Genomic DNA, 104,535 nt, shown 5'->3' with positions numbered 1-104,535 from the left:
CTCCTCCTCCTCCTCTGTCGTGCTGTACTTGTGCACTGTGCTCAGTTGAGTGTCTTCCACCTCCTCTCCTGTCCCCATGCCATGGTACTGTTATAACCAGTGGAATAAATACCAGGAGATGTCTATGCACTTATTTCTCTCCTCGAGCAGTACTTTCCTGCTAAAGGTCTTGGGGTGCCCCAAGGCACGAGGGGCGTAGACAGACCAAGCACATCCCCTTTACAGGGCAGGGGGGGAGCAGTGGTGGGGCTCAAGGGAGAAATCTCTTGTGGCATTATCCAGCAGAAATTACCACGCCTGATTGTGCTTGGCTGTTTTGCCATGTTTCATACCAAAGGGATGCTACGTGTGGCTCTTTGTCAGCAGCTGGGTTTAAAAGCAAACAAAACCCCCAGATTTCACAGATTTGGGGCTATTTTAGTAAAAAGCCTTCAGCTCACTCACCAGCTCCCCGCCTCAGTCTCATGGGCACTGTGGGACGTCTGCGGCACTGCTCCCAGCAAGGACACATCTCCACGGGGACAAGACCATGATAAGTACAGGTGTGACTTCAAGCCGGAGCAGCTCCAGCCTGCTGGCATCTCGGCAGGCGGTGGGCTCCTGCAGCGAGGCTTCCTGGAAAAACTTGGCACAGGCTGGGAATTTACTGTTCCAAATCCCAATGGAGTTGATTAGCTGCGATTTGTTTTCACAGGGGAGTTTGGTTATCCAGGAAAACAGAGGAGAGGGAGCTGGGAAGCTGGTGTAATCATCATTACTGTTATTATTGTTATAATAATAGCAAGGATGCAGGATTAGGCCGTGTCTGGGGCTGCTGGGCTGAGCAAAGCTCCCCGGCAGGGCCAGCAGATTGCTTTCTGCCCCCAGCCCCCTGGGAGAACCGTGTGGGGGCCTGGGAAACTCGGCGTACGCTCCGAAATCAGAGCTCGCCTCACCTCTTAGAGGAAAGCAGGCAGGGCTCTGGCTGGCAGGAGGCAGAGGGAGGCAGCTCAGGCGTGATGCTCTGCCCGTGGGGACGCACGTCGCCAACCCTCTGGCCCCAGGGACCGGCTGCTCTGCAGCCCCCCGGGGACCCGGCGGCAGCTCGGGGGCCACCGGCCCCGGGCAGAGCCTGGCCCAGCCCCGCACAGCGCTAGAGGCTGGTGGGAAGAGAGGGAAGAGTGGCAGAAGCAGCTTTAGCTCCGAAAGGAGATCATACCTGATGAGGATCAGCCCAAGCTCGTCTAATCCCTCACCAGGAAAGGGATAGCGGAGAGCAGGCACTGACCAAGCCAAGCCCTCCGGCACGGCACAGCACGGCACGACACGGCACGGCTGTTAAATCCCAGGCTGATGGCAAGGCATGATCAATAACACATCCCGCGGGAGAGCAGGATCCCGACCGGAGCAGGGGGAGGGAGATGGGTCTGGAGGATGCAGCCCTTCGGCTCGCCCCCACCTGTAACCCGCGTAGCCCCACCAGCACACAGCCTGCACCCTCTCCCCCACCTTGTATTCTGCCCCCCTTCCCCACTCCCCCAGCCACAGACCTTCAGCTCGGCGCTCGCTCCTGGCCCACGTGCCGCCACACAAAGGCCGCGTGAAGCTCGGCGGGTTTATTTTAGGAGGCACCATGACCCCCAGGCATGTGAAAAGCAAGCAGCACATGCTCTCCCTGCTTGGCTCCGTGACGTGTTAAGCCTCAGCAAAGCATTCCCAGCAAAGCGTCATGAGCTCCAAGGATGCTGTGAGCCTGCAGCCCTGCTCTCGTGGCTGGCCCGGTGCCCGTACCGGGGAGGAGAGCTTGGGATGGGGGGAGCAGGGCCAGGCAGCCCCTCTCCTGCCTGTCCCCTGCCCATCGAGAGATGCAGCCCATTTGCCAGCATTCCCCGCTGCCACATCCCCGAGCATCCCTGCAGCCGCGCATCCCCACTGCCTGCACACCATACCACCGCTCCGGGCATCAACACGCGGGCTACAAAACTTAAAGCAAAGAATTAGTGCAGATTAAAGTAGAAAATCTAAGTTCTACGCTATAAACCTCTATACAATTCCCTCACCTGCAGGGCCAGGTTTGGGGTGGATTTGTCCAAGCAGGCCCTTGCTGGGTGCTGGGGTGTCTCTGCTGGCAGCAGTGCTTGTGAAGGAGCGTGGGTGGGCAGAGCTCCGCTCCCCCACCAGGCGTGGAGCCACCCTGCAGCCGTGTGCAGGATCGGGCCTCCCTTCTGCTGGTAAGCATGGGAGGATGCGAGTGGTTTCCCCAACGGACAAAGCATTAAATGAGCAATCATTAAAGCACCGAAACAAATGAACCGTCACCGGAGGATGAGGGATCTCTGCTGAATGCTCCGTTTTTCTTTTTGTAGGCAATTAAACCTCCCTGTGAGCTGCTGCGGGAAGGGGTGGCCCCATCCATCCTACTGCACCATCGCTGTCCTGCTGGTCCAGATATCGGGATTAATCTGGATTAAAGAGCACGGAGGAGAACCCACAATTGGCTTCACACACTGACCCAGCTTTTCCCAACTCTTTCTTTAAAGCCCATTGAGTGTTTGAGCTCACATCACCAAGAGGCCTGTGGGCTGGTACAAGGTGGGTGACAACCCCTCTGCCTCTCTAGGTGACAACTGTGACCCCAGAGCCACCCTGTGAGTGATGCTGGGGATGCTCTGGCTCAGAAGAGCCTTTCCTTTGGGAAGGCTGGATGGTGCCAGGAGGCAGGACCGCTCTGGCACGCGTCCCCACCGGGCTTTGCCATGACACCAATGGAGAAGGTGGCCGGAGCAGCGCTTGTTGCTCCCCACTGTGGCCGAAGCCATGCCGAGTGACAAAGGCCACCGCCGCGGCCAGCCCCTGCTGCCGGCTGGGCACTGCTCACCCCGTACCTTGTCCCCTCAGCCCGGGCAGTGACATTCAGGCAGCACCTTGCGAGCCCTGGTGCAGAAACGACTCGCATCCGTGCGACACAAAGCCGGGACACCCCCAGCTCCGTCACCCCCGGGGAAGCAGCTGGAGCCTCTCCCAGCTTCAAAAGGCTCCGGATTCGGCCGCATCTTCGGCAGAGCGTAAAGGCGGATGCGATTATCCGCGCCGGCTGCACAGCCGTTCCGCCGCCCCGGCAGCTCTGTGCTAGCCACGGGCCGGGGGAGGGCAGGGGGTTTGAAAGCTCTTTAAAGCCTCAGGATATAATCTCTGCTCAGAATAATAATAACAAAGTAATAATAAAATAAATAAAAAAACCAAACAAAAATGCCTTGCCACATCTGCCTGGGAAGCTCTCCAATGGCTTGGGCATGGAGCAGCCCAGACTAAAAGCTAGGGGCTGGGGGGGGAAGAAACCACGTTATGGAGCTGCACCTGGGGTGAAGGCGGCCCTGGGAGCTTTGCTGGGTTCACAGCTCAGACCATCCCTGGGCCCCCCCCAAAATAACCCCACCATTTGCTCCAGGCCCCCTGCCTTTCCCCCACACCTCCCTGCCCAGCCCCGCCATAAAAACCTATTGGAGAAAATGTGATTTTACGTCATCTTTCATGTTGTTCTGTTTTACAAGCACACAAAGAAAAAAAGATCTGAAGCAAAAACAAGGTCAAACCTTGCTTTGGCTGCCTCATGTCCCCAGGGAGCACGGGGAGGTAGGGCTCCCCACCAGCACTGCCTGGGGGAGAGAAGGGGACCCTCCGGCTCTGGTCTTGGGCAGGGGGGCAGGGAAGAGGGGTCCCCAGCCCTCCTCAATGGCTCCAGGCACCCCAGGCTGCCTCTCGCTCCTGGGCTTGGCTGGAGACCCCCCCATGGGTCTTCAAGCGCAAACTCGTGACTGGAGGAGTTGGAGAAATCAAAGCATTTATTAAAGACAATAAATTACATTCCCTTGAAATACAGTAGCTAGTGAGACAAGTCCCTTGCTTGGCAGGACAGGCGGACCTCACCACCCCGGATAAGTGACTTCGGCAGGGCTGGGGGGCTCCTGGGATTACGATTGGGATACCGGTGTGGTCAGAGCCCTGAGGAGCGGAGTGGGCAGGATGCCGAGGCTGTGCCTTTGGGGAGGTATCGCCATTTGCAGCCGTGCGACTCTTTCCCTGAAGGTGATTGATTTCTGCTCATCTGTGTTTACCATACCCGTGCAGCACGCACCGTTACCCCCTGCCGAGCACTGCCAGCACCTCGTGACACCAGTGACGAACGCAGCCAGTACCTGCCAGCCCCATGCAGGCAGGTTTAGGAAGCAAATGCCTCGACCTGACGCTCCTGCAGTGAGAGGGAGGCAGGGCCGGTGCAGCTGGGTGCTCGAGGCCAGAGGAGCGACAGCAGGCGCAGAGGTAGTTGCTGGGTGAGAAAGGCACAGCGGAGGGTGGGCACCAGGAGCATCCCCGACCCTCTGCCTGCTGCCGTCACCGACAGCCCAGAGCTCTCAGTGGGGCTCCGTGGGTCTGGGCTGCGCATACACCCACGGCTCCCCTGGAAGAATTTGGGAGGTGGAAGAAACATCCAGCTGAAGAGGCAAGAGACGTATGCGACTGGCAGGGGGGATATGCTGCCGGAGCCCGGTGCCAGGATAAAAATACCCAGCCCGTCGCAGCCGGTGGAGGGAATTAGAGTGGAATAACCCGCCCACTGTGGTCAGGGGAGGCAGACGGTCGAGGCAGGGCCAGGAGGGAACTCTGCCTGTTGGGAAATGATGCCAACGTCCAGGGAGAAGGGCAGGTGGCTCTACAGACCCACCCATGGGACCCTCCCGGGGTGGGAGCCCAAGGGTGAGCCCCCGAGGCGGTTACCCCAAAGCAGTTGGGACAAAAGGCTCATCCTTCCTCCACCCCGGCGGCACCTCTTCGCACGGCAGCGCCAGGGCGGTGAGCAGCATCCCGCCGGCTGGCTCCCGGGCATCACTGCAAGGTACAGGCTGTGCCGGGCGGCACAGAGACCGTTCACTCAGCTGCACACGCCATCGTCACCCAGCCGGGTGGGATCCCAGCCACGCACGGCCCCATGCTGGGGGGAGAGGAAGGCGTGCGGCATCGGGATTACCCATGGGCAGGAATATCCCCGTGGCTGCAGCAGCTGCCGGGATATTGCCCACCACTTCAGCGAAGCCACAAGGGGGGACACTTCCCCAGGCCCCTTTTGTCAAGTCCCCTCCCAGGGGACAAGAGGAGATGGAGACAGGGACTCACTGCTCCGGACGGGCTCCGCCAGTGCCTCCTTGCCCATGGACTGCGCCTCCCGCATCTGCCAGGGGAGAGGGGTGTTTTCCAGGCTGCAGCCCCCCCAGCGTGCTCCAGAGCCCCCCTCAAAAGCAGCCGTACCTTTATCTGATCTTTCAGGTACTCGGCTCGGGCCATCAGGGTCTGGATCTGGTGGACAGAGAGGAAAGTCCCTTCAAAGCCATGCCAACAGGGACACGCCACAGTCCCACGGCTGGCACTCACCTCCGCGTGGAGCAGCTCCCGCCGCCTCCCTGCAGGCTCCGCTGCGGAGGGAAGAGGGATGTGCCGTCCCATCAGCCCCGCGCGCAGGATGCGTCCCTGCCCCGCAGCACCCACCGCAGCCACAACTCACCGGCCAGGAGGAGCAGCAGCTCCCCCAGGCTCTGCTGGTAGAGCTCCAGGGTGTCACGGTCATCTTTGCCTTCCTCCTCCTGCAACAGACCCCAGGGGCCGGGCTGCAGCCGGGGGGATACACCAGCTCCCCCCTGCCTGGGTTTGCTCTTTCCCCTTCCACTCGAGGGGAGACGGGACCCCCAATGCACGACCCACCTTAGCGATGGCAGCAGAAGCCATTTCCAGCGCAGCGCAGAGCCGAGGCTTGTCCTTGGCCATCTCTGCAAGGGGATGTCGCAGTGGGAAGCACCCCGGGGAGGGGTGACACCCTTCAGCCCAACCCCCCACCGGGTGTCCCCTTCCTGCTCTGAGGCTGGGGGTCCCCACAAAGCGCTACCTTTAAGGAGCTCTCTGGCTGGGTTTTCTTTCTGCAAGAGGCTCTTGTTGCTGGAGGTGACCAATGCCTTCAGCTCCTCTGCTCGGGAGATGTACTGCCCCACCTGCCCACAGCAGGGGGGTGAGGGGACCCCCACCACGGGGACTGGGGGGGCATCTTGCCGAGCTAAGCTGGGGGGATGCCATCCCCCACCTCCCCAGGGGTTTTTGGCTCACCTTAGCCCGGATGGCTTCTTTCCGGCGAGCATCACTTTCATCTGGAGGGAGAGCGAATGAATGCTGGGGTGGGTGGGCCGCAAACTGGCCTCTCCCAGGGTGCTGCCCACCCCCCAAAAGCAGCCAGCACTGCCCAGGACCCACACAGCCCCCGGGTGGACTCACAGTGCAGAGCCGGCACAAAATACTCCAGAGCTTTGCAGTACAGGGAGAGGGCGGTGGAGGCGTCCCCCTCCTGGTCCTTCTTCACCGCCTCCACCACCAGGTTGGTCTGGGGGAGACAAGGTGGGGGCTCAGGGCTCAGCCCCGCCATGTCCCCAGGGACCAGCTCCCCAGCACCCCGCTCACCGCCTTGCAGAGGCTCTCAGGGCCGGGGACGTGCTCCATATCCACAAAGGGGTGGGCAAAGAAGCGCTCAAAGGAGATGCGTTTCAAAGGGTCCCTCTCCAAGAGCTGTCCCAAGAGGTCCCGGCACTCCACGGAGAGTAGGGGTCGGCTGGGCAGCTGGGGAGGGGCAGGGGCTGAGAGACCCCCGGTCCTGCCGCAGCCCCGGCATGGGTATGGGCTGCAAGAATCCACCCAGCACCATCCCATCACGCGTTACCTCAACAGCCCGGTCGCTGCGAATCTTCTCCTCCAGCTCAGCGAAGGAGCGAGAGGCAAAGGGCGGCCTCCCAAAAAGCGCTTCTGCAGGGGGCAAAAAGGGAGCGGCATGGGGAGATGGAGACGGGGAAATCGGCCCTGAGCCAACCCCTGGTGAGCACAAAAGCAAAAGCCCACCATAAAGGATGACGCCCACCGACCACAGGTCCACCCGGGCGTCATACTGCTGGCGGCACACCATCTCGGGAGCCATGTAGAGTGGGGAGCCCCGCAGAACGTGCTTCTCGTCCCACGGGGACATGTGCTGAGCAAACCCAAAATCTGTGGGGCAAAGAACGAGGAGAACTTGTGGGGAGTGGGGAGAAGGAATTACCACCCCCAGCCCCTCCCTGGGGACCTGCCCTGACCTGCCAGCTTCAGCTGGGGGTTCTCCGGGGTGCTCAGGAGGATGTTCTGTGGCTTGAGGTCCAGGTGGGAGATGTTGTGGTCGTGAAGGAACTTCAGGGCACAGGCTGGGCAGGCAGATGGGCACGTGGCAGCAGGAGAACACCTCTACAGCCCTGTCCCCCAAAATCTGCGGGCCAGAAGCCCTTACCGAGCTGCTGCAGGAAGATGCGTGCCACCTTCTCGGGGAGGATCCTGCGCATCCGGATGAAACGGGAGAGGTCTCCCCCAGCGCAGAACTCCATGATCAGATAGATGTGGTCACTGTCCCACTGGGAGGCAAGAGGACCCTGTCACGCTGCGCTGGCCGGTCCCACTGCATATCCCACCCACACAGGGTCCACCTGGACTGGTTTGCCCAGTCACAGGCACCAAGCCCCACGGACACACCCCTGGGGAGCCAGGGGGGACCCCAGGACCTGAGCTGGACCGGTGCTGGCTCAGTGTCCCCCCTTCGCTGGGAAACACCCAGCCCCACCTGGAAGTCCTTGAGCTCCACGATGTGCGGGTGTCGGATGGTCTTCAGGATCTCGATCTCCGTCAGCAGGTTCTCCACTGACGCCCGGTTAAGGCTCCTCTTGCTCACACACTTGATGGCCACCACCTCGCGCGTGTCCCCCTGCCAAGGGGCACCAACTCTAGGGTCCACCCGTAGCTCCCCCCAAACAGCCACCCTAGGGGTCCTCCCCCAGCCTGGGAGGGGTCCCGGGGGCAAAGGAACCCCTGCCAAGGCGGGGGACAGGTCCCATATCGGGGCTACAGGGCTGGCACCCCATATAGAAGGCTGTGAAAAGGGGGAGCGCCGCACGGGGGAGGAGGCGGGGGGCGGGGGGGCCAGGCCGCAGCGGGCCCGACCCTACCTTCCTGTAGGCCTTGTAGACGGTGGCGTAGGTGCCGGCACCGAGGCGCTCGGTGAGGATGAACTCATCGAGGCGCGGCGGGGCCCAGCCGGGCCCGGCCATGGCCGATCGGCCCCGGACCCGCTTCCGCCTTCCCAGCGCGCCACGGCCGCAGGCCCGCCCACTACTTAAGCCCCGCCCAATAACCGCCCACAGCCTGGCTCAGGCCCCGCCCGCCGCTCAGGGCCCCACCTACCGCCCAAGCCCCTCCCACCGCGCAATCAGCGCCCGCCGCACGGCTCAGGCCCCGCCCGTTACCCCAGCTCAGACCCCCGCCCACAGCCCGCAGGGGGATTTTATTCTGAGCACATCTAGGTTTCATTATATTAATTATTAATTTTATTTCATTTTTTTTTTTTACATGAAAAGATCAGACGCAGCAAAACCCACCCCAGTACCCCCGGAGGAAGGGTGTGTGAGCCCACTGGTGTGTGGCCAAGGGGGCTGGGAGGGCAGTGGGCAGCCTCCCCCCCCCCCCCCCAGCACCCACTGCCCCCGCAGGATGCGGGTACACACCGCGACCCCCGCTGCTGGGCAGGCAGAGGACAGGGGCTGCACGAGGTCAAGTCTGCAAGTAAACCCATGGATGGATGGATGGATGGAGGGAGAGCTGGGGGGCTGCAGCGCACAGCCCCCACCACACCATCAGGCCCTGCCCCACACCCCAGGGATGCTGGGCACAGCTCCCAGAGCTGCACACACACCCCAAACCTTGGGCAGAGGAGGAGAAGGAGGAAGGCAGGGAGCTGTCCCTGGAGAAAGATTCATTCATGCTCTCGCCTGGCAGGCTCTCAAGGTTAGCCGGCGAGGGACGTCGCTGGCAGAACTGGCGTCCTCGGTGCCGCTGGAGCAGCGCAGCCAGCGAGTCGGGCGATCCTTCTTCCCCCTCCCTTCCCTGGTTTAAGGCCGCGGTGAAGACTCGGCCCCCCACTGATGGCTTCTCCCCCTCTCCATGCCTTGGGCTGCTGCCCAAAGGGCACAGGAGCCCCGAGGGCCATGATCTCTGCAGGATCCTTGTGGAAGCAGAGGGGGGTATCTGCCACAGAGGGACAAGGAGAAAGGTGTTTCCTCCCTTCTCCAACCCAGCCCTGCTCCCAGGTTTTAATTCATGCCACATTACCCCAACTCTCAGGCAGCCGAGCAGTTAAGAGGTCAAAATGCAGCATTGTTTAAGTGTAATAAACCAAAAGTACAGTTTCTGCTCTTAAAATTAACAACATAAACTACATGCAAGTTACAACCACCCCCACCCCACCCTCCAAAACAGCAGATAATCAAATTCTTCATAGCAAAGGCCAATAGAAGAGAGGAAAAAAAAAAATCAAAAAGCCCTTCCCCTTGCCTTCCTGCTACAGGCAGGGCAAGGAGAGGAAGAGAAACAAATGCTCCGTATGTCCTGGACAGAGAAAGGTATTTGCTTCAGAGAATGTCTCCCCTATCTCCCCACACCCTAAAACAAGACAGGGAAAACTAATAGTCATAAATGTAGGCCAGCTGAAGCTAAAAAAACAGACCTCTTCTCATCTGGAGTCGGCATCACAGAGCTAACATGGTACTCCCAAAAAGTGCATCTTCAGGGGAAAAAAAAAAAAAAAAAAAAAGGTTGGGGTGACAATGGCAGAGGAAGCGAGGGGGTGGCAGCCCCAGGAAGGGCTAGTTTCCCCGGAAAGCACTCTGTGCAGCTGAGGAGGCCACCCCAGCAGCTGCATTCTGGAAGCCCCTGTTGGTGAGGATTCCTTGGGAAAACTCTTCCTGGGCCCTTTGGAAACTGGCTCCCGTGCGCCGATACAGGGAATGCACCTGGAAAACAGAGAGAGAGCGGAAAACAACACAAAATCAGCATGCAGTCGTGAGCTCGCTGCACACACCTTGCTTGCCAGCTTGCTTTTCCTCGGCCCTATTGCTAAGCAGCTCTCTTAGCAGCTAGAGAGGATGGGCCGGAGCCACTGGCTTCCACCTCACCCAGCACGTGATGCTGTGGATTTCAGGAGACCCTCAGTTGTCATAAAACGCGGAGCTCTCAGCCAAATGGCAGGCATCAGACCAGAAACCCCGCTCTCCGCACTGTGACGGTATGGACACTTAGCCCCTGCATTTACAGATACTTGCAGAGCAGGACCTGAAGGTGCCCACAACTACAAGCATCAGGTATTTCCTTCAAGACACAATTTAGGAGAACATGAGGAGGAAGCAATGGGAACAGGACCAGTTCAGCCTGTCCTTGCCTTCCCCAAAGCTACATTTCTGCTGTTAATTGCAGAAATACAACCCTCACACAGTCGATCAGAGGAAGGAAGGGGGGCTTGTGGCTGGGAGCCAGCAGGAAGGTGCTTGTTTCGATCCCACCAGGCTTTCAGAAGTCCCACAACACTGTGGTAGCAGTGATTGTAAGGCCCTGGAAAGCCAAACAAAGCAACGGCCACCTCTGCTCAGCCAGCTCCGGACACACTCAAGGTAAAGGGAGGTGCAAGTTTGATGTCGGTGTTCAGTAAGGTGACATTTGGGACCTCGCTGGTTGTCTTTGGATGGCAGCTGATGCAGCACACCTTGCTACACTCTCCTTTATTCTAACATGCACGGTTAATGGCATGCCTTACTGAAGCACTTGTGCATCCTCTTCCCTCCCCAAAGGCTACTTTCCCACCTGCAAGTCCCCTTAGTGTTCAAGCAATGTGGCATCAATACAGGAAGCACAAGCAAAATTACTTCCATTAAAAGCTCTTGACCTGACAGTGCCCCAATTACACCTTCAAAAGCAAGCTAATCCCCAGAGAGATGAGAGGAGGTGGCAACCTCAGGATACCCTAGGAGCAGCCTGATCTGTGGCTCTGCGATTCAGCCAAAGTCACACCTTGCCTCCGAGCCACTCACCTGCTTCAGGAGGAAGAGTGAGAGAACCGCACACAGCGTGAAGAACCCTGCCACCACCATCATTATAACCGTCACGGCCAGGTTCCCGTGCAGCTCAGACAGCGCTGCAATCCATCCACTGCGAGAGAGAGGAGAGCAGGGTGAGCATGGCAAGCATTCAGTTCACAGGATGAGAGGGAGCAGAGGGAGAAGACGCACCGACAGTTGTCTAAGAGCCTTTGGGGGAAGGCTGCAGGGAAGTGCAAAACCAGCCATAACGGCTGTGGAAACAGGGACCCAGGTGCTCATCCAGGCACTTTTCTGGGGGCCAGAGTTTCCATTCTCATTTTTACAAGCAATGTGCCTCTACACAAGAGAGCTGTGCTCACCTCACCCACCCACGTTACAGCCCTGGCCCCTAGCCCACCCCGCCTTAAGAGGCAAACCCAATACCCTTAGTGCCATCATACATCACGTCACTTCTACAAGCAGCTTCTCAAAATTCAGCCACGTAGCGCAAAGACAGGCTGACACATCTAAATTGGAAATTGGAAGAGATCAGCTGGCAGATCCGAAGCCTAGACTTACATGTCACCATGACAGCTCTGTGTGGCCAGGGATGTAAGTGTTGGATAGGGAGGAAGAGGAAGGAAGGGGTGAAGTCAGAGCTACAGAAAGGAGGAAACTGGCAGTTGTTGAAGGGAAGGGGCAGGGGGGGACGGTGGGAGTTAACAGTGCTTGGCTGTGGGTGAAAATACCAAGATGCCTCACTCAAAACACCCTCCTACGTGCTGGAGAAAGGAACCTTCCAACTGCTAAACCAAGCAAGCCGTGTGCCACCAGGAGAGAGGGAATCAAGTGAGCCAAACCATCCCATTCGATGCACTGCACAACTTCTTGCTCGTTACCAGGAAGCGGAAAGGCACACCATGCACTACAGCCAAAAATAAATGTGCTGCCTGGCTCGAGGAAACACAGCAGAAAGCTCAAAGCACGCTCTCCAAGTCAGCTTAAAAACAGAGTGCCCCCTCCCAGTCCCCCATGACTCAGGCAGCAGCAGCTAGCAGGGGAGGGAGCACGTGGACAGCTTTGCCCATGAGCCCTTCTGCAGGCAGCGGGCAAAAATAGACAGCAGTTTCATTGTGTTCATCACCTGAAGGCTCCCCCTCAGGAGAAAACACACTAGATGTTAACCTTTTCGCTGTTCACAGAAACTCTGGAATCTGACCCACAGCCAAGGCAGCAAGGCGAACAGCAAGGCTGTGCCCTCACTGCAGCGAGGCACTGCTGGCAAGAGGATTGTTGGAGCCACGCCAGAAGCCCAGACTCCCCCTTCTGTACAACACCATCCAGAAAGGGTGAGGGTAAAACCCTCTCTGCTTATATTTTTGAAGCACAGCCCACCACCAACACACTCAAGAAATTCAGTAAGAGTTTGGGGACAGAATCAAGCTGCTAACAGCAGGTACCATACCCAGACTCCAGGTCAGAGAGCCCTCCCCTCCACACACTACAGCCCCTGCCAGGGAAAGCTCCATTTTAACACAAGGCAGATGCGGTCAGCAAGGTTCAGCATCAAAAGGGGTAAGTATTATATGTAATAAGTGATGTGGAAGGCAGCAGAGGAGGCATGGAAGGTTTCACATACTCCTTTCTGCACTGGCCCCAAGCAGAAAAAGTACGTGCCTTCGCTGGGGCTAGGATGGGATGAGTGGAGGAGAGAGGCAGCCCAGCTGGGACCTGCCAGACTGTGTGTCGGGCGAGGGAGGAAACCCATGGGAGAAAGAAGAGACAGCTGTCAGAAACGGACCCCAAAGCTTCTGACAGTCACAGACCTGGTGAGAAAAAGCATCCATGCAGGGCTGTGACACAGCAGCGTGTGAAACCAAGCTTACCTGTCTCCCCAGCCAGGAATGCCGACAGCCTGGATGATGTAGATTGCTATTTGGCAAAAGAAGATGAAAAAGAAGACGAAGAAGCTGAAGGAGCTGTCAGACCTGCAGGAGAGACAGCAGCAAGAGTGAAACCCAGGGACGTGATCTCTGCACAGACTCCCTTCTCTACAGGGAGGGAAACTGTTTCAGTGAACTCCCTTCTCCCGGGGAAAGCTGCTAAGGAGAAGCAATTTCAGGAGGAACTTACACAGCAACACAACTTACGTGTCCACTTCGTATCACTAAACCAGAGCTCTGCCCAGTGCAAGATGGGCCAGAGGCAGCCAAATGCACTGTGCTCAACACACAAATGTACCAAACAGTTTCTCAGAAATTAATAATAAAGCAGGACCCTGTGATTGGCTAGGCTTAGATTTCAAGATGAAAAAGGACCACCACAATTAAGCTCCCTCAGCGACTTCTAGTATGTTTAGGAACAAGTGGCTTTGATCTATTTAATGAAGCAAAGAGCTGGAAAAGTCCTGCAGGCAATGTACGATTGGAACAGATAAAACCAAAACTCCACGCACTAGAGGACACACCCCTGTTACAGAAAAAGCTAGTACTTGCCTGAAAGCCTTGTAAATTGGTCGGTACCAGCAGAGAAAGGCACAAGGTGTGAATAAAACAAACCACAGGATCGAGAGACCAAAGTCTACTCCCCTTTCTGACTCGACTGTGAACCATGCCAGGCAAGCAAGCAGGTTTAGGAGCAGGGTAATCGAATGCACTGTGCAGGATGGGAGAGAGAAAAAAATATCAGTAAGTTCTTGGAAAACTCGGACGCATCCCTAATCTCTCGCTGAACACCTGGAACTCCACAGAAATTAAGGAGACTTTAGGCCATCTAATTTCCTTGCCTTGCTTGAAAGGAAAACAGAGCTTAACCTAGAGAACCTCATCTGATCCTGCTGCTTACAACCAAATCTTAAATCTTTTCAGAGCACCAAAACTGCCAAATACAGTTGAGACTGTTTTTCACCCAGTCTCTGAACTGTGCTATCCACTGTTTTTCAGAGTCTCAGGAGAGTTGTTAAAGTCTCTCCATTGCGCAAAACCAAAATTCTGTCATGAACAAGCTATTCCCAAAGCATAAACTTTGAGTCCTTTACATTTGCCTTCACAAAAAAGGGAGACATTACTTTACCCTTGCAGACAACACCCACAGAATTTACTGTAGGGCAAAGCTCAGCATTTGATACAGAATCTTCTTAGGAAGAATTTTTAATTGCAGTTCAAGCCATTACTTACGCATCCACAAGTAATACAGCATCTTGCATATCCGCTGGTAGTCAGCTGGGATGTCTGCAGAAAAATCCTGATAAAAACACGGCTTGATCGGACACTTCTTGGGAAGAGGTGGCCAGTTGTTTTGCCTTGCTGTGGAAAACAGAAAGGAGCAGTTCTTCACTTGGTCTTCTCTCATTAAAAGACTAATTTGCATGCCACAGTTTGCAAGTAGCCATTCATATACACTGACATTAACAGCTTGGAAGAGGCTAGGTCTTGATAAGAGCAGGTGGCACAGCAGGGATGTGTAAAAAAAATCCGTGGGAGGCAGGACTCCCCTGCAATGGCCCAAGGGCTGTCACAACCATTGCCACTCGGCACTACGAGTCCAGATCCAGCCATCTCAAACCAAGATTAGAGGATAACACTGTTTTGCAGTGGTTAAGAGAGCCTCAACACTGGAAAAACGCTTTATTGCTCCCAGTGAAAAGCTTCAGTGTGGCAGCATCACACATCAGCTCAGGCACCGATACAAAATTGGTGTTTGAAGAACTTAATGTAGCCAAATGCAGATGCTGAGAGCACGCTCGAGGCAGAGACCCACCAGAGGTGGTCTCCAGAACCTCATCTCTGAGCTCATTTCCTATCTTGTAAGTTATGGGATGACAGGTACAGTCCCAAGAGGGTTGCCACAGCTGTGAAGGACTAGAGGAAAGACACATGGCTTCTAAAAAAGCTGCATACACTCAGACAGGCTGAGCCTTCAGCAAATCCTGACAAACCAAGCGACCCAGGCTTCCCTGGGCATCACGCTCACTGCAGGAAGCAGTACTTACGATTAATGCTGGCTGCATTACTCTGCAATTCCCTTTCCTTCTTCTCCAACTCAGCTGCCTTCCTCTCTAATTCTGCCTGCTGCTGAAGAAGCCCAGCCTGTGCTGCCGCAGCCACAGCCTAGAGCAGGGGGAGAAAAAGGTAAATCCTTCTCTCACTGAGGCACCAGCAACACCACCAGCAAACACAGCAGGTGCCAAACTGGAATGGAAGCAAAGGCAATTCAACAGCAAGGGTTAAGGACAATTTGAAAGCTGAACACCTGTGGCTGAGCTGAAATGTCTTGAGGCTTTCTGCCTTACCTGCTGGAGGATGAAATCAAGATCAATGCAGAACTCCACCCAGACATTCCTCTCTTATCCCATGGGAAGATAGGGCTGGAAGAGCCCTCAGGAGGCTATCCAGCCTGCTGCCCATCCTCTATGCCCTTTCCTTTCAGCAAAGCTATGCTTTTCTTGCAGTTTCTTCTACCTCCCAGTTCACCTCGCTCCTCTAGGCACCTCGCAACAGAGCGGTTGGCGAGACTCCTGAGCTTACCTTCCCTTCCCAGCTAGGAGAGGACGTTCAAAGGAAAGGCAAGACAGATGCCTACCACACCTCTTAAGCATCTCTTCTGCCTGCTTGCTAGTCTGAGAACCGATCCTTTCTCCTAGCAGCCTTGGCTTTTCTGCTCTTTGGATGAGATGCTTCTGGCAGCCGAGTACTTGCCAGCCAGTCCAAGCAGCAGCTGCAATATATAGCTAGACTGCATTTACACTCCTGGAACAGAGCACGTCTGAGCAGTCACCAGAACTAAGCTAAAAGCATTAGCAGGATACATTTCAGTGTTTGCAGAGGGAAAGCCAGAGCAAACAGACTACAAGGCAAAGTGAGCTCCGCCACCAGGGGGACAGGGAAAAAGGCCTAAGAAGAACGTATGCATCTATGTACTCCCTATAGAGATCTGCTTCAGCAGGCAGGTACAAATCCAAGTTTGAAAGATCACCTGCAGCTTTCCACATCCAACACATCCAAGAGAATCCTGTTCCCTTCCTACTCCCACAAGCCTCCAGAGGCCACAGGAGCCCTTCACACTCTCTAGCCCAGCTCCTGGGAAGGCAGCAGTGAGGGGCTGCCATACCTGGGGAGTGGGCTCCACGGACGTCTGCAGAACAGCAGGTTGTGAGTGGCCAGAAGGCTGCACAGCTGGCGTCGTCCGTGCCGCATTTGTCTGCAAATAAATGACAAGCAACGAGGCAAAAACATTACATATCGCTTCTTTTAGCAAAGGATAGTTCAAGTTTTAGCGCTACTAAACCAGAAACCACTAGCAGGAAGCAACTCTACATTTTCACAAGTTTGTTAGCTCCTTAATGCACTGGGGGCACAGCACTTGAGGATTATGGCTGTTAGGCAAAGGAGAAACAAAAAGGGATTTCCATCAGTTGTTTAAACCACAAATATTGCTTTACCCTGGTTTCCTGTTCTCCTTTTCCCATCTCACACACGCAGCAGCCAGGAAATAAGAATGAAGTTCTTGCAGCGATCCATCAATGGTATCGCCACAGCACCTCAGCTCCCAACCCAGAGACCAAATAAATATTGATGTGTCCTGCCACAAAACATCTTCCCCTTCACACTTCATATAGCTTTACTGCGAGCCAGCAGTGAGTTTGAGAGAAGCTGTTCCACACGAGTGGAGAGCTCCAGCTGGGAGTTTATTAGTGCTTAGGCGCAGCAGCGGTGGCTCGCAGCTTGCCACACACGCAATGAGCTACACCGTCCGTGAGGAAATCGGCTGCAAAAGCCTCGCTCTTATTTTTTTCAATCTGCTCCTACCAAGGGACCTTCTACACCACTAAAACCACCACCAAAATACCTAGTGCAAAGACACGTGGCACGTACCAGCTGGGAGTTCTCAGAAAAGGGGTTGAATTCATCCAAGCCACTTTGGCTCGTGTTTGTGAGCTGTGTCACAGAGGGATCCTGAAAGGAGACAGAGCAAAACCAAATCAGCATCGTACATGGCTCATCACGAGCTTATACATTATCTACTGCCTGCCTTCCATCCGCTCGTTAACTGGGAACCAGATGGGGTAAAACACATGCCACAGGCGTGCCCTTGGCTGACAGTGGATTTGAATAACCAAGGAGATGACTATCAGCAAGGCAAGATTTGTGGGCAGAAGTAACCTCCTGTTCAGCCAGGAGTACACCTGAAGAACCACAACACGCTCTCCACACAGGAGCCCTTTCTGCAGATTACTACTGCTTACCTACAGCAAGTTATTCCTGATTTCCAGGGACTCAAAGCAGGACATGGACTCATTCCCCACAGTCAGAATGTTGCTGGGCACCCAGGACCACCTCCCAACCCTCACATGTACCACAAAGCAAGCGAGGATCCACAAAGCATAGGAGAGCCTCACCTCACAAAATTAAATTCCTGGTACAACTGGTCCTGCTATGTCAGCTGCCACCCAGGACATCTGCACCAGCAAGCTAAAATGCCAAGGGTTGCTCTGAAAAAGTGAAACGCCCAGGAAAATTGAGCTGGGTGTGTGACACCAACTACTTCTGGAGGTTTTAATGCTGCTGCCATAACAACTGCGTTCACCTGTACTCACAGCATCTCCCAGTCACTTCCATCAAATAGTTTGATTGTTTAAAAAAGGCTCTCTGCACCTCTGCCGAGAATGCCTTTCTTCCTTCACCTGCAATGCACGAAGCTATTTTTATCTTCTTTTTTATACACACTGCCTTCCATAAAGAAATCCTTCTTTGATAGCCAGAGTTTGACCTCCGGACTGCTTCCCTCCCCAGCTACTAGAGAAACAAGGTACTTTTTGAACTCAGAAATCCTACTACGAGAACAGCCCGGCAACCAGATAGCTGGGTGTGGGTTAAAAAAAGAATTTAAATGTGGCTTTTTCTCCCTCCCTCCCCAGCAACTCATGTCTCCATATTGGTCATTTTAATTTTGTGGTTAATGGGGTGAGAAGCAATTGAGACTGTGACAAGGTGAGAGTTACCAACGGAGGCGTGCAGGGGCCGAGCAAGTACCTGTGCTGCAGGAAAGTCATTTGGCTGGTCTGTAACTCTGGAGCCGTTCCTGAGGCTTTAGCGCAGCCTTCTGCTGAACAAGCCTCGTACAGTACAGTTAATGAGTAACTTCACACATCTCCGCGATAGCAGGCACTCCCTACGCAACAGGTTGCACTAGTTTATGAATCACCCTGGGCTGAGGGATCTCAGACAAGTAGGTTTTAGATGCTGCTTGTTGAAGTACAACTCCCCAGCCAGGCAGGGCTGTAACAAACGGGGAGCACCAGCAGAACGGCCACGCTGGAAATAAGGGCTGCAAGGACTCCAGGCACAGGTTTTATTTCACCACTTACTCCTCTGGAGGTTTCAGCTTAACCTGTTTTGCAGACGCATGGGCTGTCTACGGAAGCTTACAAGTCAATTAATGCACACTAGCACGACACCCTTTAATCCAGACCAGGCAAGGTCCCAGCCTGACTTTAGTCCAGCAGACAACGACTGCACAAGGAAGAGAAACTCCCTTAAAGGTAGGCGAAGAGGAAAGCAAAGGCTGCGTAATGACCTGAAGAGCTTGAATGGTCAGACTGGGAAGAAAAGTGCTCAGAAATAAGGAGAAACACTAGAACACTGAGGCAAAATACACATTTTTCTTCCCTTTGCTCACCTCCATTCAAAAAGATAGCTCCCAAATTAACCAGCACAGCACTGCTATAGAAAGGGCAGGCTGCCAGCGGCCTGTGCAGGGCAGGGAGAGCGGCACCACCGTTTCACGGCTTCCAGCTGCAGAACAGTTTGATTTCAAAGGGAGACGACCTCTTATCAACCTCTTATCTTACCACGTAGCTTAGAAAAACCCCCACAATAATTTAACTCGGTGGCATGGACAAGGCAAGGCAGCTCAGCTTAACTTGCTTGCTGTTGTGCAAGTCTGTGTAAAGTAGATATACGTAGAGCAAGGAATTTGCAACAAAGCTGAAGTGTGTTTGGACACGTGCCTCTGCACCCTGGCTAGGGCAGGAAGGAAAACAGCAGCTGTGAAACAGAGGGCGATACGAAGGCACCAGCTTCTGCAAGCCTGGACTACACAGTGTTAAGGATGAGTAAGCAGAAGAAATGGAGGGGAGATGAACAAGAAGTTGCCCACAAGCTTCACATTTTACAGTTACTTTCTGCAGGCTAGAAAGGAAAAGGCAGTTGACCCTCTTGCAACAAGCACAGGCCTGATCCTTAACATCGTGAAACAGGGACTTAATTCATCCGCTGCACCACTTGAAGCCACGTTAACCAGCTGTTCCCCTCCAAGGAAGTAACGCTCTCCTCTGCTCTGAAGGTCCCCATGTACCTTTCCTTCCAGAGGGTTTAGGTGTTAGGACCCCCAGTTAAACTCAAGCAATTCTCCTCAACTTCTTTCCTGCTTCAGAGCTATGGAAAAGCCTGAGCACCTGAAGGCTCTCTCCAACTATTCCACTCGATTTAATAAGCCCATCCAGCCACAAGCCTCACGCTCACACATCAATTATTAGCTCAACTCAATCTCCAGAACGCCAGCAAGCAGATCCCCATTTGCTGCCCTTCCTACCATTGCTTCCTCAAGCAGCAGGGATAAAGTCATGAAAAATGACATCAAGTTCCCCAGTACAGAATAATTTTGCCTTTCGACCAAATTGCACTGACAGGAAGATTAAAACTGTTATCAAATGCAATGATTAATGCAAATATGTAGTTGCTGTCACACTGTGACAGCTGACAGAGCTGCTAAAAGATTTTGATACAACAGGTCTATGCAAGAAATTACATTCTTCCATTTCTATCTGTTCCTCCAAGTTAAAGAAACAAAACAAAACGAGATGCCTCTCTAGATGAGATTGAGGCATGAGAACTCAATTGAGAGTCACCTGGAACTTCACACAATTGTCTAAATATCAGAGTAACTGCCCCATATATCACCAGTCCTGCAGTCAGTCACCAGCATGAGACTCCGGAGCACTGCCACAGCCTGGAAGATGAACCAAGAGAAACCTCAAGGATTTTATTATCAGTATCTCTAAAAAGGATGGCAGTTGCCAGTCCTGTCTGAAGCTTACATCAAACATCTGGAAATAGCTGCCACTTATAGCAAGTTACTGAATAAACAGAGGCATTTAATCATCTCTCCTTAACTGGTTATAATAAGCAACAGAAAGAAGAGCCACAGATCTTTTCAAGACGACCAAAACAGCTTATTTTATACCAAGCTTATTGAAAATTGTGAACAAAGTCTCCTTAAAAGGCAAAGATCCCCAATTACAGCAGGATTTACAGAGTACGAAGCACTACACTGGGATCCACAGCAAGGAAAGACGACCTGGTGCTCTGCCCAAGAGATATTCATCAGCGTGACAAGGCTGCGAGGGTGAAGATGCTTCTACACTTTCAGCAAGATCTCCAGAGCGTGTGGAAGGGGATGTCAGCACCAGCTGGGTGGCCAAACAGCCTCCCCAGCCCTGCACGGCACCGAGCCAGTGCGTGGACCCAAACCCTGGCAGGGAATGGGGTCATTTCATCAGATTTACTAGAGCAGGACAGCGCTGTCCTACGTCGTCAGATGCCACTTTCAAATTGGAGAGACAGGGCTTTGAGGCTCCAGGCAGCAGCAGTCAAGACATTCCTCACATCCAGCTGCTGGCAACTGGGGAGATTTTTCTTTAAAAAAAGGGACAAAGGTGAACATGAGACCTCATGCTCCTGAAAGAAGGATATAAAGGCCACAAAGACCAGCTGTAGCTGCGAAGAGCCATCAGACAATTGCAGAGGCATCCATGGCATGACATATATTTGACCTCATTAAAAAGTAAGCGTGGCATCAGAGCTACCTGCTGTAAATTGCATCCAATCTTTTTTGTTTAACAGTGAGTAAAGCACGGGCATGGCCCTGTTCCATCAGATACCGGGACAGCTTTAATATTTATTTCCTCGTTCCGAAGCGACAAATCCCTGCGTGAACAGCAGCTGTACCCATGAGCCACCCTATATTCCCCATCCCTGGAAGGGATACTACGGGCACAGTCACCCAAACCCTTCCTGAGACACACGAGAGCACATTACAGTGAACACGAGGGTAAGGAAGCATTTTTTTCCTTCTGATTTCACTTGAGATCCTCAAAACACTCAGCTCCATCGATAAACAGTTTCACTTTGGCTTGGCCATGAAATCAGAGGGGAGGACATCACCCCGTCCTGCCGCTCACGTCCCGGCCAGACGGCAAAGGCCAGGCAGTGGGTGAAAGCCAAAGCCCGGACGCTCTCACACCGGAGGGGGCCAGAGAGGCCGTTCCCGGCCAGCTCCCCGGGGGGTCGGTGACCCCCCGGTTCAGAGCGCGGAGGCTGACCCCGCAGATGAGAAACCCGCCGAAAGGAGACCAAGTCCCCCGGAACCTCGAAGGCAGCCCCAGGCCCGGGCCCCCAGAGCCGCCGCCCACGCCGCGGGGTGCCCCGCGGGCCGGTGGCAGGAGCTAGCCGTTACCGGCGGACCCCAGGCGGCAGCGCCCGCCAGGCCGCCGCGCAGCGCTCCCTAAGGGCTCGGCCCCCCGGTTACCGGCCGTGGCTTCCACACCGCCGGCACCTGCACCCAGCCGGGGGGCGCCGAGCCCCCTCCCCAGGCCCGGAGAGGCGGGGCTGGCCGCGCAGGACGGGGGTCCCCCGGGAGGGCTCACGCCGCTCCTGGGGGGTGGGGAGGGGGCGCGGGGACCCCGGGGCTGGCGGGGGGCGACAAGCGAGGCGGGGGGGGGGCGGGCCGGGCCCGCGGCCCGGCCTAGGGGGGTCCCGGCCCCAGCACGCCCCCCCTAGTCCCGCCCCCTTCTCCTGATTGGCCGCGGCGGGGAGAAGCGGCGCCGCCACTGGCTAGCACCGCGTCAGTCAGTGCCACGTCCCGCCGGCGCCGGGCGGGGGAGGGCCGGGCGGGGGGAAGGGGCCGCAGGGCCCTGCGCCCACCTGGAAGGGGTTGATGTCCACCGGGTCGGCGAACGGGTTGGTGTCGAAACCCGACATGGGCGCGGTCCCCGCTGCTCCGCTCCGCCGCTCCCGCCGCCGCCGCGCCAGGTACTTCCGGGTCAGCCGAGGCGCCTGCGCCGCGTGACCGGCCCGGCGGCGGGGCGGGTCTGCGTGACGTCACAAGGGCGGCCACCTCCTACAGCGCGTGGCGGGGGTTAACCCTATAGGCGGGGCCGGGCTCCATAGGAGGGGGCACCTATAGCGGGATCTGGCGGGGAGGGGTGGGGGATCAGCCTCTGCACGGGGTGTCCCCGCAGGATCTACAGCACGTCCCCTATGGAATGTCCCCTATAGAAGAACGTCCACCACAGGCGAATGTCCTCCATAGAAGACTATCCCCGACAGAAGAGTATCTTTCATAGAAGAACATCCTCTATAGAATATCCCCTATAGAAGGATATCCCCTATAGCCCCCATAGGCCCTGCAGATGTTCCTGCGGGCGGGCATTGCCGGGCCCAGGAGCCTCCGGCTGGGCTCCCCTATGGCCGCTATAGGGTGCGCGGAGGGCGCTGCCCCGCCCCGCCCCGCCCCGCCCCGCCCCTCCTCTTCCGGCCCCGCCCGGCTCCGTCCCGCCCCGCCCGGCCGGGAGGCGGTGCCGGAGCTGCCGCCGCGGGACTACGGCTCCCGGCCTGCCCCGCCGTGCCCCGCCGTGCCGTGCCCCGCCGTACCCTGCCCCGCCGGCCGAGCCATGACGGAGATCCGCGGTGAGCGGGGCCCGGGGGGGCTCCTGTGCGGGGGGGCTGTCCCCAGCGCGGTGGGGACCCTGTGGGGATAGGAGGCCCTTGGGGGGCAGGTCACCCGCGGGGCCGAGGGACCCCCACGCCCCCTATATAACGATTTGAAATTGCACACGCACCCGGTCCGCACGCCCTGCGCCACACACACACCCTTCCCGCAGGGCTGGGGTCTGCCCGGCCGGGACCCCCCCTCCTGCCGCGGGGCCCGGGAGGGGTTTGGGGGGGCAGAGGGTTATTATTGTCTCTGTGTGTCCCGCCCCCAATTCTGGCTTCCCCCCGCAGTGTTCCCCCTTTCCTGCGTGGTGCAGAGTTACTCCTGGGGGAAGGTGGGGCTGGAGAGCGAGGTGGCCAGGCTGGTGGCCAGCAGTGACCCCCTTGCCCACATCCAGCCCGACCAGCCCTACGCCGAGGTGAGTGTCCCGCCGTGTGTCCATCGGACTGTGTGTCCGCCCATCCCATCCATCTGTCCATCCATCCATCCATCCCAGGTCCGGCCGGCTAGGGGTGGAGGTTGGGATGCGGGTCCCCTGCCTGTCCCCGGTCCCCTCGAGCCTCTGCGTGACTCAGCCCCCGTGGGAGCTGCCTTGGCCTCATCGATCGCTGCTGGGGCCAAGCAGCCTTGAGAAAAAAACAAGTCATCTCCGCTGGCTGCTCGGCTCAGGGGTCCGTCTGTCTGTCTCCCGTAGCTCTGGATGGGCGCGCACCCCCGGGGCGATGCCATTATCCGGGATAACCGCATCCCCCAAAAAACCCTGGGCCAGTGGATCGCTGCCAACCCTGCCTGCCTGGGGGCAAAGGTGAAGGATGCCTTCCAGGGTCACCTGCCCTTCCTCTTCAAGGTGCTGTCGGTCAACACTGCCCTCTCCATCCAGGCACACCCCAACAAGGTAGGGGGAGCACCCCGAGGATGGGGGGGGCAGCTCCGGCCAGCCCCCGTGTCCCTGGGGAGCTCACCCAGGTCCTCTGCCCTCCGCAGGAGCTGGCGGAGAAGCTGCACGCCCAGTTCCCCGAGCACTACCCCGACGCCAACCACAAGCCCGAGATGGCCATTGCTCTCACCCCCTTCGAGGGCTTGTGCGGCTTTCGGCCAGTGGAGGAGATCGTCTCCTTCCTCCAGAGTAAGGATGGTGAGGGAGGGGGGTCACAGGGGGCGGACCCCTGGTGCCACCTTTCCTTCCTGCAGGGGGTTCAGAGTGGGAGGCAGTGGCTGTGCAATGGTGGTGCTGGGCTCCCCGGCGGTGGGGGTGCTGGGCTCCCGGGCGGTGGGGTTGCTGGGCTCTGGGGATGGGGGCGTTGGGCTCCCTGGCGGTGGGGTGACGTGTGCTGGTCACCCCTGGCAGGCGTCCCCGAGCTGCGGGCACTGATTGGGGAGGTGGCGGCGGAGCAGCTGGAGCGCAGCGGCAGCGATGACCCCCGCGGCGTCTCAGCTGCCCTCCGTGTCTGCTTCACCCGCCTGATGAAGAGTGAGAAGAAGTTCTTTGTCGACCAGTTGAACATGCTGGTGAAGAGGATCTCCCAGGAAGGTGGGTCCCCTCTGCCCGCCGCAGCCCTCCAGGACAGCTGGGGGGGGCTGTGTTTAGGGGAGGGGATGGGGCACCCCCCCAGCTCCCACCCTAGCATTGCACCTGGTCTCTGCCCACACAGCGGCGGAAGGGAAGGACACGTCAGGGAGCAACGGGGACCTGCTGCTGCGGCTGCACTCCCAGTACCCAGGGGACATCGGCTGCTTCACCATTTATTTCCTCAACCTGGTGAGGCTGGAGCCAGGGGAAGCCATGTTCCTGGGAGCCAACGAGCCCCATGCCTACCTGCACGGAGGTGAGCACCATCGTGGGCTTTCCTAACCCTGCAAAGACCGTCCCCCAGGGTGGCCACGGTCTCCTGCAAGAGGTTGGACCCCCCACTGCCAGCCAGGGACGTGCAGGAGGGCTGGGGTGGGCTGACAGCGCTGCTTCATCCTCGCAGACTGCGTGGAGTGCATGGCATGCTCGGATAACACGGTGCGCGCCGGGCTCACCCCCAAATTCATCGACGTCCTCACCTTGTGCGAGATGCTCAACTACACGCCAGCACCCAGCAGCTCCAAGATCTTCCCGGCTACGCAGAGCCAGCTCGATCCCAGCATCTACCTCTATGACCCACCCGTGCCAGACTTCGCCATCATGAGGATAGAGGTGAGCAGCGAGGGGGACACTTTGGGGACGCAGAGGGAGACCCCAGCCTTCTGCCGCCTTGGCTGTGCTCATGGTAGGACAGCTCGGTGTTGGCTGGGGTCACCTCGGCATGGGTTTGTTCACCCTCATAGCTCCAAGTGAGAATGGAGGGATGCAGGGGATGCTTGTGTCGGCCCCAGGCCGTGCTGCAGGCTCCTCTCCCTCCCCTGTTCCTGCTGCCTAGAGCTCGCTCACCTTCTCCAGCAGCTCTGGGCAGAGGGAGGACCGGGAAGAGGTCTTGATGGGGATGCAGCTTGGATGTTCTCAGCTAAGCCAAGGTCCCTGGATTTGGGCTGCTGCAGGCACAGGGTGGCCTGGGCACAGCAAAGGCTGCAGCGGGGTGGAAATGGGGACAACCCCCTCCGAAAAGAAGCAAAACTGGGGGAGTCTGAAGCTGCGGTGACCCTTTCCATTGCAGATCCCCGCCTCCATCAAGCTGTACCTCGTCTCCGCTGTGGACTCTGCCAGCATCTTACTGGTGATCCAAGGGACAGCCGTGGGCACCTCCACAGCTGCAGCCTCTGAAATGACTCTGCGTCGTGGCTCCGTGCTCTTCATCTCTGCTAATGAGAGCATCTCCCTCCACCTCTCCTCACCAGACGGGATGTTGCTCTTCCGAGCCTGCTGTCTCCTCTGAGCAGGACCTGGGCTGCTTCCCCCTGCATCACTCCACATTTGAGTAGATAGAAACTGGCCTGGGCAAAGTCATCTCGCTTGGAAGTTTCCCTTCCATCTGTTAAACCCCAAAACCAGCCTGCACCTGACATACAGAAAGAGCAATTCCACCAGTCGACTCCTCGGACGTGGCATGGAGCAGAGCAGCCAGAGGAAGAGCATCTCCCCTCGCAGCTTGTTAGCCACATCCCTGTAGCATCGTCCCCTCTGGGTGCTGCTGATGCCATACGATGCACACTCCATATTTTTATATATTTTTTCCCCCTTCCTTCTTACCAAGAAGCAGGGGGGAGGCCCGAGGTCTGCACCCTGGGTCTTGAGCATCTCTTGCCTGGCTTCTAGGAGCTGCTGCTCCCTCCTTTGAATGTGATGCTGAAGTTTTCTGCTGCTCCTGGGTGCCCGGTGGGCTCTTCCCAAGCCTGGCCGACGGCAAGCAGTCCTCTGAGCCCTGTCACCCCTCACCTGGCTGTAAAAGGGGGCTGCTTGGCAGGGTGATGAAGCTGGAGAGCCTTTGGTGCTGTGAATAAAGTGATGACTTTGTCCTTGGCACAGGGCAGTGTGGTGCAGGGAGCAGGAGGATGGGGAGAAGCACTGGTGTTTGCAGGGTCAGGGACTGGAGGAGGCTGGGGGTCACTCCAGCACCCCCACCCCAGCACCAGGTGTGACCTTCCCCACATCACCCTGCAGCACCATCAGCCCAGGCAACACAGTAGCTCCCCAGGGAAACGGGACAGTGCTGTAAAACTTGACCAGGGAAACCAGATCACTCCAAAAACCCTCCGGGGCCAGGGAAGGAGCCCTCCAGAGTGGCACTGCTGGGGGGAATGGGGCTGAGCCCCCCGCACAGCGCCAACACACCTCTGAGTAATGAGATCGAGTTTATTGAGTGTTCCCTTTAACAACTAAAATACAAAAAAACGCAACAGTTCAGATCTCTAGACATGACGTATTTAAATAAGGTTTCTTCGTAAGAAGCTGATTGTCCTCTATGTAGCAGAGCAGGACGGTGACTTAAGGCAGCTTTGAAGGTTCACAGCTGGCACGGGGGGCTGGGCTGCCCCGCACCTGCATCAGCAGCTTTGGGGACAACTGCCACAAGCCACTCACTCCAAACCCAGAACTTCATGGGTCCCTGGAGAGATGGAAAGCTGGGAGGTCCCAGCAACAGCAGCTGGTGGATGTAACAAGTGCAGGAGCTCGAAGCTCAGCAGCCTGCCGGTGTCTGCTCCCTTGGGTTCCCCCAGCTTCTCTTCTCCATCAGAGCTGCAATCTTTGGCTCGGATCAGCCCAGGGTTTAGGAGGAGGGAACCCGGCAGCAATTAATTGCAAGCAGCACAAGATAAGTAAATGAAGCGGCGCTCTGCCAGCCTGTGCTGACCCCAGCCTCACTGGCTTGGTCTCAGCCTGCCAGGGAGGAGGGGTGACTAAAGCAGAAATAAATAGAAAAGGGGTCTCAGGGCTTCCCAGCCTGGTCCTGCACCGTGGCAGTTCGACCCCACAATCAACTGCCTCTTCATTAGGGAGGGCTGGGGAGCGCAGCCTGCGCCTGGGGCCAGGTCCTGATCCTTGATGTGGCTCATTGCAGGAGGAAAAAAGGAGGTCAGGCAAACCGAAGAGCATTTGCTGCTGCACCTCCCCGCCCTTTACACGCCCATGGAGGTGCCCGGGCTCTGCCTCCCCTCCCTCCCCAGCGCAGCCAGGTGACAGGTCCCCTCCCGTGCCACCTCTCCCTGATATTGCTGAGTGTCAGGAAAAGTCCTTCGGGTGGGTTGGTTGGTGCTGCTCACCACCAGCAGCATCGCAGCATCACTCAGTTCTTGTGTCACTGTCCCAGCATGAGACACAGATGCCAACAGCCATCCCACAAGACAAAAAGTGCTGGCTTTTGACCTGTTCCTGCATGGTCCCGGCCGAGCGGCATTACTGGATCACACAGGAGAGATTTTCTCTGAAACAACAGGGGCAAGAAGAGGAGGCGACAGGTTTTGGGGGGATGAGATCCAGATCTTCATCATCGGGGACCTCATCGAGGTGGTACCCATCCTGCAGCAGCTGCCGGCTCAGGTCCTGGTTTACCTGCTGCCAGGGGGGACAAAGGAGGCAGAGCTGGTTAAAATTAGTCCCCGTTTAGCTAAAATTTAGGTCCCAGGGCTTGCAAAGAGCAGGCATGTGAGCAGGACAGGCATCGCATCCTCCCTCCAGTGCCGTTGTGTGTGGAGAAGCAGCACAACCAGAGCAGAGAAGGTAAAGACAAGACCAAAGAGCTTTTCCTGGGCTGCAGCACCCCGACACACACCCCATGCACCCCAAAACACCCCGCAGGCTGTGACACCCTTGTATGACGGAGCTTTTCAGCTGCCCCGCTACAGGGTCTGGGGACAGATGATGCTTTAGGTGCAAAGGGCAAAGCAGCGGCAGCCAGCTGGGGCTTGCAAAAGGGAGATTTGTGCACGGCTGAAACGCATCGGGCAGCAGAGGCAGTGGGTTGCAAAGCAGAGCTCTGCGGGATGGACACACACACATCCCATGGGGTGATGCTTCATCACAGCCCCTACACAGAGCCCTAAGGCATAAGCGGAACAAGGGAGGCCGCGGGAACCACATCGTCAGAGTCAAACCCCTGGACTTGCCTCGGCGGAGGAGTAGCCCGAGGAACATCTGGATCCCAGCTCCCCATCGCTAAGAGAAGAAGGAAACGGTCAGAGCCAGCTGGGAAGTGGCATCTTTGCTTGGGATGCAGACAAGGGAATCTCGGGGGGGAAAAAGGGAGCCAGCAGCATAATCCCGAGGGATTTAAATCTGGGGACAATGGGCGTGTTTTGCTGCTAAGAGATGCCCAGTGCAATCAGGGACACTCTACAAGTGACAAGGAAAATCGGTCCCCCCCCAAAAGCCAGCTCTGAGCCTGCAACAGCCCCCACCCAAAATCCTGGGATATTCATCCAGTCCCCACCTGTCCGAATCGAGGGAGACCAGGTTTTCATCCACCGTCTGGCTGAGCGCCGTGTAGCCCTTGTTAAACCTCACCGATCTGCAGGGAAGCAGAGGAGTGAGCCCGGAACAGATGTTTTGGTGCGGAAATGCAGCCACAGGGCTGCTGGACTGAGGAACTAGGGCAGGAATCCTGGTCCTGAATGTCCCTTGCCAGCCAGGCATTGTCCCAGCTAAGAATAAATTCCACCTAAGCTCTAGACTTCCCGATGAGATCCTGAACACCAAACCATCCCCAAAACCATGAGGAGGAGCATGGCCCCTGCTAGAGCATCTCCTAACTTGTGCAGGAAAGGTGCAATCCTTTGGTCTATTGAATGCTTGCTGGCCACAACACAGCAGCAGACTAAGGTCCCAAACTCATTTTTTAATCCTCTGGAGTTTCCCAGTCTCCTCAAGGAACATGACAAATACATCTTGGGTAAAGAAAAACGGGATCAGACCTTTTAGCTGCCGGCTTCGGCTGGTGCGGCACGGGTCCCCCCAGCAGCCCCTGCCTTCGCAGCGCCGCCTTGGCCAGCTCGCGCTGCCGCTCTGAAAGCCAAGCACAGGGGCAGAGCTGAAAGCACCCAAACGCTCCCCAAGGGTCCTGGTTTTGGGGGGTTGGGGGCGCAGGGCAGGTTGGCCCTAAGGAGAGCATGGAGGCGTTGCGGTGCTTTCCATAGGCAACACCTATGCGTTGCTTTTTTTTAATGGGTTTTGGTTTTGTGGGTTTATCCCATCAAGGAGTAAAAAAGCTTTCAGTCACTGCCCTGGGTGAGAGGTGTCAATGACTCCCCAAATCCCGGCAGAGTCCCCAGGGTGTCACTTACGCAGCTTGGCCTGAATGGAAGGAGGCTTGCTCATGATGTACGGTCCCCTCTTCTCCACCGCATCCGCCGCCTTGCTCGGCCTCTTGCTGTCAGCCCAAATCAGCTAAAACAAGGGGAGAGCAGCGCCGTCAGCAGCACCTCTGGGCGGATGAATTAAACCGGAGTCAGCTCAAAGCATCTGGTTGTTCTGGGGAAAGGTGCCGGCAGCCGGCTGGGAGCTGGGAAGGGACGGCTCCTCCCAGCCCTGCGCCGTGGCCACAGGAGGGAGAGGAAGAGGAATAAGCAGATCTATTAGCAGATGAAGGGATTATTGGGAATGGCGATGCTAAAGTAAAAGCAGTTGCTTTGCGAGCCTAACTGCTGACCAGCAGCTTCTTTGCGAACCTGACTCCAGTAATACTCGGGAGAAAATGTGACGGAGAAGATTTAACTAGCAGGTTCATCAGATAAAATATAAAGATATTTTATTTTAATTTCTCCACAGGTTTTGAGCCTTTCAAGCTTCTTGCCATGCTTTAAGGAAAAGCCTCCCCTGCCTGTAAGGCACTTAGCGCCAAGGAGAGCCAGCACCGCTGAATGACACGGGGGGTGCGGAGGGGTGGAACTTCTATAAATACAATAACTAATGAAGAAAATAGAGGAAAAATCAGAAAATGGAAGTTGGGGGCATCAGTGTGGGAGGGACAGGGAATTAGAGGAAGCAGTTAATGAGGAAACAAGGCAGAAGGGCCCGGGGTGGTGACTGGAGAGCACAGCCAGGGTCAGCGTCAGTGTCTTACACTGGGATTAGCAGGGCAGAGCCTTCCGCGCGGGAGCCACGGTGTGCCGGGAGCCCGGGCAGCGGGATTAACCGGGCAGGCAGCAACCCCCTGCCCCTGCCCTGCATCCCTCTGTGTGTGCCGGACCCCCCCCGTGCCCCCCCCATACAGCCCCCCTGCACCTGCCCAGCGCTGGGCTAGCATGTGTGTGCCCCCCTACAGCCAGGTGTGGCCCCCCCCATACTGCCCACACACACACACCCAGCCCCATAGCCACGATGTACAGACCCCATACAGCCCCCCCCACCTCCCAGCCCCATAGCCACGATGTACAGACCCCATACAGCCCCCCCACACCTCCCAGCCCCATAGCCACGATGTACAGACCCCATACAGCCCCCCCACGCCTCCCAGCCCCATAGCCACGATGTACAGACCCCATACAGCCCCCCCACACCTCCCAGCCCCATAGCCACGATGTACAGACCCCATACAGCCCCCCCACGCCTCCCAGCCCCATAGCCACGATGTACAGACCCCATACAGCCCCCCCACGCCTCCCAGCCCCATAGCCACGATGTACAGACCCCATACAGCCCCCCCACGCCTCCCAGCCCCATAGCCACGATGTACAGACCCCATACAGCCCCCCCACGCCTCCCAGCCCCATAGCCACGATGTACAGACCCCATACAGCCCCCCCCACCTCCCAGCCCCATAGCCACGATGTACAGACCCCATACAGCCCCCCCACACCTCCCAGCCCCATAGCCACGATGTACAGACCCCATACAGCCCCCCCACACCTCCCAGCCCCATAGCCACGATGTACAGACCCCATACAGCCCCCCCACGCCTCCCAGCCCCATAGCCACGATGTACAGACCCCATACTGTCCCACAGCCCCCAGCCACGTGCCCCATACAGCTCCATGACCCCCAGCCCCCCCGGCCCCGCACGTACCCCCGGGCCCCGCCACGCGCTGGCTCTGCCCACAGCGGGACCGGCCCCAGCCCCGGCTCCGCCGCCGCCCGTCGCCATGGCCGCCCTCGCCCCGCCCCTGCCCCGCCCCTCGCCCCGCCCCTCGCCCCGCCCAGCCAATGGGAGGCGGGGAGGCGGAGCGCCCCCGCGCCGCGCATGCGGAGCGTGCCCGGACCCCGGGACAGCCGGATCCCGGGACCGCCGGGACTGCCAGATACCAGACTCCCAGGCACCGGGACCACCACATTACTGGGGCAGCTGGGACACCAGACGTTCGGCCCATCAGATACTGGGGCAGCTGGATACGGGCGCCTCCAGGACAGCCAGATGCCAGACACCAGGACCACCAGACACGTGGGACCACTGGGACACAGCAGTGGGTGTCCCTGCTGTGACCCCACTGTGCGACAGGGAACCGCTTCCCTGCACAGATTCCCCTTTTCCTAAAAAATGCCCTTTTTCTGGAGGCAGCTGGAAATAATAAAATATTTTCCTTTTTCTTCCCCTTTTTTTGTTGCCAAACCCCTGCCTGCACCAGAACAGAGGTGGTAAACAGGGTCTTCAGAGCAACGTCTATTCTGGAACAGATCACCAGCCCCACTGGACACCAGCAAAAGCCCACCCCTTGCAGGAGCCTCCCACCCACCTTGGAGGCTTCTTAAGCCCCAACTTTGTCACAGGGAAATTGTTGCTCAAGGGCAGGGGGAGCTTTGCAAGTACTTGTTGGTGTCCTCCTCCCCAAAGGGGTGTGTACCAGAGGGTCACCATGCCCTCCAGGTCCTTTCTCTTCCCAAAGGTGGAGCCAGGAGCTTGGGCAAAGCCACCCCATGCCAGGATTTATAGCCGCCTACTCTCTTGGGAAAGCACATTGTTTCTTCCTTTTCCCCATAAAAGCAAAAAAATAATCACACAAGCCACCACTACCACATCAGTCAAACCAGTTTTTCCTTTATTAGGTCCAACTTCACATCACATACATTGTGACTCAATAAAGGAAGTTATTTCAAATAAGGTAATACGTTAACATTTGTGTCTCCAGGCAACTGTGTACAATCAGGTAAGCACTGGTAAAATGCTTGAGTAATGCACCTGGAACAGAAAAGAATAAAGAACAGAAAAAACGTTAAAGCAGCAGCCCAGTATCTTCACAGAGTTTCCATGGGGTCTCAGATCAGTTACTCCACTGCTTGCTTTTAAGCTCAAAGACCCGTTTAATCACACTCAGCCCCCAAGAGGCATTCCCAGCACAGCTGCCTCACCATTCCCTTGCACCAAGACATCATATCCCAGGGCAAGGGGGAGGGTAGGGACTTAAACGATCGAGAATTAAGTACTATTTGCCATCTGACCCCCCACACCTCTATTCTGAGTATTAAAAAAAAAAAAAGAATATGACATGGGCCATCTCCTGAAGAATGTTAGACTGCCTTACCTAACTTCACTTCCATGAGGATTTTTATGTAGGGCTTAATTTTAGTCTGGGGTTCAAGTACATTCAGCCTTGCCTATACTTAATGAGAGATCCTCATTTATCAGAGAAATCGCTGTTTAGTAACAACACCTTCATATGCTGCAGCTCACATAAGAGGCTGGTACTTATGACTGAGATCTACATGTCTTAGTTACAGTTGTTTTCAAGTTTAGAAAGCATTCAGAAATTCAGCTGTAAAAAACCAGTAAAACCAGTGGCTTTCTAAGACTTGAGGCTGCTGGAATCAGCATGAAATATTAGATGCCCTGCTCCTGAATTATCAGTTGAGGCTAAAGGATATTCTGCACACAGGTCAGCTAAGCTCTGGCTACACTACAGCTGATGTGTTTATTCTGTAAGCAAAGCACCCTTTAATGTAACGTTTAATTACACTAAAAGATGCTATTTTAAGTGTAACATGAAGAAACTTCAGTGTTGCTGGGTGACTACCATTAGTGGGGCCTATTTTCTAGCATAACCTAGTAATTAGTATCTCCCAGTTTTCTAAATTGGCTAGACTGTGACAATAAAATGAAAGTTTGTGCATTTCCAGTGGAAATGATCCTGCCATTTGCTAAAAATGCTTCTGCAGACAAGGTGACAAGGAGCAAAGGTCAACAACACGCTGCCAACAAAGTGCTGCAATACCCATTGTCTTGGCAACTGCTATCTAGAAATTTCTGGGAGGTTGCCAACCACCCTACCCCTTCTCAAGCAACTGCACTGTTCTTTTTTTAAGCCTTCTTTGAAAAGGGTTAGTGCCTTTCCAAGGAGACCTGCAGTGACATGAGATACTTGAAGAATCACATTACAAGCTTGAAATTCACAGCCTTTCACAGACCCATGAAGGCAAGGAAGAGGACTCTGGCAGGAGAGTTTTAGGGTACAGGAGTCCCATGCAAGAGTCTCAGAAGCAAGGACATCCCTTACCAATAAGGTCTATGCTTTGTCCAGGCCCAGTTCCTCTGGAGTGGAGATTCCCAGTTCACTCAAAGTTGGTCTAAGTTCCTGGATAACGTAAGGATAGATTTCCTTGTGAGGTCCTGCTTTGTCCTAAATGAAAAGGAACGGTGTTATTTCGACAGCAAGCTGTTGTTAAGGTCAGGTTTGCAATCAAGACGTGTTCACAAATGTGTCTATGGCCTGATCCACCAACTGCTCATGAAAGTAGCTCCTGCAGGACAGGAGAGCATGGCCCAGCTCCACCTGCATGTCAAGTAAACAAGACCTGTATACAGCTACACTGGAAAGTCCTCCTACCATTGACTGTGGCTGCAGAGCACCCCAGAATAATACTGAGCTCCCCTTCAGGGGATTTGCAGATTATTCTTAACACCTGACACCTTTCCCTCATTTAACATCACGCTGATGTGACCCGTGACTTGTGCCAGACCACACAAAACTCAAAGCAGAGCCAGGCTCAAGCTCCTTCAACAGGAGATGCTTTGCAAACCATCCCAAATACCACTTACACCTTAGGAAACAGAATGAAAATGATATCCAATCAGTAAAATGGGAAAAATAAAATCAGCTTTTGGGCAGAGCTGGGAGAAAATTTAACTTGCTCGGAAATCAGAGGAAAAACATCACTCCTTGAGTAATATTTACGTGGAGCTCCACAAAGAGCATATACCTGTCTCCAGGTTCTGATAAACTGAGTTGTCCCCTAGATGGTGGGGACAAAAGACAGGAGAAAAAAATAAGAGAGTTAAGAAAAACATATGAAGGTTCTTCCATTGGTCTTATGTCTCTAAAACCATTAAAAAACTTCCACTATTACAGAAGAATACAGAAAGCAGAAGTGGCAAACTGGGAAGCAACTGATTGTGGAGTAAAGTTTGAAGTGTGTATTTGACAGCTAGCAGCAAAGACCTCCACACCAGTCCTCACTTGTGGCAAAAACCAGTTGGAAGAGCACAGCTGGCTTCTACAACTGAAATAGAACGCCGGCCTCCATCCCCACCCCCTTTAACTCCCTGTTAAATGAAGGCTGGACTCAGGTTTCAAGGTGCTAGTTTATGTTATTTTTCAAGCCTATGCTGCTTCCTGAGTTACTACTCCCAGCCAGCTCAGTATTCATACCTTTTAAGAAGCCAGTAAGGTGCCTTCATTTGAGATATTTCTAGTAATGCTTATTAAAAAAAAAAAAGAAAAATCCTTAAAGACTTTCCCACCAGAGTCAGCATCAAGAAAGGAAAACATGAACGTAAGAATGCTTTACTTGAAGCTGTGCTGTTGAGTACTCTGACCTCAAAATAATTATTTCAAGTCACTGAGCACATGCTAGTAACAAAGCTATTGATTCTGGCAGCAGGAAACAGTGGTTTCCCTTTGCACCACTAAGAGTAAGCCAAGAAAAACTCTTCTGCTGCTGGGCTCTCGGCAGTGCGAACACAGCAATTACACCCTAGGCTGCCATTCCACTCACCTTTACAACTTCTAAAATGCGGACGGCACTGGCAAAGTCATTTAACCGTCTGCATGCCCTCAGAGCTGCATCGATGATTTTTGGTTCCGGAACCAGGTCATAACCCACAAGTGTGTTTATGCCTGTAAATATAAGGAAATGTCAAAAGGAAACTGGCATCAGCTCATCACGCTACCAAAAGAAACCTGCCAAGCATTACTTTGCTCTCTCGTAAAAGAATAAAGTACTACCAGAACACCAGTCCCTACTAGAAGCTGATCGCAACTTTCACTGCTATTTTGGGGACACACACATCCCCCTCCCCCCCCCCCCAAGGATTTTCTTTTGCTTTCCTCCCTCTCACTTTTGCTCACTGATGTAGATTTTAAGTAGATTCAATGAAATCCCAGTGGGCCAGTTCTATCCAATCTCCCAACAGGAGTCAAGTGTCTGCACCACAGCACATCAGCTATGAAATCTTTAATAAACCCAAATTACTTCATTCCTACAGGTGTTAACGCAACTGGAACTTGAGCTGCTTTCTATTCCCTCCCTCTCCTTTCCAAGGGAAGAGCCCAACACCTTGTCATCCAGGTGATGCTGGAATGATCCCTCTGGCTGCCAAACACGTTTTTAGGCCCCAGTTGGGGTATTTTAATGGGACCTGGCAACTCCACAGCAAATAACAACTGGAGACAACCAGGCAAACAGCCTACAGCGTGTTATGGCCAAGCCAGTAAGTCAAAGACCAAAGAAAAATGTGTGTGGTTACACACCAAGCAACAGCTGAACTCAAATACACTTTCCTCAGACCAAACATTTCTCTCCCTCCCACCCAGGTGTTAAAATGCATGTTCTGGGCTACTAAAACTTGCAAAGCCTGGACTCCCACTGTCTTATACCCCTGCTCTCCCTCACTGTGTGTGCTGTGGTTCCTTCTGACCTGCTTGTTTGGTTGGTGAGGTGCCATCACCTGCAGCACCAGGCTCAGAGCTGAGCAGACGGCAGCATGCCAACCACAAGCACATGCAGAGCAGCCAGATAACTCAGAACAAATAAGGCTCACACAGTGCCTTGCCCCAGCTGAGTATTTACAGGATTGCTCTCCTACACCGAACTCCCAGTTTTCACTATTTCTGGTCTCCAACAGCAAAGTAAAAATAAGTTGTTATTTCTGGTCACGAAACTATTACAAACCAGTTATATTTACTCCGTGTTACTGCCCCCTTTTCACTCAACATACCTTTCCTGAGCTCCCAGGCATCAATATCTGGCTTGTTGAAATACGTCACCCAGCGAGCATCGAATTCTTCATCTGATTCTTGTGACCCATGAGAGTAGCAGCGGGCATGCAGTACAGCTGAACGCAAAAAGAACCGAAGAAACTTTGAACAAACAGAAAATAACTGCATTTTTAGTCCTGACCAAGAGACCAAAAGCCATAAAATACATATTTCACTCACTACAGTCAGTCTGGATGAGACCTCAGCCTGGATAAGCACTGGATGAATACAGCTTATTAAGTATCGGTTGGGTTTTTTGTGTCAAAGTGGGTATTTTCTGTTCTACATCAGACTTCTGAAGTGTTCCCAGACCCTTTGGTCAGAACAGGATTACTTAATGACAGGGGGAAATGCAAGAGAAAAACAATTCTGTGAAACCAGTCCTTAAGAGAATTTTTCTGGGATCCCAGTTTCTATAACATACAAGAATTTTCCATCTCCCCAGAGCCAAGCAAGTCAGAAAAATGTAACATACACATGCTTCATCAACAAGACACTGAAGCAGCACAATCGTTCTGTTCCCCACATTCAATCCTTCTCAAAACCACAAGACTTGTCCATGCAGCGAGTTTAGCTGGGTGAATCAGTTTTGCAGTAGCATTCCTGCCAGAAATAAAACCCTATACCCTATTAGTATACCCATCCACTTCAGATGAATATTCCGGTTTCTTCTGGAGTAACTTCCTACTCCTGAAATTGCTCCATAACCGATTTTGTAATCCAGGAAAAGCAGATTTCCCAACCAACAGACTGACTTTGATGGATGACTCAATAGCAATGAGCTGCAGGTCTTTGATTCCAGCACAAGTTCAGAGCTGATGAAGGCCCATTTTAAAGTGGTTTTAGGAATCTGTGCAAAATGACATGAGCTCAACTATAAAGGCTCTCAAAAGCAAAGGGATGAGAGCTATTTCTTCCAACAGGCTACTGAAGGGTTGAAGGAGAAAAAAAATAATAATAAAAAAAAAACCTGCTGTCTCTGCACCTATCCAAGATAAAACTCCTGGATTCAAGGTTGTAATTGCATTAGTATTTGATAATTAATAAAGCAGAGAAGTCGATTGTACTCCAACGGACAAATAAGGCTGGTATGATTCTGAACTCATTTCTTCCCTCAACACTACTCTTTTATCACAAATTGTTTTTTTTCATTTGCGTGTCTTGTCTTTTTCAACCCACAAAGGTTGGAACAGTTTTTCAAAAGGAACTAAAACCTAGGGCACAGCCAGCCCCACTCACATCAGAGCTGTGCTGGGTCCTCCCTGCAAAGTCCGAGCGCTCTGCAAGCTGCCTTACCAGCAGAACACAAGCCTGGCAAGAGACCGCCTCCTCTCCCTGATGGCAATTTCACTCCACTCATATTTGCAGAGAGGTCGTACACCAGATATGACCTTGCCAGTCTGAAGCTCTGCTTCAGAGGAAGTCAGATATAGCTAGTTACTTTTTCCTACTTCACCTAGCATGAACTGCTCATACTGACCCATTACAAAGCTTTAAATAAAGGAAGAAATCCCCAAACTGGGTTGCATTTTCATCTTTCCCAGATAGACTTTTCTACTTTGAAGATCACAGCAAACAGCATACTGCGAACCAGCATCCTAATTCTACATAAAATACAGTGGAGCAATCCACAGCGGTTTCAAGGAGTATCCTCAGTCTCATTAGCTGTCAGCCCAATCAGAACGCAATCCAGATTTTTAATAAAATTTAACATGGTCCAGCATTTCAGCTGCAATTCTGGTTTATGCAATCCCTCCCAAAACATGAAAATATCTTCATTTATCTACGTAAGGGAAAAGTAAACAACAGGCCAAGTCAGAATCATAATGCTCTTTTGCTGTTCTATAGGGAGATTCCCCATCCTCTCCCCAGCTCCAAAACCCACCTTTGACCCCGCTTTCTCCAATAAATCACGTGCACAGCTGATAGCAGAGCAAGAGCACTCCCCTTTAAATGCTCCTGCACCCAGGCAGGGAGCGAGCAGACACTGCTGAAAGGCCCTCAGATGCTGGCCCATTTGGGGGAAAATACTTTTTTTCTTAATCACAGAGAAAAAGAGAAATAGCAGGTTTCAGTTTGAGAAAGACCTAGTTTGAAGCTCTCAAATGCCATCTCTATGTTGATAAAGTAAAGTCTTTTTCCATTGAGCGCTCAACAAAACCCTTCCCTTTAGTCTTAAAGGACTGACTCAGTTAAAACTAAAAGGATCCTGAAGAAAAATAAAAAAGACCACAAGAATCTGAACTCTGGATTTCCAGGATGCATTTTTCAATTGCTGCTATGTTTCTTTCAAACCCTTTGTCTTCCATCCTAGAACATTTATGTATCGGAGAGCAGGCTCTGCGAGCCTCTCTGGCAAAGCAGAGGGGCTGCAGGAGTGAGCCTGGTGCCTTGCCTTTCAGTGGGGTCCCTCAAAGTCACTGTCACACACACGCTGCATATATGACAGCTGAACCACACCAACCCAGCCGTGTGAAGATTCCCAACTCACGGAAGAAGCAAAGGGCAAGTATGTTTGCAGAGGCGCGTTTTCAAGAGAACTCAACAAACTTCGAGAAGCCAGGAGGCTAAAGTCACCTAACATTATGCAAAGGGGTGTTAAATCTTCCTGGAGCGTCAGAATTTGTCAGCTTTCCCTGTTAATGAGCACAGAAGAAAAACAAACATCAAGAGGAGCATTAATTTACAGAAAAGAGATGGGCAGTGAGAAGCCCAGGAGTGCAAACACATTACAGGCAGAACATTTTGCAGCATTATTTAATGTAAACCTAAAGCCACAGGCACGCGAGGTGGCCCCAGCGTGTCAGATCTGCCGAAACATAAACCGCCGGGGCCAGGAGCAAAGGCGAGGAGGGTCAGAAGTGTTAAGCGAGGCGTTTGTAAGACAAGACCTTGGAGAAGAAGAACACGGAGCCCGCGCGGACGGAGAGCAGCCAGCATTCAGCAGGAGCGCAAAGGAACTGCGGGCAAAGAATTTTAATGGATATAAAAGGAAAATGGGGGGGGGGGGGGGGGGGAGAAGTATGAAAGAAGTCCTAGCGTGCAGACAGAATGACCACAACTGATTTCTTCCCGTTTTTTAAAAATCGCAGCCGTATGCTCGACGTTGCAAGTATTTGACTCAGCGGTGCTGCAGGAGAGGCATGCACAGGCCTCCCAATGCTGTCACCCTGATGGGTGCCTGCTAATTAGCTTTTAATTGGGACAACAGGCCCTGCAGCCCGGGTGCTTTCGCTCTGCTTCCAGGCAGGCACCGCGCTGCCTGCGGCTGCTCTCCCTCCCGTTCCGATAAACTGGGGGGTTAATGGGGGGGGCGGGCTGGGGCAGGGCCGCCCCGGTGCCCCCCGGGGCCGGGCTGCGCAGGTCACCGCCGACCTCCGTCAATGTCACCTTGGCGGGCGACCCGGGGACAGCGCCGCCGCCCGCCCCGCCGCCGCCCCCGGGAAGGGGCCCAGCGCCCCGCAGGAACCGGCGGGGCCGGGGGCGGCGGGGGGGTAGCGGGGGGCGGCGGGAGCGGGGCCGCGGCCCGGCCCGCGCACTAGGCCGCAGGGGCGGCCTGCCCTCGAGTGACGCCGCCGGGTCATCGCAAGGACACGGCGCCAGCCGGGCCGGGCCCCGCCGCCTGCCGCCCACCGGGGCCGGACCCCTCAGGGCCGGGCCGAGCCAAACCGGGCTGGGGTCGTGGCAGGCGGGAGGAAAGACGCGGGCGGCCGCTCACCTGCGGGGCCGGCGGGCCGGCGGACGGCTGCGCGGAGGCCGGAGACAGCGCAGCGGCGGAGGAGCGCGGCGGCGGCGGGCAGCATGGCGGCGGGGAGGCAGCACCGGGCAGCGGGGGGCGCGCGCCGCTCGCTCCTGGCACCGGCAGCGCGAGGAAGGTACGGCGGCGCCGCAGGGACACGCCGCGCCGGGGCGGGAGTCGGGCGGGGCGCGGGGCGGGGCCGGCCGCCATTTTGTGTGTGTGCCGCCCTCAGCCGCCCTGAGGCGGCCGGCCCGCCGCCCGGCTGAGTGGCCGCGCTGGGCGCCTCGGGGGGATCGCTACGGGGCGATTGCTAGCCGGTCTTAGTGGTGTTATTTTGTGCTCAGAGGGAAAGTCATCTAAAGCTTGTGGTCGCTGAGGCGGCCGTTGTGTGGGTGAGTAATTAAACTCTCCCTGTGAGGGAAGTACATGGAGGTTCGGTGGTCAGTCAGCTGTAGCTGTAGGGTCGACTATCTGGGACCCTTTAAAAGACTCTAAAACGCCCAGAAGAAGCGTGTTTGACGTTTAATCAATCTAGTGCTGCCTACTGAATAGGACTTTCCCAAGAAATGTGATGCATAAACATAAGCGTAGGCTATATAATTCTGCTTGAATGAACGATACAGCATGCATGTTAGGTGGAGTGAGTCCCCCATGCATCCAGCTGTGTGATAAAAGAATACCCACTTCTTCATGCTGCATTAGTGTTCAGGGGTTTCTTATTCCTGATCTTGGTGACATGGCTGCCATTGCCCGTGTGTGGCCTGGCAGCCCTGTTAGCCAAGGTGGTGGAGCATGGCTTGGGGAGGCGAGGGAGGCCCTTCCCTGGCCCTGCCCGCCATGGCTGTGTGCTGCCAGCTCCTGTGAGGGAACAGCACCCGGCTCCTTCCCGTGAGGGGAAAATGGGGGGCCCAGCCCGGCTTTGGCTGCAGCATCCCGCAGCTCTCCAAGGCTTGCTGTGGCTCTGCCCCAGGGCCAGGCCTGGCACCCGGGAAGACAGCCTCCATTGCATCCTTGTGCCCAAACCTCACGGCCCCGGCTGCAGCGTGCTGCCCTCGGCCGCTGCTGCGCCACGTGCTGGCAGGAGGAGAGGGCTGGCCCAGCCACAGCCTGGGCTGCCGCACCGGGCACCGCCGCGCAGGGCACCACCACACAGGGCACCGCTGTGCAGGGCACCGCCACACTGGGCACTGCCGCGCAGGGCACCGCTGCACCGGGTACCACCACGCAGGGCATCGCCGTGCAGGGCACCGCTGCACCGGGCATCGCCGCGCAGGGCACTGCAGCGCAGGCCACTGCCACACCGGGCACCACCGTGTAGGGCACTGCCGCGCAGGGCACCACTACGCAGGGCACTGCCACGCAGGGCACCACCACGTAGGGCACCGCCATGCAGGGCACTGCCACACCGGGCACTGCCGCGCAGGGCACTGCAGCACAGGGCACCACCATGCAGGGCACTGCCACGCAGGGCACCGCTGCACAGGGCACCACTACGCAGGGCACCACCGCGCAGGGCACTGCCACACCGGGCACTGCCGCGCAGGGCACCGCTGCACCGGGTACCACCACGCAGGGCATCGCCGTGCAGGGCACCGCTGCACCGGGCATCGCCGCACAGGGCACCACCACGCAGGGCACCGCTGCACCGGGCACTGCTGGGCTCGCAACAGCATCCTGAAAACTGTTTTTTGCAGGCTCCTGGGGTTGTGCCTCAGCAGTGCAGCACAAGATCATTGTGACAATTTTGCTCGCCCCATCTCCTTAGGACCCTGTGGAGCCAGATGTCATCATGCTATTTTAAATGCTTTGTATTTTTGGTTACAGTCTTTTTATTTTTTAACCATTTTCTCATGCAGGAAATACTTGGTCCACAGCTAGCAAAGCAAGGAGTACAAAATCCCCAGGCTCCTGTTGCCTCCAAGATTGGAAACTGCCTGCATATAGAATCAATTAAAAATAATTTTGCGCATTAATGGAATAATGAGAAATGAGTGATTTGGGGTTTTTTCTCTCCTTGCTGGGAGCAATGTCAGACAGCAGCAGTGGGGCAGGGTTGTGGAGGTGAAGGACTGTTAGTTCTCGGCTGTGTGGCTGTGACAGTCTTTAGGCTTCGATCAGAGCATTTACAGAGGGGTTTATGTATTAGCATGATTTTTAGCACATATGGGCTAAGAGCCTGTACCTGGTGCTCTGGCTCGCGTGTAGGGCAGAGGGTTGAACCAGAATGGTGGCTGCACTGGTGAGAGGAGACTGGGGAAGAGCGGTCACTGGATGGGACAGAGCCCAAAGCTTTCTCAGCCCCAAACCACCAAAAAAATAATTTAAAAATTACAATTGAAAATTAATATTCAACTACATAGTGGCAGATAAGTGAAGTGAATCAATCTGCAGCAGGACAGATAAGGGCAAGCCTCTGGCCCGGAGGAACAGCTGCCTGCTGAGGGAGATAACAAGGTCATCACGAAACAAAACAGACCCCTGCTTCCTCCTCCTCGTCGTTCCCTGGTCTCCTTTCATTCCTGCTCCCAGCCAAGCAAAGCACTTGCCAAGCAAGCCCTTGACAAAAGAGGGGACGCTTGTCGTTGCGGAGAGCGGGAGCGAGGTGGGGAGATAACGCGGCTGCAGCCAGAGCATCCCTCCCGGCTGGCTTTTGGGAAGCAAATGCTTATTAATACCAATTTAATTCATCCCACGGTGCCCCTGGGGGCTGCCTGGGCTGGATCGAGGGGAACCAAGTGGATTGGGGCTTGCTCAGCCTCCCATAACCCATCCCCTGCCCTCCCCACATCACCCTGGTCCCTGCTGTGCTGGCCTGAGGGGCTGACACAGGGGCTTTGCCAGGCTCTGCCATGCCAGTGGGGGCCAGGCTGCTGCCAGGGCACATAGGAGACCCCCATCCTGGTCCCATTCCAGAAAGGGACGGGATTTGGCTGGGATCCCTTGTCCTGGATCAGTAGCGGCCCTCACTGTGATCTGTGCCGTGGTCGGCAGCCAAGGTGATCCCCCCATTTTCCCATAGACTTATTTCAACTATTTCTAAAGAGCTTTTATTTTCTGTTCATTTCCCCTTACCCCCTGGAAGAAGCAGGGATTTTGTTCCAAAGGGCTTTCCCAGGGAGCCAGCCCGCGGCAAGGGCTCTGCAGCCGAGCCCACAACCTGCGCCGAGCACCACATCCAGCCACGACAACAACCCACCTAACACTCCCACTGCCCCCAGCTCGTGATGTCAGGGCTTCACCCCAGCTCCAGACTACAAACACCTCCAGGAGAGCAAAGACCAGAATATCTGATGCGGGAAGAAGAAGAAGAAGGGTTGTTTTATTTTCTTCTGCTGTCCCACAGACAGGCAGCGCAGTGCTTGGCTCCGTGGGCACAGGGAGGGAGCAACCCGTCTGCTTGTTTGTGTGTTTTATCGGGGATGAATCATGGTGCTGCGGGGCGCTGAGCCCGGCATTAATAAACCTGACAGCTCCTTGCCAGGCGTAATTGCAGCAGTTTTGATAATGAAGGTATTACTCCAACAGGCTTGGGGCAAAACCATCTCTCCTGATGGCTGGTAAATCACAATGGGGAGCGACGATGTGCAGCCACGTTCCCTGGTCCGGCACCGCTCGGTGAACGGCAACGGGTGCTCTGGCTCCCTGGAGTGACTGCAGAAAGGTGGCTGGTGGTGGCATTGCCTCTGGGTGGCCAAATTTGGGGTCAGCAGCTTGCCCCGACACATTCTCCCCTGCTTCAGTCCATAACCAAGAGCTGGTTAGGTTTAACCCTTTAACCCTCACCCCAAGTACACAAGGTACACCCCCCCCCAGCAGCAAGCCGCCATGCACGGGGCTCAGCTGGAGCAGTAGCAGCGAGTGGGGACACGCTGCGGGGGGGCTGCAGCACACTGGTGACCCCGGAGCAAGCATGACACAGGCTTCCCACTGCCTTTATCCACAGCAAAGCAGCTAAAAAAAAATAACCCGGAGTTCCTCCAGCATACAATCGCCTGCCTATATAGAGGGCATACTCCTGCACATATAGCTGGCATACAGCTGGTCGGGGTGGGAGGTGGTGGGGTCAGTGGTGGTGGTCTGGCTGGAGGTCGGTGGTCCCGAGCCCCTCGGGCTGTCAGGTACCTGTACCTGCAACTTCTTGGTCAGCAGCTCCTCACAGGGAGGTGGCAGGGGCCGCTTCAGCCCCTTGGTGGAGGAGCTCGACGTGTCATCTCCTGCCTTGCCGAGCTCTGTCCCCAGCCCGTGCCAGGGCTCCGGGGGCTGGTAGCCTGTCTGGTTGGGATCCAGGGGGTCTCGGGAGAGCAGGATGCAGATGGAGGGGACATTCTTGTGGACAGTCAGGTTCTGCGCTGGGCCACCAGGCAGTGGGTCCTGGTTCTCCCAGACCTCCAGCAAGGTTTTGTAGCGTACCTTGGTGACCTGGTGAAGACCTCCCAGCTTCCGTTTCATGATCTCCACGCAGGTGATGGTCTTGGTGACCGCCCTGCCACAACCACTGAAGACGATCTGCCGGCTGCCCTTCAGCTCCATCTGGGCCATGGCGAAGTTCATCAGGTTCCTGATCTTGCTGCCCTCCTTCACTTTCATCTCCACCACGTCTGGGGGCAGGTCGGTGAAGGGCAGTGGGCTCTCCTCCTCTGACGTCCTCACCTTTCGGAAGTTCTCCATCCTGGACTGGGTAACAGGCTTGGCTGTCCCTCCTTCAGCAGTCATCCTTCACCTCTTCCCGATGGAACTGCTCAGGCTCTTAGCCCCCCAGGACCATGGCAGGCCTGACTCCACTGCCCTCCAGCCCAGCCCACAGGAGGGCTGAGTTTAACGCTGCATCCCTGGGACCACCAGCCCTTTCCCCTCTGCTCACCTGGGGCTAGCTGTGGAGGAGCTGGCAGTGGGTCGGTGGCTGTGCTGGAGTCTGTCCCCCAGGGGCTGCAAGGTCCCCTGGGTGCCCCCGGTTGCTCCCAGCAGGGACGACAGCCAGCTCTGGCTCCTGGTGATGCTTGAGCTGCTCCGCTCCCACTGCAGCACTTGCTTCTGCTGCTCTTTGCTTCATTCTGGACTTCAGCAGCCCCCAGAGCTGTTCTGTGTAATTAGCAGATCCTCCCCCTCTCCCTCCCCTTCCTCCCCTCCTCCTCCCCTCGCTCTGCCTCCCATCCCAGCACCCAGCTCCTGCCTTCATCCCTGCTCAGTACCCAGAGTTGGGAAAGGCAAAGGGGAGGGCAGGGAGCCCGGGTCCCCATCCGGGAGCATGAAGGCAGGGAAGCAGCAGGCAGGGAAGGGAAGGTGGAAGGCAGAGGGAGAAGCTCACTCTTGCCTTCATCATGCTCCCGGAGTCCTGCCCCCTTAAAGAGAACCTGGTCTCTTCTGTCAGCGCTTGCTCCCCTCAAGGACGCCAACTGCTAACTGCGAATGTCAGCAGAGTGCGGGCAGCTGGCCTCCTGCCTGCCTCCTGCCTGCCTCCCTGGCACCCTCTACCCGGCAGCATCCCCAGAGGGGTAGGGAGTCCTGGCCACGCTGTGCCCGGGGATGGCATGGAGATGCAGGTGGTACTTTGGGAAGTACCGTGGAGCTTGAGCTCAACCCTTATTAGCCATCAGAGAAGCTAGTGGGACGAGCAGCCAGGAGAAATCCTGGCAGATGGCACTGTGGCCATGCCCGACTGCCTGCTGACCAGCTGTGGGGCTGGGGCATGCACCGAGCGGGCTGGGGCTCTGCTCCCCCGGCACCCCACAGCCTCAGCCCTGGCTCTGCCTGCAGGAAAACCTTTCCATCCCAAAAGCCCTGAGGAGCAGATGCCATGGCAGGCCCAGTTTTCATGGGTGATTTCTCTCCCTCCTCCTTCTCCCTCCCCAGCCCTGCTGCTGTCCCAGCCCCTGTCCCTTGCTCTGTGCCACATCCCTACCAAGGAGCTGCCTGCCGTGGGGTCACCATCATATTTACTGGCAGTACATCCCAGGAGATACCTATTGCAGGCCAGAAAATCTCCCCTTTCTGCCCCCAATGCCTTCCCCGAGCAGAGGCGATGTCCCTGCCCCAGGCCGGCCTTCTGCCTCCCCCTGTCACCTGCTCATCCCCTGCCTGCCCCAGCACCCCCAGCCTCCCGCCCCGCTGGCTGGGGGATCATTGCACAGTGGAAAGACATGCCAAGTATTGACTTGCAGTCAAATCTTATTGGCCTCTGGAGGCCCCTGGATTGTTTTCACTCCAAGCCAGGCTTGAAAAAATACATAAATAAATAAATCAATCTGATGCCCATGGAGGTGAAGGCTGTGGCAAGGCAGGATGTGGCCATCCCCTCCCAGACAGGGCAAACCCCCACATCTCTGTGGTCCCCACAGCAGCTTTCTGTGGGTGCTGCTGCCCTAAATGGGGGCAGGTATGGGCCACCCCCTGATCCAGCCACCAGACTGGGGTCCAGGGGGTCTGCAGGTGAGGGGAGGACAGCACCAGTGTGGGATGGGATGCTCCAACTAAGAGCAGTGCCCCGCTTCACTGGAAAATCCAAGGGATGGAAAGCATCTTTTTCCAACCCAGCTAACGCCCCATGAGGCCCCTTTGGCACAGAGGGGGAAACTGAGGCAGGGCCCACCATGACCCCAGACTCACCCCCAGCACCGGTGGCAGATTCAGGCTTTGAGCATCCCCCAAGTCCCACCCAGCACTCTGCAGTAGCAAGCATGCCTGGTTGCTGTCCTTCCACCATGAATCCCTCACTCATATGGGACAAAACAATGTCATTTCCCCCCCCTTCTGCTTGATGACTACTTGAGGCATCCTTACAGAAGGTGCTTGGCTCCTTCCTCAGGCAGGCAGGGATGGATTAAGCCTCTCAGGGAAACTGCTGCCTTCAAAAGATGCTAAAACCCTAGGAAAATAATCAGGAAAGATTTTAGCAACCATTTGCAGAGTGTGTGCAGTCGAGGGAGCTGAGAAATCCCTCCGAGTCGCTATTCAGGTGTTCAAACAGCCACCACTGGCACAGGAGGGTTACGTGGCCACCGCGGGCTGATGGCACCAAGGCTCCAGGCGAGCCAGTGCTGCTCAGTGCCGAGCCTGCAGCCGGATGAGTCCCTACTGCTGGGTGAGCCACCCAACCCTTCTTTCCTGGCCCAGAACCAGCTCCTGCCTCCTGTGGCCCATTTTTTGTGCCATCAGGGTGCCTTCCCTACCCATCGCATGATGGAAGCAGCAGCAGCTTCTCCCACCCCCCACCTCTAATTGCTGCTTAACAAACTCTGCTTATTGCAGCCTCTGAAATGGAGGCAGACGAGGTGCAATCACGGCCAAGCCTTTCTGCATCCCTCAGAGGGCTGCGGAGGGTGCCCTCCCCCCAAGGCAAAGGCTGCGGCAGGGGGGCATTCATGACAGGGTCTTGCTTTCCCTCTGCAGTGCTTAAAATGTAAATGAAATTCATTATTAGCAACTCCATTGCTAATTGCCATCTGAAGCTATTCATTGGCCTGTCAGCTTATTTGTTGGAGGACAACAGAGTGGATCGGTTATTCCAAGTGAAGGAATAGCTGAAATGAGCTCAGCTGCAGCAAACAACAGGATGGGAGAGGATGGAGAGTGAGAATGGGGGGACAAAGGCACAGACAGCCCTAGCCTGGGGGGGACTGGTTAAAAAAAAACATTGGGAAAGATGGGGAGTCATTTAAAATGGAGAAGAGGTAAATGGTAAAGGCAGGAAAGGAAAAGAAATAAGAACAAAGCAATTACACCCTGCGTATTGTCTGTCTGTCCTGAGCATCCACTCCAGTCACAGTGGGACCCAGGGACTGGTTTCTTCCCCTTCCCCACTATGGTTTCTCTCTGAGCATCCCACATCCCAGTGCTATGGGCTGCCAGCACCCTACAGGGCTGGGGGGGGGGGGGGGGGGTTGTCCCCCTTCCCTGCAGGACCCTCTTGCCTGGCTCTGACCCCACAGGAGGTGTAAGTTTGGAAGGGCCATTTGGCAGGGGAGCCGAGAGGGGAGGGCTGGCAGTGGTGGGGATGGAGAGGGCTGCAGGGAATGGCATGGAGCCAGAGCTGACAACAGCCCTAGCCAAGCCTGGAAAAGCGGGGAAAAAGCCCAGAAACATATTCTTAATAGACAGGAGGGCAGCTGGACAGGAGCAGTAACCTGAGCCCCTGTCCTCCACCTGCCCTCTCTGTATTTTCTGTCATCCAAGGCGGCCCTGCATGGGAGTGGGTCGGAAAGTCAAAGCATCTGATACAAGGAAAGTCTCAGCGCCACTCTCCATCTCTGCGTCACATCGGCCCCGGCTCAGGTCTCAGGTGCTCATCACATTGCACTTGGCAGCAGGCTGATGCCCAAGCTGATTGCAGCCCCAGGACAGGGTCGGGGGGTGTACGCAGATGGACCACCAGCGTGCCACAGCTGCAGGGATCCCCTGCTCTGATCTTAACTAAGGTCCAGGAGCCACTGCTTCCCAGGATCAGCCTCCAGATGATGCAACCTCCAGCTGCCCGGCCTGCAGGGGCTGTCTTGAGATGCTAGAGGAACACTAGGAGTATCCTTTGGTAGCACCAGCTCCCTGCTAAGTGAGCCAGCAAGGGAAGTCCCTTGCTCTTACCATAAACAGAAAATAACAGACAATCCTCGTTTTGAGTGGGGCAGGCAGTAAAAGAAGTTCCTTTGCAAAGCTCCAGCACAGCAAGCATAGGGACATCATAAGGGCCCTGAGGGCTTAATAAACCCTAATGATCCTGACCAGTCCCACCTGGGACCCCACACCCACACCCTGCCCATGGTGCAGGAACTCTATTTCAGCTCAACTCAGTCCCAGTCTGAACTATGATGTAGCTGGTCTCTAGGTCAGTTGTAGCTGTCCTTATGTCTGATCTCTGCTGGTCTGGACTCCAACCCATGGGCTGACCCCTAGACCCGACCTGTAAATTGACTTCATGGCTTGCCTTTGAAGCTGTTTGTTTGCTGGGAACTTGCTGGTCGATGTGGACTTTTGGTTGAACCTGCCCAGCCTGCCCTGCTTATGTAGTGCAGCATGGGCAGTGAGGTTCTTACCCTGCCCTGGCATCTGCTTGGCTCCCTGGCCGTCCTGACGAGCAAGGGGAGCACACATCCATTTCACTTCTGAATATCTCTTCTTGTAAAGCCTGCAGGCAGATGGAAATGTGGTGGTGGGGCAGCTCTGCGGTTGGCCATCCTCAAAGCCTCAGTGAGATGGGAAGGTGCTGGGGGAGCTGAGGCAGGCAAAGAAGCAGGTTGGGAGCAAATCTGGCTGAGAGAAAGCTCATGAGATGTGAAATAAGGGACGCAAAGAAGTCCCTGTGGTCCTGGGCCCAGGGGAGGGATCCTGCGGCCCATCTGTGGTAAAATTGGGACTGAGCTGAGTCTGCAAAGGCATCTTCCCCAGGGAGCGGGGGTGGGCGCTGTGGCCAGCCCCAGATCCCCGGGGTGCTCAGTGCCTGCAGGCAGGGCAGTGAGGCAGAGCTGGCACAGCACTCCAAGTCTCAGAGCACCCCCGTGAGGTCTCGCACATGGGTGAGCAGTGGTGCTTGGCAAGAGTGGGGATCCACAGCCATGTCTGTCCCCTTCCCCCCTTGCTCTTCATGTTCTTCCCCTTGCTCTGCTGCTGTCATGCAGGGGATGGAGCTGGATGCACAGGGGTCCCACTCTCTGCAGGGGACAACAACTCCAGGTCCAAGACCCAGAGGGTGCTTAGAGTGGACAGCTGGGTCCCCAGATATGGGGTCGTGTGTGGCATGCTATTTTTCCTGCTTCCCTCTATTTTACCATCTGTGAAATGGGCATTTTCCCTGTTTCTGCCAGGTTTCCTTCCTAGCGTTCCCACAGAGCGATGCTGTTCATCTGCCAAGGGTGTTTGGTGACCAGGGCTCACTGGTGTAAAAAGAGATTTAGCTGCTTCCCTGCCCTGCACACATTCCCACAGTGGGATGCTCTCCTCCATGCCCGATAAAGCATGACCGTATGCCGATGCTGGAGGTTGGACCCTGGGAAGGGAGGGTGATTTAATTGTCAAATAAAGCTGTTTCCATGACACTGCACCGACATGCTCACAACCACCGAGGCAGGAGGCCCAAGCGATTTGCACAGGGCTCCTTGTGATGACACTGAGGACAAGGGACCCTGCTTAGAGTCCTCCTCATGTTGGTTGGAGTTCTCAGGCTGATATGGGATTTATGTCCGCTTTAGGAGCTTTTTGTCCCTGTTCTAGCCCACCTGTGAGTTAATCCAGTCCCTTCCTCTGCCCTTTGCATCCCAGCCTTGGCATTGCTGACAAAAGCAATCAAGATATCTTCTGCCCTTCGTGTGGGCCATTAATTAATTACTGCCCGGAGCAGCACTGGGTGTGAGGCAGACCACCATGGGAACCCAGGCAGGGTGGTGGGGACAGTGGCTTCAGGCCTGTCTTGGACAGCGGGAAACTTCCTGCTCTTGGAAGCAGTGATGTGGGATTTTTGACATTCCAGCGAGCAGCCCTGCAGCTGCACGGCTGGGCTGAGAGAGGGAACAACAGCAGCACAGCAGCTCCTCCAGCAGCCCTGGCAGCAGGACTGGTGGCAACCCAGAGGGAGAAATGGCTCCCGTTGTATTGCCAGCACACTTGCTGCAGCGCCTGGGGGTTTTTTAGACTGTTTTCTCATTAAAATGCCAACTTCCCTGATGCTGCTTGCAGGCGATGGCTAACAGCCACCTGTGAGCACGGCTCCAGTGGGCTTTGCAGGGCACGGGCTACAAAGCCCCCAGGCATGCATAGACATGTGTGAGCTGCGTGTGCGCATTACTGCTGCTGCAGCTCTGTTGTGCTTGGCTAAAGGGTGAGTAAGGTGACTTAAAAAGTAGTAGTAGTCCCAAAGCATTGTGTAATTCTGCGGGGACAGTGCGACAGCAGTGACACAGAGCAGGGCACTGTGGGCAGATACTGGCTCTGCAGGAACCCGGCCAGGAGCACAGCAGGGTGTGGACATGGGGTGCCCTAAATTTGGTCCTGCTGGTGGGACCTGCAGGCTCAGACTTAGCCTCCTGGGTACAGGCAGCCTGCACTGACCCCTGCCTGCTCTGTCCCCCAGAGCCCCTGCCCCATAGAGGGTCTCCCCTGCCCCATAGAGGCTCTCCTCCTATCCACGTGGAGCTTCCCATACCCATGCTCAATAGAGGGTCTGCCCCACGGAGGGATTACTGTACCCCTGCTCCGTAGAGCTCCCCCCCCTCAATAGAGCCCTTCCCACCCATAGAGCCCCCCAACCCTATAGGAGCCCCGCCCCCTTTCGGCGGCCCCGCCCCTCCCCGCCGGCGGCAGCAGGACCCTGGACAGCGGCAGAGGCTGTTCTCGCGAGATCTCGGGGCTGCCCATAGTGGGGCCGGCGGCGGCGCCGCAGTCTCGCGAGATCGCGGCCGCTGCGGCAGGAGCAGCGCCAGGCGGGCGGGCGGCCGCCGCCACCCGCCGCGGGACGGGTCGGGTCACGCCACGCCAGGCGGGTGAGCCCCGGGGCCGGGGGGCGGGCTGCCTCGGGGTGGGGGGGGCGGGCGGATGCTGCCCCCGAGGGGGACGACCGCCTTCTGCACCGACCCCCGGTCTGCACCCCACGCGTTGGGGGGGGAGCTGCGCGACGTGGAGGCGCCCCCGGGGCTGCCCGCACCCGCGTGGGTGCCGATCCCTGCCCGCGGGGACCGGGCGTGAGGCGGGCCGCCGTTGTCCCCTCGCCAGGCAGCTGCGGGAGGCCCGCGCCCGGTTTCGGGGCGGGGGGGACGGGAGGCGTGCGTGGGGCACGGAGCCCTTGGCCCGTGGAAACCCCCGGGGGGCGATGGGCGCCGCGGCCGAGCCCTGCTTGCCCTCCCCACCACCCCCGAGCAGCACGCGGGGGGCTGGCACCCTAGGCACGGAGAGGGTGCTGGGGTTTCCCCTCGGGGTTACCGTCCCCCCCATTGCATTGCAGTAGCCCCACCCCCCCCCCCCCCACCCCCCCCGGTTCGCAAGCCCTCCCCATATTGTAAAAGCCCCCCTCGGACAGCAGCCCTCCCCCAGTTCTGCGGCAGCCCCCCCAGCTTGGCCAGCCCCCTTTGTTTTGGCCAAGGTGCTGCAGTGCCGGAGCAGGTGTCGTGCCGGGGGGCACACCCGGCCGCATGTCCCCGCTCCCGGCACATGTGCGGGGGCCGTGTCACCCAGCCCTGCCGCGAGACGTCACCGCGCAGGCAGGCGGCTCGTATTTATAGCGCCCAGGGGATGGAGTCATCCGTGGGCTGCCGTCGGATGTTGGGAGACGGTATGCCGGTGAGCCACGCGAGTCTGCTTTGCCTGGCCGGTGTCTGGCGTTGGGTGATGGTTTTGCCCAGGCAGGGACCCTCAAACCCTCCGGAAAGCCCAAAGCGTTGACCCCTGGGACCCCCATCATGAGAGACACGTTTGCTGCTGCCATTCCTCTGCCCGAGGTTGCCTGGGAGAGGGCAAAACCTGGAGGCAGAGCTAGCAGGCAGGTGAGGATATGCAGAGTGGCTGTCTTCACGCTTATATTTAAAACTTCAGCTCTTAATTTTTGCTTTAATTTTGCTTAATTTTCACTGCATGAGTATGGCATGGTCTGGGACTGTCCTGGGATGCTAAGCTCCCCACCTCTCCCACCTGCAAGGTGCCAAGTGATGTGACTAATCATTAAGCCAGCACTCAGGTGACTCATTAGTGACAATCACAACTGATTATTTTTTTTTCCAGCTGATATTTTCAGCCAATTTCCCTGCTCCCTTTTGGCCTGGTTTCTGGCTTAGGCTTGCAGAGATGGGAGCTGCGATGCCATCAGGAGGCAGCCAGGTAGTTCCCTGTGCTGGAGCTCTTTGCAAAAACAAAAATGAAAAAAAAAAAAAAGTTTTGGGACAGGTAATAAACCTGAGGATTTCAAACTGTCCACAGCTGCCCCATTGCTCAGGGGGCCATGTCCCTTCCCCTGCCATCCAGCCTGGTCCCTCTTCTGGGGCTGGATGTAGGTCAGTTGGGAGTGGGAGGCTAAGCCCGTGCTCTGCCCCACATCACTGGATCTTCTCTTAATCTTCTGCCTTAACTGGTGCATAAGCCTCAGGCCGTAGGAGCTGGGATTTATTCTGCTACCAGCCAGGTGCCAGCGGTAAGCCTGGATGTGTGAATAGTGTAGAGCGTCCGTGTAAATAAAGCAAACTGCTTTCTTATAGCACTGTCCTTGAACTATTTTGGAGTGGGGAGGAAGGTGAAGGCTCTTCAGGGAGGTACCTGACCACTTCGTATCACTTTTTCTCTTGTTTTCCTCCAGCTTTGATAAAGCTGCTGGGTTTTTTCCCCCCTACTTTTCCTGCGGAACGGAAAGGCTGAGCGTGTGCCGGCATGGCAGGTATTGGGGGGTCCATGGTGGGGCTGCTCCTTGCCTCTGAATCCCATCTGGGATGTTACTCGCCATAATATCACATTATTAGTCCCCAATGGGGTTGCAGGTGTCCACACTTGCAGGATCCATGTGGCCAGTGGGGGCTAAATTTGTCTTGATGCTTTTCTGTGGGTTGGTGGTGGTAACAAGGGGAAATCCTTAATTCCTGCATGAAACTCAATTCCTGGGGCTGAACAAGAATAATTAGGAAGCCTCTTGACCTATGTGCAGCTCTGTGCAGTGCCCAATGCTGGTGAAACTTTTTATTGCAGAAAAAGTGAACAACTTCCCTCCCCTGCCGAAGTTCATCCCCTTGAAGCCATGTTTCTACCAGGACTTCGATGCGGAGATCCCACCGCAGCACCGTACCATGGCCAAACGGCTTTACTACCTCTGGATGCGTGAGTCGCTGGGCGGGGAAGGGCTGGGGCAGGTTTGCATTCGCCTCTGTGAAGGCAGCTGCTCTGGAAGTCATGGGCTGAAAGAGCAGAGCAAGATCAGAGGAAGTCCTTCTGCCCCTCCAGGCCTTGGTGTCTCCTGTTCAAACTCCTCGGGCATGGGACATGGGCTGCAGCATCCCTTGGGTTTCAGCCCTACCAGCTCCAGGAGGCTGGAGCTGGCTTAGTGTCCAAGGGCCATCGGTGGTGACCCTGACATCCCGCTGGAGTCCACTGCGAGGAGACAGCTCTGAACCCGCACCTCCTCCTCCTCCGAAAGGATTTACTCCCCTCTCCATCTCGCTCAGCTGCTGGCCTTGTGCCCCAGGAGAGGAGAGGTGCCAACCTTCCGCTGGCTTTGTTTGGTGGCTGGGCAGGGGAAGGGCTTTCTCTGCCACCCCAAGCTCCTTGCAAGTCCTTCGGCAGCGGCCCAAGGCCAAGATGCTGCTTGGACTGGAGGGCTGGTGTGCCTGCTCCCCAAAATGTGGGAGCCCAAGGCTTCCCTCAAAGGTCCTGCCTGTTCCTCTTGCATGCCTCTGTGTGCCGTGCTGTGCTAACAGGGCTGTTGCCATCTTCTAACTCTTAAAACTAGCCTGGATCTCTCTTCCTTACCAGCCCCAGGCGGGGAGAAGAGCCAGAGGGACAGATCACACCCTGCCATACGTGGAAATGTGCGTGGTTCAGGGCAAGCTGGCACCGTTTTATTTCTTTTTAGAAGAACTTAGTTCCTTAATAGGTGTTTTCCCTGAACGCTGGGAGCATCAGTGCCCAGGGAGTGCCTTGTACTTTGGAGGCAGGTTACGAGCTGAGCTGGCAGCAGAGAGGTCGGGTGCTTCTGCTCTCGGCACAGCACCAGGCTGGCACCCCTGGGGTGGTGCCTCGCTCTGGCTTTTGGGGGCTGCGTCCCATTGGGAAGGTGACCCTGGGGTAACTTCCCCCATCGTGTCAGGAGGGTTAGCATAGCTTGCCTATGAAAGGGGAAGAAAATAAAGCTGTGCTTCCCTGGGGAAGCTGTCTTGGGGCTGTTCAACTCCCTCCCCATCCCCATCTGGCTGTTCTCGCTCTTAATTTAATAGAGCTCAGTTCTTGCTCCAGCCTCTCCCACAGCACAAGCACCAGCGCTCTGAGCCAGTCGCCTGTGTCTTGGTTTCTGTCTCTGGAGCTCCTCTCTGGATTGTTTTCTCCCCAGCTCCCCCGCAAACACCCAGCCACACGCGAGGCTGAAAAGTTCCCTCATGTCCTTGGGGGCTCCGGGAGCAGCGAGTGCCCGGTCAGCCCAGCCGACTGAGCTGTCTTTCTTGCCAGCTGCAGCTCTCTTGCAGGCAGTGGTGGGAGGGTTTTAATTCTCGTTGAAATAATGAATCATTCTCAAAAATCAGAGGCGTCAGAATGCAGATGAGCCTCCTCTGCTTTGTCCTGTGTCTGCTAAGCTGGGCTTCATAGTAATAGTCCTTGTATTGTGTAACCCCAAGCAGGGGTGGGAGAAACAAACACGCACCCCCCTGAACTGGCGAGGCGGGGGCCAGGAGTTCAGGACTTCAGCTCTCAGTGATGCTCGGGGAGCACTAGCACAAGCTCCTTCTGCAAAACTGTAGCTGGAGACAAGTGAGGAAGCTTCACTTTGATTCCTCCAGTTTTCTTCTGTTGGTGGAAATGTGCCCTGGCTTGCTGCTAGCAGGAGGATGTGGCTCTTCCCTGTCCTCAGAGCCCCATGAGCCCTGGACCTGCTTAAGACATTACAACTCTGAGTGATATTTTTTTTTTTTTTTTCCTCTTGCTCCTCAGCTGAGGTTAGACCTCCTTTGGCTGAGCCAGCCTGGCGACGCTCTCCAGACTCAGCCGGCTTAAGGGCATTCTGGCTAGGGTAACACACTGCTGGCCAAGCCCGCTGGAGGTCAGCCCCGCATGGGCATCCCTGGGGTTGGGGTCTCATATTGCACTGACATCCTTGCGTACACGCTACTCTGCTCCCTCTGTGTGTGTGTGTGTGTTTGCAGTGAACAGCATCACCTTGGCGGTGAATCTCGTTGGCTGCCTCGCATGGCTGATTGGAGGCGGTGGAGCTGTTAATTTTGGACTGGCAATTCTCTGGCTCATTCTCTTTACGCCCTGCTCCTATGTCTGCTGGTTTAGACCTATTTACAAAGCTTTCAAGTAAGTGGTCACACCTGAGCCTGGCTTCTCATGTTTTTTGGTTTGGGTTTTTTTTTTTCCCCTAAATGGTTAGTGCTTAGCTTGGGGCACTGCCTGAATATTTGGGGGAATTTCCGCTCTTTCCATCTAGCCCTTTAACTTTCTAACCTTCAAAGCAAGAATTTGGAATTTCCTGAGGGCCAAAGCCCCAACCATGTGATCCAAAGACGCCCTACGTGAGCCTCTGTGCAGCGTCGGGGGGATCGGTGAGGATGCAATGGGGGTGCCACCTTTCCCTCCCTTCCTGCCCATCCTTGAGCCTTCTTTTGTATTTTTCCACAAGTCCTCGAGGTGCTTGTATGGATTATCCATGCTGCTGAGGTCACTCCCCAGTGCAGTGTCCCCAGATCTAGAAAACTGGGGACATATTTATTCCCGGTGGGGGACAGTTGAGTTTCATGGTAGGGTAGCATGAGCTGAGAGCTGTGTCCGAACACAGATGCCCTCTCGCCTGATGCGCAGAGCTGGCTGAGCCATGGGGAGGGTCTGATGCCCCGTGGCTTTCCCAGGTGCCCCTTCACTACCTTCAGCCTCCCGCAGTTTCTCCCTTGCCTTTAGTTTTTCTCTGATGCCTGCTGTCTGCAGGCAGCTCCGCTTCTCACCACCCTCTCACTAAACCACAGCCACTTCTGCCCTGAAAGAGTCCGAGATGTGGGAGCATCTCCTTTCCCTTGCAGAGCAGCAGGGGTGGAGAGGTACGGAGTGACTGAGCGTTCTTTTGCAGGACAGACAGTTCCTTCAGCTTCATGGCCTTCTTCTTCACCTTCATGGCCCAGCTGGTGATCAGCATTATCCAGGCGGTGGGAATCCCTGGCTGGGGTGTCTGGTAAGAAAGATGCTGCTCTTGTGTTGGGTGCAGGGACAATCACCATTGTGCCGGTGCTGTGGCCTCTGGGTGTTTTAAAGTCCTCAGTGCTTTAGTAGCTTCTCACCTTGGGGAAGATGGTTTGAGGAGCTGGGAGGGATGCTGGCAGGCTGCGGTGTGCAGAGCCAGCCGGGAAAGCCCCCAAGCTGCTGAATGGTTGTTTTGATCTCCTTGCAGTGGCTGGATTGCAGCGATTTCCTTCTTTGGGACCAATGTGGGGTCAGCCGTGGTGATGCTGATCCCCACCGTCCTGTTCACAGGGATGGCAGTCTTCTCCTTCATCGCTCTCACTATGGTACAGGGGGAGAGAGGGGTGCTGCGTTGCTTCAGGGAGCCCTCGCTGCTACCCTGGACGGTCAGTGTGAGCTGCAGTTGCTCAGTGCCTCTGGATTTTCTCTTTCCAACCTGCTACAGGTGCATAAGTTTTACCGGGGGAGTGGTGGGAGCTTCAGCAAAGCTCAGGAGGAGTGGACCACGGGGGCATGGAAGAACCCCCACGTCCAGCAGGCAGCACAGAACGCGGCCATGGGGGCGGCGCAGGGGGCCATGATGCAGCACGAGACGCAGTACTCGGCCACCCCAAACTACACCTACTCCAACGAGATGTGAGCAGCAGGACTTTGTCCTCTGGCGAAAGATCTGGGGGGGAAGGGAGGAGGAGGAGGAAGAAGGCTGGGCCGAGTTTCTGCAGCTATTTCAGAAAGTCGGAGTGTACCATAACAGTTCTTTTCCCATTCTTTGTAACGAGATCATTTTGGTTATTTTTTCCCCCCCCATCCTCCATTATTGTCTTGAGCTCTTTTATTTTTCTCCTTTATTTTTCATTTTGAAGAGGCCATGAGTTGACCTGCAGGGCTCTTGTTGTGCGTGGTAGTAAGTGTACATTCACGTGTCTTCTTTTTCCCTGTGAAACAGTGTACGGTGGTGGTTTTTTAATTACTGTGGTGATAGGTGTATGTTAGAACTACATCAGCCAAAAGCACCCCCACACCCCCATCCCCAAAAGGGAAAGAGAAAAATAGCAACCAGCACCCATCTCCCCTCTTGGAATAAGCCGTGAACCACAGTAAACCACAGGTTTACGACATGCGTGAGTTTTCTCTTTCAGTTGGTAGTGTCCAGCCACTTGCCACTGAATCAACAAGGGCAAGCAGTACTGGGAATTCTCCCTTTTCTTTTGCTTTTTAACTAGCAGGTGGCTGGCTGATTTAGCGTTTTAAAAAAAAAGATAAGGGGGGGGGGGGGGGCAGGCGGGAGGGAAAGAAACCCTCAGTGCTGCTGTTGATAATGCTGGAAGCCAAGCGATTCCTAATCTACACCCTGGCTCAGGATCTACAACTTCTCTCAGTGTGTGGTATTGTAAATGAGTAGTTTACATTTTGACGTGGAAGACCAGTATTTGTGCGTGGCCGTGGGCAGGAGCCCCGGTGCACTGTGTGTGTGTGCGCGTGCGTGTGCATGTGTTGGGGAGCAAGGACAGGGTTTCCCTGTGGATACAACCATCCGGTTCCAGATTCTGCATCCTGAGTCTGGTGTTTTTTGGTTTTTTTTTTAAAGGCTTCTATTTTGAAAAGCAGCTATAAAATTGGCAGTGTTTCTCAGAGGACCTATTCTCCAGGTCAAATCTTGCCACTCTGTATGCAAGCACATACAACCAGTCTCACTGACTATGTAAATAGTGAGGCCAAGATCTGTCCCCGTTAGCTTTTGAGCTAATTTAAGGCTCTTTAGGAAACCTCCAGGCTGGTGGGAAGGATTCCTGCTCACTTGCACTTCTAAAAACCGCAGTGAAACGTGGCCGTGGGTTTTCCTGGTGCAGAAATCCCTGCTCCTGTCAGCCCCGAGTCCTTGCCCAGTTAGGGGATGTTGGGCTTTAAATAAATGATCTTGCACCTTCGTGGGGAGCAGCTGAGCTCAGACTGACACCTCTTTGGCTGTGGCAGCAGGGGAAGGTGACCAGCAGACCCTGGAAAAGATTGGTTTGTAAATGGGAGCTGACAGGACAGTGCAGGGCAGCAGTAGGGGAATCTCCTTCCCAGGGACGCTTTTCAGACTCTAAATGCACTTTAAATACGCCAATTTTTTCTCTCCAAGTCCTAGATAAGCAGCCCAAACAGAATCTGATCCAGCCCCTTGGCTCAAATATCTCCTCTCTGCTGCAGGCAACAAGCTTAGTGTGCCACCGCTCATGCCCACAGCTAGCCAGAGCTGTGCGAGTCCCCAGCCCTTCGCGCCCCATCCCTCTAGCTGTCTGGTGATGCTTGTATGTGACTCCTAGCCACGAGAATCACCCCAAGGAGGAACTTCTCTTTCCCAGCAAAGCACACCAAGAATAGTTTCCTTTTTAAGGGTATCACTTCAGTCATTCTGCAGTAGACAGTCGTCTCTTGACAAGACTAAAATGCAATTAATGATAAAATGCCTGTCTGTGTGTGTGTATATATATATGTATAAAATGTAAGGAGAAAAGTAATCCTTTGCTGACCCTATTATGTACTTAATCAGGTTTAATTATTGTGCAATTCATTTACAGCTAGCCTAAAACTGACTATGCCAAATCACATGCTCTGTCATCCATGTCTGAGAAATGATGAATTACGTGACTTCACCTTTTGCATTTATAATAAGATGCGTAAATAATAACTGTAACAAGCTGTAACTTACAGACATTGCTTCAGCATCTAACCCTCCTCTCCAGTGTGTCTCCTAAACGTGTGAGTGTCAGTGCTGACCACTGAAACATGCCCCTGTGGTTCCAGCCCTCCTGCCCCGCCAGTGGAAGCTGGGCAGGACACCAATCTGTGACGGCTTTGGGTGGGGGCTGCCGCAGTTGTGATCGAAGGACAGTACCGCTGGAGCCCACAGGAGCCCACAGGGTGGGAGAGCTGGTGCGTGGGTGTTTCTGCAGCTGGGTGAGGAGGCAGCTCCAGACTAGAGAATGCTTGCTTGGGGTTTTACAGAGGTCCCACATTGCCTTCCACATCCCGCAGCTGGTGAGGCAGAGCCCTCTGCCTCTTGCCTTGCTGCTTATTTGTAGCTGACAACATCAGAGGGATGCCCAGGGAGCTGCTGCTTTTAAGCCGTATCTGGAAACCGTTGGGGACTGCCTGGCAAGCGCTGCCCCAGATCTGTCGTGCTTCTGCTTCAGACAATAAACAGGCAGCCCCTTAACTGCCTTCCCCCTGGCACTGCCCTGCGGCTGCCCTGAATCCTGTCCGAAAGGTTTCAGTCCTGCTCTGTAACCCCTCCCTGGGCTCCCCTGTCACCGAGAGCTCCCCATCTCCTGTGGGGATCCGGGGGTGGCCGGAGGCCCTGCGCCCCTCGGATACTCTCCTCAGCCCTGTCCATCCTGCCTCCCCATTTCCCCCCTAGCAGCACGTCTTCTGGTGCCCTCGGCCGTCTCTCTCTGCCCTGAGCCAGGCTCCTCGCTCCAACACCTTTCTGAGGAGCCCGCAGCCGCCTGCCGGCCCTCGCGGCGATGCCGGGCGCTGCGGAGCGGCTGTTGCTGGGGGACCGAGGGGCGCCAGCACCCCCGGTGCCCGCCCCTTCTCGGGCAGCCTGAGGCGCCGCCAGCGGAGCCGGCCCAACGCAGCGCTGCGGCGGCTGGCGGGGCCGGCGGGGCAGGGCCCGGGGCGGCGGGCAGGGCCCGGGGCGGGCCGGGGGCGCAGAGGGCCGCGGCCGCCGTGTCACCGCCCCGCCGCGCGCGCGTGCGCAGCCAGCGCCGGGCGGGGCCGCGCTCCCAGCGTGCCCTTCGCCTTCCGGGGCGCGGCGGGGGCGCCGCCCCGTTGCTGGGCGACAGCGGGCGGTGAGGCGGGACGGGGCTGCCGCGGGAGCAGGCCGCGGCTGGGGCCCCGCCGTCGCTGAGGCTTGAGCACGGGGAGTTGTCGCTCTCCTGTCCCTCCTGCCCGCGCTCCGTCGTGCCTCTACCGGTATATAAACGTTGTTTGTTTACGTTTTGGAAATCCCCGGGGTTTCTCGGTTCTGTTCTCTGCCTCAGCGGCCTTTTGGAGCTGTTCCCAGAGTAACTGAGGCATTTAAAAAGCTAATAAGATAGCTAAGTAGGCCTATAAACTGCTTGCTTTGTATTGGCTTCCTAGCTGGTTCCCCAGAGCTGTGTTAGGATAAGAGGGAAGTGCAGCCCAGCGCCCTGCGCTTTTGTTTTATTGTTAATAGCCCTTTTTAAAAGCTGCCTATTAAAAAATAATGTCTTATTCCCCAGGCTTTAAGATGTGTATGCTTCAGTGAATGAATTGTCATCTAGTAATCGTAAGGGAAGTGGATGTTTTCCTTGCTGTGATGGCGTTAATTTTAATTAGATATAGATAAACATGTAAAGTGCTGCAGTAGTGTTGAAATCACCTAGCTAATGTGCATGCTGCATTTCCTTGCCTCTAATTACTCTTGCTAATCAGTGCCTAGAAGCTGAAGCTGAAATGGTGCTCTTACCCTAGCAATTTTTTTATAAACACACAGAGAAACCTCAGGGGCCCGAGTTAAGCACATTAATTCCAAGCAGAGCATGGAAAAAGCGTGTTATTGCTGTTGTGTGGCAGCAGATGGGTGCGAGGAGGTTAGGAAGGCTGTTTGTGCTGGTGCGCCTGGGTGTGCAGGTCAGACCTCCGTGGAATTGCTGCACAGGCATGAAGGATCCTAAAGTAAACCTGCCCCTGCATCAATCTGGGGAGTGACCGAAGGGGTAAGTTCCTCTCTTTTGGAATCCAGCCCATCACCCCAACATCCGAGTTGGGACCGAAAACAAGAGCAGCATAAACACCTCTTTTTTTTTTTTTTTTTCCTTTTTGTTCTACCCAAAATGCTTCCAAGTAATACTACATATTATGTATTATTCCAAGTAATATATATTTTATATTGCTCTGAGTAACAAGGATGTCACTAAAAAGGAGCAGACTACTAAATCTCTAGATTCTTTGCTAGAAACATGCTAATCTTTCCTAGAAATGCGTTTTTCAAATTTTTCAGGAAGTGAATTTACCCTTTGCTAATTACTTGTTAAGCAGAGACGTTCACATCAGTTCTGTGGAGGAACGCTTTTCCTCACAAGAACAGTAATTTGCGATTTATCGGTATGGCAGCGGCACAGGGAAGCTGGGAGGAGGCAGGAGAGCTGAGCTAAAGCTGCTGGCTCAGCCTGCCTCCCAAAGTGGCTACGTCGCCCTGCAGATTGCTTTGCTTGGCGCCGCTGGAGGAGCGAGCAGTTCTGACTTTCACATCCCTGAAAACGTGTTTTCAGTCAGTGGGCTGTTGTGTTCTACCTCTTATTCACTGTTTTGTCTTTTTCTCCACCTAACAGGGAGTTATTTCCAGTGCTGCTGTAAATATGTAGTGATACACTAGGAAGTAAGGTGATAATGCTTGCCTCAGGGCCCCCAGATTTTTAATTATTAAAATGCCTCCCTGCATTTGTTACTCACCAGAGAGTGCGAAGGGAAACCGACTTAGCAGGGGGTTGCACGTCTTCCCAGCACTCAGTGTGATAGGTGCGTTTATTGTAAATTCTGGACCATGTTCAACATGTAAGAGAGTATCTTTGTTTTGGGGGCTGTGGGCTTTACCAGAGCACTTTTGTGGCCTGCCTGCACAGGTTTTAGCATTCTGTTTACCAGTATCTGAGAGAGAATTGTAATTAAACAGAAGGAATAGGCTAGTGCTATGCTTAAATGTCTGCTGATGATTGGAAGCTTTGTGGATCAAGGTCTGAGTGTTCATCCTCAGGCTGAATTACTCTGGGTACTTCATAGTCCAGGCGTAGGTCCCTGTGCTCAGGGATGTGTCAGTGTTGGGGTCCTGCTCTGCTAGCCTTGCTCAGAGGAACCGTTAGTCTAAGTGTCTTTGTTTGTGTGCTTGTAGTGTTTGATTGGAGCATGGAGCCCTTCTCCCCACCAGAACTAGGGCTTCCTGCAGAAAAGAGCTCACCTGTGCCGGAGAAAAAATACCATGTCCTGGTGGGTGTGACGGGAAGTGTGGCTGCCCTGAAGCTGCCTCTCCTTATCACCGAATTGCTGAAAATCACTGGGGTGAGTAAATCTCTTGGTAGAGTATTGTGAAGTTGCTGTTACCCTGTTTCTCTTTTTGAAGAGAGTTTACATGGCTTCTGTTGAAATGAAATGTTTGTTCTGGCTTTGAGCTCTTAAGTTTGAAAATTTTTTTGGGGAGCATTCCTCCTGTTTTTAAAAATAAATTAAGACTTTTTCCTATAATTTCATACTTATCTACACTTAAAAGTTAGCTTTCCATCAGGCTTAAAGAGCACTAAACACCCCTGGATGTTTGCATAAACAGACATTTAAATTCTGGAGTATGAAAGTACTGTTGTTCAGCTCAGCTTGCTTAATTCTCTCAAAAATTATTAAATAGCTGTTTGTTTGTGGTTTTTTTTTTTTCCCTGGAATATGTCCTTGTCAGTTGAATTATCAGATCTGGCTACAGACACAGGTGATGTTTTCTGGAACTTGAAATCTGTCACTAGGATACTGTGATTTTCCATAGGTGAGATATGGAGATTGCAAAGATGTCTGACGAACAAAGGGAAACCAGATCTTGTAAAAACAGAAAATACAAGCTGCTATATGTGTCTGTGCATTGAAGTTTTTTACTAGTTTATTGTCTGGAATAACAGAGGTGTCCAGCAGAGGCCACTGGTGACTAGAATCAGGCAGGGAACCATGCTAACTTTTGCTGTAGAATAAAGTTAGAGGAAAATACAGAAAACCTTTAGCTTTTAAGAAATGGAGCAAATGTTTTGGAACAGTGAAATGAAAGAGTGGCAGGAGCAAGAGGGTGCACTTAAATATGCAGATATGTTGCTTAGAGTTCTTAATGAGTATCCTTTTGGATGATTTGGGAGGCTTTACCTTATAGTTAGATACATTAATGTAGAGTTAGAAGTGCAATCCCTGAGTAACTCTGACTTATCTGGCTCATATTGATATCCCAGCTGGAAAGGGTACTAAAGATTTGGTGATCTGTTGGGCACCACTTCTGCCAGCTGGGTTGGCGTTGTGGATTGCAAAGAGGGACCTCAGTTAATTTATTACGTGACCTGAAATGATGAGTGAGGCCAAAGGTCCTAGGCCTAAGTAAGAAGGCCAAAGAAAAATGATAGCAAGGAAGGGGGCTGACCAGGCCAGAGCCAGGGATATGCACCTTCTAATCCTCTGTCTCTTGGATGGGCTTTGCTGTTGTCTCTTTTCCTTTGCTCTTGGTGCTTGGAAGGTCCTTCTTTGCAGATGACAGGAAGAATGTAAATCATCCACTACAGGAATCTAGGTCAAATGCATTCCTTCTCTCTGAGCATTTGATTCATAATTAAAAACTGCAGGTGGCTGGACCTCAATTCACTGTGAAGGCCCATAGGTTTTGTGACATCCGTTGCGGGCTTTGTGGCCTCTGATTTTAGGCTTTAGTTGCATAAAAAGCAGAACTGAAGTGTCCAGTCCAGGAGCTTGTAGTACTTAATTTATTAATTAAAGTTATTTACTCATTCCTGATGTGATTTTAAGACCTGATCTGAAGCCTGCTGAGTCAGTGTAATTTTTCCATTGAGTTTGTTAAGTCCTGCACAAGCCTGTTGCATCAGTTTCTTTACTGATGGAACAGAACTTTAAAAAGCCATTGGTAGAAGCAGGGCAGGAGCAGAGGGAGGCTTTGACACCAAAGGAGACGTGGTCAGCAGCTTGAAACCAGACTGGTTAGTTTAAATTGATGTTTTGGCTGAAATGATCTTTGATGAACAACTTTGCAGTGTGATTTTGCACTCATTAAACTTTAACATCTCCTGAGGGTGGTAATGGATGTGACTACATCTTACTGCCTTTTGTTTAACCTCTTTGAAGATCTAGGAAATTCAGACGGCATCAGTTTACACCTTTCAGGTTATTACCCTTGCACCTGGTGTTGTGGGTAGGCAGCACATAGTGTCTGGTCAAGATGCTGTGGGTAGCTCTTGTGGCAGCGCTATGCTCACACGCATTGTCTCAGGCTGATTCCCAGAATTTTTGAATGGCCTGGCACGAATAAGATGACAAAAATCATATTGGCAGGATATTGGTTAGTCATAAAGAAAGGCAGCAACAGACTTCTCTGTGGGTGGAATGTGTTGCTCTTGAAGCTACAGGACATCATCTGGACTTAAATCATGTCACGTCATTTCATTGTGCTCCTACCAGGTAGCCTCTGCATCAGCTTGTAGTTGCCATTTAACAGGGAAGCTACTCATTCTCTTCTGCAGCAGTTGTTACCAAAGCTCGGTCTGTCCATAAAGATTTTGCTGTCAAAACTGAGAAACTTGTGGAAAAAAAATCACGCACACACGCCCTTAACCCCGAGCAGAAACGGCTGCCACGGGAGAATTCTCTAACAGAGACTGACAGTATTGCGTGAGCACAGGATAGCAGTTTTGCAGTAAAGTTTATTCTGGAGAATTGACTTAAGTGGTCCAAGTAAAAGAGCTCTAAGCAGTCTCCAGTAAAGGAGTTTCTGAGGGTGGCTAGACTGCCTTTACTGTTTAAGCAGAGATACATCCACAGGCAAGCTGAGGGTGTGCCAGCTAAATAGAAAAAACTATGTAGGCTAAAGTGATCTTGAGAACACTGATCTCTTTCCAACATAGCTGGAGGGACTTGAAGGACTTGCTCAGAACAAGGGAATCAGGAGCCCACCCCAACAGAAAACCTTAATTAGGGAGAATATTTGACTAATAGAATAACTTTCTTGGGGGAATGGTGGAGTCACCACCACTCGGAGTCCTTGAACTTCCCTCTGGTATGCTCTGGTTTGTAGTGGGTTGGATGCAGGATGTGATAGCCAGCTATTCCCTATTCCTGTGCTTATGCTTCGAAGAAATATCTATTTTTTTAAGACTGGAGATGGTTATGCAACTATCTTTAAAAAAAAACAAACGAAACAGTGTCTTCTGGGGATTTTTATGTGTCCTTAGAGGGGTCTTTCTGGTGTAGATTAGAAAATTTTGAATAATGATGCAATTGAAGTAGCAAGTGACAAAATATGTTGTCTGGTACATCAAGTTGTATCACCTAAAAATCCTTATACCATTATGGCTAACTGTAAAATAAGAACACCACTAACAAACACTCCTGCTGAAAACTTTTGGTGCAGACCTGGCCTACTGGTACCATTTCAGAGAGCAGACGTGCCCCTTAAACTGCACATTGCTCTTTAAAATCACCAAATAAATAGTAGTTTGCAGACTGCGAGGTTAACACCTCACTGAAGCCCATGGCATAGCAGAGCGCAGCGTTAGCACCTTTGTGGGTGTTGCTGCTTGGCTCCAAACAGCTTCCTGTGAGGTGAGGTTAGTATGGAAACAATACGGTCGATTGCTGTGAATATGATCTTCACACTTGAAAGCACTAGAAGTGCAGCTGTGATTCCAAGTTAGGGTCACCTGAAAAAGAGCAGACGTTTAGAAGAGGCAACGAACCAACCATATAGTACCAAATACTGGTGTTAGCTGCAGCTATATTTTCCCATTACTTTTTCTTCAGGAAATAGGTAAAATTACCAAAGACCATGATGTGCTAAGGCTGGGATTTTCCACTACTCCCAGCTGTTATTCTAGTCATGTAGGGTGCAGATAATCAACACTGCTCCATTCCCAGTTCAGTAGATAGTGTTGGGGAGATAGGTTAACATGTTTTGTCACTTCAACCGCTGCTGTTGAAGATAGCTTCTTGGAGGTTGGAGGTTTTCAGCAGTTGGTTTTAGCAAGAGTGCACAGAGTGAGTACTTCATCAGTTTTGTACCTCAGGCCACAGTTTCTAGCAGGAATGAGTTGTTGGTGAGGTTGGTTTCTCCCTGTCTCTGTTGGGCTAATAGAGCCACGCAGTGGGTTGCACTGTGAACTGTTTGAAGGAGCAGATGGTGGTTGGAAATGGCCAATAACAATGAGAAGGGTTATTTTTCACTATAATTGGTGGCCTGAGGTGCGTCTTCCACATTACCAGTCTTCTCGGAACGCTCCCCCCTGCGTGTTCACCTGTCTATTGACTGATTTTAAGGTACATCCTTGGAAGGAATTGCAGTTGGAAATACAGTTTTGTGTCCTGCTCAGGTGATCAGCGCATGCAGAGCTGCTCCAACACTGGCTCTGCTTTGGGGCTGATCCTGGGGTGTGTAGAGCACCTCTGGTTCACTGCATGTGCCAGGCAGCAGTTCGTGACATTTGTCAGAGCTACAGCTTTGAGCAGGTCATGCAACGAGTAGAAACTAGGGAGAAAACCCTTTTTTCTGTTTAAGATTTCTGCGGGGGGAAATGAAAGGTTCTCATGTCTTAGGGTACCTTAGCACCTCATAAGTGTGCATGTCAAATAAACATCGAAGAAACATGATAGGGTGTCCCCAGTATATACCATTTAACTGAAGGTTCCACTGGCTTTCAAGAAGGCAGGCAGGTTTATCTCAGATTTCTGAGAACCTTCATATACTTTGCCCCAGCCTCTCTTTCCTTTGTGGAAGCTGCTGGTTTACTGTTTTGGTTGCACAGAAACCCTCTGAGTATACCTACATAGATGTTTTCCTTTTTCCAATGTCTTACCCTGTTACCCTGATAGGACAGATAGCTGGAAGATACAACTCTGACTTGCTTCTGGTATTTTTACCCTGGCTGGAGCAAATCTGATCAACACGGTTTTAAAAAGCAGTATCCAGTAATCTGCAGCTACCTCCCCCCAGGAGATCAGAGAGAGAGAGAGAGGCAGGGGCAGAAAGCAACAGAGGGGTGCACAAGGTGGTCCGTTTCACCAATAAATAATTCTATGTTTTCAAAAGCAGCTCTTGCTTGTGCAGCAGAGGCGGGCTTGCTTTGCACTGGTGGGGCTGAGCCCCAACTAACCTGCTTGTCCCTCAGCAGTTCTTTTGATCACTCAGCACTGTGCTTTCCCTTGGCACAGAACTTCCTCTTGGCTGCAAGTGTGGGAAGAGTGATCCTGTGAGTGCTGTGTAGGCATGCCACCCCTCGACAGTCCTCTGTGCTGTGGTTAAGGGAATCCACTGAGGCAAGATGCTCTTCTGCTCCCTTTGGCAGGCATATTTTGAGATTAAAGGACATCTTTCACAGAGTTTTGGTTTGCTGCTTCTTACTGTCTCTTTGAAGTTCTGTGCAGAACTGCATCTCGTTCTGACCTGCTCTGTCCTCTCCGCTGTCCCCGCTGTGAACTGGCCATGTGAACGTGTTCAGCAGGCAGTGACTAATCACCTGCCCATTTTAGGGTGGCATGAAATGAGTCTTTGGCTCTCGTGAATACCTGTGGTGTCCTGGCCTTTCAACCATGAATAGGGGAAGGTCCTCTGAGAATGCACATAGCTTTCAGAATCTTTGCAGGCTTTACAGGATTGTCCACAAATCTAACCATTGGTCTGTCTTTCTTTTCTGATTAGCTCGAAGTGAAGGTGGTCACTACTGAGAGAGCAAAGCATTTCTATGATGTCCAGGAGATTCCTGTCACCCTCTATAGCGACGAAGATGAATGGCAGGTGAGTGGTTCTTCCTTAGGAGACGGCAAGGGCTTCTGTCCTGTCCTCACTAGCCACACGTCTTTTAATTCAAGTACTTTTGTCATGCACTTGTGCCTTCTACTTCCAGAAGGGCAATGAGTTGCTTCAGAAAAAACACAGGCTCCCTGGGGGATTCACTTAGTTGTTCAAGCACTGAACAGCAAACAAAAGTGCTCCTCTATGTTTCTGTGCAAGAGACCCCATTTATTTATTTTTTAATCCTGGGCCAATGCTTACTTCTTTGTTGTAGTGATATGTCTTTTGAATTGTGTCTTCCAAAGAATGTGATTCCAACCATGCTGTAAATGAGGAAGGAAAGAAAGGCTGCCCTGGCTGTACCGGAGGATTTTTGTACTGCCCTAGCAGACTTGCAGCAAGCTATGGGGGTAGAAGTGGTCTCTCACCACCCTGTGCTCAGCTGCTATCTGCAGCTCTGAGAGCAGTGTCAGGAAATGTCAAGAAAGCCGCTGCAGAGCCGCAGTGAGGGTGTTTGGTGCTTGTCATGAGTCATATTTGTCACGAATGCAACAGTTTAATTCTCCTTAATGCTAAGTATTCTAAATCTGCAGATATCGCTGACAGTTGCAAAACTACTCACGCTGCTTTAAAACTCAGCCTGGTGTCTGGCTGGGTGACCTTGTGCTGGTAGGGCCACCCTGGTGTGGTGGTGCAGAGGAAGGCCAGTACCTGGATATGTCGTGCACCAGTATGACACGTGGCTGGAAGTCAGAGAGCTTCTCCTGCTGGGAGTAGTGTTTGTCTGTTGTGGTTTAACCCCAGCCAGAGACTAACGCAGCCACCCACTCACACTCCCCTTTGCAGCAGGACGGGGAGGAGAATTGGGGAAAAAGGTAAAACTTACGGGTTGAGATACGAACGATTTAATAACTGAAATGAAATAAAATATAATAATTGCAAAGAAAAGGAGAGAGAGGAATAAAAACCAAAAGAAAAAAAACAAACGATGCACAACACAATTGCTCACCACCTGCTGACCAATGCCCAGCCACTCCCCAAGCAGCAATCAGCCTACTCCCCCCAGTTTATATACTGAGCATGACATTCTATGGTATGGAATATCGCTTTGGCCAGTTCGGGTCAGCTGTCCTGGCTGTGTTTCCTCCTGCTTCTTGTGCACCTGCTCACTGGCAGACCATGGGAAACTTGAAAAGTTCTTGATTTAGAGTAAGCATTACTTGGCAACAGCTAAAACCGTCAGTGTGTTATCAACATTATTCTCATATTATTCTCATACTATATCCAGAACACAGCATTGTACCAGCTACTAAGAAGAAAATTAACTGTCCCAGCCAAACCAGGACATTGTCTCAGAGGTATCTGCATCTGTGCTCGTGGGCATACATGGAAGAGCCATTCCAGTAAGGGATACCTCAGCTGTCAGGGCTGTGAACATCTCTAGACCTTGTAAAATGGCTTTTTCTCTTCACTACAGTTTTGCTGACATGCTTTGAGAGTCCCTGAGTATGAAGAGTGTATAAACATTAACATTTATTTTTCTGTATGTTTTATCTTTACAGTACTGATCTGGGTACAAGGTGGTCTGCTCTTTACCAGTGTCTTGCTAATGCTCTCCCATGTGAGCATCACTTTTATGTGGAGAGAGGCAGGCTAATGGCAATGGCCAGGAAGCTTTCCTGCGGGTCTAGGAGATTTCTGAGGAATCCTTGGTGGCGTGATAGAAGGGGTGCAAGTCGGGCTTTGAGGTCTGCTGGCACACTGAAAGCAGGCATGGAACCCTTATAACATGCTGTTCTGACATAAGGATGGGAATCACAGAATGGTGTGGTTTGGATGGGACCTTAAAGATCACCCAGTCACACCCCCCTGCCATGGGCACTGACACCCCCTACCAGCCCAGGTTGCTCCCAGCCCCATCCAGCCTGGCCTTGGGCACTGCCAGGGATGAGGCAGCCACAGCTGCTCAGGGCAACCTGTTCCAGCGTCTTGCCAGGGAAATAAGCCCGCCTAGCATCTGTTTGTGAGATATTTCACTCTGAAAATAAAGCTATGATTTTCAGCGCTTCTAGAAAACATAGAAATGAGCGGAGGAGCTGGGAAAGGTGTTAGGAAGCACCAGCTTTCCGGATGCTGTCTTTTTGTTGTGGTTTCCAGTGACTCAGAGAAGGAACAGTTTGTGGCCCTGATGTGCCTCTTGCTGGCCTGTGGTTGTGTGTGTCCTCTGGGGATTAAGCACCTGATGCTGTTTGCTGCTTCTCTTGACGTTTTCCCAGTTAACTGCGCTCTTATGAAAAGACCAGGCCTCTCCTGAGCAACTTCGAGTTTTTGTGAAAATAGAAATATTCACTTAAGAGCCAAGAGAGGAGGAAGGTACTCAGCTGGCTAAACTTCATCCATCCTAGAGAAAACCAACAGGACTGTTCCCTACTGTACTTAGGAGGGTTTACTTTGCTGCTGTGAGTATGTGTAGGGGTGCACATCTGAATTGAAAGTGACTTGTGCAGTTAGGGGTCTATACCTTGTTAAAAGACAGTGGTCAGTTCACTTCAAAGAAATGCAGAACTTATAAATCACATGGTTTCCTCAGGAAACGTGACCCCTGATTTCATCCTGTCTGGCTTCAGCTGGCTGATAGGATGGAGCTCTTTCCTCCGCTCAGATATGCTCTTACGGACAATTCTGAAGCTGAGGGATGATAAGAATGGGAAGTGGATGGGGAAAGCTCTTTCCTGTGAGTTGATATTTGTGGTTGTTGGACGTGTGAATGGTCATTGTGTGGAAAGGATACCCATTTGTAGAGCACCAAGTGTGTCAATGCCATCCATTAGGCGTGCTTCCGAAACGTAGCTGCAAGACGGCCTTCACTGGAGGAGGTGGGGGGAATCGGAAAAGGGAGCACTGTGCCTGCAGTCCCTGGCTCCCCGTTCTGTCAGGTCTTGCTTGATGTGAGAGTAATTCTTTCTCCTTAAGTTTCCGTGGTGGTTACTAAGGTGGGATTGATGAAGTGCCTGTTGTTCACAGTGGTCATTGTGAGGGTTTGATAATCTGCATCTTGTCTCATCCGCAGCTGTGGAAAGGTCGTTCGGACCCAGTCCTGCACATTGAGCTTAGGCGGTGGGCTGACCTTATGTTGGTGGCACCTCTTGATGCAAACACGCTGGCAAAGCTTGCAAATGGCATCTGTGACAACCTGCTGGTGAGTAACCAGAGCTCTGCCTGACAGTTCTCTCGCCTCCCAGTGTTAGACTGTCTGACCTTTCTTTCATGGAAACTCTTGTGCTTCTGCAGCATCGAGAACAGTGAGATTTGCATGTTCTGCTCTCACTTCGTGTGTTTGTCTCTCTCTTCCTTCAGTATCGTTCCCCTGTTCCTTCTCAAATAGTCGTTCTTTCCTTCCCTGGCTTACAACTCTTTCCACTTCTTGGCTCTGTCAGTCTCTTCCATTGTTTCCCAGTCCCTGCTTTATCTCTCTTGATTTTTTTGATGGGTGGTATTTTTTTCTTTCTACCTACACACACGCACGCGTGCACACACACACACCCACCCCCTTGCTCTAACTTTTGGGTTTCTCTCTGCATTTTTTAGATGCAATCTGGAAAGACACCTGTGAGATCAGATAAAACTGTTTACTTCCTGCTACCTCACCTCCTCCCTCACCTAACTGCATAGCACAGAAATTCAAACATGTTCACAATTACTTACCTTCCAGTTTCAGCTACAGGGGATTTGGCTTGTTCAGACTTGTTTTTCTGGTATTAAAAGTGCTCTGGCTCAAAGGCTGATCAAAAAGTGTATTAAAAGAGAGTGTGCTTCTCTGCTAGGTGATGATGACCTTCAGTGGGTCTGAACACTTTGTGTCCAGGTGTTAGGTCTTGATTAGGGGAAGGCATAACCATTAACCACCCAAAAGATCTGCCAGGGAGCTGCAGATCTGCAAAGCTGCTGTGGCGCATCGCCCCTCAGTAATGCAAGCAGGCAAGTAATGCAAGAACTAGGAACGGAGGGCAGTGCATCAGCTCTGGCCAGGGAGCCCTGCATGACCACCTTAGCTGTTCAGGTAAGAGGAACTGCATATAAATGAACAAAATACACCCAGAGCAACAGCTCTTATTTGTATGAGTAGATCACTGGAGATCCCAGAGAAGCCAGAAAGAGCTGTGGGACGGACAAGAGCAATGTCTTTTCCTGCTGGCTCCGGTTGGTACTATAGATGTGATGGTGGTAGCAGAGGGAAGAGCTCAGGAAGGATGTTAGGTATGCGTGGCTTCACAAACACCTGCCAGTCTTTTCAGAGAGCTTGTGGAGGGAAGAGGTAGCTCCAGCAAAGGCAAGCAAATGCTGGAGGTGCTGCTTGGCAAGTTAGAACAGATTCTAGCAGACTTTCCTGTGCTGGGAAGGGTTCAAGTCATAGGGCGTAAAAAAGGATGGGCAGGGTTCTTGTAAGTACTCGGTGATCTGAGCAAAGACCCTGCACCAGGGGCTGTGGCTACCTGGGAAGCTCCCTTTGCATGATTTAAATGCTGCTAGGCCTAGGAAGACTGATGGAGATTGCATTGAGAGCAGTCAGCATTTGTCTTTTTAGGGAGATGAGGTGATACTGGATTATCTGGAAGTTCTGTATTCATGAGGAGTCAGATATGATTCCCTGTAGCATGCAGGAGCTGCTAGGTGGTTCGTAATCTGCCAGCATCTTCTGCAACAGCCCAGATGTGTTCGTGTTATCCTCTATTTATATTCTGGAAGCAGCAGTGCTTCCCTGGTGAGGAGTTATGGATCCAGTTGGCATATCATTTAAAAAAGATTCACTTGCCAACTTTTTGTGTTCAGCTCTGCAGCTGGCTTATCTGAAGTATTGCCTGGGGATTTCTTTATGATATGATCTGTGGCCACCCCTCAGCTTCTCTCGGTCTCCCACACGGGCTGGCAGTCTGCACTCTTCGTGTTTCAGCTTGGTTTGCTCCAGCAATTGGGCTGCTTGCTTGGCCCCAGGCCAGAGTAGGGTGGGATCTATCCTCTTTGTAGCCCCTCTCATCTTTCTTGCCTGTCAGTGATGAGCTTTGCTGGAATGTAATACAAATTAGTATCAGCCCTGTGGGTCTGTCTGTGGGTTAGTCCAGCTGCACTGACAGATTGAGGCGTTTGGCCCTCCAATGACGCCCAGGCTGGGAGATTGCTTCTGTGCAGCGAAGTGATGAGAAGGAATGAGCAAAGACAACCCGTCTTGGCTTCTTTTGCAGACTTGTGTCATCCGTGCTTGGGATCTGAGCAAACCTCTGCTCTTCTGCCCTGCTATGAACACGGCCATGTGGGAGCATCCCATCACAGCTCAGCAGGTGGAGCAGCTGAAAGGCTTTGGCTACACAGAGATCCCCTGTGTGGTGAAGAAACTAGTGTGTGGAGATGAAGGTCAGTCCTTTTGTGTGTCTTCTGACTCTCTTCCTGCACAAGTGCTGCTCTTGTTGTGAAGGGATGTGCATTCTTTTGCTGTATGGCCTGTTGAACTGCAGGGAGCAGGTGCTCACTGCCAGCGTTTTATAGAAACAAACTGAAGCTTTGCCCTGTGCTAGCTGATATCTATTATTCTTGTTCATTAATTTTTAAGTAGTCTTAAGAGACCATCCAAACCAGGCTTTCAAATGAGCCATTAGATAGGCCTGATATTTAAAAGAAATAACTCATTCAAGCAGAGAGTAGATCAAAGAGAAGGAAGGCTTTGTGGTGAGCATTAATAGCCTGGGATTTGGGTGTCCTGACCTTGCCCTCTACTGTGAGTGTGGGCTGTTTTTATCATGCCTCGGTTCTTCATCTCTAACATAAGGATAATATCTTATCCCTGAGAGCAGACAGTGAGAATAAGTGCTTTGCAGACGTGGCTGAGGGTGTAGCAGGGCATGCATTTAACATTTGTTGTTTGTTGCCTGGGTTACTTTTAATCTTCCCAATCGAGTTTTGATTTGGGGTTTTGATATCAGACTTATCTGTGAAGTGAAAGAGCGGGGTAGGGACAGTTGTCATGCTCAGCTTCAAAAAACTTAACTTGCAGTGCTAAGACATACTACTAAAACGGTCTCATTTGTTTTTTAGGAGCTGTTTTCAATGGAAGTATTTTGACTTTTGAAAGTTTTTGAGAAGGGGTTTTAGACAAGCAATTTAGATGAATGGATTCGTTTTAGTCAAAATTTTCTTGGACAAACTTTCTGTAAAATGTCACCCAGTTCTAGACACACTGCACAGTAGTATACTCATACTTCTGTTTAACAACCCCAACTCTAGCAGAATTTTAACCACTCTGTCAGATAGTTCAATACACAGTCGGTAGTGAAGAGAGGATGTTAAAATGTTTTTCATGGTTAAATTCTAGGGCTGGCTTAGTTTCTGAATTCTTGGGTAGGTGCAGTGCTTCTAGAGAGTGTTGTTTTGGAACTGAATAGTGAGAAATATTTACAGTTAGGTAAGTGTAGTCAAGTAACTCAGGCATCAGTTGAAATATCCTGGACAACTATGCTTCCGCTGGGATTTTAGACCTGATTACATCAAATTTCTTACGTACTTGTAATAACATTAAGGGAAAATGCCCAAAAGAGGTTGTTCTGCACAAACATTTTGGCAGAAGTGGAAAGGCCATCTGGCATAGCTTCTTTTGTCTTTTATTTTTTCCCTTTTTGCACATGTATGCAGGATCTCTATTCCTGTAGTAAGCAGCTGAGTGCCTTTTAATGGGTCATGTGCTTGTTCTTGCAGGTTCATGTACCTGAGGCAGAGCTGTGGTGTTGTCATCCCTGTTTCACAGACGGGGATCTGAGATGTACCAGGGCCATGTGAGTTGACTCACCAGCACAAATGGATTAGAGTTGGATGGTGAACGTGATTTCCACCTTCTGCTGCTCAGCCCTGCCCCTTTCCTGGGGGTGCCACCCTTGCGACAGGGATATGTGAGCCACATGAGAAGCAGCATGTGCATTGCTGTGGTTTGTCGCTCAGAATGGCAAAGTAAACCAGCACTGACTGGGAGTTACCTCATTCCACCAGCAGTCATTTGGGAGCCGCTTCACACGCAGTTCATCTGTCTCTGCTGTGAGAACAAACTCCTGAAGGAGCCTTGGAGAGGGATGGTACGAACAGCTGGGGCAGTAGTACCCACATGTGACTGGACTCCACTTGTGCTTGTGAGTCAATTCACAACAAGATATTCCTGTTGGCAAACACCAGGACTTTCCTGGCAGTATGTAGGAAAAGTATGGCAAAGCAGTTGTCGTGGTTTAACCCCAGCCAGCAACTAAGCACCACACAGCTGCTTGCTCATTCCCCCTCAGTGGGATGGGGGGAGAGAACTGGAAGGTTAAATGTGAAAAAACTTGTGAGTTGAGATAGAGTTCTAGTAATTGAAATAAAATAATAATAAATTATAAGGAAAAGGAAAATAACTGAGAGAGAGAAATAAAACCCAGGACAGACAAGTGATGCAAATGAAGACAGTTGGTCACCACCAACCGTCCAATGCCCAACCAGTCCTCGAGCAGTGACCCCCTTGCCAGCCTTCCCCCCAAAGTGTTTTTGTTCAGCGTGACGCCGCATGGTATGGAATATCGCTCTGGACAGCTGGGGTCAGCTGTCCTGGCTGTGTCCCCTCCCAGCTCCTTGTGCATCCCCAGCCTACTCGCTGGTGGGGCAGTGGGAGAAGCAGAAAAAGCCTTGACTCTGTGTAAGCACTGCTCAGCAGTAAGAAAAACAACCCTGAATTATCAACACTTTTCTGCACAAATCCAAATCGTAGCCCATACTAGCTACTATGAAGAAAATGAACTCTATCCCAGCCAAAACCAGCACAGCAGTAATGGACTCCAGGTCTCTGAAGACCCAAGACAGTCTCCACCACTGACTTTTTCTTCTCTTCCCCTCTTTTTTCAAGCCTTTCACACCAAGGCCTCTTCTTCCACAGCAATTTCAGTTTTGTGGGTTTCATCCACACAGGGGTTTGCCCAGCTTCCATCCAAACAGTAGGTAGCAAAGCTCACGCATCTGGTGCAGAAGAAAAGAGATTCAGTTTGCACCAGTTTTGTCTGTTGACATTGTGGTTTGTCTTGCTACAGAAGAGGTTTATCTTCCTCAACTGATGTGGCTGGTCTCACCTGAAATGGGCCAGATCCTGACTGTCACTGAGTTTCTGCATTACAAGCATTGCCTAATTAATTTTTCTTAGTAAATGGGTGGGTTTAGACATAGAGTCTGGCTAAAAGAGAGTTAAAATAACAAATTGAGTTGACAATGAAAATGTTTCCTTGATTGGATAGTTAGATGTAAGCTACCAAGGCTGTTGGCCTTGATGATATCCATGTGCCACAATATAAAGAGAGCTTTGAGAGGTGCTGTGCCACACATGGGCCTGCAACAATCTGCCTTTGCAGAAATGTTTCCAAACTGCTGGTATCTTCGTTATTTTTGGCTGGATTTGTAGAGCCTGGCACACTGGAAGACTTCTATCTGTAGGCATGAGCTGTGCTGTCACAGGCTGCTTAGCAAGATTTTCCTCTGCTAAACCTAAAAATCCAGCTGTGAATTGCCAAAGATGTTGAGGAAGCAGGTGGTGGAGGACAAAGAAGGGCCTTGGAAATGTTCTTGAAGGGTGTAGCTCTGCTGAACTGTGCAATCAGGGAATTTCTCTTACTTAGCAGGACCTGTCAGCTGCAACGCCTCTCCTCGAGGTTAGATCAGAAGGGCCCAAATCTGCCTGCAGCTTTTCCAAGAGGATGCTTCAGACCTCCTGGGATTTACAGGTCTGCAAAAAGCAGAGTGGAGAATGAGTCTTACTTTGCAGGGAAGCCCAATTTTCTTGACCTTCCAAAACTATCGTTCTTCATCACAAATCCTCAGTTATATCCAGTTAACACCTTTTGACCCAGCCAAAACTTAGGTGGCTCATCTGTACGGGAAAACTGAGGGTGTGGGCAGATCACAGCCCTGGATCTGCCCACAAGAAGGCACCTCTCCCTGCTGGTCAGGATGGCCTTTCCCCTTCCCCTCTGGTTCTTGCCTGCCCCCCTATCTCTGTGCACTTGCTAACCCAGCTGTGGAAGCAGGCCAGAAAAAAAAAAAAAAAAAAAGAGGAAAACAAAACTTCCCAGAACTGATTTCTGATGACCAATAAGGCACATATTTTAAATTATTGGGACAATTAATGAGCAGGACAAAAATCAATAGAGACTCCTTTTCAGTCTTTCAATGGAAACAAGTGCTGGTGAGAGAAGTATCTTTCTTCAGCCGCAAGCAAATTACAGGAGTGAATGGACTGAGTTCCAAGTGCTGCGTTCGGTACACGGGGTTGGACAAGATGATTTAATGATCTCTGGCCTTAAAATTATGAATCTAAGTTTTAGAAGTATTTCAGAGGGAAGCAACAGCACAGTGTAGATTAGATGTTCATCTGGCAGCTAACCAGTCTGAAAGGAAAAGCTTTTACATTTTGTTCTGTCCAGCACTCGGTCTTCTCCAAGAATTACTCCCGAGGTTCAAGCTGGTGTGAATCCAGGACAGCTTTCTCTAATGTGAGTCTAACTGCAGAGTCATGGGAATGGTATGAATTAAGCAAGTCTTTTTTTTATAGGCAAAGTCCATTTCAAAAAGATACCGAACACTGTTTACACTGGAGAAAGGAGGTGAAATAGGGTGTTTTGCTACCCACATGCATTTTGGGGGCACTTTTCCACGTTTGCTCCCAGGGCAGTGTGAGCTTAGATAGTAACTCCCTGTGCGGTCAAGGGTTAGATGCAGACACTTCTGGAGACGATTCAGAACATGAGGTACTTATTAAGGTCATATGAGTTGCCTTTGAGGTTTCCTGCCTCTCTCCATTGACTGAGGCGCTTGCGCTCCTCCTTAGACTTCTGAGTTGTGAGCCAAGCTAAGTTAGCATGAATACTCTTCTCGCTGTCCTCCCCTGATGGCATCCTGCCATGCCACAAAACCCCTGCAGAACCAGGTGGCCTGAGCAGATCCTCTGGCCTCCGCAGTTGCTTTCTGTTGGGTGAGTCACGAGGAAACACTTGGTGAGCTTGGCTGTGCTGCGCCACCATTGTGCATCTAATTTTCCGCAGCAGCACAGTGTGTGAAGAAGAGACGGACAGGGAAAGCACGTGCCTCATGCTATCTTGGCAAGACCTGGATTTCACCGCGTGGTTTTGCTGTCATCCTGCAGGTCAAGGTGCCATGGCAGAAGTGTGGACCATTGTGGAGAGCGTGAAAAGGATCCTTGAAGAACGGGACTTGCCAACGCAGAGCTGATGATTTGGCATGTAAATTGTATTTGTGTGCCTCCCTGATGATTTGAAGATAAAACCAACAGGAAGCTGAGTCGAGGTGGCATGCATACCTATAGCGTGCTCTTCAACCGAAGGAGTGAAACGTTTGTCTTCCAGCTGGTGCCAAACTGAATTGTGGTACATCACTGCAGACTTTCAGAAACCAAAGCCAAGAACATGCTGCTTTAGTGTGGGAACACTCTGTGGTATCTCACAGAGAGGGAGTAACGTTCCACTGGGCCACTCAGCCCCCCGTGTTTCACATGCGCTCCTTGCTGAGGAGGCTGCAGAAGGAGTTGCCAGTGTACTTCGGGTCCAGTGGTTCTCCCAGGAGTTGCTCGAGCGGAGAGTGCTGTGCCAGTCTAGGTGATGGGAATAATGCCAGCCTTTTCCAGTATGTGGGTGTGGGGGCACCCCTGCTCTCCCAAGCCTGGTCTGTAGCTGTGCTGGCTTCGCCTTTCCAGCAGGAGTCACTGTCCAAAAAGCATTTCCCCTCCAGGAGCTTAGTAGTAGAGATTTTAATTCCGCTCCTGAAGAATTGCCTCTTGTAGCTTCTCTGGGGGGTGTTTGCACGTGACGACATTGCTAAATCATTGTGTCTGCTTAAGTTTCTTAGCAGAGGTGGGGAAAAAATTGACTGAAAGTAGCTATCTAGTCCCCGAATTAGCCTTTGCCCTTTTGTATCTGTTGACTGCATAGGGATGCGGACGTCAACCATGTACCAAAATGATACCTGCCCAGCTGGGTGCTCCAGTCAGTAAATGAATAGGCTGGGCTCTTGTGGAAGGCCAGGGTGGCTGTTTCCCAAGGGAGTGAAGTCAAACTTTGCCTATGATGATCCCTTTCGGCTTGAAAATTAACCAACTAGCCTGAAAAAAATTGGGAAATCCTGTGACCCCATAGGCGTCCAGACCAGTCAGGGCTCCCTCAGTCCCGCCTTTCCTTGGAAATGTGATTCCGCTCCTGAGGGGAATGGGAGCAAACTGGAGCTGTTGAACATGTTACCGTAGCAGAGCGCTGCTGACCCAGAGAGTTTATTTTTAACTAGACCCAGTCAAATTTAAGGCCTTCGGTACAGAATGTGCATCCTGCCTATGGGGGCAACCTTCAGACTGCTGTGCGCAAGGGAAGAGGTTATCAGCGTATGTTTGCTTTCCTTATCTATTCCACACAAATAAAACCTCCTGAACTTTCCCATTTTTGGCTCTTCCACTGATAGAGATCTGGGGACTCAGAGCTTCTGAGGATCAAGTCAGAAGGAACCTCATTTGAGCAGAGCTTGTGGCTCACGGGAAGGGCCGTAGCGATACCATCATCACGAGCTTTGTGTTTTGCCAGTAAAGTCTTTGTGGTGTCACCTGCATCGTTTGCTCATGTTCTTAGCATGGTGAAAGCTATCCACCTATCCTCAGAGTATCTTACTTTAAGCTTACTGAAGGCAGTAGAAGAGATACTTCTTGGTTTCCATTGAGTCTTGTAGTGAACGTTGTTTCTCCTACTTACAAAGAAATATGTGTTCTGGCAGTTGCAACTGTAACTCGACCTTGCAGCTCTGCTCTGGCTCTGCCGTGGATATCTTGTGTGGTTGGAGTTGCTTGGCCTTCCTCCTAGTCCGTGACTTGGCGATGCAGAAAATCTGACAGTAAGGTTCCTCATACCAGGTCAAAACACCATGTCCTTGATAAGAATGTTCATCTGTTACGAGTCTGGTTTGCTGGCTTAAGCTGCTCCAGAAACGGTGGCAGGTATCATATCATCTGGCTTCTGGCACCAGAGATGGGCAAGAAGGTGTATGGCGTGTGGTGCAGAGCGCAAGCTCTGGTAGTTCAGCAGAAGTTGGGTAACGTGGCATTTTTAGATCCAGAACTTATGCTGGGTCACCTGATGTCTCGTGGAGCTGGCAACCGGTCTTAGTGGGCTGATCTGTAAGGTGGAAGGAAACTGCTAAGACTAGAGTTGCCTCTGAGACTTGTTGAGAGGCTTAAATCAGGGCTTGTAAAGAACTTGCAGATCCCTGAATAAAGGGAGCTAATTCTTTGTCCTGCAAATATATAGGACAGCAATAAAAATGTATAGCTGAGAGAATGAGGGGAGCAGTTCACAGCCAGCGGCCAAAAAAACCCCAAAGAAAACTCCTCTGTAGAGGACACTGCTCCTTATCTGTCTCATCTCTGCTGCAGAAACAGATACTAACTGTGCCGCTAAATGATCCTCTGCATAATTGCTGTGATTTCTAATTGGAGACAGGTTGTGATAGTGTTATAAGTTGGGATAAACCCGTGCTCAAACCACCTTTCCTCCAGGGCAAACAGGAGAAACAGTTGAGTTCCTTTTTGGAGGCAGAGGGCTGAAGCAAGAGCAGCTGCCACACCAGTGCGGGCACGCGTCCCCACCCACGGCAGGGTAGGTGCCAGCAGCCTGCGGGCAGGAACACTTCACGGCTGCTTGCTGTGGAAAAGTGGCAGAAAGAGAAGCTGGGGAAGCCCTGTCTGCTGCGGCATGAGTCGCTGGGCTTTGGGAGGGTGCTTTGGGACGATGCCTTTCTAGGACAAGGCTGGGAGTGATAAGTGAAGGACCTGATTCAAAACCAAGGCTTTGTGCAGGCTCAGTAGATAGGCACTGCCAGCCTCGCCGCCACCGAACAAGGACGGCAGGGCTCCACTTGGCCACCAAGGTCACCAAGAGGTGTCAAGTGCTTAATTACTTGAGGCAGAGACTGACTTCTCCGTCCCTTGCAGTTCTGGGTGTTCCAGGTTCACAGGGGAGGCCCGAGATGCTGCTTGTGTGTTTTTTCTTTTCCTTCAGCTCTTCTTTTTAAGCCATGCACTGATTTTTTGTTTTGCTTTCCCGTGAAACTCTGATGACTGAGGCAGCATCCCTGTAAAACCTGCTGTGTGTTGCGGTTTCATTCATGCTGCTTAAAACCGTTTCTCTCAGCACTGGCTTGGGAGCGATAAACAGCTGGGACAAAAGCTCAGCTAAGGCAGCAGCCCTCCTCCTTTCCTGTGCTCAGCCTCGCCTGGGCTTGGGCATGACTCTGAGCATCCATCCCTCTGGCTGCTTACCCCCGTTCCACATGGGATGTGATCCCTTTGCTGCTTGGCTCCGTGGGGCACTGGAGGAGGATGGAGGTGCTGTGGTGCTGCTTTGCATCCAGATGGTCTGGCTCTGAGAGTGGTGCTTGGGGCAGGAGTTGGCTCCCCAGGTGTCAAGTCTCTCCACTGTCACTTGGGGTGGGAGATGCATATTCTGTGTGCCTGTCCCATCCCACGCCTTTGTCCTGGGAGCCTGCAGCAAGAGTAGAGGCACATGAACAGACTGCAGAACAAACTCAAAAAGAAAATGGTGAGAAAACCTCCCCACTTTTAGACTTTAAGCAGCCACGTCTCTGCGATGCGCCTGGTTTTGAGAGCCTGCGTGCAGTGACTTTGCGCCCCGGGGCTCCGGATTTGACACCTGCCTGCAGCAAGCTGGGTGGTGGGGTTCGCACCTCTGCGGCGCTGCCGGCCGCCCTGCCTGCCTGGCGAGCGGGGACGCCGCCTGCTTCGTATCTTCGAAAGCGTAGGGCGGCAGGAAGTGTTTTTTCTTCCCCGACCGCAGCGGGGCTGGGTGCTGGGAGAGGGCGATGGGTGCCAAGGGGTGACAAATCGGTGGTGGTAAGCGAGAACGTGGGGGTGCTCATACAGGTGGATTTTCCCTGAAAATACCCAAATGAAGCTCTGAGAAGCGGATCGCCCTTCTGTAAGGTTTACACAGTGATCACAAGACTAGTTATTGACGATACAGAGATTGCAAGACTAGGGCAGCGTGGGATTGCTGTTCTGCTTTTGCAGAGCCAGGTGCTGGTGAGCTTGGTGAGCTGTGGGGCTCAGCAGTGCTGCAGCCCCCAGCCCTACTCCCCATCCTCACCCTAGCGACTCACAACCTCTCTTTGAGTGATGGGCAAGTAATTATGCTGTGGAAAAGAGTTGCTTCCTCGATCTCAGACCCCAAACCGCTGCTGTTTGCAAAGGAGCTGCTGATCCACCTTTTTGTAACCCACTGCAGAAAGCTGGCTTGGGGTTTTTTTCCCATCCACCCCAATCTTGCTGCATGGTTGTTCAGCGCCACCCTGGTACGCCTGCGGCAGAGCCAGGTGCTGAGAAAGACGCAGGCTGAGCACCGGCCATGGCAGAGCTCGCTATAAACCCATGTATACTTGATTTGAACTGGCCCGTTGGTAAGTGGGGGCCTTTGCAGAGCCTTCCACAGCATCAGCCCTCACCTCGCTTCCCTGTTACCCCTCCCCTGCTTCAGGCGCAGGGCAGCACCGTCTCACCCCGGTGGGATGGTGTTGCAGACAGCTGCTGGCAGCGAGCAGGGGAGTGATGCCCTCATCTCCCTGACATCTCCCTTCCTAGGCTGAACCCGGGGTAGCTGCAAATCCAGCTCCCTGCGGGGCTCTGGCCACATTCAGCTGGTCCCGCAGCCCTGTGGGTGCCATTGGCAGCCCCAGGGATCTCCTGGGCTCTCTGAGAGGTCAGCATCTATCTCTGCCAGGGGGGTGGTCTGAGATTTTTGGATTCGGTCTCCTGCTGGCACATGGAGGCTCCTGCTCTGCTTCCCCTTGGGCATTGGGTGTTTCTGCTGCCAGCAGAGCTGGAGAAAGGGTTCCAAAAGGATCGTGGTGGTCACAGGCTCTGCCCTCGTGGTTTTGCTTTCTATCTGCATCAGTTTTTCTGTCTCGCTGGCCTTCCCGGCTCAGGAGGTGTTAGAACGCAGCTGAGCTGCCCTGGCCTGCGATAAGGATGGTGCCAAAGGACCCAGCACCGCTCGGCACAGACTCCTTGGCACCAACTACGCTGATAGCTTGGCTTCGGCGGTGACAACCTTGCAATTAAAACTTGCAGGTGCAGTGTTCTTGCCCTGGCCAGCAGCCTCAGTGGATAGTTTAAAAATTGTTTCCAGGAGTAATTGAGCTTAATTAGAAGCTTGAATTCCCTGAGGCTGTGCTGCTCAGGGTTTCTGAACTTGCTGGGAGTCATGCAAGGGCTGAAGATGCTCAGAGATGCATGGAGCAGGGAGGGACATAATCTGACTGGGCCAATTCCCTGCTGGATCTCACCCTGTTTGGGTTTTTCTTCTTGAGACATCATGTTGTCCTTCAGATGGAGTCTGAGATTTGTTTCTCTGGGAATGCTGGCTTTGGCGTTGTACCTCGCTTTTCCGACTCTCTGGGGAGAAAACAGAGGATAAAGGGGACAGAACCAGCAGAAAGCCTTCATGCTGGCCAGGGGGATGAAGAATAAAGGCGACTTTTAGGCATGTAGTCATTGCAGTTAAGATAAAAGCAATCTGCCCCTGACTGCAGGCTCCTGGGCTCCCTGGAGGGAGTACAGAGAGATGGGCTTTGACATGGAGACTCAGAAAAGCAGGCTCCATGAAGTGCGATTGCAAAGACATCCCGGTACGGAAGCTGGGAGAGCCCGGCATGCTCCTAGCCCCACACTGATGGCGTGCAGCCTCCGGCACATTATCGATGGCAGCACCAGCTCTGGGCAGCGGAAGGATGAGCATCCCAGGGACCTGCTCAGCCCCCTGGCACCAGCCCTGCCGGCAGCAGGTGTAGCCAGAAAATCCCCCCCATCCTCCCTGCAGCACTGCTGGCACGGCGGGCGAGCGTGCCGGCACAGGCAGCGTGCCGCCCTGTCTTCCCACTGAAACAAGGGAAAGCAGAATTTGTGGCCTTGGGGGGACCAAGTGCAGCAAGAAAAGCTTTCTGGAAGGGTTTACTTTTGCATGGTTCCTTGCGTGGCTGGAAGAGCTTTTCCCCAGGAGAGCCGTGCCCCCTGAGCGGCCCGAACCCCCAGGCCTGACTCTGCTTTCTGTCTCGCTTGATTTACACAGGTTGCTTTGGTGGTTTATAGTTTTGGAGAAATATGATTCATGAACTCGAGCGTGATAAGGATGAGGGAAGAAAGAAAAGCCACGTCAACCTGAAGGAATGTGGCTGGTAGAGAGCCCAGCCTGTGGCTGGCAGAAGCCCTGAGAGGGGGGATCAGGCGTAAAAAGGGGCAAAATGGTAACATGCCCATCCCTGCTGCAGGAAAGCACAGCTCGCTTTGCCTGGGCTCTCATTCCTGAAATAAGCAGTTTTGAGACCATGGGACAGTTCCAGGCAAACTCCACGGGCACAGGTCAGCCAAGCTTCATAACTGGAAATAATTTATGACCCAAGCTGCTGTGCAGCACTGACTGTGCTCCGCAGACGCTCCCGGGGCTGCAGCCACCCTCCGGACCGCTGCACCACGTCCCCAAGGATAAGGAGCTGGTGTGAGGTCTGAGAGCAATGCTGGGGGAGCAGCCCCTGACGGCTGTGAGCTCTTGCGTGTGTGGCAAGCGAGGGAAGCATTGTCCCTTGTCCCCTGGCTTTGCCAGGCAGTGCCATGTGTCTGCCAGATGCGTGGACAGGGAAGCCGATGCTGTGCCAAGGCTTCCATCACTGATGGTGGCGGCGGTGGCGGCGAAAGCTCTGAGCTGGTGGCTGCCTGCCGGCAGGTTCCCACTGCCCTCACGTACATCAGCCCCTGTGTCAACACGGCTCGACCTGGCAAAGGCAGCCCCTTTACAAAGGCGGCAAAATTTGCTGCTCACCACAGCAAGGGGAGACCGTGGCTGATAAAGCCACAGGTGTGCAGAGTGGGTCTGCATATCAGAGAGACCAGCTCTGGGGTGGGGTTGCCGAGGCACAGGCAGACCTCTACCCCTTGCTCCGCTTGGGAATAACCTGTTGGCTCTGCCTGAGGGCAGGGAACTCCTGCCCGCAGCCTGCCCTTGCAGCATCCCGTGAGCCCTGCATCCTGCGCACCCCAGGGGCGAGCTCAGCTCTCAGGTGCCCTGGATGGATATTATTCACGGCAGCATTTTTGCATGGGTACGAAATTGCTCTTAGCTGGAAGGATTTTCACAGCGAGGACAGAAGCTGCTGCTTTGCAGGCAGGGTGCAGGCAGGGTGCAGGCAGGGCGCGGCCCAGAGTGAGGTTGGCACAGCCAGAGCACCCGTATGCCTCCAGTCAATGAACCCTGCCGGTTGCTTCAGCAGAAAGTCAATATTGACCCTTTGCCAGTGTTTGCATGCATCGGCACTAAAATTACCAAAAGCAGAACAAAGCCCCACGCTTCCCTCCAGCCCTGGCTTTGTTCACTGATACTTTCAAAAAAAAAAAAGAAAAGTTGTGTTTATTGGGGCTTTATGGGAAGTCGAAGGTCTGGGGAAAGCCATGGAGAAAGAGAGCTCCACCTTTTGCTCTGCTTCTTATTTCTCATCACTCTCTTCCTCCCCTTACCTAGCATCCCTCCTCCCCCAGAGCATCCCTCCGAGCTGGACCACCGCAGGGCAGGAGATCCTGGCATGGCTGCAGCATCACCCCCATCCCCACTGTGTCCCCAGCTCCTCAGAGGGGACCACGGCTCAGAGGCCAGGCAAGGACCAGTGCGGGACATGGGAACCAGCAGCACCCCTGCGGTTTGTAAACTGGAAATAAAAGCTGAAGCGGTTTGAAGGCTCGGCCTCGAAAGGGGGAAGGTGGTGGGGGAGCAGAGAGGAACCAAAACCCACCAGCAGAGGAACAGGCGGAGGAGCGGAGGAGAAGTGAAAGCAGCTGTGATTACTGAAAGCCCCGATGTGAAAGAGTAGGAGCACTATCTTTGGGGCTTTCACTTCCCTGTCTGGGCAGGTTTTCTTGGCTTTGGTCTATTTTTCCCCCTCCCCAGTCTCTGCTCATAAATTCCTTCCTGGGGTGGGTGGGGTTGGTGCTGCTGGAGGTGGGTGCCCAATCTGTTGCGGGGGGTTCGGAGAGGACTGCAGCTGGGGACCACTGAGCATCCCCGTCATGGTGGGGTTTGGGGGCTACTGTCTCCCTGCCAGGGATGCAGGCATGGCCAAGCTGCATCACTCCCCACATCCCCTCTCCAGAGGGGGACAGCCGCACCACCGGTCCCTGCGCACAGGCTGCATCTGCGTGTTTGGCCTCCGAATACAGAGATATTTTAATCTTTTAAGCAGACTGCATCTGCTATTGGTCCCTGCCCCCAAATATTTCATGCAGGAGTGGAAGCCTGGTAGCGTGGCAAAGCAGGGTGCTTTGGTACATCAAGCACCTCAATAAAAGCCTTTTTGGTAAAGATGAAACACCGTCGCTAAGGGTTGAAAGCTTCTAGCCTGGAGTTGAGCAAGTGTTTTCTTTCTCCAAAAATAAGAGATGAAGGATGGCCAAGACACGATGTGCTGGCGGTGTGGAGGTGCTCTGGCATCACATCAAGGTGGAAAATAAGTGTTCAGCCATGAAAAGCAGCGATGCTCCCCAGCTCCCCTCTTAGTCCTTATCACTGCAGCCTCCGCGCTTAGTTTTGGGCAACGAAAGAGACTGCAGGTGCATGGATTTAAGCCCATTTAGCAACCCTAATTAAAACAGTGCATCCCCCCCCCGCCTGCCCCATCCCTGGAAAGGGTCATCATAACTCGGCCATGACCTCGGCGGTGGTGTTTGACTGCTTTCCGCCCGGGGAGGAGCCTGCTGTCCTCTGCGGGACCCAAACCTAGGATAAAGTTAAGCCCGGGATTAGAGGCTGTGCTGAAGCCGGCTGGGACGAGTCCCCGCTGTCCTGAATCAGCAGAGCGGCTGCATGGGGAAGGCCGGCAGCAGACGAGGGGTCTGGCAGCTCGTGGTGCTGGATGCCAAGGGGATGGAGCTGGCTCCATCTGACTGGGCATCCATCAGGGGCTCACTGACCAGCCCTGGGCTGGTCCCCTGCATCTGTTAGCTGAGCTCTAGGGGATGTAAACTACGGTTAAATCTTTAGTGTAAATATTTGAGGTGGTGTCAGTGTTCACAGGGGGCTGGACTGAGTCCTCAGTGATGGAGGATGCAGCCCTCCAGGTGGTCAGGTTTGTTTTCTTTCCTAGGTGCTGGAGAATTATTATATATTTAATATTAAATACCCCCACAAGCATCAGGACAAGCACCTTGGAGTGGGTCAGAAGCCCCGAGCCTGGACCCTACCCCTCACCTCCCAGCACATGGCTACGGAGCATCACCTTTGGCTACCAACTAAGGGGTCGGTGGTGATGTAGTGCTGGTGCGGTGGGAGCTGTTTGCAGGCTGCTCGCACCAGCCCTGTTGTTAGAGACAGGGAGATGGTGAGGGGTGAGGGGTGAGGATGCTCCAGGACGGTGCAGCCATGGGGTGACACCCCCAGCTCGCCCTGCCTAAAGGGGAGTTTTGCCAAATGCGGGGCTTTTCCTTGGTGTTTTCTCTGGCTTCTGTTTACACATCAGCACTTTGCTCGCCCTGTCCTGCCAGCATAAGACGTGAAGGCCAAACCACCCTGAATATTTAAGGCAAAGATAAGCATTCCCCAAACACAGGGCTTTGGGGAATAAAAAAAAATCAACATGCCCCACACACAGAGCCATCAGTTTTAGCCTACTTCAGCGTTTCTGACTTTTAAACACCCATGGCCTGTCCTGCTGTGGAAGGAGCATCCTCATCCCCGGCAAACCTCATGCTGAGCTCTCCGCAGGGATGTCCACCCCCATTTAAAACCTTGCTTTTCTCTTCCCACTCCTCCATTAATGAGGCTGGCCCCTACACTTCCTCTATACCAGCCTTAAATTCTATAATTCTATAATTCTATAATTAACAGGTCAACGTGGTCAGTCCTATTCCAGAGGCAGAGGAATCGGGGTGGGGAGGGAGGCAGCAATTTGCCACATCGTGCTCCGTGTGGGGAAGGGGATGCGGAAAGGGCTGGGGGCTTTCCCTCTGAATTAAACCAACAGAAGAAAGAAAGAATAATATAATTAGGGGGGTAAAATGGCAGAAAAGTTAAAGCCACTCCCTGAAACTCAACCACTTTCATCCTGCAGGAGCTCAGCAGATAGATCACAGGCATTGCTGGGTCAGATGCTCTGGAGCTCTTCCAGGCCTGGCCGGTGTTTAAATAGAAAGGTTATGTACCTGGGAGATTTATTTCATCTTTTAATTGGTTGTTTGTTTACACGGCTCGGGAGCTCTTTGCTAATGTTTGCTTTGCTGGCTCACTCAGCTGCTGAAAATCCTGGCCGGCCGCGTCCCAGCCCAGCCGGTGTGCCGGGGGAGCTGCCTTTCGGCTCTGGCTCCTCGGCTTCACCCGGTGAGCGCCAGTGCTTCCCCGTGAGCTCTTCCCAGCCCGGAACCACAGGCACCTGGAGCGGGCATCTCTCCCATCACGCCTTCGCAGGTGTGATGGGAGGGATGGTCCAGGTGAGGGTCCACCACCCCCACATCTCCCCTTCCCTTTCCTTGTGGGCAGGCTGATGGAAAGCAGGAGCAGGGGGCCTCCTGGCTGCGGAGGTGGCGGGGATGGACCCCCCTCAGCTGAGCTCCAGGGCTCCCCCTCTCCCGAGTGTCCTGCCAGGCCCCACAGAGGATGAAATGCAAAACACCGTGGTTATGAGTTTGGTTTTTCCCAAGCAGGTAGCAAGATCTCAGTTCTCTGCTGGTCTCAATCTGCACAAAGCTTCAGAGGAAAATCAGTTTTCTTCCACTGCAGCTCTAGTGAAAAGGGCTTTGGAAACGACCGGCAAAGCGCAACACTTTTCTCATACCTCTTTTCTTGGTTTTATCTCATTTTATGTTAATTTTCACCTTTCCACGAGTGGTGGGACTGCCTCCGCAGGCATGCCCAGGCGACGGGTGCCCAACAGTCATGTAGGCGGATGGCTGCGGTGCGAGGTGCCCACAGGCTCTTTGGCAGAGCAGGTCTCTGATGGCAGATGGGCTCCTCCACCCCATCCTTGGGGGGCACCTGCGTGGTTCAGGGGTGCCTCTTTGCCTCCCCACCCCAGCACTGGAGCCAACGGATCCCTATCTCAGCTCAGCATGCCTCCCTGGAGGGCAGAAGGGAAGCGATGCTCCCTGGCCTGTGCCAGCAAGGAGCAGCCACCCAGCCGGATCGGTGGGGCGAGCTTGGAAGGAGCGGCCCCAGGGGTGATGGGGAAGCCGCAGACGAAGGAGGGGATCATGCCCAAGATGAGCTGCCGTTGGCAAGAGCCCCTTGGAATTAGGAAGGCCGAGGCAGGTGCTTCCAAGGCAGGTGGGTTTGCTCCAAAAAACCTCCCAGCTTCTGCGGCAGATGGCCACCTTCCCGGCGGGGCAGCTTGCCCGCTCCTCTGCCAGCTCCTGCCCGCATGCATTGAACCCGTGTCAACGGCGGCCACATGTGTTTGGGAGGAGCTGATGGGTGTCACCGCAGGAATGGGGGGGTTGGGGGTATTTTGCATGTTTTTTGGGTTACAAATGTGTTAACGTCTGTTTTGCGCAATCAATCCATTTCTCAATCTTTGCTCCCTGCAAACAACTGGAGGTGAATGTGCGTTGCTTAACCGGGTAAATCAGAGCCACCTCTGTGCCTCCAGCCTCACCGACTGCACGTGGCTGCTCTCCTCTCCTTCCTCCCATCAAAGTCTGCATTACTAATGATAATTAAAACCGTGTTTGGGAGCAGTTTATTGATTTATCCTCCGGGAATTCTTTTTTCTTCTGGACTCCTGAACTGCTTCTCACAGGTGGTACCAAGATGTGTTTCCAGGTGACATGGAGAAGCACCTCCCCAGGTGCTGCCCACACTTTTTTGGGGGGAGGAAGATGATGGGGATGTTGGGGATGGCACCATCTTATGATCGTCCCATGCCTACCGTGGAGGCCATGACGGTGTCTCCAAGCTTTGGTCCATATGGCCGTGAGATTGGCCATGGGACATTCTGTGCTGCCTCCCCACCCTGTTCCCAGCCCCTCAGAGGCAGTCAGCACAGGACGGTGACCACTCAGGCCACTCGCTGACCCACTTGGCTTCACACATGCGGAGATGTTTGGAGCAGAGGTGAGGTCAGACCAGCCACCCAGGAAGCCTCTGAGGTGGTGCTATCCTGAGGTAGGATGAGAGGACCAAAGGCTATGGGGAATTTTGCCCTATTGCTCTAGGGTGTTGGGGAAAACATGTATCATGAAGTGGTGGTGGGAGAGCCACTGCTACGCTGGGCAATGCAGCCTTCTCCAAAAAAGTCATCACTACTTGGGGCTAAACCTGTTGGGGCTACAAGGTCCCATGGAGACTGAGGTGAAAATTAGGTAGGCTGGAGGCACAGAGCCACGGGAGCGGAGGGGAGAGGCCAAGCGTGGGCCCTCGAGGCATGTGATGTCCATGTGTTGCTTCTGTCCCAGCCAAGGGGATTTTCCAGTGACCTGGATACAAGCAGGGCACGCTCCATCCCTCCTGCCGGTCCTGGCTCAGCCAGCCCGGAGCCCTGCGGCACAGGAGCTCAGTCAGGCGAGCACCCCTGAGCCCGGAGGCATCCGCTCAGCCCTTGTGGAGACCCTGAGGGGGTCCCACACCTTCCCTGCTGCACCCTCTAATGAGGAAAATGCCCACAGAGCAGTGTTGGGAGGCGTCAAAGGATGCAGGTGCAAGTCCTGCAGGGAACCACACCAGGATGGATGCTCCCAGGTCGCAGGGATGCTGCACCCCAGCTGAGAGCGGCGCCCACGTCTCGGCTCCTTGGTCTGCGTGTTGAAATCAGGGTTTTTCTGTAACGTGAGGGCCGTGATGTTCCCCTCCGCGTCCTTGGAGGAGCAGTGTCTCGTCTGGCCAGCCTTGTGGTCTGTGAATCATGCCCTGGTGAGCAGAAATGACATCTTCAGGGCTCGCTCCCTACTCCCGTAACCGGCCATCCATCCCTGAGCCGTTGTGCCAAACCCAGGTGGTCCCCGTTGCCCCAAGCTCTCTGCTTATGCTGCCCCCCTCCCTCTGGGTGGGCTATGTGCTGTTATTTCCCAGCGTGTATGCCCCCTCCCCTGCAGAGCACCAGCCACGTGCTCCCTTGGAAAAGCCTCTTGCAAAACCTGAGCTCACAGGCTGAAACACGATGGCTTGCCGGCTCCTCGGCTTCGGAGCGTCCCTTACTGTTGCCATTTGCAAGGCCCTTGGTTGGGTTTTCGGGCTGTTGATGTTGCTGCACATCATTTATCTTGGTTTATCTGCTTCTTTGTGCCCTTTCGGATGTATTTGTAGTTTCTCTTGATACTTCTGAGGAGCAAACCCCAGGCGGCTCTAGGGCTGCTAAAACCCCTGTCCCACAGGCTGCAATGTACAGATCTCTCCAGAGAAGTATTTCTAAGCAAAAATATTTTCGTCTCAATAGATTTCTGTTTCTTTTCTTAAATGCTCTAGCTGTTTCTTCAAGGCATTCCAGCCCCAGCAGCATCCTGTGGCGAGGAGTTCCCCAGCTGAACGCACAGCCTTAGCTCACCTCTGCCGGGGCAGAGACCTGGCACCAGAGCATCACCAGTAATTTTCCACTGACTCTGTGCTGTGGAAATACACCCAGGCACGGAAAAAGCCTGGAAGGGAATAAAGAAGACACTTGGCCAATACAGCTTGGCTGACTCCCAAGTCAAGGAATGGCTTCAGGTTCATCTCCAGCTCCCCAGCAGCTTGGCAGGCTCGGCTGCCTGGGCTCCGCGTGGGCTGTGGGCTCCCTGGGGCCAGATCCTGCACCACCCCCAGCACTATATATGGGATGGGCCAGCTGCATTTTGCTGGGCAGCCGCCGTGCCAAACCCCTGAGTGCTCCTGCTCCCACAGCTCCTGCACCCGCAGCTTCGGTGCAAGACAAAAAGGGCGGCAAAACGGCCTTTTTGTGCGTTTGGGGGTTCTTTTTGGGTTTTTTTTTCTTCATTCTCGCTGCAGAGCAAATGGGCTTGAGGGCTGCGATGGGAAGGAGGAGAAAAAGCTTGGCTCTGCTGCTTGTAGCTGAGCCCCACCAAGGGTGGTGGTGAGGGCAGAGCGTGCAGGAGTGTGGGGGCAGCGGGAGGTGGCGGTGGGAGGGAGGTGGCCAGCGGTCCCTTTATGGGACTGTAATTGCCCCAGCCAAAAAACGCATTAGCTCGATGAGTGAAATGAGGTTTTTACAAGGACAATAAGACGTTCCAGCATGCTGGGGCAGTAATTGCCTGCTCATGGCTCCAGGCCTCTGCGAGGAGCTGATCGTGCTCCTGCTGCAATACGGCTCCAGCCTGGGCAAGAGGGTCCAGACCATCTCCCAGCCTCCCCGCACTAATCCAGCTTACCTCACCAGTACAGCAATAACCATCGGGAGTCATCCCCACCGCCCATTGCCAGCAGCTGGAGAGCACAAGATGTTCCCAGACAAGCCTCCCCACACCCTGCACAGCCACGGCAAACAAGAGAGGCTTCCCAAATCCCACGAGCATCCTTCCCTCAGCAGCTCCCTGCGGCAAACGCCCTTGGAGAGCCGTTGTCCCCTGCCCACCTCTGTGAAAACTTGGGTCCCTGTGCAAAGGGTGATGAAACAGGCTCGGAAAGAGATACCGGGGGCAAACGTGACCGAGGTCTGTAATACCGTGATGAGCCCAGAGCAGATAAATGAGGGGGTGATTACTCACTGCCTCTTGTGTAAAAACTAGGGTCATCAAAGGCATCCAGCAGCTGGCAGGTTCAAAGCAACCCCAAGGAGATGCCTCTGCATAGATTAAGCTGTGGAGCACTTTGCTGCAGGGCAGCATGATGCAAAAGGCTGAGGATGGCTTCAAAAAGCAACCCCTGGAAGAGAAAGCCACCCAGGACACAAGGACCTTCACCGGCTCGCTCTGCTGGGTGCTGCAAGGGAAGTAACTTCTGCTCACTGAGTTCTTATGTTTTCCTTTGGTCATATGCTCCAGCTGATGGTTGGGGAGAAAAAAACCCACCGCCATCTGCTCCCCCGGCTGATACTGAGACACCGGGCAGCACTCAGTCCCTGGGACATGCTGGCAAGGGGGGGCTAAGCCCTGGGGGGGCTCGCAGCCCTGAGCTGGGTCGGGAGCAGGGGAGGGGTATTTGCTGCTGGTGGAGATGAGGGAAAGAGGATATCCCCATTGGCAAGGTGGCCGGAGGGAGCTGGAGCCACTGGGATTTCACCCCACGGGAGGAATGACTCAGTAGGAGCCAGTCACAGGAGCAACCACAAGGATCTGTTATCGGTGGAAAATCTGTCTCATGAGGGCATCAAAGCAGCTCCCTGCATGCCAAAAGAAGGGGGAGGGGAGGAAAAGAGGACAAAGAGGTGCTGTGCTGAGCACAGAGGGGTTTGTGGCCCTCCAGCCGGGCTGGTGCAGAGGGTGGTTGGAAGCCCCCTGTGCCTCCACTGAAGAGCTGCTTCTGCCCATCCTGACAAGCCAAGGGCTGGGCGAGCTGGGAGAGGAAGGTCCCGCTCCCTGACAGCCCCACCGAAGTCAAGCCAGAGCCAGCTGCGTGTGCGTTATTCACCTTGAAACTATGTGAGTAAACAGCGCGGTCTCCTCTTCCTGGTCCCACCTTGGCAATTAAGCTGCCTTTCTGCCGGCTGGAGGAGACCAGCCCTAATCCACCCCGGCAGATAAAGGGGATGGTCTTGCTCTCTCCTTTAGTGAGACCTCCAGCCAAACCACCCAGGAGAGGAAAAATGTGTAGCTCCAGTTAGCCTTCTGTGACATCCCCTCCTGCGTGGAGCTCCTTGGAGATGTCCCACTGGGAGGAAGGCAGCCCTTTCCCACCACTTCTGATGGGTTTATCACCTGTATCACACTCAGTTCTGGTCCCTCAGCCCAGCTTTAGGTACATGCAGCAACGTATGTGCCACCTCCATGGCACGGACACAACTCAGCACCCTCAGTGTTTGCTGGTGAAAACCACTTCCTAACCCAACCCAACGCAACCCACTGAACAGGTCCCACCTCACAGGTCTGCTGCGCTGGCTGCAAACTGTTCCAGAGCTGGAAACAGTGTGGAGCTGGAAATCAGCCCCTGGTTTTTTCCCTCTTGCCAGCTGATCTGTCAGCTGATCAGTTCCTGGGCATCTTCACCTCCTAATCTCACCAGTTATTGCTGGTGGAAGGGAAAGGGCAGGAGCAGATGGACAAAGGCAGGTTGGAGGTGGGAACAGAGCACATGGGTCTGAGGTGGTCTGGAGTTACTGAGGAGCAGCTCCTGGGCTGGGGAGCGTAATGCCCAGGTTGTTGGTCAGGCCCCAGGGGCCACATTCTGCCCAGTTGACTTCTGCCTCTGTCCCTGTGTCCCGTGGGTCCCGATCAGTGGCTCTACACAAGCTCCTGTCCCTGTGTGCCCCGGCTGTGTAATCCAGGCCGCTGGGGTGCAGAAGGCACCCGTGATCCTGCTGCTGGTTGGGAGATGCTCCCACCTCCTCCGTGCCCCTCTGTCTGCCTTCCCAGAGGAGGTGTCACCATCCCCAGTGCACGGAAAGCAGCTGAGGAGCTGAAAATCCTCCAGCCCAGCTGGCAGAGGCCACCTCCATCCTCCACAACCCCAGAACCCGTGGAGAAAGCAAATGACTGCTTGCTGGGACCCTTGTGAGCCTGTTTCTCCTTGGACCAGGCAGCAGTCCTGCCTGGGACAAAGGAGCCTTCGCTCCTGGTGAGGACATTTGGTGCCATGTTGTGTCACTGCCTCAGGGTCTGGTCCAGGTAAAGGGAGGATGTTCACCTCCATCAGCTCCATGGAGAGCCTGGTCCCTCAGTCCACCCATCCTCTCCCATCTCCTTCGACAGCAAAAAAAGCCCCGGGGCAGTGCAAGCCCGAGCTGCCTCCTTAGTCATCGCATCAAGTTCATTTGTGGCTATAGGTGGCATTTCCGAGGCAGCCAAACCACAAGTTTAGCAAGAAATGCAACCCTCAGTTGCTCTTGAGAGGGTGGAAAGCATCAGCGAGCTCAGGGGTTTCTCTCCGGGAGCAAGTGGGGCCGGCACGCTGCGGCCACAGGTGGGGGGAGAAGGGGAGGAAGGTCCACGTGTTGCTGAGGTTCAAACTGGGTGACCTCAACCAGAACAGAAAAAAGAGGAGGGGGGAAAAAAAAGGAGAAAAAAAAAAAAAAAGAAAAAAAAAGAAGTAAACAAATCTGGTATGAAGAAACTGCAACTTCCTCAGGCTGTTCTCTTGCAAGGCTTACCCGGAGTTACATCATGGTGCTCATTAGGTGCCGGCAGCAGGAGCCTGCAGCCCCAGCCCAGCCAGCAGTGCCCCCCCGGGACCCCTCCAGCCTCCTGGGGTGCCTTTCTGCTGCCTCTCCTGCTTCCCCTGCCCGGGGGGTTGGAGCCGCAGCCGGCTTGCACAGGGGGTCCCATAGGTACCTCAGCTGATCCCATGGAGGGGACCCCCCTTGGCTTCTTTGCCCCAGGGCGGCATGCACAGCCCCTCGCAGCCCCCTAGACTGGCCACTGGGGCACAGTGGTAACAGAGCCGCTTCCCTGCCAGGACAGTGGGTCCCTGGGGATGGGTGCTGCTGCGGGAGGATGCGGCAGGTCTCCGTGCCCCTCTCTCTGGTGGGCAGCCTGGCTCCCGAGCATCACCGCAACCCTGCACGGAGACTGCGGTGGAGTAAGGGGTAAAGGCTGGAAGAGCCCTCGGAGGTCTGCACCTTCAAAGGATGGTTTCATAGCTCACTGCCAGCCTCCCCAGCAGCTCCAGCTCCGGAGCCCTCTGCTGCCTGAAGGGAAGGGGCTGGGCAGCATCATCCCTGGGGATGTGGAGACCCCCTGGCCAGCAGCCAGGCCAGGAGGGGATGGCACCCCAATCTCAGCAGGCTCCTGCAAGCAAACAGCCACCACAGCCACACCAGCAAGGCCAGCTTCCCAAAGAGCTGGAAAGCCTGGAACGATTACCCCTGCCCAGACCAGGCAGCCCCAGATCAGGCTGGCTTGGGCATGGGAGCAGCCAGATGCCGTGCCAGCCGGCACAGGGTCGCTGAGGTGCCCTGCCCTGTGCCACCTTCCTGATGTTAGAACTGAGGCCAAACCTGGATAAAAGACCAGGGCGGTACTGGGGGAGGATGGGGACGTGGCTCCATTGATTTGCAGGGTGCAGCAGAGGAGGGGAAGGGTGGCGGACTGAGCTCTGGAGGGGCTCATCCTGCCTGGCTGGGGGCTCAGGGCTCTGGGAGGCTGTGCTGGCCAGGCTGCCCCCTGCCACGGGTGGAGGAGAAAGCTCTCCTGCTCCCTGGGGGCTTGGGGAGCAGCCCCAGGGGGATACCGTGCTGGTGCATGGAAGAGTGGTGGGAGCAGGTCCCACAGAGGGACCTGGCTGGATTTTGGAGCCCGGGGAGGTGAAGAGTGCTTGGACATGGGCCTGGCTCCTGTGTGTGCATGCTCATCCCGATGGTGCCGGCAGGGAGCTGCACGGCTGCTGCTAGCCGGAGCAGAGGGCAGCTTGCCAGCTTCCCCAGGCTTGCTTGTGGCCACATCCAAGCCTTTTTCAAGACCACAGGTCTATTCCTCACTGCAAAGCACTGAGCAAGGTGGTTTCCCTGCCCTGCTTGTGTAGGGCAAGGCCTCAAGGACAAGAGTCCGAGCACTGTTACCCAGATGAATGGAGACAGCCTGATGAATGGAGGCGTGTTAGAACTTGTAGGGCATAAACCCTGGGAATAAAGGAACAAGTTAACAGCAGACTCTTGAGCCATAGTAGACGGACAAAGAGGGACAAACGGCAAGATAAGGGAACGGATAGTGCTGATGAGGAACGTTGTTATTCATGAAAGTCAAGTAGGAAAAAAGCCCCTAATCTTAGAAGAGATTGTTGCTAAGATAAAATAGACTAATCGGTACCTATTGTTTAAATGATGTGTCTTAGAAGACAACCAATCTGTGTAGTTCACGCTTAAGATTTAACCAATCAGTGTCTAACATGTAGAAGGTAGAAACGTATATTAATGTAAAAGAACCACTAATAAATCCCGTCTCATATCGCGGCATGCTTGCTCTCCTCCTCTTCCTCCAAAGCAGGCTTTGGGGAATGCTGGGGATGTCCCCAGAGATGATGGGAGCTGGGTGCCCAGGGAACAAACCTGGGCAGGGAGCTGTGCCTCCAGGCTGGAAGGGCAGGATGCGGAGGTGGCGAAAGGAGGGGAAGCTCACAGGGGAGCCCCGGCCTGGGGATCTCTGCTCCTGGATGTGGGATTCCTGAGAAAACCCTTTTCTCCTGGCCCAGGAGGCTTGATTTAAAGAATCAGTCACCAATATTCGAGTGAGCGGAGGTTATCTTTATTCGGCAGAGCTGGGTGCATGGGGGATCGCTCCACCAAAGTCATGCACCCCGAGGGAACCTTTCAGCCCCCTCTTTATACAAGTCACTCATGTCTATTCATTAACTTTCCGGGAACTCATTAACATATCTCACACCTGGACAATTAGCACATTCCCATTCAAGGACCTGGTATATCTTCAAGTTAACAACTTTAACATACCTTGTGCCTGGACAACTAGCACACTCCCATTCAAGGATTTAGTATATCTTCAAGTTAACAACATTAACATACCTTGTGCCTGGACAATTAGCACACTCCCATTCACCCATTCAAGGATTTAGTGCATCCTCAAGTCAACAGTAAGGGTCTCCTCAGATAAACATGAGCACACCGTTCTTTAAATAAATCATATATGGCCCATTATTCAGGCTCCTCTGCTCCTGTGCACGCCCTAGTGCTGGGGGGAAGCTGTGCCATGGGGCTGCCCTGGATATTTAATGGGTTGCTGGGTTTGAGGTTGCTTCTTCCCCGCAGGCAGGGAGTGGGTGAGCCACCCCTGTGCCCGTGTCCTGCCCGCCAAAAGAACAGGGAGTACGTCTGGAGCATCCCCCAGGCAGCCCCAGGACTCCTCACGGCTGGAGCATCCAAACATGCCAGGGCCGACCAAGTCCAGCTGCCAGGCTTCAGCACCGGAGCTACAGGCTTCCAAGCCCATGTCATGATGCCAGAGTGATTTTCCTCGGCTTTGGATGGGTTTCATCAGCCTGTGAGCTGTTCCAAGGGGCAAGTGGCAGCTCAGCTGCTCCAGCCACCTCTCCGGACTCGCCTGGGAACATCCCAGCGGGAGGATTTTGGGCACAGGCTGGAAGCAGGGCACTTGGCAGCCTCACCCCATCACGGATGCGGCCAGGCTCCTGGCAGCCCTGCCCCAGGAAGCCTCCCCTCCGCCGAGGGTGCGGAGAGCTGTCAGGAGCCCTAATTCATTGCCTCCCCAACTGCCAAATGGTGGCTTTGTTTTTGCACTCAAGAAAGAGAAGAATAAAGAAGGGGAGAGGCTGTGTTTTGCAGGACTGTGAAATAAACCCACTGCAAGCTCCACCACCCAGGGAAAGGTGGCAGCGGCAGGACCAGGTGTCCCCACGGCTGCCTGGCTTCTCCCTCCTCATGTTCTCCCCAAGGGTTTCGCAGGGCAAAGCATCCCGTGCTGGGAAACACAAGCAAAAAGAAACACCAGGACTTTTTTTTTTTTTTTTTTTTTTAAAGTGGAGGAACGGCGTGTGAATGCAGAAGCAATAATTCAAGCAGGAACACGGAGCTGGAGAGCTTTCAGCTCCCAAACTCTACCCAAGCCTCGGCAGTTTGCTTTGTGCTGCTCATTCATCCGCAGGGTTATTTTTGTTTTCCTCCCCCTGGGAGAACAGGATTTGTTTTGTTTCCAACGTCCCTTTGAGAGCAGCTCGCTGAGGATATGGTTTAGCAGAGAAAAACCCTCTTGGCCAGCCGGGTCTGGCCCCATCCTGCCTGGGGCAGAGGAGCAATGGCACTTCTGCCGCCGTCACATAGGTGTTGCCCATCGTCTGGGTGGGAAGGTGATGTTTTATATCCCTTGGGAATTTATACCCACTCCGCTGTTGCTGGGGGTTGGATATCTCATTATTTACAGATAATTATCTAGAGATAATGAGATACCTGAGTCTATGGTTTACTGGGTCTTGTCTTTATTGCTTTCCTGGGGCAGTGAGTTGTGCAAGTTGGGGTTTTATTTATTTGCAGATAACTGTAGGCTCTGCTGTGGTGTAAATCAAAGTTTTGAAAGAGATGAAGCTGGCAAAATGTTGAGCAAGCAACCAGACCTGCCTGTGCCTTATTTTCTCCTAATTCATCCTGAAAGATCATGTCATCATGGGTGGAAGGAGCTCCAGAGCAAGGAGGGCTGGGAGAAGCTGTAAAGCTGTCCCCTGCTACCAAACAACCCTCCTGGGGCATTTCCAAAATCTCTCAGCCCTCGGAGCATGGAGTCTGACTCCCAGGACTGGGAGAGGTGTGGGACTGGGTGCTGCCGGGGATGCTCAGGTCTCCTCCCCGCACTGCAGTGCTCGCCGGGGCTTGGAGGGAGCCGACAGCTCTCAAGGCTTCAGTTCCATCTTGGCACTGCAAGAAATGTGCAGGAGGAGGAAACTCTGACCTCTCTCTTCTCTGCAAGTGTATTTTAAACTCAGAGACCCTGGAATCTGTTGGGAGCCCGCCCTTACAATCCTCCATCCTCCCCCCTCTGGCTTCCCCACCACCGCTCCATCCCTTCATCCTTGCTTTCCTTTCCTTGCCATCGTGATGTGAAATGCAGCCCCTCTCCTCCAGCCAGGCTGAGCGTGGGAAACAGGCAAAGTGGAAATTAAGACCGTCTGTACAGCTCTCTTACTCCAATTAGCTCAATAATTAGAGCCTCATCAAGGATGTTGCTGCCTCCAAGGATGTCTCCAAGGCGAGAGCTGCTAACAAGGCTAGGAAGTCCCTGGCAGAAGCCCTGGGTGCGGTGGGATGGGATTAAAGCCACCTCTTGTCCTCTTGGACAATGATGGGTGTCCCAGATTCCCCACTGCACCCAGGGGATTTGCCTTCATCCCATATGGGACATGCTTCATCCGGAAGAAGAGGACCCCATCATCCTCTCCCCTCCAAAATGACTCCTGAGCCAAAAAAGCCATCACATCCTGTGGCGGGGGAGGCTGTGCAGCTGCACAAACTGAGATGTCACCCTGCAGCCCCCCAGGCTGCCGCAGCACTGCTCCTGCAGGCAGGCTGCCGCTGGGAGAGACCCCCAACCGGGGGGCAAATCGCTTACCACCTTCCCACGTTGGCTTCTGTTGACACCAAGCAGAAATTAAAGAAATTGCCGTGAAATCTCCCTGGCCGCTTGAGGAAACTGGAGACAACTGTTGCCGAGACCCCAGAACGGTGGCGAGCGCCTCTGCAGACCCCACGGCCACCTCCCGGCGTCCCCCAGGAGGGCAGCCACAGGGACACCGGTATGGCAGGCATCTCCCGTTCTCTGTCTGGGCTTCGCTGGATGCTTCGGGGGTTGCTAAATGATTTGAGGAGGGGAGAGTAGGTTTCTCATCACTCCCTAAGCAGCTGGTCCCGCCCCAAAGCCTGCCTGGACAGTAGAAGCAAACCCGAAGCCTTTTGGGGAGGATGCTGTATTTCAGAACCTGGTAGCTGTGGTGCTCATGGGCAGTGGGTGGCCTTTAAATCTTACCTCTCCTTGTTGCCCAGGGATCAGCTAAAGCCTACCACAACTTTGTGAGGAAGCAAATGAAAGAGAAGGGGAAAAAGAAGAGGGAAGAGGAATAAAGGCAGGATGCTCCTGGACCAATCTGCCATGGAAAGAGATGGGCAGGGATCTGTCCCCTGGTTTCAGGAGCCACCTGCATCTCTATGGGTCCTGCCTTCCTGAAGGGGGTTAACTCCCCCGAGGGGCTTAATTAGCAGCAGGACAAATTGGGAAGCACCAGCTGGGACAAGAACCAGCCCTTTTTGGTGTACGGGAGAAGTGGCGTGGCTGGGGCACAGCGGTGGCTTGAACACAACACGTTGCCTGGAGGAGGGGGGTGATGCCCAGGCTCCCACCCTGACCCCCTCACCCCGTACCTGCAAGGGGTGAGCCCCAGGAGTGGGTGTCCCCCCTGGGCACGGCATTTGGGGACCTGTCCCCGAGCTGGTGCCCTGGAGGCAGCGGCAATCTGAAGCCGGCAGGTTTCCTGAGCCGGGAGGGAGCCCGGGCACGGCAAACCACAGATCAAATCGCCCAGGCGATGAACCCAAAGATAGACGCCATCGCTGCTGAGGCTGAGAAGCCTCAAAAAGAAAATTGAAAACCACACGGATAGAATTTGCCTAATTCAGTCAAACCCTCACCTGCCCGGGCTCGCACCAAACCCGCTGGGCTGCCTGGGGTCCCCACCAGTGTCCCCGAGCCCCCCCAGGGACTCGCCCACCACGGAGGATGCTGCTGGCTGGAGGGGCAGAGGGTTTCAGCCGTGCCCTGTGTGCATCAGAGCCGGGAATCACCACCCACCTTTCCCCAAAGGCTGTATTCCCAAGTGTTTGTCTTAATTAATTTTTTTAATTTAAAAAATAATAAAAATTTTAAAATAGTGGTTTCTTCTGAGGCTGGTGTCTACTGTGCTCATGGTGCCGGCAGGTTTGATGCTTCAGCCAGGAGCAAGTTTGTCACCACTCGGCCGATTTCAGTTGCTAATGAGGAGATGAATCACGCAGGAAGTCAAGAGAGAAGGAAATTCACAGCAAAAAGAAGAAAACGGAGCAGGTATTTGCTCAGAGGACAGGTAGAAACCCCCCTCTCTGCTCTAGAGAAATGTGACTGACTTATTTCAAGACGGAGGTTATATGGGAAATAATGCGTGTTTTAGAATAAGTCATCACAAAAACAAAACATCCTCTAGATATTAGAGGCAGCTGCCATCAAAACCTCATGCCACATGTCACAGGACTTAAAAAGACAAAAAGGATATTACAGAAATTACAGATTTAAAAAAAAAAAATCAGATTGAAAACCAGGGAGAAGATTTTGGTGAGACTGAGTTTTGAGAGTCCAGCTGAACGAGTGGCAGCAGAGATGTGTCCAAACGTGGGTGAGGAAGGGTGTTGCTGGCGTAAAATTAAGCAAATGTATTAACCAGCTCAAGCTTCAAGGGATTATCTGCCACATCGCATGCATCACAATTCTGTCCAGCCAGGTAAAAATTAACACCGGGGGTTTTTTTATGACCATAAAACCAAATAATCAGATTTACTATTGTCCCATTTGCTCATTGCAATGTATAACCATTACATATTACATACTAATATATAGCATCTCATAATTAAATATATTATAATGATTATACAACTGCATTACAATTTGACCAAAGAAAATACTACAGCAGCACATGATCAATGAACTCCAGGCAAAGCAGTCATGTGTAAACAGCAGAGCTAAGGGACTGGAAATTCAGAGCCAGCTCCTCCCAGCAACTTATTTTCTTTGCAGGAATCAACTGCTGCTGCTACGAACCTACTATAAATTAAATAAAACCATAAGGGGAAAATAGTGGTTGTGAGGCCACAGAGGGGGGAATTCAAACACTGGCTTCTTGGTCTTTGTTTAACAAGGTCCTTAATCACCTGTATTAATAATTAGGCACATTCCTAAGCCCTGTGCTGAATTGGGGCCAAAAAGAGTGAGCGGCTTCACATATCCCCGTGAGCTGGGGCTGGGATAGATCCTTCCAGAAACCATTCATGTAGCCCGCTCCCCATCAATAATCACGGCGTTGCCTTTACATTTAGTAAATGTAAAGCTCATTCTCTTGGGAAACCTCCAAGGGAACCATTTCCCTCTCCTTTCTCCTGGCACCTGCCATCTGAAGATGCTCGGAGGGTTCAGTTGGCAATAAAACTGTGCTCAGGTGATGCTGTTTTGAGACACCTCCATGCTGCACGAGGAGAAACTTTGACTGTATTGGGAAAAAAGGCTATTCAAAAAGTAGAAATCTTTATTTCTCACTTAGAAACCTTTATCTCCCTTGTCCTGTAGGAGCTGAGCCTCTGCCACCACTTCCCTCCATGGCCTTGAGCAATTCACTTAATCTCACAGCATCTGTGTCACTGGGTTAATCATATTTACGGGCCTTTTATGAGGGTTAATTATTAGTTGGGGAATGTTTGTGTAAACCTTTTCAGATACAACTCCTTGGATAAACGCTGAATGTTAATGCCAGCAAATAGACGTGGGGCTCCACCCTTTGTGCCATGTGGGGGTCCCCTGTGTGGGGATGGGGTAAGTATAGGAGCAGAGACTTTTCTTTGAGATGGGGGGTGACTATGAGGGGGGCTAAGAAACCGTCCCCAGCCCACCCCACCTGTCCCTGCATACGGGAACGGGACGGGAAAGCGCTTGTGTGCAGCTGGATGGACCAGATCCAGACCCTTGTGGCTGCATCCATGCCTGCATCCCAGCTCCCACCCCGGTGGGCTTGGGCTGGGGGCAGCCCTGCGTGGGGGCTCCTGGGTCAGGTCAGGGGGTGTCCCCCTGTAACGGGGGCTCCTCTTTAACAGGGATTCCCCACAATGCAGGGACTGCCTGCAATGGGAGCTCCCCTTAATGGGGACTGCCTGCAGCGGGGGCTCCCCTTAGTGGGGGCTTCCCTTAAAGGGGTCTGCCTGCAATGGGGGCTCCGCTTAATGATGGCTCCTCCCTTATGAGGGCTCTGTACAACAGGGGCTCTGTACAATGGGGGCCCCCCTTAACAAACCTGACCCCAGCACAGGCTCGCCATATGGCTGCTCCTCCCTGTCGGGGGGGGGGGGGCTTGCTGCGATGGGGACTCTTCCATAAGAGAGGCTCCCGGCTGCGGGGGTTCCCCGTAACGGAGGAGATCACCCCGCACCGAGAGTCCCCGAGGCTGGGCTGGGCTGTCCCGGGCTATCCCATCCCATCCCATCCCGTCCCGTCCCCTGCCGTGCCGTCCCGTGTCGTCCCCTCCTCCAGCCGGCCCACACGCACACCCGGCCCTCCTCCTCCTCCTCCTCTCCTCCTCCTCCTCTCCTCCTCCTCCCACTTCCTCCGCACAATGCGGGCTGCCGGCCGAGCGGGGCAGCGGCAGCCGCCCCCCCCCCTCCGAGCCCCCCGCCCGGCCCCGTAGCGATGCGCCGGGGCAGCCACC

At 53.7% G+C, this 104,535-nt stretch overlaps 9 protein-coding genes across 24 annotated transcripts; 4 read left to right on the top strand and 5 right to left on the bottom strand.

The window, feature by feature from the left end:
* Positions 1–3,803: 3,803 nt before the first annotated feature.
* ULK3 (unc-51 like kinase 3) lies at positions 3,804–8,206 on the bottom strand. 7 transcript variants are annotated; one of them, XR_008744969.1, is made up of 16 exons: positions 8,037–8,204; positions 7,655–7,795; positions 7,328–7,448; positions 7,140–7,244; positions 6,910–7,053; positions 6,734–6,816; positions 6,478–6,633; positions 6,295–6,400; positions 6,130–6,170; positions 5,915–6,017; positions 5,734–5,798; positions 5,537–5,615; positions 5,407–5,447; positions 5,284–5,354; positions 5,152–5,206; positions 3,804–4,880 (listed from the first exon to the last, which is right to left on the bottom strand). XR_008744969.1 is itself a non-coding variant. In XM_055791906.1 (15 exons), exons 1-15 carry the CDS (start codon positions 8,136–8,138, stop codon positions 4,864–4,866), a joined length of 1,500 nt encoding a protein of 499 aa, XP_055647881.1. In that variant the 5' UTR covers positions 8,139–8,206; the 3' UTR covers positions 3,804–4,863. The 7 variants fall into 7 exon arrangements, 6 of the variants coding, with proteins under 6 accessions (XP_055647881.1, XP_055647890.1, XP_055647898.1 ...); XM_055791906.1 differs by having other exon boundaries at positions 5,284–5,331; positions 6,734–7,053; positions 8,037–8,206; XM_055791915.1 differs by having other exon boundaries at positions 5,284–5,447; positions 8,037–8,205.
* Positions 8,207–9,219: 1,013 nt separating this feature from the next.
* SCAMP2 (secretory carrier membrane protein 2) lies at positions 9,220–22,078 on the bottom strand. Its single transcript, XM_055818161.1, has 9 exons — positions 21,917–22,078; positions 16,808–16,888; positions 16,044–16,133; positions 14,926–15,043; positions 14,111–14,239; positions 13,430–13,589; positions 12,821–12,922; positions 10,947–11,064; positions 9,220–9,875 (listed from the first exon to the last, which is right to left on the bottom strand). The coding sequence occupies exons 1-9, from the start codon at positions 21,971–21,973 to the stop codon at positions 9,729–9,731; spliced, it is 1,002 nt and encodes a 333-aa protein (XP_055674136.1). The 5' UTR covers positions 21,974–22,078; the 3' UTR covers positions 9,220–9,728.
* Positions 22,079–22,549: 471 nt separating this feature from the next.
* On the top strand, positions 22,550–26,151 carry MPI (mannose phosphate isomerase). Its single transcript, XM_005239401.4, has 8 exons — positions 22,550–22,681; positions 22,997–23,124; positions 23,401–23,601; positions 23,691–23,832; positions 24,055–24,237; positions 24,359–24,532; positions 24,680–24,888; positions 25,346–26,151. The coding sequence occupies exons 1-8, from the start codon at positions 22,666–22,668 to the stop codon at positions 25,562–25,564; spliced, it is 1,272 nt and encodes a 423-aa protein (XP_005239458.2). The 5' UTR covers positions 22,550–22,665; the 3' UTR covers positions 25,565–26,151.
* A 312-nt stretch (positions 26,152–26,463) lies between these two features.
* FAM219B (family with sequence similarity 219 member B) lies at positions 26,464–31,218 on the bottom strand. Its single transcript, XM_055818170.1, has 6 exons — positions 31,127–31,218; positions 29,406–29,508; positions 29,037–29,127; positions 28,556–28,633; positions 28,233–28,281; positions 26,464–27,681 (listed from the first exon to the last, which is right to left on the bottom strand). Exons 1-6 carry the CDS (start codon positions 31,202–31,204, stop codon positions 27,523–27,525), a joined length of 558 nt encoding a protein of 185 aa, XP_055674145.1. The 5' UTR covers positions 31,205–31,218; the 3' UTR covers positions 26,464–27,522.
* An 854-nt stretch (positions 31,219–32,072) lies between these two features.
* On the bottom strand, positions 32,073–40,187 carry LOC101917297 (cytochrome c oxidase subunit 5A, mitochondrial). Its single transcript, XM_055818450.1, has 5 exons — positions 40,024–40,187; positions 36,266–36,382; positions 35,044–35,165; positions 33,546–33,668; positions 32,073–32,233 (listed from the first exon to the last, which is right to left on the bottom strand). The coding sequence occupies exons 1-4, from the start codon at positions 40,106–40,108 to the stop codon at positions 33,555–33,557; spliced, it is 438 nt and encodes a 145-aa protein (XP_055674425.1). The 5' UTR covers positions 40,109–40,187; the 3' UTR covers positions 32,073–32,233; positions 33,546–33,554.
* A 1,713-nt stretch (positions 40,188–41,900) lies between these two features.
* RPP25 (ribonuclease P and MRP subunit p25) lies at positions 41,901–45,560 on the bottom strand. The gene has a single exon (XM_027789563.2). It carries the CDS (start codon positions 44,755–44,757, stop codon positions 44,041–44,043), a length of 717 nt encoding a protein of 238 aa, XP_027645364.1. The 5' UTR covers positions 44,758–45,560; the 3' UTR covers positions 41,901–44,040.
* Positions 45,561–51,392: 5,832 nt separating this feature from the next.
* On the top strand, positions 51,393–59,602 carry SCAMP5 (secretory carrier membrane protein 5). 3 transcript variants are annotated; one of them, XM_027789547.2, is made up of 8 exons: positions 52,362–52,502; positions 52,738–52,833; positions 53,306–53,383; positions 53,689–53,817; positions 55,851–56,007; positions 56,771–56,872; positions 57,089–57,206; positions 57,326–59,602. In XM_027789547.2, exons 3-8 carry the CDS (start codon positions 53,377–53,379, stop codon positions 57,518–57,520), a joined length of 708 nt encoding a protein of 235 aa, XP_027645348.1. In that variant the 5' UTR covers positions 52,362–52,502; positions 52,738–52,833; positions 53,306–53,376; the 3' UTR covers positions 57,521–59,602. The 3 variants fall into 3 exon arrangements, with proteins under 3 accessions (XP_055647429.1, XP_027645348.1, XP_005239494.2); XM_055791454.1 differs by lacking the exons at positions 52,362–52,502; positions 52,738–52,833 and adding an exon at positions 51,393–51,506; XM_005239437.4 differs by lacking the exon at positions 52,738–52,833.
* Positions 59,603–60,657: 1,055 nt separating this feature from the next.
* Positions 60,658–90,245, top strand: PPCDC (phosphopantothenoylcysteine decarboxylase). Of its 8 annotated transcripts, none has more exons than XM_055818130.1 (7): positions 60,658–60,840; positions 61,468–61,607; positions 62,780–62,946; positions 68,327–68,422; positions 71,490–71,618; positions 73,660–73,828; positions 86,047–90,245. In XM_055818130.1, the coding sequence occupies exons 3-7, from the start codon at positions 62,794–62,796 to the stop codon at positions 86,238–86,240; spliced, it is 741 nt and encodes a 246-aa protein (XP_055674105.1). In that variant the 5' UTR covers positions 60,658–60,840; positions 61,468–61,607; positions 62,780–62,793; the 3' UTR covers positions 86,241–90,245. The 8 variants fall into 8 exon arrangements, 5 of the variants coding, with proteins under 5 accessions (XP_055674105.1, XP_055674101.1, XP_055674094.1 ...); XM_055818126.1 differs by having other exon boundaries at positions 61,385–61,607; XR_003555396.2 differs by lacking the exons at positions 61,468–61,607; positions 86,047–90,245 and adding exons at positions 75,164–75,240; positions 78,615–79,915 and having other exon boundaries at positions 60,662–60,840.
* Positions 88,572–90,245, top strand: LOC129782573 (uncharacterized). Its single transcript, XM_055818109.1, has 2 exons — positions 88,572–89,000; positions 89,214–90,245. The coding sequence occupies exons 1-2, from the start codon at positions 88,572–88,574 to the stop codon at positions 90,042–90,044; spliced, it is 1,260 nt and encodes a 419-aa protein (XP_055674084.1). The 3' UTR covers positions 90,045–90,245.
* Positions 90,246–104,535: the final 14,290 nt, after the last annotated feature.

Source organism: Falco peregrinus, chromosome 1 (assembly GCF_023634155.1).
Source record: "Falco peregrinus isolate bFalPer1 chromosome 1, bFalPer1.pri, whole genome shotgun sequence".
NCBI lineage: Eukaryota > Metazoa > Chordata > Aves > Falconiformes > Falconidae > Falco > Falco peregrinus.
Note: the sequence above shows the minus strand (reverse complement) of the source record. Positions and strands in the feature narration are given on the sequence as shown.

Bases quoted from the DNA above. Each gene is read 5' to 3' on its own strand.
- LOC129782573 (XM_055818109.1), top strand. From the start codon at position 88,572: ATGGCAGAAAAGTTAAAGCCACTCCCTGAAACTCAACCACTTTCATCC. The intron at 89,001-89,213 runs GTGAGGGTCCAC...TTTCCCAAGCAG, and splicing joins TGATGGGAGGGATGGTCCAG to GTAGCAAGATCTCAGTTCTC.
- LOC101917297 (XM_055818450.1), bottom strand. From the start codon at position 40,108: ATGCTGCCCGCCGCCGCCGCGCTCCTCCGCCGCTGCGCTGTCTCCGGC. The intron at 35,166-36,265 runs GTATGTTGAGTG...TTATATTTACAG, and splicing joins TGCCTGGGAGCTCAGGAAAG to GCATAAACACACTTGTGGGT. The intron at 33,669-35,043 runs GTGAGTGGAATG...CTTTTCATTTAG, and splicing joins GCATTTTAGAAGTTGTAAAG to GACAAAGCAGGACCTCACAA.
- MPI (XM_005239401.4), top strand. The intron at 23,602-23,690 runs GTAGGGGGAGCA...TGCCCTCCGCAG, and splicing joins TCCAGGCACACCCCAACAAG to GAGCTGGCGGAGAAGCTGCA. The intron at 24,533-24,679 runs GTGAGCACCATC...TCATCCTCGCAG, and splicing joins CCATGCCTACCTGCACGGAG to ACTGCGTGGAGTGCATGGCA.
- ULK3 (XM_055791892.1), bottom strand. From the start codon at position 8,138: ATGGCCGGGCCCGGCTGGGCCCCGCCGCGCCTCGATGAGTTCATCCTC. The intron at 5,616-5,733 runs GTGGGTCGTGCA...GGTCTGTTGCAG, and splicing joins CTTCTGCTGCCATCGCTAAG to GAGGAGGAAGGCAAAGATGA. The intron at 5,207-5,283 runs GTACGGCTGCTT...CTCCCCTGGCAG, and splicing joins ACCTGAAAGATCAGATAAAG to ATGCGGGAGGCGCAGTCCAT.
- PPCDC (XM_055818130.1), top strand. From the start codon at position 62,794: ATGGAGCCCTTCTCCCCACCAGAACTAGGGCTTCCTGCAGAAAAGAGC. The intron at 68,423-71,489 runs GTGAGTGGTTCT...TCTCATCCGCAG, and splicing joins GCGACGAAGATGAATGGCAG to CTGTGGAAAGGTCGTTCGGA. The intron at 71,619-73,659 runs GTGAGTAACCAG...CTTCTTTTGCAG, and splicing joins GCATCTGTGACAACCTGCTG to ACTTGTGTCATCCGTGCTTG.
- FAM219B (XM_055818170.1), bottom strand. From the start codon at position 31,204: ATGGCGACGGGCGGCGGCGGAGCCGGGGCTGGGGCCGGTCCCGCTGTG. The intron at 29,509-31,126 runs GTACGTGCGGGG...CCCTTGTTTTAG, and splicing joins GCGCGTGGCGGGGCCCGGGG to CTGATTTGGGCTGACAGCAA. The intron at 27,682-28,232 runs GCAAGTCCAGGG...CCCCCCTGGCAG, and splicing joins CGGGCTACTCCTCCGCCGAG to CAGGTAAACCAGGACCTGAG.
- SCAMP2 (XM_055818161.1), bottom strand. From the start codon at position 21,973: ATGTCGGGTTTCGACACCAACCCGTTCGCCGACCCGGTGGACATCAAC. The intron at 13,590-14,110 runs GTAAGTAATGGC...CATCCTGCACAG, and splicing joins GCTGTATTACTTGTGGATGC to TGCATTCGATTACCCTGCTC. The intron at 11,065-12,820 runs GTAAGCTTGGTT...TCTCTCTCGCAG, and splicing joins ATTCCTGGCTGGGGAGACAG to TGGATGGATTGCAGCGCTGT.
- SCAMP5 (XM_055791454.1), top strand. The intron at 53,818-55,850 runs GTGAGTCGCTGG...GTGTGTTTGCAG, and splicing joins GCTTTACTACCTCTGGATGC to TGAACAGCATCACCTTGGCG. The intron at 57,207-57,325 runs GTACAGGGGGAG...AACCTGCTACAG, and splicing joins CCTTCATCGCTCTCACTATG to GTGCATAAGTTTTACCGGGG.
- RPP25 (XM_027789563.2), bottom strand. From the start codon at position 44,757: ATGACTGCTGAAGGAGGGACAGCCAAGCCTGTTACCCAGTCCAGGATG.